Source organism: Microtus oregoni, unplaced genomic scaffold, assembly GCF_018167655.1.
Source record: "Microtus oregoni isolate MIOR12 unplaced genomic scaffold, Mior012 000002F_ref0000024, whole genome shotgun sequence".
Lineage (NCBI taxonomy): Eukaryota > Metazoa > Chordata > Mammalia > Rodentia > Cricetidae > Microtus > Microtus oregoni.
Genome location: NW_024543061.1, coordinates 74,025,097 through 74,169,275, shown reverse-complemented (window position 1 = coordinate 74,169,275; position 144,179 = coordinate 74,025,097). Strand labels below are relative to the sequence as shown.

Genomic DNA, 144,179 nt, shown 5'->3' with positions numbered 1-144,179 from the left:
CACAGGGCTTAGCATTTTCCAGCTAGGCTGGCTGACCAGAAACCTTCCTGTCTCCCTCCCATCCCAGCACTGGGGTGACAATATGCATGACCACACCCAGCTTTTTATGTATGTCCTGAGAATCCTGATTCAGGTTCTCGTGCAGCAAACATTCTTTTCCTCTTTTGAGCCTGTCTCCAGCCCTCATTATTTATCTGCTGCCCATTTTTATTATAAGTATCCACACAATTCATATAGCATACAGGAGGATCAGCGCTGACTGAGATGAAAATAACAAAAGCACACCACTTCTATGTCATGTATTAAAAAATTCAGCAAGTCAGGTGATGGCAGCACATACCTTTAATCCCAGCACTGAGGAGGTAGAGGCAGGCAAATCTCTGTGAGTTCGAAGCCAGCCTGGTCTACAAAGTAAATTCTAGGACAGCCAGAGCTGATACACAGAGAAACCCTGTCTTGGGGGTGGAGGAAGAAACGTGGATAACACAATGTCAATCCTGTTGAGAAAAAAAAACAAGCTTTAACACAAAGTTACTCTTTCCAAGAACACAGATGATATTGTACACTGTGTTAGGGGTCTTAGTGGCTCCCTGGTTAGAAGGGTCAGGGTAGTTTAGTTTTTAAGTGTTACAGCTCTGAAGAGGAAGGTTTCCCCAACGCAGCTCTGAAGAGAGAGGTAGCCTGGCAGTCTGTAGTTAAGGAATACCACAGAGTCACACCGCACAGCAAACCTCACGCAAGGGATTTATTGGGGAAAACAGCGAAGGATGGCTCTCTCTGCTCCAGCGAGAATCAGCAGGGAAACTGAGTAAGAGGCAGGCTCATAAATGGCTTCTTGGGGGTGGAGTTTTCTAGGGTGGGGATCAGTGAGATTTGAAGTCCTGAGCTTGGGGTGGACCCGGGGCTTGGTGGGTTTTCAAGTTCACGGATTTGTGGGTTTTCACGCTCTGGGGTTGAGCTCAGAGACTTTCTAGCCTACAATAGAGGCTGTGGGTGTTTCACAGGGTGCTTTTATTCCCAAGACTGTGGAAGGATTTGACCACAGATGCATCAAGCAACAGGGCAAAAGACCACCATATAGAAGCCATACGAGTTATCAAGTTTCTAGGAAGAATGGGACAGGCAGAGCATGGTTCTGGTGGCACACACCAGTGACAAGGATGTGTTGATGGAGTGAAGGAGGACCATACATTCAGGCGTCCCCGGGGCTCCACTGTGTGGACAGGCGATACGCCTCAGCAGGCTAAAGTGCTGGCTGTCCAAGCCTGCTGACTCGAGTTTGATCCCTGGAACTCACATAGAGGAAGAGGAGGAGCTATGACTCCACAAAGGTGTCCTCCATGTCCTCCACACAAGTGGCCGGTGGCATAGGCACTCACATGAAGGCACAATAACAATACGTTCTTAAATTCATAAAAAAAAAAATAGAAATTTTGGGCCAGTGAGATATCTCAGTGAATTAAGTTGAGGCGCATGCCACTAAGCCTGGACGCTTAGAGTCAAAGGAGATCATGCATCTCCGCTGAGATCTTTCCCGCCGTCTCATTTTCGTGTTCCTGTGAACCCTGCCAGGCAAGGCTTCCACAGCTGTCCCGAGGGTTGTTATCGCTGTGCCTGCCTAGACCGTGCAGGCAGCCTGCGAGCTCCGTACACTGTGGTGGGGTTACGGGCGTGCCCTACCACAGCGAGCTTTTTAAGGGGGTGCCAGAGATTTGAATTCTGCTCTTCACCTTTGCACAACTGGCCCACGGAGCCATCTTCCCAGCTCCCAGAGCACTGATTCTTAGGTCTTGTGAATTCAAATTTAATGCATTTACCCTTCCCACCTCTGCCCTTGGGGAAAACCCAAAACAACATAAAAGAAGATTGAAAAACGACGGCCGTTTGTTTACTTATCTAGACCTAGCACTAGCTCATTGAACGTGAATCTCTGGTGATTGCTTTGTGGTCCATGAAGAGCCAAGCTGTCCCACAGTTAAACAAACAGCAAAAGCCCCAGCAAGGTTCCTTCTCCCTAATATCTAAAAAGGCAACTCACAAAAAGACGCCCCTCCTAACTAAACCCCCACCCAAGCTATAGTAGATTATAAGGCTTCCCCACCCTGCTGACCCCTGCTAAGGCCCTAGCAAGGCCCCAGTACCCCTTGCCAAGGCCCTCCAAACTCCTGAATGGCTTTTCCAAGGTCTTCTTCTCAGGCCACAGCTGTCACAAGCTGACTGCGCTGTCATAAAAACCTACCTGGCCCAAGATAAACCTATACAAACCGCCAGCCTGAGATAAACACCCTTACTTGAAAGGGACGGCTCCAGGACCAAGGCCAATTCCTGGCCTCTCCAGAATCGTTGGGCTCTCTGTGTTTATTCTCTTGTTGCTCCCTAATTGTGTTTATTTCTTACTTATCAATTTTCTGACCAATGCCCTGAATGCTGGAACGTTGACAGGGTGCCCAGGGAACTAATTACACCCCTCCTCAGAGTTTTAAACAAAGCCAAACAAGACAGAGGAATGGAAGGTGGCGCCAGATCATTGTTTATCCCTGATGGAGCTGGGTTGCTGAACGGGGTTTAATGTGAGACTCAGAAGTTTCCCAGCATCGTGCTGATAACTAAGATTCAGCAGTTTGAAGCTCGACTGGGGAAGAGCCCCAAATGTGCCAATTAAGCCACCAGCCCAAGGGCAGAGCTAGGAAATGGGGCGAGGAGAGCCAGGCTGATACACAACCCAACTCTCTCTACCTGGGACGATCTCTTGGTTTGTTTTGATTTGTTTTGTTTTTGAGACAAGGTCTCATCTTTCACACGCTGGCCTTAAACTTGACTGTGGCGGAGACTGACCTTGAACTTCTGATCTTTCCTGCCTCCACCTCCTGAGTGCTGAGAAGATCACAGCTTGGAGACGCTACATGGTTTACGGGATTTGGGGATCAAACCCAGGACTTAGAGTTGGCAAGGCAAGTATTCTAGTAACTGAGTTACAGCCCCAGCTTTGGTTCAGTTTCGTTTTTTTATTATTGTGGTGAATGTGTGGATGTGTGGGGCACAAAGTGTGTCCCAACACATGTGTGGAGAGCAGAGAATTTTGTAGCGTTGGTGCTCTCCTTCCGCCTTTTCTGGGACTCTGGGGATCGAACTCGGGTCATGAGGGTTACCCCACAAGTGCTTTACCCATTGAGCCATCTACTTGCCCTTTGGTTGGTGTTTTGGGTTTTATTGTTTGAAACAGGGTTTTACTGTGTTCCTGAGGTCAGTCTAGAATTCCATAGATAGGCTGGGCTGGTTGTTCTAGCTCTTGCTGAAAAACAGCTTTTGTTTGAATATCCCACGCCCCTCCATGGCTATCAAACCATTGCACATTCTAAACAAGCATTCTACCACTAAGGTACACCACCACCATCACCCCAAAGGTGTTTTACTGATAAAAGATGTATTTGTATTATGTCACTATAGTTAAATCTTATAACTAGCCAGGCATGGCTGCAGTGGCCTATAATCCCAGGGAAGAGGAGGGCAGGCAGGAGGAGCATGAAGAGGAATAAAGAAAAGGGAAAGTTGGTTTGAGGCCAGCCTGGGTTCCACAGCAAGACACTATCACAACTGATCAGTTATTCCTTAACCAATCGATTAATTAAAAGAGAATTTACCAAATGGCCATGGAGTGGCTAGCTGACATCTCTTGGAGATAGCGGACATACCACTGGAAGCCTTGTTGTACCCAGGCAGGCATTGAGTTCTTGGTAATCCTCCTGCCTCAGCCTCCTGAGTTCTGAACCGCAGCTGTGTGCCACCCAACCCAACTTGAACATTTAAAGAAGCAAAGAGAATGTGAAAAGCAAGAAAACCCCCTTTAAACTATTATTTGCATTTTTTTCTCTCCCTTCAAAAACCGTGTAGCTAACCCATCCCTGCTTCCTCCTCTACTCACCTTTCCTCCCGTCTCAGCTTCCTGTACCCCCCCTTCTAAGCATCACCCTCTTTTGTGTTGGGAAGAGCCTCTTGGCCTCCTCTCCACGTTCTAGTTCTCCTCTCTGCCAACGACTCTGCTTAACAAAGGCGCTCTAGGGAGCACACGGCACAAAGCGCGAATTCTTCTTGTAGACAAGAAGAGAGGTGTTGGCCGGGCATCATTTTAACACTGCATCCTCTGTTACACAGGCAGAAAACAAAATTCCAAGTAGGCCAGAACCCAGTGGAGAAGGAAAGGCAATGTCAGGGTCTCTCAGGGATGGGAGCAGGGCAGACACAAGATTGCTGTGACGGCAGTAGAGAGATACCACAAATGCGAATCTTGCGCAGAGGCAGGCACTGCATTAAACCAGATTCCTCATTCATCCAGGTCCCCTCTGCAGGCGGGGAGCTGGGGAAGGATCTCCAGAGAAGCTAGGCAGGGGCACAAGATGAAGAGTGGGAAGTAAAGGCATTCTATAAATACACAGCAAGCGTGGATCCATTGACGTTGACAGATTCTGGAAATGAGAAGCAGAGACAGCACTAGAGACATCTAATCAACCCACTAGGCCAGAGCCAGGAGTCAGGAATCCAAACAGCTCCCAACTCTTGATTCTTTTCACTCACATTTAAGAAGATCGCCAGCCCTCTGCATCTGTAAATTCCACATGCGTGGGTTCAGCCAACTGTTGGTGGGAGACATTTGCGTCCGCACTGAACTGGATAGATTTTTATTCTTGTTGTCCCCTAAACAGTACAGAATAACTGTATACCATTTACATCACAGTGGCTATCACACAGACACAGACACATAAATATGATAAAAATGCATCTAAAAAAAAAAACAACACAGTCAAGCTTCTTTTTCCAGAAAACACCAAATGGCAGATGACGCTGGTTCAGCAGGAGAGCCCGGGGGACCCAGGATTAGGAGAAAGTGGTGGCTTCTATGAAGGATTTAGCAGAGGTCTTAGAGGCTGCCGTCGTGGTCATGGCCAAGGCCATGGAGCTCATAGAGTAAAGCTGAAAACAAGGAGTGGATCCCTGTCACCAAGATGGGTCGCCTGGTTAAGGATGTGAAGATCAAGTCCCTGGAGGAGATCTACCCTGCCCATTAAGGAGTCTGAGATTATTGACTTTTCCTGGGAGCATCCCTAAAAGGATGTGGTTCCAAAGATCATGCCCATGCAGACGCAGACTCGGACTGGCCAGTGGACCAGGTTCAAGGCTTTTGTCACTATTGGGGACTACAATGGCCATGTTGGTCTTGGTGTTAAGGGCTCCAAGGAGGTAGCCACTGCCATCCAAGGGGCCATCATCCTGGCCAAGCTTTCCATTGTCCCTGTGCAGAGAGGCTACTGGGGGAACAAGATTGGCAAGCCCCACACTGTTCCTTGCAAAGTGGCAGGCCACTGTGGCTCTGTGTTGGTACATCTCATCCCTGCCCCCAGAGGCAGCTGGCATGGGTTCTGCTCCTGTGCCCAAGAAGCTACTGATGATGGGCAGTAATGATGACTGCTACATGTCAGCCAGGGGCCGCATTGCCACTCTGGGTAACTTTGCCAAGGCCAGCTTTGATGCCATCTCTAAGACCTACAGCTACCTGACCCCCAACCTCTGGAAAGAGACTGTGTTCACCAAGTCTCTTTATCAGGAATTCGCTGACCATCTTGTGAAAACCCACACCAGTGTTTCTGTTCAAAGGACCCAGGCTCCAGCTCTGGCCACCACATAATGGTTTTTATACAAGAAAAATAAAGTGAATTAAGTCTGTTAAAACACACACACACCACAAAGTTTTCTCTTAGCTTCCTTGACAGGGCATGTTTGCCTTTGTGAATTTTATTCTCTTGTCTTAGAGGTCAACCCTGTCACCACTACAACCAAGATACTGGAAAATTCTACCAGCCCAAGTATTTTAGGGTTTCTATTGCAATGATAAAACACCCTGACCAATAAAGCAAAAATTAATTAACTAATTAATTTTAAAAATTAAAAAAGGCAGCCTACAATTTACAATCCCAGAGAACCTAGAACAAAGAGGACCCTAAGAAAGACATTCATAAATCTAATGTACATAGGAAGTAGAAAAAGACAAGATCTCCTGAGTAAATTGGGAGCATGGGGACCATGGGAGAGGGTAGGAAGGGAGGGGAGCAGAGAAAAATATATAACTCAATAAAAACAATTTTAAAAATGTAATAACAACAAAAAAGAGTCTTCACTGCAGAGGAAGGAAAAACGTGAGCACAAAACCGGAGCAAACAGATGAGAAGGCCGGCGTGGCCGAGCCATGTCCTTGCTCCCTTCAGATTCTCTGGTGAAAAAGGATGGGGTGGGGGTGGGGAAGACATGAGGCTCTCCAGTGAATTGCTCATTCTGACTCAGAATTCTTACCTAATGTTCTATAACTCCTGGGACATCAATTTCACAAGCAAGAAAACTAGCCAGGAAGGCAATGCTTAAGCTTACATTATACTTTGTTAAAAAAAAAATTATAATGCCAAAATAAAATTAAATCTATCACACACACACACACACACACACACACACCCCAAAACACAAAAGCAAACAAACAAACACGCTGACCAAAAGCAATTTGGAAGAGAAGGTTTATTTCAGCATACAGTTCCACATCGTAACCTATCATCAAAGGAAGTCATAGCAGGGACCTGGAGGCAGGGCCTGAAGCAGAGGCCGTGGACGAACTCTGCTTACTGGCCTGCCTCTCACGGCTTGCTCAGCTGGCCTTCTTCTATAACCGAAGGCCACCAGCCCACGGGTGCTACCATCCCCAATGTGCTGGTCCCTTTCCACATCAATCATTAATCACAAAAACACACCACAGGCTTGCCTACAGGCCTTAGCAGGAACATGTCTTTGATCTGGGCCTTCTCTGCCTTGGAAAAAGGCAATGTTTGAGAAACCCCAACACCAGTGTTGACTCAGAACTTGAAAGGGGCAAGTCTTCTTTGAGAAATCCACACCCTAGTTCTTGGTTGTGTTTCACTTTCCTCCGGCACACCTTCCTTTCTCTTAACTCTAGGGTTTCGACTCCGCAGTGAAGTCTCCCAGCAAACTCCAACTCTGCTCTGAAAACCTTAAACAGTCCACAAAAAGATTCAGACCAAAACTTCTATGAGCTTGGCATGCCTCTCTTACAACAAAATGTCCTTCATCCTTTGAGAAGGGATTTCCCAAACCTGCTCCCCTCTCCCCAAGGAAAATGACAACCACCATTTTTCTTCTCCTCACAGATACCTTGAAAAGGGGTGTCCTTCTCTCGGCCTCTGGAAGACTGGGGCACAGCGAGATAAAGATGTGTGCCCTGTAGTCATTTAAACACAGCGGGACCGTGGAGTTGTTGTTTTTAATTACGTTTATTATTAGTGTATGTGCGTGTGCATGTGTGTGTACATGCCTAGAATTCAGAGGACCACCTTTGGGAATTGGTTCTCTCCCTCCACCACAGGGGTTCCAAGGACCGAATTCAGGTTGTTAGATTTAGCGGCAACCACCTTTACCAACTGAGCTATCTCATCGCTGTTTACTTCATTTACTTTTGCTTGGTTTTTGCTTGTTGGGGTATTTTGTGTGTATATGGTTTGTCAATGGTTTGATTTACTGCTGTGTGACATTCAGAGTCAGGCCTCCCAAGGGAGAGAGCCCGGTCCATCCTGTAAGAAACAGCGTAAGGAGTGGACCCTCCACACGGCATGCTCTATGAACTACAGTGATTCAGGACAGTTTATGCAGCATAGCCCCTTCTGGACAGTTAGTGCTGGGACAGAATGTGTGTTTCTATGGAAACAGTTGTAGGGCTGGAGATGTGGTTCAGTTAGCAGAATGCTCACCCGGCACGCACAGAACCCTTGGTTTGAAAACTAGGCACACCTTTAGTTTTGGTACTTAGGAGGTGGAGACAGGGGGATCAGAAATTAAAGGTCATGCTTGGGTACACAATGAGTTACAGACTGGCCTGGACTGCATGAGACCCTGTCTCAACAACAAAAAGAGACTATAAAAGATATCAGTGTATCATTTTTCAATAAAATGGCAGGGCATTGCTGGCCAGAAATATTTAATCACCATAAGGTCTTTCAGCTTGGCAGAGTGGAAGGATAAATGTGGGATCAGGTGTCACCCAGAGACAGTTGGCCTTGTTCTCCTCCAGATTATTTATAAGAGTGACAGGTCAGCCTCTGAGCCACACAGGAGTCAGCGAGACCTGGAATTGCCCTTGTTCAGCTGTTCCCTGTGACCCTGAGCCGCAGCTCTGAAACCGTTTCCTTGCCAGGATGGCTGCTTCCCAGAATCTTCATCGGGGTTGAAATATGGACCAGCAGCTTAGCTGCCTGCTTCCAGCACCTCATAAGTGGCGGCTATTGTTATCTAGCTGGAGACAGGGAACATGTGCGGAGCAGATTGCATGCTTCAGCTTCCTTCCTCCTGTGTGCAGACCTTAGCAAGATGCAACCCAGGAACTCCAGGGAAGCATCGTGCAAACCCTAATATCTGAAGCTGGGCATGGTGGCACAAGCCTGTAATCTTAGCTGATGCAGGAGGATCACCAAGAGTTATGAGCTACATAGTACGTAGCAAGCTAACCAGCCTTCATAGCAACACTGAATTTAAAAAAAGAATGAAAGGAAACAAAAACAAGCAACAACCACAAAAAAAAAAGAAGAAAAACAAAAGAAAATTACTTTGAACAAACTGATGGTTAACTCATGTTACTATAAAAAATCCTCTGGTAGACATGCAGATGTCTGCAACTGAATATTCAACAGCATTTGGGTTCTTGCATGTCATTCTGGTAAAATCAAGGCAAACGACGAGGAGTCATGATAAATTAAAAAGATATTTCAGGTAGCATCTGTCCTTCCCTAAGTGAAGGGAAAGGCTGAAGGGCAGTTCTTCAACAGACTTGAAACTTGTGGGTGTACTGAGGCCTCTAAGTCCTTGTGCATGTCAAGTTTGAGAGGAACTCTAGGGTCCTGACTCATAGTTTTAAAAGATTCATTTGATTCATATGCCTGCTTTGTGTCTGGTGCCCAGGGAGGCCAGAAGAGAACTGGAGTTAGAGATGGCTGTGAGCTGCCTCCTGTGTGCTGGGAATCTAACCTGAGTCTTCTGGAAGGAACACCTGTGCTCTGACTTCTGACTCATCTCTCCAGCCCCCAACTCATGTTTTAAGAAAACAAAAGTGTGGAAGAATAAGCTAGCACATTTAGTTCACAAGAGATGTATGTCCTGGAATTGAAATTTATTTTTAATTTAATTTATTATTAGTAGTAGTAATAATAGTAGTTGTTGTGTGAGTGTGAGAGAGAAAGAGACAGAGACGTGTGATGTGTGTACATCCAGACATGTGGTACCAAGGTATGAGCAATGAAGGCAGAAGATAATTCTTGGAAGTCAATACCGGGGATCAAACTTAGGAAAGCATTTTGATCTGAAAAGATTTTGACCTTGCTGGCTCTGGACTTGGGTTTCTCACTGGTTAGGACAGTTGTAGGATGGTAAAATTACACAGGACCTCACACAGGTCCAAGCTAACCTCTGTCGCTTTAATACGTGTGCTGTGGGATGGAACTTTTTTTCCCTATCTTTTGAGAAGAGGATCTAACACTATAGCTCAGGATGCCCTGGAACGCACTATGTCCCCTACGCTGACCTTAAACTCACCGCTATCTTCCTGCCTCAGCCTCCCAAGGGTTAGGCTCACAATGAGCTAGAGCTTGGTCATACTTTTATTGTCCGTGTGAACAGGAGATGTCTAATGTAAAATGTGGAAGTCCTTCCTAACCTCAAAGTGAGTTAATTGTGAAGGGACACCCACTCTCCGTGCAATTACATGCACCTTTAAACTAGCAACATCCATGGTCTCCCTTTTAGAAACCCGTAGCATCTGAATTCACTTTATAAGTTACAGCAGGGTATGCGTTTTGGACATTACTTCCAGTTGCTACCCAGTTAAAAACAACCTTCATTAGACTTGGCCTGTCTCTTCAGTAGACAATCGCCTGTAACAAAACGTCCTTTCCCTGGAGATGCCTCCAGGGAGTTCGCTTGACTTTCCTGTAATGCTGATACCCCATCCTGCTCCATCCTTCACCTGCTGCTTTCTTAGGCACAAAGAGCACCCACCTACTCAATGGCCCAGCTTTGAGGCCAGTCAACAATAGCAGACTTCAAATTACTCCATCAATAGACATTTTAAATAGCCACTGTGTAACAGTTCTTCAGCAAAGGTGTCCTGGGGGAAAAGAAAATCAGCGACCCTTGTAAGGTGTAGTCTCACTATCTGCCCCACCTGCCAAGCCATCTTTACCTCCCGGTGCTCTCCAGGATGCTCCACTTCCCGGAGTCCACCCCTGCAGAGCCACCAAATGGGCAGAACCTGTCCAGGGCTCCCGTGCTCCGGATCGGTCAAGGACTTCTCTATCAGTTAAGATTTGCATTTGGCAGCTAGTAACAGAGCTCAGAAACAGTAGTGGCTTAAACCAGATAAAAGTTTATTTTTCTTCTCGGTAAAAGAATTCTGGAGATAAGAGATGCGGGGCTGGTAGGGCCTCGCCTATACAGTTCCTGTATCTCTCCCCTCCACAAAGGACCTTCTATCCTTACAGACAAAGACGCCTCCTCGGGTTGCTTCCGCCTTCTCCATCTTGTGGACAGAAGCAGGAGACAGATGGGCCCAAGGCAAACTTCTTTTGTGATCACTTCACGGCTTAACACGGTCCAGCATACATTGTGAGCAGCCCCTAAGTAATCATAAATGAAAAAAAGTAAGTTATTTTACCCCATTTTAATTTATTATTTGCATATGTGTGGGGGTGCATGCATGCCATGGCATGTGTGTGGAGGTCAGAGGACAACCTACAGGACAGTTCCCCCTTCCACCTTAGGTCCTGAGAATGGAACCCACCCAGGCCATTCACCCTTTCCTTGCTGAGCCATCTCGTCTGCCCCAAAGCATAATTTTATGGCAGAACAGAGGGAGACAAAACTTTATCACTCCCAAAACTTCAGTAAACATCAACGGTGTAGCCCTGCATTGTACCTTAGGTCTGTGATCTCAGAACCCTGCAAGCAGATGTACTAAGAGTATGGTTTCAAGTGATCTACATATAGAGGTCCAGGCTGGCCTAAGCTGCATTGCAAGGCCCTGTCTCAAAACAATGAACAACGAAGCCAGAAGCGTTGGCACGCACCTGTTGACCCAGCACTTTAGAGGCAGAAGCAAGAGGATCGGGAGTTCAGGGTCATCCTTGGCTAAAACATAGATTTAAGGCCAGGCTGAGCCATATAAGACCCTGTAGATAGATAGATAGATAGATAGATAGATAGATAGATAGATAGATAGATACATAGATAGGCAAACAAACAGTATACAATATACTATATATAGTACAATATATAATATAGAGTATACAAACAGCATAGCAGTACTGAAACTATAGGGTGTAGTTTGAAACTCTTACAAGGGTGCTTTGTTTTATAAAATGTGTAATTGGGAGCTGGGTGTACAAGTGATCAGTCCTGAGTGCTTGTCTAGTATGTGCAAGGCCCCAAATCTGATCTCCAGCATGGGGGGGGGGGGGTAATAATAAAGTAAAATACAGCTCACTATAGTATCTGAAATTCCTAGAATTAAATATTTCACCCATTGGATTAAGAGACTACACCTGCAGTATCACACTAAGGAAGTAGGGAAGGGTACAGGAAGAAGCAACTCTTGATACGTTCAAACTTAAGGTAAACCCACAAAGGTTTACTTTGCAGTGTGTGTGTGTGTGTGTGTGTGTGTGTGTGTGCGCGCGCACCAGGTGTCTTCCTCAATGTCCACCTTACCTTGTATATATTTCTAAATTGTGTTTATTACTATTGTGTGTGCGTGGTGTGTGTGGGGCAGCCACAGCACCCCTGTGACACTCAATGGAACTTTGTAGCATTCTCTCCTCTCACCTTCATGTGGGTTCCCAGGACTGAGCTCAGGCCACCAAGCTTACCCAGCAAACACATTACCTACTGGGCCATCTTGCCACCCCTCCATCTTAGTTTCTGAGACAGTCTCTCTGAACCTGGAGCTCACCAATTCGGTTAGGCTGGTGGGCCAGTGAACTCTAGGGATCTCCCTGTTTCTACCTCCCCAGCAGGGGAACTTCAGACACACGCCATTGTTGTGGAATAGTATTCTAAGATGTGTTACATTTGTTAATGCTGTGGAACATTTGTTTAAAGAGGCAAGGATGTGTTGATTCTTTTACGTTGCATTTGTTTAACTCTGTGAAGCTGTGTTACTTTGCCTGCCTAAAACACCTGGCTGTTCTAATAAAGAGCTGGATGGCCAATAGCAAGGCAGAAGAAAAGACAGGCGGGGCTGGCAGGCAGAGAGAATAAATGGAAGGAGAAATTTGAGAAAGAAAAAAGATCAAGAAGCAAGAAAAGAAGGGGTCAGTCACACAGCCACACAGCCACACAGGGAATAAGAAGGACAGAAAAGATATACAGAAATAGAAAAAGGTAAAAGCCCAGAGGCAAAAAAATAGACGGGATAATTTAAATTAAGAAAAACTGGCTAGAAACAAGCCAAGCTAAAAAAACAATAAGATTCCATGTGATTTATTTGGGAGCTGGGTGGCAAGCCCCTAAAGAGTCATAAGAGTTAAAAAATAATCACCCAACAACATGACATGGAGTCCAGCTTTTTACTTGAGTGTTGATAATCCAAATTCTAGTGCTCATGCTTATGGGACAAGTATTTTACTCAGTGAACCCACTTTCCCAGCCCTTACTTTTATTTTTGAAACAGGATCTCACATAGCTCCACCTGACCTTGAGCCTCACCTCCCGCGTGTTGGGATCATTGGTGTGTGAGCTATGCCCAGCTTCAAAGAAGGAAGAAAAACTGCTGAGGCTGGTACAGAGCTGCCTGACTAACGGATCCAGGTGCAAGGGAGGGGCATGCGGCCACGGGGGCTCCCTAGACGGATGTTGGGCAACCTCTGAAGAGGGGGGAGTGCAAATGAAAGCCACCTGCACAGAGCGGAGTGGGGCAGTGACGGCGGGCGCAGGCGTCTCATGGTCTCAGGGCTAGGGCCACAGCTCTGAGGGCGGAGTGGTTGGCGGTGTATATCAGCCCCGGGCTGAACGCCCTGTGTCTCACCAAGGTGTATGGTGGAGCACACCCATAATCTCAGGGTCGAGAGGCAGAGACAGGAGGGTCCCACTGGCTCACTGGGCCAACCTTCTAGACAGCTGGGGAGCTCCAGGTTCAATGGTTTAAAAATAAACGTACTGTACAGCAGCTGTTCCCAGCCTTCCTAAGGCTGTGACCCCTTTTATACAATCCCTCATGTTGTAACCCCCAACCATAAAATTATTTTTTGTTGTTACTTCATAACTGTACTTTCGCTGCTGTCATGAATTATAACATAAATAGTTTTAGAAGTGGAGGCTTGTCAGCCAGGTCACGGCCCACAGGTTGAGAATCACTGGTATAGCGCAATAAAGGAAGACTTCTGATACTTGCCTCTGGCCTCACACACACACACACAAGCCCTCTGCTCATGGGTAGAGAGTGTATCATAGTCCACAGAAACAATATAATAAAATACTGAATACAACATAACTATTATTTTACGCAGGATTTTTACTTAGCTTTTCACATGTATTAATCTTTTCTAGGGAAAAAAAAATGCTTTTAAGATTCTGTAGAGAGCCAGGCATGGTGGTGCACACCTTTAATCCCAGCACTCGGGAGGCAGAGGCAGGCGGATCTCTCTGAGTTCGAGGCCAGCCTGGTCTACAAGAGCTAGTTCTAAAGACAGTCAGGGCTACCTAGTAAAACCATGTCTCAAATTTTAATGGTAATAATAACAAAGATTATGCAGAGAGATACCAGCTGGGAGCAAGGGGTAGCACATGCCTGCCTTCTTTAGGAGCAGGAGGCTCACGAGTTCTAGGACAGCCTGGCATATATAAGCTTTTTGTTTCAGGGAAAGAAAATGTAATTAGATAAATTCTCAGTCCAAGTACACAAGGGAAGCTCGTTATCAGTGCTTCGCCGAAGGTCCCAGGAGAGCCCCTTTCTCCTCCAGATAATCAACCCAGCACTCCTCCATTGTGCACCCTCTTTCCCACGGTCAACGAAGCAGCCAGGAACACAAGAAGGAAGTCCAGCTCTTCTCAGGTGTGTGGCACCAAGCGGGCCCCAGCCCTGGCATTCAGCTTGGGATCTGCCCGAGATAAGCAGCCACTATCCTCCGGCTCACTTTCCATCAGCACCGCTCTTTGGAATGAAGATTGGTTTTATTTTGTCTTGCTTAGAAAGGGAAGGCAGCACAGTGAGTGGTAGAGGGATGGGTATGAGGGGGGGGGGGCACAGGGACACGGGACCACAGACACATGGCAGTGGGGGCAGCACAGTGAGGGAGGAGGTATGGGGGGGACACAGGGACACAGGACCACAGACACATGGCGTGGGGGGGGGGGAGGCAGCGCAGTGAGGGAGGAGGTATGGGGGGGACACAGGGACACGGGACCACAGACACATGGCGGGGGGGGGAGGCAGCGCAGTCAGGGAGGAGGTATGGGGGGGGACACAGGGACACGGGACCACACAGTGGGGGAGGGCAGCGCAGTGAGGGAGGAGGTATGGGGGGACACAGGGACACGGGACCACACAGTGGGGGGGGGGGGCAGCGCAGTGAGGGAGGAGGTATGGGGGGAACACAGGGACACAGGACCACAGACACATGGCGGGGGGGGAGGCAGCGCAGTGAGGGAGGAGGTATGGGGGGGGACACAGGGACACAGGACCACAGACACATGGCGGGGGGGAGGCAGCGCAGTGAGGGAGGAGGTATGGGGGGGGGGACACAGGGACACGGGACCACACAGTGGGGGGGGCAGCACAGTGAGGGAGGAGGTATGGGGGGGACACAGGGACACGGGACCACACAGTGGGGGGGCAGCGCACTGAGGGAGGGGATATGGGGGGAACACAGGGACACGGGACCACACAGTGGGGGGGCAGCACAGTGAGGGAGGAGGTATAGGGGGGACACAGGGACACGGGACCACACAGTGGGGGGGCAGCGCACTGAGGGAGGGGATATGGGGGGAACACAGGGACATGGGACCACAGACACATGACTGGGGGGGGAGGCAGCGCACTGAGGGAGGAGGTATGGGGGGAACACAGGGACACAAGAACACAGACACAGGGCAGTGAGGACAACACGGGACCATGGACATGGAGGGGAGCACACTTGGGGGGAGCAGATAAGATGTAGGAGTTACTCCAGGGTTGAGCTGAGAGTTATTATTTTCAAGAAGTATGAAAAATGGGCCTTTTAACTTTTTTCTTTCTGTCTCCTTCCCCTCTTTTTTCTTGTTCTGAGGAAGTTCATCTCACTATGGAACTGAGGATAAACTCCTGCCTCCCCCTCCCAAATGCTAGGATTAAATGTATGTGCCACCACCATGATCAGTTCTTCAGTCTTGGGGGGGATCTTACCCTGTAGCCCAGGCTGACTTGTAGCTGACTATGTTTGCCCAGGCTAGCCTCAAATTCAGAGCAACCCTCCATATCAACCTCCTAAGGACCTGGAACTTGGTGCCTCCCATATCCAACAAGAACCTTCCTCCCCCCCCCCCAAATATTAAAAAATAAACAATGGGGGGCTGAGGATGCGGCTCCATTAGTAAAATGCTCGCCTAATATGTACGAAGCTCTGTATCCCCAGCACTGCATAAGACTGGGTGGGGGTGCTCCCCTGGACCCCTAACACTTGGAGGTGGAGGCAGAAAGATGGGAAGTTCAGGTTCATCCTTACACATGGATGAGCAGGGCAGGCTGGGTCAGGGAATTATAGCTCACTTTCACACGCTCCAAACAAGTCTGCGTTGACAGTCAATGAAATAAACAGAACAGCATCCATTTGTTAATTGAAAAACCCCAGGATAGGCGATACCCGCAGTGGCCTTTGGTCTGGCCACTGACCAACTCTAGTACTATGCTACTTTAGCCAGCAGAGGGCTCTCTTTGCTAATCTTCAAGTTCCAAAATAACAACAACACAATCCCTGGGTGGCTGGTTTCTGGTATGCCCCCACCTGAAGCCTCTTCTAAAGCTAAAGTAATAAAGAAATAGAAGGAGGTGATAGCAAACACCTTCAATCACAGCACTCCAGAAGAGGCTGAGCCAAAGAGATAAAAGTCAAAGACTAGCCTGACTACTGAGATCCTGTCTAAAAATTAATAATGGTAATAATTTTAAGACAAGAAAAAATAGGAGATAAAAATGACTGCAGATTTGATGGCCCAAGCCTGTAATTCCAGCCCTTGGGAGGCTGAGATGGAGGATCAGGACTTCAAGGCCAGCCTCTGCTTTCTAGGTAATGTAAGACCGGCCTGAGCTACACTAGATTTTATCTCAAAAAAGACAGAAATAGGTGCCAGAATGGCGGCTCAGTGGTTGAGAGCATTTGCTGCTCTTGCAGAGGACCTGGATTTGATTCCCAGCACCAATGTGGTAGCTCACAACCACGCACAGCTACAGTTCCAGGGTGTCCTACACCCTCCTCTGACCTCCACATGCATGTGGTGCACATAACATACATGTAGGCAAACATTCATAAATAAAAACAACTTAAAACTCCAAACAACACAGAAATAAAAAGCAAAGCAAAATGCTGAGAGCCTATGAGCTGGGCTCAATAGCTAAAGGTGCTTGCGGCCAAGCCTGAGAACTTGAGTTCAAGTCCTAGAACCAAAACATTGGAAGAAGAGAACTGATTCCCAGAGTTGTCCTCTGACCTTCACACATTTGCTGTGGCATGTGCTCATGAGCACACACACACGCACGCACGCACACACGCACACACGCACGCACGTACGCACGTACGCACGCACGTACACACACACGCACACACACACATTAATGTTTCTGCTTTTGGTTTGGTTTTGTTTTAGGTTTTTTTGAGACAGGGTTTCACTGTGTAGCCCTGGCTGTCCTGGGACTCACTCTGTATGTCAGGCTGGCCTCGAACTCAGAGACCTGACTGCATCTACCTCCCAAATGCTGGGATTGAAGGTGTGCGCCACCACTACCCGGCTTAATTTTTTTTTTAATGCTGGGTTCTTTAAAGAAAATGAGTCTTTTTTCATCCATAAGTTATTTGCTTACACAGTCAAAGGGAAAAACACCAATTGAACCTAAAATAGCACAAGCAGCCACTTATTACGACAATAAAAAGGGAACGCCAACTAAAAGCAGTAACAGGGTGGGGCAGTAGCCACTACGAGGTCCACCTCCCGAGGCCTCTGATTCAGCATGCTGACTCCAGAAGGAGCCGATGCAATCCAAGCTGGACTTCCTCTCTCCCTTGGATGCTGGGGATGGAACCTAGGGTCTGTGTATGCTAAGCAAGCCATCTACCACTAAGTACACTCCCAGGCTCTGGCCTCACACGCCTAGCTCTTGCTGGGGTATCACTTTTCAAACACCTGAATCATATCACTGGGACTACTGTGTGCTCTTATGGCCCAAGGACGACATCCTGTATCTATCTGTTTCACTTCACGAAGCGACAGTTTTTCTTTGAATGTTCTTCTCGAGTGTGTGCTAAGCAACATATTGAAGAAAGATAAAGGCACACAGTTGAGCTGGGTGTGGTGGCATATGCACATTATCTCAATGCCTGGGAGGTGGAGGAAGAAGGATGAGGAGTTTGGGTTTGGAAGGATGGCTCAATAATTAAGAACATGTACTGCTCTTGCAAAGGACCCGGCACCCACACGAGGCAGCTCACACTGCCTGTAACTCCGTTTCCAGGGTTCTGACACATTCTGCCGGCCTCCCAGGGCACAATGTGCATATGAGCAAACATACCTACACATAGACATCATTTTTGTTGTTGTTGCTTTGCAAGGCAGGATTTCTCTTTGTAGCTCTGGCTGTCCTCGAACTCACTCTAGGCCAGGCTGGCCTTGAACTCATAGAGATCTGCCCCCCTGAGTGCTGCAATTAAAGATGTGCACCACCACCTAGCTACATAGACATAATTTAAAAAAAAAAAAAAACTCCTTTTTAAAAAGAGGTTTTGTATGCAAGAGTCGGCTCCGTGGCTAAGAGCACTTGTTGCTATTGCAGAGGTCCCAGGTCCCAGGACCCGCATGGTCACTAGCAACACAGGCAACTCCAGCTCTGAGGGGTTCTGATCCCCACGGGCACTACATACATGTGGTGTACAGACATACATGTGGCCAGATCATCCACATAAAAATATAAATCCTTGGGGGCTGGAGAGATGGCTCAGAGGTTAAGAGCATTGCCTGCTCTTCCAAAGGTCCTGAGTTCAATTACCAGCAACCACATGGTGGCTCACAACCATCTATAATGAGGTCCGGCGCCCTCTTCTGGCCTTCAGGCATGCATACAGACAAAATATTGTATACATAATATATATATATATATATATATATATATATGTCCTTAAAGAAAAAGATGAAGCTGCTCCTCTGTGGAGGAGCCCGGGTTCTATAAAAGAGCGAGCGTCTCAGCAGATAAGTTAGAGAATGAGCAAGGAAGACGCTCAGCTTCAGCCTCTGGCTTCCAGATGCGCACACACGTATACACCGACACAAATACACAGAGAGCAACTAATCACAATTTCCTTGTAAAGTATCTACTCCGTTTACTTATTTGCTGTGTATGGGTGTCACACATACACCACAGGCAAGTGTGTGGAAGTCAGACAATCTGCAGGAATCAGTGTTCCCCTCCCACCATGCGGGTGCCAGGGTTGGTGGCAGCTGTCTTTACTCACTGAGCAATCTTCATGGCCCTTCTTTAGGTTTTTGAGACAAGGTCTCAGGTAGCCCCGGTTGATTTCCAGCTCCTTGTGTAGCTCAGGCTGACCTTCAGCCCTGACTCTACTGTCCCATTTCCAGCATGCTTGGGGCATTTCTAGAACTTTTTTCCCCTCCGTTTTCCTATTTAACAACAGCCTTACATCTGCAGATGAATTAAGAGGGGTGTGCCGTGTGTTTGGTTTCCACGGCACATAAGGGAGGTATAACTATCATCCCCTTTAACTCGGGGATGCCTTAACAAACCACAGAAAACTGAGCCTCTTCCATCTTTTTACCACATGGGATCTTACCAGGAACTTTATCCCCAAACTCATATTCCTTGATCTTTGGCAGCTGGCACGCCCGGGAATGCCGCCTGTGAGGCGAGCTCCTGCCTCTGCTAGTTCCTCAGAACAGCGTACTGGAAAACTGGTTCACATTTCCATCAGCTGGCCAGTCTTTAGCTGCCACTGTGCACTTGGCTGACCTGCACCAGATCGAGGAGCCCTGGGTGCAAGAGGCCACTCGTCCAATCTTTCCATTTACAGAGGAGAAAATTCTAATCTGTGATTTCCTGAGGGGACATTAGACAAGATGACTTATAGGTTCCTCCTGGCTACAGTCCCAGGATTTCTATTTCCTTGTCGGCATCATGAATTCCACTGACAGAGATCAGGTTATTTTCCAAGAAAGCTACATTCCGAATTTTTGGCCACACACCATATATTCACAGGAATCAAAGGAAAAACAACAGTGGCATCGTGTAGGATGAGCAATTAACATATATGATCTTATTAGAAAAGGGAAAACATGTGATGATATAACTCGATGGCTTAAAAGAGCCAAGAACTGCCGCTTCATTCTGCAACCACTCCCAGGTCAGACTGTTATCTTCAACATGACTAGTGTATTGTAGTCACAGGCTCCAGTCTCCTGGAGGAGATGGGCAGGAAGGTAATTACTGCCGAGAGTTAGGCAAGACTTCCAAAGGATAAACGCTACGAAGGGGCCTCAGAACTTCAGTCTTATGCTCTGACAGTTTGAGGCCCAAACAATGGTGTCTAACTGAGCAAAGATGTAGGAACTAAAATCCAAAATCTTTTTTTCCAGGACAAACTGTGTTAGCAATAAATAAACAAAGTCAATCAATAAAAAAAGGACAAAAAAACAGGGACCTTAAAAAATAATCCATCCCCAAAGTCTAGGTATGGTGGCACCCTCCTTTAATCCCAGCACTGGAGAGTCACACATTTGAAGTCAGCCTAAACTATATAGCAAGTTCCAGATCAGATAGCACTACATAGTCAAAAAGACCCTGTGTAGAAAAAAAAAAATCACCCATTCCTAAGATTAGGCATGGTAGTACTCACCTGTAATCCCAGCATCTGGGGATAGAGGCAGGAGGCTCAGGAGTTCAAGGTCATCTTTGGCTGTGTGGGGAGTTTGAGGCTAGTCTGGGCTACGTGAGACTTTGTTCAGTAGTTAATGCTGACAACTGGAAGTCCACTGAGATAGCCCAGAGAGTAAAGGCACTAGCCACCAAGCCTGACCTCCTGAGTTTGATCCCTGGGACCCACATAGTGGAAGGAAAGAACTGAGTCCTGAAAGTTGGCCTATGACCTCCCTGCATGTGCACACGCTTGAAGAAGAAAATGTTTAAAAATTATATATAGCCAGGCGGTGTCTGCACATACCTTTAATCATAGCACTCAGGAGGCAGAGGCAGGAGGATCGTTGTGAGTTTAAGGCCAGCCTGGTCTATAAGAGCTACTTCCAGGGCAGCTCCAAAGTTACAGAGAAACCCCGTCTCAAAAAAAAAAAAAAATTACATATAAAGTCAGAGGTAGTAGTGCACACTTTTAATTCTAATGTTCAGGAGGCAGAAGGAAATGGATCTCTGAGTTCCAGGCTACCTTAGCCTACATAGACAGTTCTAGGACAGTCAGAGTCATGTAGACAGAGACTTTGTTTCAATTTAAAAATCAATAAACCAGCCGGGCGGTGGTGGCGCACGCCTTTAATCCCAGCACTCGGGAGGCAGAGGCAGGCGGATCTCTGTGAGTTCGAGAAAACCACAGAGAAACCCTGTCTCGAAAAACAAAAAAAACAAACAAAAAAAATCAATAAACCATTTAAGTACAAGATGTATATACATATACACACACATGTATATACACTGCCAATTAGACAAGATCTAGAATCGCTTTGTCTTAATTTATTTCCTGTGGCGGTGATAAAATATCCTGACTGAAGCAACTTGAAGGAGAAATGGTTTCGTTTAGCTCACAGTTCCAAGCTATAGCGTATGGTAAAGGGAAGCCACGAAGGCAAGAGACTGAGCCTGCTGGTCACGCTCTATTCAGGCAGGAACAGACAGTACTGAATCCGTGTGCACTAGTCCTGGGGTCCGTGTCTTTACCGTTACACAGCCCAAGATCCTCTGCCTAGAGAGTGGTGCCCTGTCTTCCCACACCAATTAACATTTAATTACCCAGAGGCATGCCCCAAGAGGCTGTAGATTCTGTCAAGTTGATTATTAAAGAGGAACCATTACACACCTAAGAGACTCACTCATTCTCTCCTCTCCCCGGCCTCCCTCTCCAGATCTTGGGAGAGTATAAGATTGAGTTCACTGAAATGGGAAGACCCACCTGCTATGTAACAGGTTGCATCGAGATTGAAACATTCCATCCTGTAGGGAAGTTTTTTAAGCAGGAACATAAACAACTCAAAAGAGCTTCAGGAAGTCCCTGAAACCAACAAGATTCACTCTGCCCCTCCCTGCTAGAATAATAATTGCCTGAAGCAATAAAAGCCGAGAATCCCTCTCAGAACTACAAAGAAGACAGTGAGACCAGACCAGCTGATAGAAAGAGGCAGAAACAATCTGAGCCTCCTGGAAGTGGTTCAGACCAATGAGGCACCTGGAAAGGCAATTCCCCAACCTGTTGAGCTGCCTACAGGCTGTGCAGAGTGCTCCAGGTCCCCAGCTTTGTGAGCTGGGTGGGTTTTGGTGACGCTGCTGTCTTTGAGCCATTTCTGCTCTTGAAATAACCCCTCATTCATATTCCTTTAAGTAACCTTACGAAAACTCCCCAAGCTCTGAACTTTGGTCTGCTGTGGGTTCCCTATCTGGGGTGAGTAGATGTATGTGTTGCATCTCCCCAGATGATGTTGTCACAGATGTTGGCACACAACACCATCTTAAATGTGAGTGGTACTAGCCCCATGGAAGACCGGAGTCCCAGATTAAATAAAAAGAAGAAAGTGAGCCAAACACCATCATTTGTCACCCTCTCTGTGATTCCTGACTTCAGAAGCAAAGTCACCCACTGCCTCACGCTCTTGATGCCAACTAATAGAGTAATCCCCCAACCCAGGTACCATCTTGCATTCCAGTGACTGCCCTGGAAGATCTAGGCCTTAGAGCAATGCTTCCCTGTCCCCCAAGAGGAAGTCTGCAAGAGATGAAGTGTTTCAAGAACTAGGGGGCTGCGATGTGTCACCAAAGCAGGAAACTTTGCACCTAAGACTCAGAAGGCTGCTCCCAGGGAGAGGAATACATCACCTGAGCCTGTGAAAACGAACACCTGGGAATCATGGCAAAGAGAACCGATCCCATGGAAGAGCAGATTAGCAACATCCTGAAAATGGAAAACGTGGAAGCCAGCGTAGACGAGCCCGTCGCTCCAGATCAGAGACTGTCCCGAGCTCCAGATCCCGAAAGAAAACCGATGAAGAACAGCAAAGACACGAGCAGAAAACCGAGGGCTAAAGAGAGACGAAAAGATGACCCAGAAGGCCTAAGACACAGGGCTGCAGAAATCGACGCCTAGGGGCAAAGTCAGTGGGGAAAGACTGTGCTCCATCAACATCCCCGACATCCCCGACCTTGTGCAGCCAAGGAGAAAACAAACGAGAAAAGTACTGAGAGGAGTCTCTGAAGATGGCGACATGGGGCGCTTGAGGTGAAATTAGGAGCAAAGTCACAGGGACCGTGAAAATATGTATCAAAGACATTTAAGAAGGAAAAATTGACTTAGTGATAAATTCCAGTGTGATTTTCCCCTCCAGGGTAAAGCGGAACAATAGTTAATGCTGCCAGGGTTTAAGGAACTGAGTGTTAAGCTTTCCTGGTTGTACTCTCTTCACACTCCAATGGAGACCATGATGGGGGTCACTAGGGATCTCAGAGCAGTAACAATTTAAAAGTTTCAGAGTGGGCAGGCCAAGGTGTGGCCTTCTGTCCTGCACAATAAAGCTCTGAAGTAAAAAAAAAAAAAAAAACAAAAAACAAACAAAAAATCTGTGCATTTGAAAGGGGAAAAAGAAGACCCCCCCAACCACTAACTTGGAAGTGAGGACTAGGAAACAAGATGATCGCTGGGGCAGAGCAGGCTCATGTACAGGTGAGGAAAGGTTTTGGGAGCAGAGTGTGGTGGCTTGTAACTATAATCCAAGTACTTAGGGCTGAGGCAGGAGAATTACTACTACTTCAAAGTCAGCTTGGGCTACAGAGTTAGATCCTGAGGAGTTGGGGCAGGAAGGAGAAGGGAGAGAAAGATAAGACAAGGAGAGAGAGAGAGAGAAAGAGGTTCTCAACGTTCCTAATGCTGAGACCCTTTAATACAGTTCCTCATGTTGTGGTGACCTCCAACCATAGTATTATTTTCGCTGCTACTTCATGACTGTGATTTTGCTATTGTAATGCATCGCAATCTAAATGTTTCTAGAGACAGAGGTTTGCCAGAGGGATTGAGACTCACAGGTTAGGAATCACTGTTCTAGGCAATTTTATGCATACATATGAACCCTAAATTTCCCACAAGACTGTTTCATTCTATAAATATTGCTCTGACCGCTTTTTGCGTTCATATAACAGGACCAACGTCTAATAAATCAAAACTGCTAAAGGCTTCATGTGTTTGGTTTTATCCTTGCTGGAGATGGAATCCATATACAAGCGTTCCCTGACTGAGCTTTACCCCAGCCCTACCAAGCATGTTTTAATGTCTGCTTTCTCTTTAATGTCTACATTCTCATACATACTGTCAGTTCAATCAAACAATCAATCATGTAATCTTATATCCAACGGAGTCTCGGAGCTAGAAAATGGCTCAGTGGTTGAGCGCTTACTGCTCTTACAGAGGATCCAGTATTTCACTCCTAGCCCCCATGGCAAGTGGCTCCCAACCCCAGCTCCAGGAGATCTGACACTCTTTTATCCTCTTCTGGCACCCACTCTCCCCCAGACACATACACGTGATTAAAAGAAGAAGACAAGGTCTTGTGAGGAAGCTTAGACTGGCCTCAAACACTTGGCAATCCCCCTGTGTCTGTTTTCTAAGTGGGAGGACTTCAAGTGTGAAGCAAAATACCCAGGATCAAATGTTTTGTTCAGTTACTTTTTTGTTTCAAAAGAAAATCTAATATATATAAGTACATGAGCATTCTCGAAAATACACATTACTGTTTGTTTCCCAAAAAGTATATTTGTAAAAAAAGAATAGAAAAATAAAGAATATACATTTTAAATCAACAGTGTATAAGAATGTGTATTATATGTGTATATAAGTATGTGTATAATATATGTGCATATTTGTGTTTCTATGTGTGTGCATACATGTAGGTGTGTGATCCGTGTATATGTATGTATATGTATATACGTGTGTGGATGTGTATGTATGGTGTTATTTATTATGTATGTGGTGTGTATGTATGTGGATATATGTATAAGTATTGTGCATATGTATGTAGTGTGTGTATATGTGTATAGTGTATGTATATGTGCACGTATATGTATATGTATGTAGGTAGAAGGGATTTAACATTTTCCCCAAGTTTTGCTGTCATCAATTGTATAATAGTCTTTCTTTACTGATGTGACATTTGACATTTGTCATAAAATAAATAACAAATGACATTTTAGCTGAGTGTAGTGGCCCAAACCTGGGTTACATGTTTGAGACCTTGTAGCTATTTGTATCTTTAAAAAGAGACTCCAGTTCCTTGGAGCGGAGCACAAAGCATTAGAAGCAGGGCGGCAAGCCTGTGTGAGAGGCAGCTGCCCTGACTGCAAGAGGCCACCTGGGCTTCTACAGGAAAGCAGGCGATGCCACTAAGCCAAGGCTTAGCTATTTTGAAGACAGGGATCTTATCCTGACTCTGGTTAGTCACAGATCCCACACACAGTCGCCTTGCTTCCTTGGTCACCAGTGAAGCTGGGAAAAAAAATCACTCAACCTTGGAGGGAAGTACCGTGAAACTCAAGACCAGCCATGCTTGCTTCTGGGTGATGCTGTTTCTGACTCAATTTACCTAAACTTTATGGTGTGAGTGTATGTGTGTGTGTGTGTGCGTTTTGTTAGTGGTAGGATTTTTGTTTGCTTGGTTGGTTGGTTTGGTTTGGTTTGGTTTGGTTGAGATTTCTTTCCTTTTGTTGGTTTTGTTTTGGGGGTGATTTTTATTTTCTTTTGGTGGTTGTGGAATAAGACACGGCCATGTGGATATTGGCCTCCAAATCAATGTTGCAGAAGCTGGCCTGTAACTGATCCTTGGCCCTCACCTCTGGGGTTCTGGGCTTCCTGGCAGGTACTACCACACACAGCAGTGGTCTTCCGGTTCCTTTGGTCGTTTGAGCCAGGATCTCACTATGTGCCAAAAGCTTTCTCAAAGTCATCATCCCTTGGTTTCAGTCTCCCTGGTGTTGGGATTACTGGCAGGCACAACTATTACCAGCTAAGAAATGACCCCTTTGCTGTATTACCAACCCTTCTTCAATATTGTCTTTATACGTGGGTGGGTTGCTCATCACTACAAATAAACCTATGCTAGGTCACTCCAGAAATGATTAGGGATGGGCTTAAATCCAACAAATGCCTTATTGTTTAAACTGTGTTCATCTTAGTGAAACAAAACATAAAATTTACCATTTCAGTCATTTTTGTGGCATATTGATTCTGTTTTCTGAATGTCAATTTTAAACATTTGTTTTTCAGTCGGGCATGATGGTGCATGCCTATAATTCCAGCACTCAGGGAACTAAGGCAAAAAGGTCACCTTGAGTTCACACTGGACTACAGAATGGCTCTTTCTCAACAAAACTAGAGAAACAAAATTTACCAAATAAAAAAGCCAGATGTGGTAACCTACACCTGTGATCCACGCACTTTGGAGGCTGAGGCAAGAGGATTACAGTTCTAGGCCAGCATAGTAAATTCTAGGCTAGCCAAGGTTACATAGCAAGACCCGTATCAAAAAATAATAATAATATATCGATCTAATCTACATGGGAAGCAGAAAAAGACAAGATCTCCTGAGTAAATTGGGAGCATGTGGACCTTGGGAGAGGGTTGAAGGGGAGGAGAAAAGCAGGGAGGGGAGCAGAGAAAAATGTAAAGCTCAATAAAAATCAATTAAAAAATAATAAAACATTATAACAGCAATTTTTTTTCTTTTGCCTTTTTTTTTTTTTTTTGAGACAGGGTTTTTCTATAGCTTTGGACCTGTCCTGAAACTAGCTCCTGTAGACCAGGCTGGCCTTGAACTCACAGAGATCCACCTGTCTCTGTCTCCCTGGTATTGGGATTAAAGGCATGCACTACCACTGCCTGGCAATTTTGTTTATCTTAAAAATAATGGTAGTCATAAAAACTAGAAAAACAGACATGGGCAAGGTGCTCACATCTATAATCCAACGCTCAGAAGAAAGAGGAGAATCAGCATGAGTTTGAGGGCAGGAGTGACCTTTTCTCCAAAAGCCAAAAGGAAAGAGAAAATATAAAAATATATAGCTAGGCATGGAGACATAGACCCTTAGTCCCAGCTCTTGGAGACAGAGACAGAAGGGAAGTAATTCAAGGTCTGTCTATTCCACATGAAACCATCCTTTAAAAAAAAGTGGGGGGGGGGAGAGAAAGAAAAACAAAAACAAAAAAGAGAGAGAGAAAATAGATTTACAATATTAGGAAAGTTCTGGCTATGAATACTGTAAGAAAATAATTTTTAAAAAGGCAAAGGAAGCGCCGGGCGATGGTGGTGCACGCCTTTAATCCCAGCACTCGGGAGGCAGAGGTAGGCGGATCTCTGTGAGTTCGAGACCAGCCTGGTCTACAGAGCTAGTTCCAGGACAGGCTCCAAAGCCACAGAGAAACCCTGTCTCGAAAAACCAAAAAAAAATAAATAAATAATAAAAATAAAAAGGCAAAGGAAGGGCAGGGGCATGCCGTTGTTCACATTATTTATAAATATCTAGTTGTTATTATTTGTTATGTGCCAGGGGATGTGCTGAGTACTGCACACATATTAAATCGTCCACTGTCCCTAACAGTGAGTTAAGGTCTCACACAGACCAAGCTGGCCCTGAACTGGGTCTATAGGCAAGGATGACCTTGAACTCCTGACCCTACATCCCCACCTCCCCAGTGCCAGGATTATAGACATTTTCCACCATACTCAGCCTCCACTAGACATTTTTAATGACTTCATGAAAACACTAAGCATCTTCATTATATAAAAGACAAAATGGTGGCTTAAAGTTAGATGGTTGAGGCCATCTTCAGCTCCATAGTGGGTTTGAGGTCAGCCTAAATTACATGAGACCCAGTCTCAAAACAAAACAACCCCGCCCACCAAACGGTTAAGTCAATGGGACTCCAACCCAAGCAGTCGGAGTTTGAAGTCCAACCACTGTTCCATTGTCTGATGGCGTGAATGTGGAAGCTGTTTTTTAGATAGAACGGGAACAGACTTTAATTTTCTAATACAATTTGTGCATTTATTTTTTTTAATATTCAACTTATTTTAGTTAGGTGTACATGTGTGTCTCCCTATGAGGGCATGCGCACATGTGAACACGGTCATCTGAGAAGGTCAGAAGAGGGCCTGGAGCTGGAGTTACAGGTAGCCGAGCGACCTGATGTGGGTGCTAGGACCTCGATTCTTGCCCTCAGCAAGAGCAGCAAGTGCTCTTAACCACGGAGCCAGCTCTCCAGCCCCTCCTCTGTGCATTTTTTTCAGTGTGTGATTAAAGATATAGAAATTGAAGTTAATCATTTAAAATTATTTTTAACAGTACAGTTCAGTGGCATTAAATATATTTGTATTAAATATATATTAATATATTAAATATATTGGAGCTGGAGAGATGTCTCAGTAGTTAAGAGCATTTGCTGATCTTGCAGAGGACCCAAGTTCCACTCCCAGCACCCACATTAGGGCTTACAAACTTCAGTAAATTCAATTCCAGGAGATCTACTGACTTCTTCTCACCTAAGGGCACCAGGCACGTACTGAGTGCATATACATGCAGGAGGGCAAAACAGTTATCCACCTGATAATTTAAAATGTTTTTTTCATTCACATTACTGTGAAATCATCACCATTGCCTATTTTTTTTTAACTTTGCTTAGGGTACATTCTACACTGAAAAAAAATTAATTAAGGGATTTAATTTATAATTTTATGTCATCAAATTTATTGCTATTTCACTTTATGAATTTTATGTTTTTCTATCATACTTAGAAATACCTTCCCCACTCTGATATTTAATTTTCCAAATTTTTCTCAGGGGGCTTGGCTAATGGCTCAGTTGATAAAGTGCCTGTTTTTAAAACAGGGAGGAGGACCAGAGCTGGACCCCCAGGACCCATGCCTGCAAAAGCATGGTCAAAGCAGGGCTTTCGGAGTAGATACAGGCAGACCCCTGCAGTGCAACGACCAGCCAGCCTGGCCTAATCGATGAGCTTCAGATTCAGTATAAGACCTTGTCTGAAAAAAATAAGCTTGAAAGTGATGAATGAAAGACACCTGACCTCAATCTCTGGCCTCTACAGACACACACAAACACACACACACACACACACTAGCACTAACAAGTACATATACCATACCCATGGCACAGCACACAAGTTTTAAAAATTCTCTCAGGTTTCTTTGATTATATTTATGATCTCATATTTTCTACTTCCCTTCTTTCAATTTTAAATAATTTATTATGTGTGCATGTGGGTGTGTACGCGTGCGATGGGGGTGTGACGCATTGTGTGTGGAAGACAGACAACTGTGGGTTTGGTTCTCTCCTTCCGCCTGTACATGGGGTTCAGGATTGAACTCAGGTTATTCGTGTTTGCTCGCTGAGTCTCTTTACCTACTCAGCTAATTTGCCGGCCCCTCCACTACAACCTTTGATTCTTCAAGAATTTTTTCCGGTAGAAAATGTGACATAACGATCCTCATTTTATTATTGTTATTTATGGTACTGGGCTTCAAATTCAGAACCTTATGCACCCTAGAAAATCCTTCTATCATCACTGCCTGGCCTTTTCTTTCCTATTTCCTTTTGCGTGCTCTTTATTTTCCTTTTATTTTCAGGACAGAGTCTCATGGAGCTTGGGCTGGGCTCAACTTACTGCAGAGCTGGAGATGACCTTGAACTCCTTATTCTCTGCTTCGAAAGTGCTGGAGCCACAGGTGTGCTGCCACACATCTGGTCTCTCCTGTCACTTCTTTAAAGCCAGCAATAGCTGGGCAGTGGTGATGCACATCTTTAATCCCAGCACTAGGGTGGCAGAGGCAGGCGGATCTCTGTGAGTTCGAGGCCAGCCTGATCTACAATAGCTAGTTCCAGGAGAGGCTCCAAAGCTACAGAGAAACCCCGTCTCGAAAAACAAAAAAATAAATAAATAAAAAATAAATAAATAAATAAATAAATAAAAAATAACAAAATAAAATAAAGCCAGAAATAATGAAAATCAGAAAATTTAAATCCACATAGGACAAAAGAAGCTGGGAAATTTCTGGAAGGGGGTTAGAAAACAGAGCAGAAGGATTGATCTCACCAGAAATGAAACCACAGTCTGCATTCTTATAAATAATGCGGCCTGGGTGCATCAGAGACTGAAAGGGAGGGAGAAACAGTGAGGGGAGGGGGCAGGGGCCGTGACTCTGTGGTAGAGCACCCGCCTAGCATGCAGGAGGCTCTGGGTTGGATCCCTAGCTCCTGGGGGTCACAGGGAGGATACACGACACACGTAGTCAAAGTCAATGGTTAGTGTAAAGGCATTGGTGAGGTTATCATCTTTCCCATGGTCAGTATTCCTGTCAAAGAAGACAGTGCCCTTGTTTACCAGTGCAGGTCACCCTAGAATGAGGATTTCACATCTACCCACCACCTTCTCGTCCCTTAAATATCAGTAGTAAATGTGATCTGTTTGCACTTTGGAGTTTGTTCCCTCAATTATTCCTATATCCTGGACTTCCCTGTCTCTCCTCCCAGGAACAGGAGAGCTACAGCGATCAAGTCTGATTTCATCAGAAATACAGTCATGTGTTGCTGATCACAGAGACACCTCCGGACCAATGTGCTGTGACTGTGTGAACACCACGGAGCCGACTACAGACGTACAGCCAGCTGCACATCTAGGCTTCAGGATAGAGGCTGCAGCTCCTAGCCCTACCATCTGAACAGCTTGTCCTAGATCGCATACTTTAAGTGATTGTAACAATAATATTTGTCTATCCAAACATCTAAGCCCAGAAAAGTAAAAATAGTGCATAAAATAGCTTACACCGTGTATAAAATGCTGAGTAAAAAAAAAATTGCAGAAAAGATACAAAATGGAAGCTGATTGTGGCAGTTTCTGCCTTTAATGCCAGTACTGAAAGGCAGACAGGAAGACCAAGTTTAAGGCCATGTTGACTACAGAGTACGTGTGAGGGTCACTCGGCTGCCTCAACGCAAACAAACAAGTATAAAATGCTGGGACTGTAGAGGACTCTTCCCAAGACCAGAGCACGCATGTCTCAGACTTGTCCTGAGGCAATCAACAAGTAACAGGCAATGAATGTGGAGACCACTGACACATTACTGTGGACTCTATACACCCTGGACAGTTGGACTAAATGTCATTTATTTTAACCATTTGTCTTAAATAATAAATTAACTTCTACGACATGTTTTTTATAACACTTTTCTTTTCTTTCTTTCTTTCTTTTTTTTTTTTTAACTATGTAACCCAGGCTGCCCTCAGAATCACTGTGTAGCCAAGAATGACATTGAGCTTCCCCTCTCAAGTGTTAGGATTACCGCCATGTGCGACTATGCCTGCCTTTTCTTTAAAATAAATAAATAAATAAATAACTTTTTTAAACTTTTGTAATAATATCTAACTTAGAACACATTGTACAGATTATTTAAAGATATTTTCTTTATGTGCTTAATCTGTGAGGTTATTTTTTGTTTGTTGCTTGGTTGTTGTTTTATTTCATTTTGGTATAGTCTCGTACAGGCCAGTTGGGCCTCTTAACTTGCTTTGTAGCTGAAGATGACCTTGAATTTCTGGTTCTCCCGACCTCCCTCCTGAGTGCCAGGATTACAGGCATGAAGCAGGATACAAGGAGCTGGGGATCACAACTAGGGCCTACTCATCGTAGGCCAGTACTCTACCTACATCCCCAGCTCTTCTGCTTTAATTTACTTTAAAAAACATTTGGGACTGGAGAGATGGCTCAGTGGTTAAGAGCACCGGCTGTTCTTCCAAAGGACTCGGGTTCAGTTCCCAACACACACATGGCAGCTCACAACTGTCTGTAATTCCAATTTCAGGGGGCCTGACAACCATGGCCAAACACCAATGCACATAAAAACAAAACGACAAAAAAAGACCACTTTAGAAAAACATTTTTTGTTAATTAGCCACACAGGATCAAGTTCATCTTTATCTGAGCCAGGTGTGGTGGTGCACATCTGTAACACAGGCACATGGGAGGCTGAGGGAGGAAGATTGCTTCAAGCTGTAGGTCAGCTACTCGGTAAGTTCAAGGCCAGTCTAACATCCACTGAATTTTAGTATGCTTGCCTACCAGACACAAGGCTCTGGCTTCTATCCAGACACTGAAAAATAGAATCGATATGACATCTTTTGCCTCTACCTTTTATCCAGTCTTCCTGGAAGGTGGTGAGGGGCAGGAACATGCCTAGAACTGTTGCCCCTTACGATGACAATAATGGCTTCTGAAGGGTTAACCTGAGAGTCTTTTACAGTTAACCTTAAACACATATCTAAGGAGGAGTATACCCTAAGATGGTAATAGGAGGTATTTAATAGAAACTTCACTGTGATACATGCACAAGCCAGTAGCGGTCATTGACTATCATCAAGTATTGTACGGAATTGTGGGGCAGCGATTGGCTGCACACGGCTTATTTGCACCAGCAGCATCACAAACGTGAACAATTCACAGTGCCATGATATTAGAACAGCTATGACGTCAACGCGCAGTTTTTCTGCTCCATTCTTGCCCCCTGGGACCACTGTCAGCAGTAACGTACCCCAACAATTCGGCTCAAGCCTAATACCAGTTAAAGGTTAAAGCCTAGGTATTCACTCACTAGTAGAGTTCACCTGTGTGTGTACATCCACGCATGCCCAAGTCATCACTGGCATCTTTCATTACCCTCCCTCTCCATGAATCCGAAGCTCACTGTGCTAGCTAGAATGGATGTCACTGTGACCCAAGAATCTACTTTGGTCTGTCCACTCACCAGCTCTGGATTTAAAATGTGCACTGCCAGTGCTGGCTTTTAACACAAGTTCTGGGAACCCAGACTTGGGTCCGTATGCTTGTGCAGCCAGTGCTTCACCCACCAAGCCACGCCCTCCCTGCCAAGGCCTCAATGCTGGCAGATTTCTACCTAGCTGTTCTAGAGCCTGAGTTTAAGGCCTCCCTTTTCCTGAAAGGTCAGGATGGGTGCAGTGGCACACGCCTATGAACCCACTTAGTCGGGAGATTAAAGTCAGGGATCCGCTGAGCCCGGGAGTTCAAAGCCAGCAAGACTTTATCTAAGAGGTGAGGGTGGGAGCAAGAGACTTTTATAAAATTATTTTTATTTTATGTGCATTGGCATTGGGTCCCTGGAACTGGAGCTGTGAGCTGCCATGTGGGAGCTGAACCCAGGTCCTCTGGAAGAGCAGTCAGTGCTCTCAACCGCTGAGCCATCTCTCCAGCCCCCAAATTATTTTTTATTTTTGTCCTGGACCTCATTGAGATCCACCTGCCTCTGCTCTGTGAGTATTAGGATTTAAGGTGTGCACCATCATGCCCTGTTGAGTATTATTTAATGACCCCTTTTTTTGTGTGTTCTTGATTGTATGTTTGAGGGCCACCTGCAGCCCAGGCTGACTTCAAACTCTCTAAGTAGCAAGACTGGCCTTGAACACCACCAGCTCCTCCCACTTCACCTCTCAAGTGAGGTTGCAGGTGTGCTCTCCACCATGCCAAGCGCAAACTTCAAAACCAGTCTGCATAGTCATTTGCTATCTGAATCTTATCTACAACACCCGGTCAGGGGCACATCCAGGGTTTGAGTCACATTCAAGATGGAGACCGGTTTCCTGAGACTACATACATAGTCCTCAGGAGTCAAGTTCCTCCTGAGGGTTCACACGGTTTCCCTTATAGATTGCCCATTCTGATTAGGCGGATCCCATGAAAGGCAGAAGAGACCATGCACCTCTGACAGAGTCAATGAATACAGCCTAGAGACCTGAGCAGGTGGATTTATGACAGCAGTCAGAGACCTTAGTGCGCTGGAGGAGTTAAGAGGTTTGTCTGGCCAGTTCAGGATGGGGCAGTTAAAAACTAAAAACACAGAATACTGGTTTAGGAACTGTGGGGAGGCCAGGGCTGGGCATCTGGCTAAAGAAGGCTGAAGAAGACATCAGGGGAAACTTTATTAAAGGCGAAGGAAGAAAAGCAAAGAAAAAAAGGTATGTGTATGCTGGCTTTACCAATTCAGTGAAAGCTGATTGGGACTGGCTACGTTTGAATTATTATAAACACTTAAATGCTTCACTGCAAAGAGAAACATAGTTGGATTCTAATCTAAAAACATCACCACTTGTATTAGACCTGTGCTACCAAGCAAATTGTCCTAAATCTTAACATACTCTTTCCAATGAATTTTCAGACCCAGAAATCAAAGGGACTTTATATCCCCTACCTCATTCTCAAGCAAAAACACTGGAAAACAGTTTGTTAGGTTTGGCTTTTTGTTTTGGGTTTCTTTAAAGGAAAGAAGAAAAAGAAAGAAACAAAAGAAAAGGACACCAACTGCCTCTGTCGTGATGAATTTTGACATATTCTAACCCCCGGAATAACACCCTCTTTGCTCTAAATAGAGTCTGTAGACACACCTTGCATTTGGTTTATTTCCTGGATGGGAAAATAATCATTTCCAGGATACCTACCCGCTCCCACCCTCCCCAAATCTACCTTTCCAGGGCAGGGGAAGGTGTATCCTCGTCCGGCTCCGCCTGTGCCCTCCTAGCCTCTGGCCAGCAGCCTGTGGGCCCGTACTCCCTGGACATCCATGAATGTTTGATGCTACATCTCAACCACAGCCGAAGCTTCCCGCCTGCACTCTGTCAACGGCACTTGGGGGCGGGGGTAACTTTTGGAACAGAGAGCTCCACCCATCCTGCTCCCTACCGCCTTCAACCAAACCAGCTAAAACACCCCACCTCAGGCTGCCCAAGTAAGTCTCATCACATGATATACGGTACTGTAATTTTTTTTTTTTTAAACAAGAAAACAAGCAACCAAAAAAAAAAATTCAAACTACACGCGCGGGCCAATGGGGAATCAGGGGAAGGTGGGCGGGGGAAGTGCGGCGGACTGGGCGGGGACCCACGGACCTGGGGACCAAAGGATTCGTAAAACGCAGCGAGCGCACGGTTTGGGGTTTTTTCTTCCAAAACTAAGAGCGAGGCTCCGCCTGCAGCTTCAGCCTCTTAGATCCACCTTAAATCTTCAGTGGACTCGGTACAGGGATCAGTGGGCGCAGCCAATGCCAATCAAGTTTACAACCACCAGCTCGGGACGGGGGGAGTGGGGGAGGCGAGGAGTGGGGGGGGGGGGACGAGGAATGGGGGGGGAGAGAGAGAGAGAGAGAGAGAGAGAGAGAGAGCGCACACATGACACAGGCATATTGGCAAATACACGCACGCACATGCACATACACACGCACACAAAGGGAAGGAGGGGGCGAGAGACTGGCGCTCAGCGGCCGGGAAACATGTTTTGCAAACGCTTCTAGCGAAGATCACTGGCCACGGCCTGGACGCTCTGGGACGCGGGAAGCGCGGCCAGACCCGAGCGCCATGATGGTGGCTGCGGTTCGCAGCCCGTGTTTTGGAGGGGGAGCTGCAAATGATGCAATCCCCCGGCCGGCGCCCTTCTCCCGGCCTTTCTCTTAACGTCCCTTTCAGAGGCGCGTCGAGGTTTCGCGCCCAAAACATGGATAAGAATTTTACTTTTTTTTTTTTAATTGTCAAGTTTTTCTATGTTCTAGTTCCTGCCTCTGCTTTGAGTCCCCACGCATGACAAGTCTGGGATTTGGATGGAGGCCTGAGGGACTCGAGAGTTGAGTTTACGTGGAAATAACTGCACTTTCGGTTCTCCGAGATCCGGCTGTGGCTGACCCCACCCTTTTCCAACCCCACGCGAGTGAAATCAGGGAGGCGACCCCATAGGTTTCTAAGCAGACTCCAGGGCCCCTTTCCCCGTCAGCGTCGTTTGCAAGATTTTTTTGCCTTATTTTTTTAGCCAGGAAGGAGGGGGTGGCAGGCGTAGGGTGTGGCTCAGGTGAAAGATGGCAAATAAAAAAAAAAAATCCGTACTTTGAAAAACAGATTAGGGATCATAAATGAACTTCTAAACAAAACACCTTTTAGCCCAAAGCGCTAGAAAAGCAATCGTGTCTTTTGGCGATGATGGTGCAATGGCGAAGGCAGCGTTCCCTGGCGTCTAGGAAAGGTCGTTTGGGGTGGCCAGGGCGGTGGGCACACAGTGGCCTGAAAGGCCGACTACCTGCTCTTTTTCACTTATGAATGTCCACGGCTCCCCCATCTAACTCTTCACGCCTTCCTCCCCCAAGTCCACACTTCCCCCAGTTCTTCCCTGCCCGGGTCTGCTCCTTTGGGCAGCTAAGGATGCAATGATGGGGGACACTTTGCAACGCAGGGGCGATCCCCGAAAGTGGCAGTGACTCTCCACAGTTCCGCGTGCTTCGGTGACCGTCCCTTAGCCGCCGGCGAGCCGGGAAGGCTTTCGAAATGCGCGGGGCTGCGGATCATTGGAGCCCTGCGGTAGGGGTGGGAGCGGGCTGCTGCCCTGGAGGGTCCACGAACTCCGGGAAATTAGTCCTTTCGGGCAAGACCCCCAGAGCTATGGGGGCAGCGGAGTGTCCCTCTGGGGAGGATTGCAAGCCTTCCACAGCGAGTTTCTTCGTCCGGAGGAGCGATGGTGAGGGAGAAAGGTTTCTGAAAAGTAGCCCTGCCCGCTTGCGCGGACAGAGGCGCGGCCGCTTTTTGCGGCCTGCGGGCGCCCGGGGCGCGGGAACTGCGCGCAGCGACCCCGGCAGTGCGGGGCTTGCAAGAAGCCGACTACATTAGAGACTTTGGGTCCAGAGGCGCCAGCCAGCTCAACAACGGAGTTGCCACAGTGACTGGGCGGGATCGGGGCTGCGGGACAGTTCGGGAGACTACCGCGCCGTGGCCGGAGTGGTGCGGTAGCCGGTGGCTGGCCCCGGCGGCCGCAAACCCGCAAAGGGACTTTTGCAGAGGGCACAGGAGTTCAGGTCCTGGAAGAAGGACTATTTGAACCATCAGGTTATATGTAGATGCTTGACAGACTTTCGGAGGATGGAGGACACAGTGACTTGGGCGGGGGTGTGTGGGGGTGCGTTCCTGTGGACTTGCCTGGCGCAGGGAGCATCCACCTCTTCCCGGTCCAGCATTCCTAAAATGCAATCCCTCAAAATACACATTAAAAAGAAAAAAGAAAAAAAAAGAAAATAAAGCTTTTTTTTTTTTTTGGAAGGAAAATGAGGTCCGTGCAGCAATAGAGAAGTGTGTTTTCCCATTTTGAATTGATTTTCTGACTCCTGGTCTTCCTGCAAGTCATCCTTTATATGTTTTAAACAGAACCACAAAAAACACCTTTAGTCTTTAATTAAAATAATACCTACTTGAAGGACGTGGCCCAGCAACCAAAAGACCTATTTTCCCATCTGGCACAGGAAGAAAAACCAACTCTTGCCTTAATTTTTTTAAAAAAAAAAGGAAGAAATCTTCGAATCAGAAATATTAGAACTACCTTGTTTATAATCGCGTTTGGGTGTGGTAATGAAAATGGTAGTATTTCACTGTAGTTTAACCCGAACTTAGATTCTTCACAATTTACCCATAAATTCTCTTATAATTTACTTTTTACACTTTAGCCACATTTTAAAAATGGGAGTGTAATGTTTGGGGAATTATTTTTGATAAACCAGGCTTCAAAATGCCCAGGCTTTCTATTTTTAAGAAGCACCTCTGCTGAGCAGATAGGAGGCCACAGGACTCTCAGGTTCAGCACTTTATTTTTTGGGGATGTGTTAACTGAATATGAGTACTCAGAAATTGAGGAATTTGTGTGTGACCAATTTCATTTAGCCAACTGGTGCAGGATAAACATCAGTTTCTTAAGGACTTGCATGTTTGGATATTGTGGGCAAGACTGAGGAGTCTGGCCATTGATTTCCATCACTCACACTTCCCAAGTGTAAATAGAGGATCTAGGGAAGTCGTTCTGTCACTTTCATTTTCAGCCCTGCAGATGGATGATCAGACTGCACTTACGTAAGGGACCCCCCCTTTTGCTTCTCACACTCATATCCTAGAAAACATAAATATTTTAACTAAATGGGGACTGCTGACAGTCTTACATGAGAACGTGGCTTTTCCTCTTTCCACTTAAGCTTTGTCTATCTGGATAGGAATAAGACAAAAATGGCCACTACTTGATACATTCAGATCCCCCCCCCACACACACACACACACCCACACACCACAAAAAAAAAAATCATCTGACTGCAATGTAGGCCTAAATTTTCTAGATGTTTGTCACTTCACATTGTGTTTGTGTAATTCTCAGGGGCATGCCAGGCTGAATACCTCGAGCTCAGTAAAGCACATGGCAGTTGCACTCAGTCAACAGCTACGGGAGTTATCTTTATTGATTGCTTGATGTGTAACAATAATTGGCATCTTTTTCACACATTACAAAAATTATACTTGGCTCAGTATGCAACCTTTTAAGCATAGCCATATTATTTAACAAAAGGGGGTCTAATCTACCCAATACAGCATTTACAAATGCACAGAGCACGCCACTTTGGCTTGTATATGGTCTAGATTAAAAAAAAAAAATCTCTTTTTAACATAAATAAGTTAGTATAATTTTCAGTGTCTTTACAGAGTTATATACACAGGCACACTTCAAAGGTTTTCTCCTACCAAGGCCATGATGAAACACTGTTTAAAGATGTAGCATCCCTTTCACTTAGTCCACAAGTGTGCTTCTTCCCAAAGCACATTTCTTTTTTCCTTTAAAAGCAGCACTTTCCTTGGGGCAAATTAACAAGCAGGGTGAGATACTCTGAATTAAAAATTATTTCATTATTTGCGTAAAGTTACAGACCTCTAAAAATATCCAGGGATTTAGGATTATTCTGTCTACACAGCTCAAGTGAAAAGAGAACTAAGACATTTTTTTTTTTTCAGCAAATCTGATGGGAAATGGTCAATTCTAAGAATCCGGAATTCCCTGTCATGCACCCCAGATTTTTGCCCAGTGTTACCTGGAGTGATTACTACCAAACAATTAACCGGTAAATTCCAGTTTTAAGGGAGAGGGAGAAAAAAAAAGATATTTTTTAAGCTATTTGTTGCTACATAACAATCTTCAGAACTCCCAAATAAGAATAAGCTTCATGTAAAAATAAATAATTGTATGTAGCAATTATTCAAATTTTGATTTTAAAATAAAAGATCAATTCTTACTGAAAAGGACACTACATCTTTAAAGAAAGCAATTTAAACCCTTCCCCCCAACCCAAGTTGCTTCTCTTCATGCAAGTCAAATATTTTTCTCCTTGCTACAAATTGAAGCAAGTTCTTCACACCCCCCACGCTGATTCCTCAGCCCCACCCTACCCTCCCATCCCTAATGTTTATGTGCTACATAGTAAAAGATAAAAACTATATACACAGGTAGTACAATGAAGCAAATAAGGAAAAACCTAATTGCGCAATGCTACATCCAATGCTTTTAGAGGCAGATGGTTTAAGAGTGCCTAAATTTTTTAGTGTTATTATGTTGTTGCTTTCTCAGTGCTTATACAGGATGTCCATTCCATGGAGTCAGCGATATGTATTTAAATTTTTTCATGTATGTCTTCCTTGCTTCATAAAGCAGTGATGTATCTAATAAACAAGGAAATATTCTTAATTCTGCAAAAAGAAACAAAAGGATTAGGAAGAAGACACTAGAGTAACATTGCCAAAGTACAGGAATTATTTTGTTACTATCTTAGTTGACAAAAGCTTCAGGGATGGGGGATAAACACTACAGGCCTGATGACTACAGTCATCTCTAATGCTATCTTCACTGGATTTTTGTTTCACTTGGTGTGGTGTTGAGAGTCAGGGTTCTTAACAAGTGGTCAGTTTTGTGCAGCCCTCCCATGCCCCAGGGGACATTTAGAAATGCTGTGGGGACATTCTGCTTGTCACAGCTCCGAGAAGAGGATTGCTACTGGCATCTGGTGGGAGAGGTCAGAGATAATGCCCAGCATTTTAAAATGTACAGGACAGCCTCCCACAAGAAAGAATAATTCGGCCCAAAATGTCAACAGTACAGAGGTTGAGAAACTAACTCACTCTAAAGAATCTGGGTCAGAGAGAGTGAGAAAGAAAAGAAATTCAGGAACCATAATACTTCAGAGCAGTATAATTTCCCAAACTTGAAAAATACCTGGAAATGCAATTTCAAAAGGCTTCGGCGGGGGGGGGGGGGGGGGGGGGGGGTCATCTATGAATGCTTTTTAAAATTGCAAGTTATTTATATGCAGAATATTTGCATGAATGCTTTTGGCTAGAACCTTATGGCTGCTTAGTGGACTCTAAACTGGTAATCTGACTAACAAATGCCTCCTGATTCGAATGGGCCAGGTAAAAATATCAGAGGCTTATCTGAAGAGCTAGGCCACACACAAGCCAAGTAAAGCTACAGGTGTGATAGTCATTTAGCAAGAACTTCCATGCAATTTTTCCACTTTAGGGAGGGTATAATATGGAAAGTGGTTCTAGTGTTCCATTTTCTATGAGCTCTGAGAAATGCTAGGTCTGTAGAAGGTATACTATGACATTATGATTTACAACCCAACAACCCAACTTTATATCCTTCATTTTATTTTTAAATTTCTATTAATGAGGACCCGAAAAGTTAACAATAAACTGTTAAGATCTCTTTATATGCTGGGTTATGAGTGGGCTTTGGAAATAAGAGGCCACAGTGTTTGTTTCTAAGGGGCTGCTAAACTATTAATGTATGTAGTCAGATCATTATGAATAGTCAATTTATGTAAATGTGGGGCTGGGTTACTCTAATTAGGTAATCAGGGTGATGAGATTTTGATACATGGAAAAATCCACACTTGTGCTGGCCCAACTGGTCCTAACATCTACCATCCATTTCCCCACAGACACCCAAACCATCCCGGTTCAGCTCAGTGAGCATACACAGCTGACCTGCTGGACGACTGCTTCCATTTAACTTCTGCATTGTAAGCCCAGGGTTAAAATCAGAAATTCTGTGGGAGCTACAGTACTTCTAAACTTCCCAGCCTACCCTTTGTCTTTTAAATACGAAGTTCCCTTCTCTCTCTCCAAAACCTACCAGCATACAAGGAAAGTGACAGCTTATAAAAACGGTCAGAGTGCAGGGCATGGCAGCCCTATTCACACTCCTAACCAATGTGAACTAGGAGTAACCCAATTTTTCCTCTTAAAAAAATTGAAACGTAATTGTATATTCGTCATTTTTCTATTAGTCAAAAGCGGTTCTATTAGCTCAAAATGAACCTCTGGGAAATGGGTTTTCATGAAGTGAGACCGGGAGTGCCTCAGTCCTTGCTTCGATGGGGAAGAAGATTGTCACTCCCGGCCTAAGATTTGGTCAGAATCATAAGAATATGACCTTCCTTTCTTTGGGGCGTTGGTGACAAGTACTTGTCTAGGGAAAACATCTTTAACTAGCATTATGGTCCCCGACCAAATGATTCCAGCCTTCCCCACTGTTAATTTTTTGGCCTAGGAAAATAATTCCTTCTGGCAGGCAACTAATCTGCAGGCAGACCTGGGGTCTGCTGGCCCCCCAGGGAGCGCAGCCCAGCTGGGGTGGCAGTTTTGTGCTCTTCCTCATTGACCCACCGGAGCTGTTTACGTCTGGTGTCTTCGGAGGCCGGGCTTCTTGGGCGTCTGCTCCACAGTGCCAGCAGCGTTCAGGGAACCGTCTGAAACATTTTCTTCTGTTCTGTTGGCCCTTTTGTTTTGCGAAGAAGAATCTAAGAGGGGGGCAAGGGGAAATTTTTTTAAAAGAACACACACAAACCATCTTTATTAGCGAGAACAATGGCTGACAGAAGTTGGCCCAAGAGTCAAGTGATGAAAAACCCACCACCTCCACCCACGACCCCTGGACCCGTCATCCCCGGTAGCCTCTAAGGACACAAAATGAGGTTGTTTCTACTAACAGAAGGAGTATTCTACACCCCACATCTTTCTCTCCCGCCCTAGCCAAGGAGGCAGTTGGTAAACATTCCAACTTTTGTCACACACACCTACAGCTGGCTAGCGGGGAGGAACTGCGATGTGTTAGGCTGGGGAAGTTATCAGATCTTACTATCTCCGGGGCGTCTGACTTCAAAACCATAAACAGGCCAAGCAGTCGGCAAAGGGGCAGTTCAAACCTAAGCGTCGCACAGGCTCGATCTCGCAGCGCTAAAGCAGAACAGGCTGGAAAAGCCAACTGAATAGGATCTAGCAAAGAGGCGCTACAGAGACACACAGACATTTTACGTTTTTCAAAGGGTCATTACCGTCTGCGGCAGGTCGCTTCCTCATCCCTGGGCACTGCTCCGCTAACCCCGCTGGACTGTCTGACGGGTCAGGGATTTGGTCCACCAAATGCCGATTCTCAGAGTTTGCCTGAGACGCAATTAAAGGCACAGGCTGGCGGCTCCCGCTGACATCCTGGCTCTCCTGCGCCGGCACCTTGCAGGCGCCCTTGGGGGGGCGCGGGGGTCTGTAGTAGAACTCGGGCAAACTGCTCTTCTCCACCTCTTGCCACTCGTATCTGCCTTCCAGGGGCTTGTGATTCTTAAAGTCGAAATTCCACTTGCGCTGACTTGCTTCTTCCATGTCTCGGCAGTGCTTCTCCAAGTCCCGGGTTAGCTCTTCGTGATTGACCGGGCCGAAGAGGTTTCTGCAGGCGGAGGGCTTGGGGTGCTCCGCTTGTCTGGCGTCCATCCTCTCCAGGCTCGGGCTCCCGTTAGATACTCGTACGTTTGACATCTTCCTTCCCGGGCGGGTGTGGACCACCGCCTCGGCTCGCGCACTCCAAGAAAAAAATAATAAAATGAAATAAACAACAAAACCGAACAAAAGCGAAACGCCCCGGCCGCAGCGCGAACCCCTCTTCGAAGTTCTGCGATTGCACCCGGAGAGTTAAGTGGAGCAGAGCCAGGCGAGCGACCGCTCGAACCTCAGGAGCGCGCAGGTCTGGGGGAGAGAGCGCAGGGACGCCCCGGCCGCGCAGCTCGAGGCTCAGTGATCAAGTGTACTGGAGGGCGGGGAAGGGAGGGGGAGGAGGCAAGAGGAGGTGGCGAACAGTCCGAGTGAAGGCTGGGGCGAGCCCTTGGGTCGCGCGAATGCAGCCCCTCTCCAAACCTTGCCGCCGCGCGAGTCCCAGAGCCGCGAGTGAGTGGGGACAAGGGATGAGGGGGAGAAAAACACCCTGAAAGCACGAGCCCCCCCTCCCTTTTTTTTAGTTGCCCAATATGGCGGTGGAAGGGAGCTGACGAAGAAGAAGATGATTGACACTGCGAGTCTATTTAAACAGAGGAGGAGCTCCATTGGTCGCGGCGCCGGTTGCCGCTCCGCCCAGGCTGGCGAGCGCGCTCTTAAGGTGGCCCCGGGCGCGGCGCCGCTGCTTCTCCGCGTTCCCGAGCGCGCCGCCTCCCCGAAGCGCCGCCAGGACATTGGCTGGTCGCGTGACTGCTCGGAGGTGTACGACTGCCAACAAACCTGCTCTGGCTGGCCCCGGAGAAATTAAAAATAAGACAAACAAACTAGCCAAACGGCTGGAGAGCTGGGGAGGGGCCTGCGCGGCGGCCAGGCGGGGACCTGGGGCTCTAGGTCCGGGAGTTGCAAAGCTGCGCTGGCAGGCGCGCCACCGCTCCCGACTGCGACCTCCAGGTCTTCGCCCACGAAACCCAGGGCCAGGGCCAGTGGGCTGCAAGGTCGCTGGGGCTTATTGGGGACCTCAGTGACTAGTTCAGCCCGCCTGCATTAGCCGAGGTGGGAATGCGGGAGGGTGTGCGGGAGACTGGAGAAACCTTGGCTCAGCGCCTGGGACACCCCCACCCCCCTTGGCAGGGTGCCTTAGCTGGGGTGCAGGAATCGGCCTCGTAGTCTGACCCCAGAAGTCTCGGCTATGGTAGGACAAGCGGGGGGGGGGGGGGGGGGACTTCAGGAAGAAGTCAAGACTGAAGACTCCTAAGTTATCAGGGTGTTTCTGAATCCAAGCACTCCCTGCATAGGGATCTCGATCGAAAACCCCGTTGCTCTCTCAAGCCTCGTCATCTGTTTTGTAGCTATCCCAGACACTAAATTTTTAAAAAGCCAGGTTACAACTCGGATCTAATTTGTCTTGTTTCCCAAGCACAGCGAGGCCATCGCCATAGGCTGCGTGTGGGAACTCGCCTCTATACTTTTCAATTCTTTCCCGGGCTGAAGCGTTTCCTCCACCTGAGTCTAGACGCCAACGACAACAGCTCCTTCCTTTCTCTCCCACCAGCCTGTGGCTCCCAATCCACTCCGAGCAATATATAAATGCAAGCAAATACTTTTAGAGAGCTGCGGGCTGTTAAAGGGTGAAAATGCTTCCCATAAGGATCCGATTCTTGATTTGAGCAAGTGATTTGTAATACCACCGTCACGGTGTTACTAACTCTAGTAATATTGTTTGGGCGTTTCTTTGCTCCCTCTCACTGTTGAGCACAGTGATGGAAGTTAGAACAGAAGAGTCAGGCGTGTCTCAAACAGTGTGAGACCTTAAGTTTAAGCTTCACTCACTGGTATTCCCAAAACAGTCTCGGTTTGTGCTGAACACAATGCATTTTATTGAAAATTAAATTTGTTTTAGTATCACGTAGAAGCATAGTTTTCTTATGTGCCAATACTGTAGGTGAGATTGAATGTTGACTTCTTAGTCACAGTTTGTACTGCCAGGCCGTGTGTGTGTGTGTGTGTGTGTGTGCCTACCTCTCCTAAATTCAGAATGTAACAGTCCAGAAGGCCCTTAGCGACCCTGTGGTTTTAGCCTCTTTTACCACTGAGGAAATTGAGACTCAGGTTTCCTGTCTGGGGACTTCCATTCAGTTGGTGGCCAAGCCAGGCCTAGATGCAGGTCTCCTCCTTCTCAGGCTTGTCCATTTTCTCTCCTTTCCTTCCTGGTGGTCCCAGTGTTCCGGGTTTTGTCTGGATTGGCATGAACTGCATGCCGTCTGCAGGTCCTCCTCTCTTACCAGGATCCAAAATGGCTCTTCCCAGGCCTGGGCTGCCTGCAGATGTTTCCTTGATGTCAGTATTATTTAGTGCAGCTGTCACTGGCCTTTGGCGTCACCATCTACGGATTCAACTGAGATACAGATTCCAGAAAGAGGGGTAGTGCACAGGTGCGTCCAGGGTGCGCTTCAAAGCCAGGCCTTCTGAGTTAACACAGATGAAAGACTTCAGTTGGGATCAAGATGGGAAGCTGCATCTTCTGTGGGTTGTGTTTGAGATGGCTTTGCACTGTGTTGATCAGGCTGGCCTTGAACTCCTGAACTCTGCCTCAGCTTCCCAAGTAGCTAGGATTGCAGAGTGTGGTGTCTGGTGCCATGGTGCCTCTGCCAGGCAAGAGGACCAGGAATTTAAAGTCACCCTTGACTACATAGCTGAGTTGGTGGTCAGATAGTGATACGTAAGACCCTAACTCAAAAAACAAAAGCCCCATAGCTGGGACTACAGGCCCACTCTGCTGTGCCCAGGGTGTTGTTTTGTTCTGTATTTTAGATTTGGGCAAAGAGATGGCTCAGCAGGCAAAGGCACTTGCCAAAATGCCTGACAGGCTTGAGTTCAGCCCCTACAAGGTGTATTATGACCTCTAACATATGCACACGTGTGAGTGCACACAAACACACACACACACACACACACAATGTAATAAAATAATTAAATATTTTTCATTACTATTGTTTATGTTGTGCAAATGTGCATGCTGGCCAGAATACAACTTTGTGGAGTCTGTTTCCTAATTACACCTACCTTTCTGTGGCTTCTGCAGATCACACTCAGGGCCTGAATGGCAGGTGTCTTACCCACTGAACCATTCCACTAGTCCTCCAACTACCCCCCACCCCAACACTTAACATTCCTACTTAATGTACTGAACTGGGGAAGAAGGCTCAGCAAAATTGGGGTGAGCCTTATGTCCACAACATATGTCCATCCTTGACACCAATACCATAAAAATTTTAAATGCTACAGATCCCAGCACTGTGTAGGTAAAGACAAGAAGACCAGGAATTCAAAGTCACGCTCAACTATACAGAGTTCAAGGCCATCCTGAGGTTTGTGAGACCACGCCTCAAACTTACACTAGAATAAAATATGGTTAATAGACAGCAAGGAGCCCCTCTCTGTGTGTGAACTATAGCTCTTATGTAAAACGGAGAAATAACAACTCACTACAGAAGATTTTTTTTTTTAGTTCGTCACAGTAATATTCTAATGAAAGCAGAAACTTCGTACTTCTGTCCCTGCGCGGCAGGAATCATTCAGCATTCTGTAGGAGCACCATTTTGTTGATGTGTTAGTCTCACGTAACCAATCCGAGCCACTCCACCTTAAGAAGTCTGGCTGCCAGCGGAAGGCTGAGCTTAGCCGACCTCACTACGGATCTAAAGTGTTTTGTTTACAATCAAGGCACCCAAGATCGTAAGGCAAATACTGAGAAGGCAAGAGCCTGCTGTAGTAGCGGCGAAGCGTGGAAAAAAAAAATACTATGGAGTCATGAAGGAAGAGGCAGAGAGCAGAGCCCCAGTCCCTTGCAGAAAGTTAGGGACCTGCTGAAAAGTAAACCGGGAAGAAAACTTTCACACGGGTAGAATAAAGTCCCACAGCACATTGGTCTTCACTAGGCTTGCATCTCAAAGACCCCCTAGTCCCTCGTGAAGCTTGGTCAGCTTTTTCCATTCTGGGTGTTTTCTTAGCGCTGAGAAGTGTCACTTACACCCCTCCACCCCCACCCTCGGTTTGTGACTTTCATGAGTTTAGCGAAAGAGGCTGAGACCAAAACGATTTAAAACACCTGTGTGGAAGGAAGGTTCGCGTCCCAAAAGGATGGCTGGGCCAGCAGCTCCCAGCAGCCTGGTTCCCAAGTGCGATCCTCACAGGGCAGTCATGAGCCTCAACTGTGTCTACGAAAAAGAGCCCCGCTGCCCTCGCAACGCAAACGCACACAACAGGACAGCCTTCACCCAACATCACCAGCCTTATTCTTAGAGCTGGGAAAGTTGTGCCTCGTTTCTGACACTTTTAGTTCATCCTAACAAATATTTACTGAGCTCCTTCGGTTATCGCGCTTTCTTTCTTTCTTTCTTTCTTTCTTTCTTTCTTTCTTGTTCCCTTGCTTTCGTCGTCGTTTTCCCTACCCCCACCCCCGGGTCCGGGAACTCACCGTGTAGCTTACTTAGGCTGCCTTGGCAGGCCTCCTTTTCCTGCCTGGCTTCTGCCCGTGCCTCTACTCCTACCCCATGAGTGCTATGCTGTGGTTTCAGGAGGCGCACCACCCTACCTAACTGGGGTTATTGCCATTTTGTTTTTGCTTGTTTCTTTGTGAGTGTGTGTATGTGTGTGTGTGGGGGGGGGGGTTTGCTTTGGGTTTTTTTGGTTGGGCTTTTTATTAGTGTTTGTTTGTTGTGAAAGTGTTTCATTGTGTAATTCAAGGTGGCCTTAAACTTGTTGCAGTCTTCCTGCTTACCTCTGTAACCTCCCTCCTGTAACCTCTGGGTTACAAGCATGGAGTAGGATGCGGGGTCTGTGCAGAGGTGATGGATGCGCTGTGGAAAGCATCAATGAGGAAATGGGAACCGAGGAACAGATGTGGCCAGGGGTTATCAGGGAAAGTGGCCCTCCAGAGAGGCTCAAGGACTTGAGAACACAGGCATGGCAGGTATCTGGGATGAGAGAGTGTCCCAGTAACAAGAGCAAGCACAAAAGCTCTGGGGGGACCTTGCAGGATGCATTCATTCCAGGACACCTGTGCTAGGCACAAGACAAAGCAAGGGGAAAGCATCAGAGGGCGGGCATATTGACTCACACCGGACCACGTGGGCCTCAGAGCACAGCTGTTCACAGCAAGGGATAAGGGAAGACACCAGGACATCAAGAGGGTTGGAGGAGCAGAATGATGGGCCCCCACCATGTGTGAGAAATTCCCAGGGCATCTGCTTCAGCAGCCTGGGGCATAAAGAGATGAATAAATCATAGTTTTCACCTGTGGGGAGCTTACGCCCTTGACAGGCAGACCACCACATACACCGAGAACTAGAGATAGGAAACAAAACAGACGAACAAGATACGGTGAAGAGCTGACATGTGTTAGGGTCTTGAAGGATAAAGAAAACGTGGGCCAGCAAGACAGGTCAACTGGCTAAGAGGGCTTGACTCCAGTCTCTGAAACGCACATGGTGGGAGGAGACAACCAGTTCCTACCAGTTGTCCTCTGACCTCTAACACATGTGTGCCACATACATACATACAAATAAATAAATATCAAATAAATCAATGTCATTAACCAATTATTTTTATTGAGCTCTACATTTTTCTCTGCTCCCCTTCTTCTCCCTTCCCCCTTCAATTCTCCCCCAAGGTCCCCATGCTCCCAATTTACTCAGGAGATCTTGTCTTTTTCTACTTCCCATGTAGATTATATCTCTATATGTCTCTCTTAGGGTCCTCATTGTTGTCTAGGTTCTCTGGGATTGTGATTTGTAGGCTGGTTTTCTTTGCTTTATGTTTAAAAACCACTTATGAGGGGCTGAAGCGATGGCTCAGAGGGTAAGAGCACTGGCTGCTCTTCAGGAGGTCCCGAGTTCAGTTCCCAGCAACCATTTGCAATGAGACCTGGTGCCTTCCTTGCCAGAAGTACATTGTATGCTTAATAAATAAATAAATCTTTTAAAAAAAACCACTTATGAGTGAGTACATTTGATAATTGTCTCTCTGGGTCTGGGTTACCTCACTCAAAATGATGTTTTCTAGTTCCATCCATTTGCCTCCAAATTTCAAGATGTTGTTATTTTTTCCTGCTGTGTAGTACTCCATTGTGTAAATGTACCACATTTTCCTTATCCATTCTTCTGTCGAGGGGCATTTGTTGTTTACAGGTTCTGGCTATGACAAACAAAGCTGCTATGAACATAACTGAGTACATGTCCTTGTGGTACGATTGAGCATCCTTTGGATATATGCCCAAAAGTGGTATTGCTGGGCCTGGAGGTAGGTTGTTTCCTAGTTTTCTGAAAAATCGCCACACTGATATCCAAAGGGATTGTACCAGCTAGTACTCGCACCAGTAATGCAGGAGTGTTCCTTTTACCCCATAATCTCTCCAGCATAAGTTTTCATCAGTGTTTTTGATCTTGGCCATTCTTACAGGTATAAGATGGAATCTCAGAGTTGCTTTGATTTGCATTTTTCTGATGACTAAGGATGTTGAGCATTTCCTTAAGAGTCTTTCAGCCATTTTAGATTCCTCTATTGAGAGTTCTCTGTTTAGGTCTGTACTTCATTTTTTTTATTGGATTATATATTCTTTTGATGACCAATTTCTTGAGTTCTTTGTATAATTTGGAGATCAGACCTCTGTCTGATGTAGGGTTGGTGAAGATCTTTTCCCATTCTGTAGGCTGTCGTTTTGTCTTGTTGACGGTGTCCTTTGCTTTACAGAAGCTCTTTAGTTTCAGGAGGTCCCATTGATTAATCAACCAAAAAATTTTAAAGAAAAGATTTCAGCTCTGTTGGTGTAACGTGCCTGCAACCCCATTGGGAGGTAGAGGCAGGAGGATCGAGAGTTCAAGGCCAGCCTTAACTACCTAAAGGTTTGAGGCCAGGTCAGCCTGGGTTACTTGAAACTCTGTCTTCTCAGAAGTAAAAGTAGCATGTAGCGGTGTACATCTATAGTCACAACCCCTGGGAGGTGGAGGCAGGAGGATCAGTTCAAGAACAGCCTTGATTATAGAGAGCTGGAGGTCAGTCTGGATTATATCAGACCCCCACCTCAAAAAAAAAAAAAGAAAGAAAGAAAACCCTGATAAAATTATCATAAGCATATGTCAGGAGGGAAGGTAATAGGAGGATGAGATCAGACAGTCACAGGCCATAGAAGGCAAGCAAAAGCAAAATTTGTCTTCTGTGTTAGTGGTGGGTACTGCTGGGACTTCTGGTAAAAAGAAGGGCATGACTGCTGTCCAAACTCGTCCCCTGAACGAGAGCAAGCCTGGGCCTGGGCCTGTGTTCGGGTTCTGAGGTTTGGATTTATCAAAGGTCATCCCCAGAGGTTAAAAATGAGGGTCATCTGAGATCAGTGCTTAAGGCTAGAGCTAACTGTACAGATGGACAGTCAGTCCCACAACAGAAAGAATCCAAAGGGACCTGAGAGGCAGAAGCAAGCATAGGTAGGAGGCAGAAAGGCCACGAGGCAGGGTTGGAAGCAGCCTGGCATGATCTACTGAACCTCAAAGGCATGGCTGCACTTGCCTTCTGGTGCCTCCAGCTTGGCTGTGCACAGGGAAGTAACCGTTAAGGGGCCCAAACTGTCTTGGACAATGAGATCTTTGTCTTAGGAAGTGGAGTCTGACAGCAAAGTAAAGGCTGGGTGTAAGGAGCCTAGAGAGGCTACACCGGGGGGGGGGGGGGGGGTGATTTGGGAGGCAGCTGCACACACAGGCAACAGATCACGGTGAGTTCAAGACTAATAAGGTAATGTGGACTTGGGATCAGAAGTGCTCTTTTAAGAACACTATCTTCAGTCCGTGTGATGAAGATGCTGATAACAACTGTCTGCCAAGTGTCAGAAGAGAAGACAAAGAACACGCGATGATGGTCAGAGAACAGAGGCCAGGGCCCTGTAGACCTGACTCCCTTTCAAAGACACAGTCCTATATTAATAGAACCTCTTTTGCTCCAAACTACTGCGTTATGGGTTTCTCTCTGTGGACCCAGGCATTCAATTAACACGGTACTTTTCATAACTGGAACCACTTCCTCTGACTTTGTCACAGCTGGGCCTGCGATGGCCACAGTCCTGATGCAGACACAATGACCATCTTACGTACATGAAACTCTGAAATAGAGGGCTAAGTGTTCTGAAGGCTCTCAGACTAGGGTACCCCCTTTCTGGAGGCAAATGCAGAGTTCATTTTAGGAGATGCAGTGACTTGACGGGCTTGCACATTGCACCCCCTCAAAGGCCACATTGGCTTAATTAACAGGGACCGAGTCATAAACAGACGGTCTAGAACTGGGAGGTGGCCCAACAGGCAGAAGTGATTGCTTCATAGGCCTGATGGGCTGAGTTCTATCTCTAGAGCCCACATAAAGGCTGAAAGACAGAGCCACCTCCACAGAGCTGCCCTCTGACACCACACATACATCCTGGCATATGTGCCCCTCCCCCACATTATACATGCCCACACAGATGATTTTTCAGATCCTTAGAGAAAGAAAAGTGGAATCTGTGGAGGGAAATTAGATGTAAGAAGAGGTTAGCATGGGGTGGTGGCTTGTGCTTGTAAATCTAATGCTTGGTGTGTGTGTGGGGGGGGGTGAGACAGCAGGAATACCCACAGTTTGAGCCCTGCCTGGGCTCCATAGTGAGCTACAGGCTATGCTGGGATTAGAGAGTGAGACACTGCCTCAAAACCAAAACCAAAGGGTAGAGAGTTTTTGCATTTGTTGAGAGCATTGGTTGCGCTTGCAGAATACTGAGGTTTGGTTCCCAGAATCCACTTGGCAACTCAAGGCTCCTGTAACTCTAGCTTCAAGGAATCTTACACCTTCTTACCTCTGTAGGCACCAGACATGAGTGTGGTGCACATACATACATGAAGGCAAAGCATTCATACACACATGCTGTGGGCCAATGGTCTTTTAGCCTGTCACTTGTTTTATTATTAATAAAACACTGATTGGCCAGTAGCCAGGCAGGAAGTAGAGGTAGGGAGATCAGACAGGAAGTAGAGGCAGGGCAACCAGGCAGGAAATAGAGGTGGGGCAATAAGAACAGGAGAATTCTGGGAAGAGGAAAGCTCAGTCTGCAGTCATCACCCAGCAGCAGAGGAATCAAGAGGAAAATCCCTCATTGACAAAGGTACCAAGCCATGTGGCTAACACAGACAAGAATAATGGGTTAATGTAAGATGTAAAAATTAGTTAATAAGAAGCTTGAGCTAATAGACCAACCAGTTTATAATTAATGTAGGCCACTGTGTGTTTCTTTGGGACTGAATGACTGCAGGACCAGGCAGGACAGAAACCTCTGTCAGCACACATAAAATTAAATAAATACAAAAATGTTTTTAAAATAAAATTTTTAGGCCAAGCAAGTGTGGTGGCACATACTTTTAATTCCAGCACTCAGGAGATAGAGGCAGGTGGATCTCTGAGTTCAAGGTCAGTCTGGATTACAAAGTGAGTTCAGACAGTCAGAGGTATTACACAGAGAAACCTTGTCTTGAAAAACCAAAAAAGAAAGGACGGAAGGAAGGAAGGAAGGAAGGAAGGAAGAAGAAGAAGAAAGAAAGAAAGAAAGAAAGAAAGAAAGAAAGAAAGAAAGAAAAAGAGAAATGATTTAAATATGTTAAGGTCAGGGTTTTAAAAAATTGGCCATTTTTAGCTAGAGGAAAAAATAATTTCAAGGAAAATGTAGTAAACAAAGGCAAGCTGAGCAGTCTTGCCGGTGTCCTGCAGATAGAAATAAACATAAAAAATGAATTTAAATGCATGAACATAATTCACTTTTCATATCTGTAAGTGAAACATGGAACTTAGAATAACAGACATCCTTGCCACCAATCCACCTTTTTCAACTCTATTCTCTTCTTCTGATTGAGAAAACACAGAGAAAATTTCCCATGATTCTAACCTCAATCTTCAGTTTATTCAAAGTTACATCTAAATTAAAAAAAGAAAAGCAACAAACAAAACCTGGAAACTCCCCACTCTCTGTTTCTGTTCAGTCTCTCTTAATAATCATTCACATGATTATTTGTTCATTTCTTTATTCATTAAATTTTTAATGAGCCCTCAGCAGATGCCAGACTCTCTGGGGACACAGCAGAGAACAAAAGTAAGCAAAGTCCCTGCTGTCATGGAATGGTGCTTACACTCAAGTGTGGAAGGCACACAATACACAAATAAATAAGCGTAATACGTCATGTTGTTGTGAGTGCCAAAAAAGACAAAAAGACAAGTTGGGGGAGGGTGGGAGGGAGGAAGGGAGAGAGAGGAACGAAGGCCCATGCTGCATCAACAGGAAAGGATTCTTCGATAAAATGGCGTCTGAGTAGAGACCTGAATAGGGGAGGGGATAGACCATGGGAGTTCCTGTGTTCCAGGCAGAGGAAATAGCAAATCTGAACCACGTTGGGGTGGTTGAGGAACATGGAAGCTAATAAGCTAGAAACAGTGATGGGGGCTGGGTAGTAGACGATGAGATCAGAGAGGAAAGCAGGGGTTCAGATGACGTACAATTCATAGACCATGGTAAAAAAAATCAGTATTATTCCTATTGAAGTCTTTGAGCAGAGTTTCGATTTGACTTTGGCCAACTTCAATTCCCTTTGACTGTTGAGTGGAAAGTACTTCAAAGAGACAAGAAAGATGGAGGAAGACCAGCTAGCAGACTCCACAGCACCCTAGGCACGGAGGCTCAGCCCAGGGTGGTAGCCGCGGATGGGAAGAGATGGGAGAGCTGACGGGATTTGCTAAAGCTTTGGAAAATGCTGTTTATGAGAGAGGAAAGACCATAATGAGGGAAGTTTTGGCCGAAACCACAAAAGAAGCTGTTTACTGAGCTGGGTTTGACTGAAGGAAGAACAAATTTTGCTTTAAATGTACTAGGTTTGAGCCAAGCATGGTAGCATACACTTGGAATCCTAGTACTGGGAAGACAGAGAGGTAGGAGGAATGCTTCAAGTTAAATTTTTTTTAAAAAAAATATGTTAAATTGGAGAGGTTCATGACACCCAGATGGAAGTTTAAGTAGGCACTTGGTGGCATTCAGGGTAGAGAGAGATCTACGCTGGAAATACAAATGTGGACATTCTGAGCATGTGGGTGACAGGAACACCACAGGACTAGCCAGATCACAGCAGGAGGTGAGGGCAAGAGGCCAATAGGTCAAGATCATTCTCCGTCTTCAGCTGCCTTGCAAGTTCAGGGCCAGCCTAGGCAAATGAGACCCTGGTGTTTTTGTTTTGTTTTTCAACAAGCTACAGGATGTAATTACACAGAGGGGTTTAAAAAAAGAACCCTAAGCAGTAAGCACTAGGCCACTTGTGACCCATGGTCATGGTGACCCAGAGACCATGTAAAAGACTAGGCGGGGTGGCGGTGGGGGGACAGGGGGCGAAGGAGAAACTGATAGGTCTAGCGAAAAGAAGGGTGGGAGTCACACTTGTTTTTAGTTGATCTTGGTAAAAATGTTGGCAGAGTGTAGTGGTGCATGCTTTTAATGCAAGCACTCTGGAGGCAGAGGCAGGAGGATCTCTGTGAGTTCCAGGACAGACAGACAGAGTTACAGAGACTCTGCCTCAAAACTAACCAACTAAATAATTGAAGAAAGAAAGAATCGTGTTAGGAGAGTGGAAGCTCTAGAAGTTTACTGAGGAAGGCTGAGAAGAAAGTCGTGGGTACACCTACATGGGAGAGAAACCAACACACTCGCTGAAGCAGACGATGGGCCTAATATCATGAGAGCAGTTTGGGAGCAGGCCAGATAGAAGTCAGCAGTGAATGCTTCTAGGGGAACAATAGTATCAAAAACATCACATAGGGCTGAGGAACTGCTTATAGGAAGACTGCATGTTTAGTGTGACAAGCCTGTGGGTTCTGTTCCCAGCACTGAAAAAAAAAAGTGTTCCCCATATTGACTACCTCTCTTCAATTTCATTGATTGGTTTTACACTGCTACTGTCAATTTCTTTTCTTAGATTTTATTTTTTAAAGACAAGACTTTATATAGCCTAGGTTGGCCCAATGCTTAACATATAACTGGTTTTCAATTCCCAATTCTCCTGCCTCTGCTTCCAAGGGCTGAGATCAAAGGCGTGTATCACCATTCCTAGCTCCGGTTCTTACATTTTGTAACACATTGTTGTGCCAACAATGGCTTTAAACTTTTTTAGAGAGCTGAGTGGGGTAGCTAATGCCTATAACCTTTAGAAGGCTAAAGCAGGGGGATTGCCGTGAGTTAGCGATTAGTCTGGCCTAGCTTAGGTGTACTGTGTCAGTTAGGGTTTCTACAGCAGGACCACAGCTCTTCTAAAGGAAATCATTTAATTGGGGTGGCTCACTTACAGTTCAGAGGTTCAGTCCGTGGTGGGACGTGGTTGGGTGTAGGCAGACAAGGTGCAGAAGCAGGAGTTGAGAGTTCAACATCTTGATCCACAGGCAACAGGAAGAGTCTGTCCACACTCGGTGTAGCTTGAGTTTAGGAGACCTCAAAGCCAACCCTGACAGTGACACACCTCCTCCGACAAGGCCACACCTCCTAAGGGCGCCACTCCCTGTGAGTTTAGGGGGGCCAATTACATTTAAGCTACCACGTGTGTAAAAGACCCTGTTTCAAAAAAAAAAAAATGAAAACAAATTTCTTTTTGAGACAAGGTCATATGTAGCCCTGGTTGACCTGGACTCCCAATGTAGCTGAGGCTGCCTCTGATTCCTGATCCTCCTCCTTCTACCTCCCAGATGCTAGGATCGAAGGTGTATAAAGAAGGCTTCCAAGCCGGGCGGTGGTGGCGCACGCCTTTAATCCCAGCACTCGGGAGGCAGAGGCAGGCGGATCTCTGAGTTCGAGACCAGCCTGGTCTACAAGAGCTAGTTCCAGGACAGGCTCCAAAACCACAGAGAAACCCTGTCTCGAAAAAAACAACAACAACAACAAAAAAAAAAAAAAAAAAAGAAGGCTTCCAGCAGCTGTTTCTCTTAGCTAATCACAGGAGGATATTACCTTCTGAGCCCACAGAAATAAAGTGTAAGGCATTATTACAGACTCTTAGAACATCAGAAGGGCAGTGACGTGGGTGTTTCTATTTAGTTTTCGGTTGTTGTTTTGAGATATGTCTCACTATGTAGCCACTGATAGCCCTGGACCTTGAAATGTAGCCCGAGCTGATCTGAAACACTTGTGGTAATCCTCCTGAGTGTGCCATGCCTGGCTGTACTGAGTTTCCACCAAAGCCTCCAGTAATGCTGAGCTCACTGTTCTCTGCATCTCAGGTGTCTGTTTCAGATCTATTGCAGTGGATTGGATAGCTCCAAGGTTAAATGCAACGTACTACTTTCTGCCTTTTCCTTAACTCCGAAGTAGATTTTTTTCTGACCTATGTAACTTGGTTACTTCAGAGTAACTTTCTTTGCCCCCCCCCCCTTTTTTTGGTTTTTCAAGACAGGGTTTCTCGGTAGCTTTGGAGCCTGTCCTGGAAGTAGCTCTTGTAGACCAGGTTGTCCTCAAACTCACAGAGATCTGCCTGCCTCTGCCTCCCGAGTGCTGGGATTAAAGGCATGCGCCACCACCGCCCAGTCTTTGCCTTTCTTTACTGAAAAGGCAGAAATACTCCAAAGAGTCAGGCCCTCTGTGGCCACAGGAGGACAGGATATGGTTGGTAATGAGATAGAATTCCCTACTCTGCCCCGAGCAGAACACACAGGAAGCAGGAACATAATTGACTGCAGCTCTGCTTAAACAGCATGGAGGGCACCACCAGGACAGAGCCATCAGCTCCGATGCTGCACGTATTCCAGACCATAGCTATCTCTGTAACCTATTCTTCTAACATACCTCCAAGCATTTTAATCCTCAGGGCTAGAGACAGCTCAGTTGTTAAGGCACTTCCTGTTCTTGTAGAGGTCCTGGGTTCAGTTCCCAGCACCCACATAGTAACTCACAACCATCCATAACTCCACTTTCAAGGGATCCAACACCCTCTTCTGACCTCAGCAGGCACTAGTAATGCACGTGATGCACAGACATACATGTGAGCAAAACACTCACACACATAAAATAAATAATTCTAAAGATATTTAAATAAAGTTTTAACCCACAGAATTTTTTGTTTATTATTATTATTTACTTTATTTTTTAATTTTAATTTTTTTTTTTTTTGAGATGGGGTTTCTCTGTGTAGCCCTGGTTGTCTGGAAGCTTTCTCTGTAGACCAGGCTGGGCTCAAACTCTAAGATCCACCTGCCTCTGTTTCCTGAGTGCTGGGTTAGAAGTATTCACCACCAAGGGCAGCTTAATCCTTAGAAATTTAATTAAACTCCAAACCTGCCAACAGTTTACCTGCTAAACTTTTCCCCACAACATAATAATATGAATTTACCATTTCATTTATGATCAGGTGTTTTGGTCATTGTCTGTGTAGTCAGTATAGCCCTTAAGAAGTGCATGGGCAGGCTGGAGAGATGGCTCAGAGGTTAAGAGCATTGCCTGCTCTTCCAAAGGTCCTGAGTTCAATTCCTAGCAACCACATGGTGGCTCACAACCATCTGTAATGGGGTCTGGTGCCCTCTTCTGGCCTGCAGACATACACACAGACAGAATATTGTACACATAATAAATGAATAAATATTTTTTTAAAAAAAGAAGTGCATGGGCATGGTGGGACATGACTGTCCCTTCAGCGAGGCAGGAGGATAAAAACTTCAGAATCAACCTCAGCTACACAGCAAGTTCCAAGTCTGGGATACACGCCAAAAAAAAAAAAAAAGAGAAACTAAAAGTTAAAAGGTGGCTTGTCAGTTGGGTGTACCCTTCACATATTTGTGTACACAAACACACACACAAACACAAACACACACACAAACACACGCACATATATGTGTGTATGTAAACACACACACACCACACACACAAAAACACACCATTTATTTATTTATTTACCTATTTATTTAATGGGTATGCATGTTTTGCTTGCATGTATGCCTGCCTCCAGATCCCCTAAAGCTGGAGGTGTGGATGGTTGTGAACTGCCGTCTCTCCTGCCCCCTATAATGGCAATTAGTATAGCCTTTGCCCTCCAAAAGGAAAATGGCTACTAATTAAGCCAACCTTCCACTCTCAAGACTTAGAACTGAGGGGGGATGGAGAGTTCACTCAGCAGTTAAGAGTGCTGTTCAGTTCGAGACCAGCCTGGTCTACAAGAGCTAGTTCCAGGACAGGCTCCAAAACCACAGAGAAACCCTGTCTCGAAAAACCAAAAAAAAAAAAAAAAAAAAAAAAAAAAGAGTGCTGTTCTTCTTGCAGAGGGCCCAGGTTCGACTCCCAACACCTGCAAGGCAGCTCATAGCCATCAGTACTCCAGTCCAGGGGATCTGATGTTCTCTTCTGGCCCCCATGGGCACCAGACACAAACATTGTGCACAGATACATGTTCAGGCAAGACACTCATACACACATACAAAAATAACAAAATGAATATATAAAAAATAATTAGAACTGGGTGCTGTAGGAAGTCTTACAGCCTGTTACCAGCCCACTGGGTGTGGCCTCTTATACTATATATGCTGATGTAGAGCTTGCGTCTGCTCTCTGTTCTGGCTGCTGGATTCGGTTTCTGTTCTCTGTTCAAGCAGAGGATTGTGATTTGTGAGTCTACCCCTAAATAAATAACCATCTATTTCTCAATTCTGAGCTAGTGTGGGATTTCTTTTAAGCATCCTTCTTCAACTGGGAGGTTCTTTTGTACAATCAGAGCTAATAGAGAAGAGGCCAGACAGAGTGAAGATGTACAGGGACCAGCAATCACAGTGTACTGGAATGTTTAATCCTGGACATCTATGTCAAGGTGTCTGGTACCCCAAATATCTAAAGTATCTTCTATTCCTGTTTATATGTGATCCTTATAGCTTGGATAGTGGTGTACACCTTTAATTCCAGCACTTGGGAGGCAGAGGCAGGTGTATCTCTGTGAGTTGGAGACCAGCCTGGTCTACATAGTGAGTTCTAGGACAGCTAGAACTAAATAGTGAAACCCTGTCTCAAAAACAAAACAACAAAAACAAAAACTCCACCAAAATTAAAATAATAATAAAAAACCATGAGACCCTTGTAAATGTCCCATAGATCAGTTTTTCATGTTCTAAGAACTTGGTGGTATGGCTAACATTCCTGCGGCACGCATGAACACATATTGTACATGTTACCTGTGGTGACAAGTGAGACAGATCCTTTCACCCCCAAAGCGCTAAGTCAACCATATCACACAGACCTAGTCATAGGCATGTCCAAATTATGCTCAGACACTCTCCATATGGTCAGAGGCAGGTCAGATTTAATAGTTAACTCTTCATAGCCAAGACAAGCACACAGTTAAGCTAGCCCAGCTGACGCAGAACAGTAGCAGTTTGATTTGATCACTGTTTTGATATACTTCATTCTTTCCTGCCAACACGTCAGGCACTATGTTGGGTGCTGCAATCACAGACACAGATAAGCTCCACAGACAAATGAGGCTAAGTATCAGTGAGGAAGACTCAGATGCACCATATAAAACCCAAAACAATGGGGCCGGTGAGGCGGCTCAGCTGCCAAAGTCTCCTCCTCTCAAGCTTGATGACCTGAGTTCAGTCCCTGGGATCCACATAGTAAAAGGACAGAGACAACTCCTCAAAGTTGTCCCTGACTTCTAATGGGTACAGTGGTTTGACCAAGTATAATTAAAAAAAAAAAAAGGACAAAGAAATTACAGAAAATCTCGAGTCTCTATTAAACACGGTTCTTGTAACATAAATGGCAGATTCTCTTTGGCATTCAGTTTTTCTGACAGATCTCCTCTACCCTCATACAGTTTATAGATTAGGATGAGGTTTGCATCGGCATACTGTTTAACCAAGCGAAAACACAAGGACGGAATTAAATCATAGCTCCTCCACTCTGCGCCTTGATCACTGGTATGTGGAATGGCCTAACTAGGTGGTCAAGATCATAACGACCAAGTTCAGTGTAACCATTGTTTAACTCAGCGCACACCTGACAGGATTTTAATGTGATACAATGTTTTAGACTGAAGCTCTAAATCCTTTCATGACTTCTTTTCTTCATTTGTTTTTTTGTTTGTTTGTTTGTTTGTTTGAGACAGTGTCTCAATACCTAACACAGATTGGCCTGAGGGTCACTACAGATATCCAAAGCTGGCCTCAAACTCCAGACCCTTCTGCTTTAGCCTTCCAACTGCTGGGTTTGCAGGTGTGTATTAAATGATTATCAACAGAAGTAAACAAATGAAAAAAATGTTTAAAAGAAAAGAAGTAAGCACATGTTTAAAATAAGAAGAAAGGGAGGAGGCCTCCAGTAAAGAGAAAGGAAGATATAGAAAACAAGTCTTGACTCATCACGGGGCTGAAAGGATGGACGGTTCAGTGGCTTAGAGCACTTGCTATTCTTGCATAGGACCTGCGTTTATTTTCTAGCACCCGCATGGTAACTCACAACCGCCTGCAACTTCTGTTCTAGAGAATCTCTACTGACCTCCAAGGGTACCAGGCACACATGCATGAATGCATGCAGGCCCAAACATACATGCAATGCATGTAGGCAGAAACTCATTCACCTAAAATAAAAAATAAATGTCTTAAAAAATACATGACTCACCAGTGTTTGGGTCCAGATTTATCATAGGTTCGTGTTTACCACGGATGGAGTCATACTGCTTAAAATAAAATTTGAGCACTCCCGTGTGCCTACTCTAACGTTCAGTCTGACGTCCTGACACTACTCATTCTGAGAGCTCTGTTGGGCTCCCTGATAGGGTGGGCAGATATGAGTCAAATGCCAGCAACTCTTGGGGTGGGAGTTTATCTCAATGGTACAGCGTGTGCACAAAGTCCTCGGTTCAGCTGGCGCAGTAACCCCCATACTGGAGAACCTGGGGCAGGAGGATCACCCCAAGTTCTAGGCCAGTCAGGCTGCACAGTGTGTTCCAGGACAGCCTGGGGTACAGAGTGCAATCCCAACAGAAGAGAGAGAGAGAGAGAGAGAGAGAGAGAGAGAGAGAGAACAGCATTGGGTTCCCCAGTACCAAAACAATAAAAACCTTGACTCATTTCACGGCACTGAGTTATGTGGTAAAGCTGCAAAGTGTAAACGAATGTGTGAAACCACTTTCTCCTGTGTATGTCGGGGTGCAGACGGATGGAGAAAACAATATGCAGCCAGACATTGTAGCACACCCGTGTGACTCCAGCTATGGCTCAGGCTGAGGAAGGATTCCAAGTTCAAGGCCTGCCCGGTCAACTTTGGGAGAGCTTGTCTTCAAAATCAAGCTGACAAAGCATGGGCATGATTCTCACATATAGAATCCTAGCACTACGAAGGCCAACGTGGGAAGATCGCTGAGAGTTTGGGACCAGCCTGGGCTACCTAGTGATTCAAGTCTAGCCTGGACTGTATAGTAAGACTTTAAGACAAAATAAGGCCAGGGAAGTACTTGCCTAGCATATGCAAGGCACACACACACACACACATATGCACACACACACACACAAAATTTTTTAAAGTAAACTTTTGGATCAGGTTTTAAATTGTGATGAAACTGCATTTGTTTGCTTTAGCGTGAAACCAGTACTAGAGATTGGGCCTAGGACCGTGCACATTCTAGGCAAATACTCTTTTAGCTTCGTCCCTAGTCATGGCTTGGCTTTTGATTTTGACTCAGTGTTTCACAAAGTTGCACAGGCTGGGCCTGAACTCCTGTAGCTCAGGAAAGCTTTGAACTGCAATCCTCCTGTCTCATGCGCCTGTTCTTTTGGGGGCTGTAGGCCTACAACACTGTAATCCTCCTGTCTCATGTGCCTGCCTCTTTGGAGCTGTAGGCCTATGACACTGGGTCTGGGTGAAACTGCACAGCTTTTGTTTTCTCGAGAAATAATATCATTCTGTAGCCCAGGCTGGCTTAGACAGACATACATCACTATACTTGGCCTATAACTGCTGTCAATTGCAACAAATGCCCTTAAGGGCATGTCTGTTCAAGGAAGCAGCACCTGTTCCAGGATTGAAGGCTCTAAGGTGGTACTGTTTAACAGAAACAGGGACACAAGCAATTTTGGTTTCCTAATAGCCATAGTTTTACAAAGTAAAAGAAAAAAAGAAACAAATGAAATGTCATTTCAGCATGTAACGAATATAATAACATTTATCAAGACTTCGTTGCTATTGTTGAGACATTGTCTCAGGATGTAGCCCCAACTGGTCTCAAGTTTCCAGCCTTCCTTTGCTTCAGCCTCCAGGGTCCCACAGCTGCAGATCACTCGTCACACCCAGCTGCTTGACATTTAAAAAAAGAAAAAGATTTATTTATTTTCACTTTCTGTGCATTGGTATTTTGCGGGGGCGTCAGATCCACCTGAGGTAGAGTTACCCGCAGTTGTAAGCTGCCATATGGGTGCTGGGAAGTGAACCCAGGTCCTCTGGAAGAACTGCCAGTGCTCTTAACCGCTGAGCTATCTCTCCAACCCCACTTCTTGCTTTTTATTGTTTTCCTTTTTCATGCTGATTTCTTGAAATTTAGTCTATTTTATGCTTAAAGTCCATCTTAATTTCTACCAACACAGTTCAGTGCTCCAAGCCAGAGTGCTGGTCAATAACAGAGCATGTTTTTCTATCAGAGTGGGCAGGAAGCCTTAAGAGGCTAGGAGAGTAAACTGGATGGTGGTGGCAAACACCTTTAACCCAGCACTCAGGAGGCAGAGGCAGGTGAATCTCTGTGAGTTCGAGGCCAGCCTGATCAACAAGAGCTAGTTCCAGGACAGGCTCCAAAGCTACCGAGAAACCCTGTCTTGAAAAACCAACCAACCAACCAAACAACCAACCAACCAACCAACCAACCAAACAAACAAACAAACAAAAAAAAAGAGGTTAGGCTAGTAAGTCCAAATGCTAATTGAGATTTTGAGATTTCATTGTCTGCTTTTCACACCACCCTATTTTTAACATTCCTAGATAAAGCTTAAATGAACTACTTCTAACTCTAAGCTTGTTATTTTTGAAGGCAGAAGTTATTTGTGACAAGATCTCACTTAGCCCAGCCTGGCCTTGAACTCCTGATCTTCCTGCCTCTGCCTCCAAACTGCTGAAACAATAGGTGTGCACCACTATGGTCAGCTAAAATGTTCAAGAACGTTATTTTTCTTTGTACATATATGTAGCTCAATATATGAGTCCAATAGATGATGGAGCTCTGAGTAACACTATTAAGTCATATGGGAACGAAAGTGCCCTTATGGGAGTGAGTTCCAGAGGAACGCTGGAAAACTACCGACACTCCATATCCCTTATGCACTTAGAAAGATGAAGTATCACAGGCTGGCTCCTGTCTCAGCCTCCTTAGTGCTAGGATTATAGGCATGTCACCATGCCCAGTGGCCTCTTTCCTTCTTTTTGGAGCACTTCCTATTGAGAACATGTTTAGGGGTGCAACAACTACTTTGGGATAATGACAAAAGATTCTTTAATGCAGGGCATTTTTCTTATCAGAGATGTAAATTTATGAAGCCGACCGTGCAGACTCGGGACAAAGGGAGGCAAGGATAGAGTTCTCTATCAGAAGGAAGAGAATGTCAGCAGGTCCTCAGTGGGCTTTGCCTACATAGTATCAACCCCAACCTGCCCTTCTTTCTGCCAGTTCCCTCTCTTGCTGGAGGCTCTTTCCTCCATCATTATTTCTTCTTCTTCTTCTTCTTCTTCTTCTTCTTCTTCTTCTTCTTCTTCTTCCTTCTTCCTCTTCTTCTTCTTCCTCCTCCTCCTCCTCTCCTCTTCCTCCTCCTCCTTCTTTTTTAAGACAGAGTCTTTCTGTGTACTTCTAACTGTCCTGGAACTCGACATGTAGACCAGACTGGCCTCAAACTCGCAGAGCTCTTCCTGCCTCTGCCTCTGGGGTGCTGAGATTAAAGGCATGTGACACCACACACAGCCCACATAATTTCTTCTTAAGGTATAACAAGAGTGTTGGATTTCCCTGCCCAACCCCCAGGACTTAACATGTAGAGTTAAAGTGACAGCAAAGATTTAAAAAAAAAAATATATATATATATATATATATATATATATATATATATATATATATATATTCCCCACCAGAAATGTCAAAACCATGTATTCACTCAGTATGCAGACACAAATGCCGGCAGAGTTTCAGAACTTTACAGCGTCATGATAATTATAACAAACATGCTGTACTGGCTGCTTATGGGTGTCGACCTGACATAAGCTAGTGTCAGTTAAGGAAATGCCCCCATGAGATCCAGCTGTAAGGCATTTTCTCAATGAGTGGTCAACAGGGGAGGGCTCAGCCTGTGATGGGTGGTGCCATCTCTGGGCTGGCAGTCCTAGGTTCTATAAGGAAGCAGGCTGAGCAAGCCAGGGGAAGTAAGTGAACAGCACCCCTCCATGGCCTCTGCATCAGCCCTTGCCTCCAGGTTCCAGCCCTGCATGAGTTCCTGTTCTGACTTCCTCCAATGATGGAGTATGATCTGGAAGTGTAAGCCAAATAAACCATTTCCTCCTCAACTTGCTTTTTGGTCATGGTGTTTCTTTGAAGCAATAGAAACCCTAACTAAGAAAACATACCCAGAAAGTGGGCTGAAGAAATGGCACTGTGAACTTTCTTTGTTCCTGATCGTGAAAACTTGAAGTACATTTTCTGAGTTAAAATGGGTGACCAGTACTCTGGTTCGCTTCCTTTTCTTTCTTTTGGTTTTTCGAGACAAGGTTTCTCTGTATAACAGGCCTAGTGCTTGTAGACTAGGCTGGCCTTGAACTCATAGAGATCTGCCTGCCTCTGCCTCCAGAGATTAAAGGCATGCACCACCACCAGCTGGCTTTTGTTTCCTTTTCTTTGGCTTTTCTTTCTTTCTTTTCTTTTTCTTATCTTTCTTTCCTTCCCTTTCTCTCTTTCTAGATTTATTTCTTATGTACACAGTGTTCTGCCTTTGTATATACCTACAGGCCAGAAGAGGGCACAAGATCTCATCACAGGTGGTTGTGATCCACCATGTGGTTGCTGGGAATTGAAATCAGAACAATCAGTGCTCTTAACCGCTGAGCCATCTCTCCAACCTATCTTTTTTAGTTTTTCAAGACAGAGTTTCTCTGTGTAGTCCTGGCTGTCCTGAAACTCACTCTGTAAATTAGGCTGGCCTCAAACACAGAGATACCCCTGCCTCTGCCTCCCGAGTGCTCGGATTAAAGGCCTGCGCCACCACTCACTAGAAGGACATTTTGTTTGACCTCTTACCAGTACTGCACTAATTTTTATCACACGTAGGTGAGTTAGAAACTCAAAGGACTCATTTTTTTTTAATTCAAATATCTTACATTTAGTGTACAAATGTGCAGATACTACACGTAGAGGCTAGGACGATCTTCAGGAGTAGGCTATCTTCTATTGTGTTCATTCAGGGAGCCAACTCAGGTCATCAGGCCTTGGTGAAAAATGCCTTTACCCAAAGAACCATCTTGCCAGTCCAGGACTCATTTTTCTAGCCACCTTTTAGTTGTTTTTGTATTTTATGTTGTTGACTGTTAAGTTTTTTTCGGACCGACAAACCTCTCGGCCAACACAATAATCCAAATTAGACCAAATCAGACAGAATTAGAAGATGCCTAGCTCTAATGGATGCCAGCACTCCCAGTGGCCCCCCAGGTCACCCCCTCCAACCCTCCTCCCCCCGAAAAAACATGAAGATGGGAAAAGGAGAACCAGAATGACCATGGAAAACCCTGAACCATGTGTTCATTCTCTAGGGGTCAGTTTAAATAGCCTGTGGGAGTGGTCTTGACCCTATCTGGGGAGGGGTCACCATTGGTGAGCTTTCTTGGAGGTGGAGTCTGGACTGTGGCCACTCCCAGAGGAGGGGGCTTGGAACTTTCCACCAAACATTTACCATTGCTGGGTTTTTTGTTTGTTTGAGATAATGTTTTGTTGTGCTCCTTAGGCTGGTTGAACATCTGAACCTCCTCCTCAGCCTCAGGTACTGGCATTGCAGATGTACTACCATGCCAGGCTTTATCTACTCTTTTCTTTAAAAAAGAAAAAGAAGGGGGCTGGAGAGATGGCTCAGTGGTTAAGAGCACTGGATGCTCTTCCAGAGGTTCTGAGTTCAATTCCCAGCAACCACATGGTGGCTCACAATTATCTGTAATGAGATATGGCGCCCTCTTCTGGCACGCAGGTATACATGGAGGCAGAATGTTGTATACATAATAAATAAATCTTAAAAAAAAAAAAGAAAAAGAAGGAAAGAAAGAGGTGGGAGGGGGGAGAAGGAAGGAAGAGAAAGAAAAGATCTGTAGTTTATGTGTGTTTCCCTGGATGCATTTATATGCATCACATGAAGTGCCCACAGAAGCCAGCCAGAGAAGGCACTGGATCCCCTGGAGCTGGAATTACAAGAGGTTGTGAGCTGTCATGTGGGCACTAGGGACCTGACTCCAGTCTTCTCAAGAGCAGCAAGTGCTCTTAACCACTGAGCCATCTCTCCCACCATGAATGTATTAACTTTTCATCTAAGAGAATTTCCATTTAGAGACATATCATAACGTTTAAAACAGTCTTTCAGGGTGGCTATGGCGGTGCACTTCTGTAGTCCCAGAACTCGGGACAATGAGGCCGGAAGGTTCCCAGTTTGAAGCCATCCTGGATTACACAGCAAGACCCTCGTTCAAAAAACATAAACAAAAATCCCAAAAGACAAAGCAAAACAAAAAAAAAAAAAGGTTACCATTACAATCTGTTCTTTTATGATAGCTGTCAGTCTTGACAAAGTAAGCCCTCTTTTTGAGTTAGTCTAATCATAAATGTGAACAAGGAATTTATACATCTTTTCTGTAATTTTTTTCCTTTTTGAAGAAATGTCAGTTTAACTTAGGCTTGGAAAACTGATTATTACCTTACCTCAAGTAAAGCTATTGTTTCTGTCCTGTATCTGTTATTTATTTATTTAATATAGAAGGCTATAAGCCACCATGTGGTTGCTTGGAATTGAACTCGGGACCTCTGGAAGGACAAGCAGTGCTCCTAACCTCTGAGCCAGCCCCTGCATCTGTTTTTAAGACAGGGTCTTATGTGGCCCAAGCTGGCCTGGAAGTGTGTAAGTAGGTATAACCTTGAACTTCTGATCCTGCTTCTACAGCTGGGAATGTGCTACCAGGCCCCATTTCATTCAGTTCTGCATGAATCCTGTGGTTTTGTGCAAGGAGTCTACTATTGAGCTACAAACCCACCTATATTACCCTCCCCCTTTTGCCATATACTACCATATCCAGATGGTAGAAATTGTTTAAAATACTATTATTAATCTATCATGTTGAACATAAAGAAAACCCTAAAGCTAGCTTTTGAAATGGTGGCTTCTCCTGTGACTGAATTTGGGGAGCATGCAAAGCCTTGAAAACCTGGCCCTGTGTGTTCACATGTATACATTTTCCTCTTCTTACCCAAAACCTCACTTTTGTAGTAGGAAATGTTACAAACCTAAAGTCTTCAAATTCACCAGTCAAAAAATAACTAGGGTCTAGTAAAATTGTCAAAAACATCAATTGATTTTAATGCTAGAAAAATATCCACGCTAAACTGACTTACCACTTATATTTTATTTATGGCTTTTGGGCATCCTAGAATGTATCTATAGAATATTCTTTCACAGAACTTTAAAAATTTAGTCACTTTGCCCTCACTTGCAAATGGATAATCATACCTAAAATAATCTAAATCAAGTGTGCTTATCGGATTGTATTTTATAAGCATTGTCTGAATCCACTTGAAGGGAACTTTGAAAGGATATTCAAACTCAAAACCTAGGCTTCTGCTTTATCTGGCTACTGCTTCTAGTCAGCTCTTTCTAGTTTCAAAATTTGCATGGCTGCCTTTCTGAGTTTGCTTCAAGAATCAGTCTTAACCCATGCAGGAATTGCTCGAACTCGGAGGCCTCAGGTTCGGATTTATTTGCATCTTTGCCACTGCAAAGTCCATCCTTTTAACGAGGTGTGAGCCCGGCCGGCTGGCGTTCGCGCTCCAGCGCCGCCGCTCACTTTAGTGATGGTGCAGTGCCCAGCATCTGGGTCCTCTGAGCTCGTGCCTCCGACACGCCACCGACTTCTGGGCGTTGTTGTTTTCATTTCAGTCCTCCGAGCTTTCAAACGCACACAGCGCCGTCCTCCACCTCCGCTCCTCGCCCCCTCGGCCCGGGACAAGTAGGCGCGGTTTTCCCGTTCAGAGAGAGATCCACGTCATCCGCGCAGGCGCAGGCTCCAGCCGGCGGGAAGGGGCTTGCGCTGGCCCGCGGTAAACAAGCATTGCGCCTGCGCCCCGGGCCAAGGTTTTTTTTTTTTTTTTTGTCTTTTGTTTTGCATAGCAAAAAAAAAAGGTGGGGGTGGGGCGGAGGACGCCGAGCGAACCCGCGTCTCCTAGGACGGCGAACTAGCTGGCTTTTCCTGCTTTATCTGTTTCTGTGCGACCATGGAAGCCAAAATCCGACACAACTGTCGGCCGGAGCCACCACACTGAGGCTGAAAGGAAGAAAAGACATCTTTTTCTCTCCCTAAGAGGTGGTGGGCGGTCCCCACAACGCCACATTAAAAACCTCCCTAGCTCCGGCCTTTCCCCAGACAACGCGAGATCCTGTGCCAAGACGTGACTTCACACACCCCGCCCCCCTCCCCGAGATCCGTGCGCCTGCGTGCGGCGTTTTGGCGCGCAAACGGGTTTCAAAACTTCCTGCTTGGTCACAGGTGGCCAAATCCGGGCCCCTGTGGCGTGTCTGTCAGCGTTCAAGCCCAGAGCACCCCAATTTTAGGGATTTTTCGTTCGAAATTCCACTCGACTGTAGCTCGCCCTCTCTTTCCTGTTCTTTGACGGGTCATGAGTTCTTGAGAGGTTCCAGCGAATCAAATAGCCAGAGCGGGAGTGGGCGAGCCCATCACGGTTTTACAATAAAATGTTGAGTTTTAGTTGTATAGAGTGATATCTCTGCGAGCAGCATAAATAAATAAGTCTGAGGGGCGGAAGGTTTTTTTTTTCCTTGAAGACCTTGAGAGGCTGTGAAAGTGGACCGAGGGAATACAGAGGGATGAAGATGGGAAATTTTAAAGATGGAAGAGGTAAACGAAGACAGGACCACATGCTTGAGAAATGAGGCTAGAAGGAACCTTTATAGGAAGCTTAGCCTATAGTGTCTGTGCGTATTTATAAATAAGGCAGACATGCCGTTTGGTCTATGGCAGCAAATAGTGGCACGGGAGTGCATGACTGAGTGAGACAAAAACATTTCTAACAGGGTTATGAGCAAGAGCTGGGGTTGGCCCGGGGTCGAACAGGTAATAATCTGGAGCATGGCATGTTGGCAGTGTGGGGCGTCTCTGACCTGGCCTCTTTTCTCTCCCAGGGCACGTGGAACACCTGCGCAAACTGGATTTTTGCCCTACAACGTCTCAAAGGTACCTTCCAGAGCCTGAAGAATCCCATCAACCTCACCCTTCATCCAGAATGAAATTTAGCTTACAAGTTATTCAGATACGTCACTTGCTCATCCCAAGATTACATATTCCTAGTCTGTAGCCTGTCAGTTCTATAGGTCTTCGAATCCACCTTAATACAGTCAGGATTCAGCCATTCCTTATTAACCCCCAGCGATTGCTTCCAGGTTTTTGCAGGGATTCCATGATGCTCAAGTCCCCTCTGTAATAAGGTGTGCTATTTGCATGGAAGCTGTGTTCACCTTCCTGGAAACAATCTCTAGGTTACTTGTGACATGTAAGTAGCTCCTGCTCTGTATTGTTTAGGGAGGAACGGCAAGAAAAGCATTCAGGACAGTTGCAAATTTTTCTTCTCAGGATTTTTTTTTTGTCTGCTTTTTGACTGAATTTGAGGATGTGAAACCCGTGGATGGGGGGGGGGGGTCTGACTTTCTCCCTCTGTATGAAAGAGTTATCTCCCTGAATTCATCATGACTGGCCTCAATGGGCTCAAAATCTAGGCCCAGGCAGTCCTCTTCAGCTTCCCTAGTAACTGACACCGTAGGTGTGTGCTGGGTATGGTTCCGAATGCATTTTAATCCTTTGTATGCTCTATAGAGTAAATGTAGGAAGACTGATGGGGTCCCTCGTAAGGCCCAACAGAAGAGTAGCCAGCCGATAGATGAGCAATATTCCTTCATTTGTAAGACAGCAGAAATGGAATGCTTTGGGATTAAAGCTGGCAATGATGGAGAAAGATCTAGTTAGAGGAAAATGCTTGGGAACCAGATAAAGAGTCATACACTTAGAGTCTCAGCTACCCAAGGAGGCTGAGAGCGGAGAACTGTTCGAACCTAGTTAGGAAACAGCCTGGTAGGTGGATGGAGAGAGGAAGGGATGAGGGAAGAAAGGGCCAGATATGGTAGACCCTACTAGGAAGTTCTCCCTAGGGCACTGTATTTTGGCAGACTGTATTCTGTCCTGTAGGCTGTATGTGCTGAATTCCCAGGAAAATGGAGGAGAAATTTATGGATACAATAGAAGAGGATTTCTGAGTTGGAGCCTAGATACTTGGTTAGTGAGTGGGATCATCCACCATTTTTTGTATATTATATAGTATACAAACTGTTTAGAGGTACTAGGGAGATGGCTCAGTGGTTTAGAGCACTGACTGCTTTTCCAGAGGACCCGGGTTCAATTCTCAGCCCCTACATGGCAACTCACAATTGTCTGTAACTCCAATTCCAGGGGATCTGACACCTTCACACCAATGCCCATAAAATAAAGGGTTTTTTTTTGTAAGTATTACAATAAAAAGAATAAGATTAAGAGTATCTTTTTAAACAAGATTACTTTATTGCCTGTGTAAGTGTTTTGCCCGCATTATATGTTTGTGCGCCATTGTGTTCCTTGTGCCCTTGGAAGAGCAGCACTGCTCTTTACTACTGAGACATTTCTCCATCTCTCCAAACTTTTCCTAAAGAATTAGTGTAGTGACAAATGTGCTACTGTTGGAAAGACTGTGATTTAACAGCATAGAACTTAGCGTCTCGTATATGGAGTTTCTTTCCTGGACAACATTCATGCTTGCAACCTACCCACTGAATTGTGGGTACTGAATGGAGCGTAAGTCTGTCTGTACTGGACAGCCTTGAGACAGGCTCTTTATCTTGTTTGCACATAGAATTATCTGGGGAGCTTTGAAAGATTCTGATGCCTGGCTTTACCCTAGATCAAGTAAATCAGAATGTCTGGGAGTGGTGCTCCCAGATAGCAGTATTTTTTCTTTTCCTTTTTTAAAAAGACTTTTAGATTGATTTAGTGTTCGTGTGCACATGTGTATGTATGCTCGTGTGCAGAGGCCACAGAACAACTTGCAGGAGTTGGCTCTTTCCCAATATCACATATGTAGTCAGAGGTTTCCAACTCAGGTCATCAGGTTGGCCAGCAAACTTGTACCCGCTGGGCCATTTCAGTGGCTCAACATCAGTGCCTTTTATCTTTATGATTGTTGTGTAAGTGTTTGTATATGATGTATGTGGATGCTTTTGCCACAGCGTTCCTGAGAGGACAACTCTGTGGAGTCCATTCTATTCTGTGGGTTCCAGAAATGGAATTCAGCAGGTTAGGTTTGCTGTGTGGGGCAGCAAGTGCTTTTACCTGCTGAGCCATCTCTTTAGCCCATCAGTATTTTTTTTCTTTTTTTGAAAGATTCTTGTGCCAAGTGCTGGGATTAAAGGTGTGCGTGTGCACTACTATTCCCAGGCACCATTGTTATTTTTCTTGTGTGCACTACCATGCCCAGACTCCACTGGTATTTTTTTTTTTTAAAGCTCTGGTTTTTTGTTTGTTTGCTTGTTTTTAACTAAGGTTGAGAACCACCGCTTAAAGCGTTCCCTCTAGAAAATGAAAAAACTAAGATCCATGTCTTAAGACCTTCTGATCTGCATAGTTATACATTTGAAGATTTTTCTGGAGGGATAGAGGCAAGAGCAGAGGCCAAGTCATTAGACGTACAGTTGGGCACAGAGAGGTAGATTGTGGAGGGAAGGCACTGAAATAAGCACACTAACTGGGGAGCAGTTAGTGTTGTCATTACCATGGATGCCAGAAACATACTGAATTTGCTGTATGGAAGACTTTGAACCTCCCAGGCTGGCCCTTTGATGTAGCACAGGCAACACAAAAGATGTCTTGGTTTCCTTGCCACCTGGAGCTGTTGTGCTCCATTGATCAGGGGAGGCATGATTAAAGTGTGTTTGCGCCCACCCGGGTGGTCTTCTCTTCTGAGAGGGCAGGTGGGAATGCTTCCTTAGCAGGCATCGATAATGAAGCCTTTCCATAAGCCTATCAGAGGGATAAGGTGGTTCTGACCACACCAAAGGTTTTGTTGTTACTGACAGACACGAGAAGAGAGAGGTTTAAGCCTATCTTTATAGCCTTTCTCAGTGAAAACAAAATTACTTGGGGATGGGAAATGTCTGGGAGAGAGATTTCTCCTCTTTTTGGGTTCTTCTGAGTTATCTCCGCAGCCCTGGACATGATCATTGATTAGGGCCTGTGTTTTACAGAATCAGGCAGACATACTATGAAAGATAGTACTTGTGCGACAGGCAGGCATATAGGAGAGGTTTGTGTCTGGCTCACGTAGTTCTTTTTTAAACTTTAATTGATTTATTATTGATGAGTGTGATGTGCCTGTGGGCTTGGGTGTGGGGGTCAGGGGACAGCTTTTCTCACCTTTGTGTAAGTTCCAGAGCTCAAACCCAGGCTGTCAGCTCCTACTGCACGTTCCTCACTGAGCCGTCTCACCCCCATCAGGTGCTTTTTATGAGTTTGAGCGAGCCAAAGACAAGTAATGCGTGAGGTTCGTGACTAATTTTTCCATCTGCTGGAGATCACCAGTGCTTTTGCATAGGGGGCAAAATAAGAAAAAAGATAGGTCCAACTGGAAAAAAAGCTGCAGTTAGGAGCTTTGGGTTTATAGCCTAGGGGTAGAACACATGCTTAGCAATCATTGAGCCCTTCATTCGACCATCCTGACCATCCGCTCAAAACCTGATGCCTCCTGCGCCTCCCAGTTAGCAAAAGACTGGTAGTTTTGTTTTCTTCCTTTTAGATGTAAAAAAAAAAAAAAAAATCTATTGGCCCTTGTTCAGAGTTTTCATGCTAAACCAATGTGAAGTTCTGGTTCTTCATATAAGGGTGTCCAGGCCATCTTTCTGCTTCCTTAGGGGATGTTAGAAATAGGATTCTAATGAGAGTAGCTTCCTTAGGTGCAATAGACTTCTCTTTGTAATGAATTATTTTTTTTTTCTCTACACAAAGTATTTGGGGACTGGCGCTGTGAAGATTGGGGTTAAGTTGTGCCTGCCATGATTGGAGTTGCAGCTTCCTATACCAAATGAAGTGTCTGTCATCTGCAAGTGTGGCAGCTAGCTAATGACCAGATCTGAACAAAAGACTTGCTCAAGCCACCGCTGACCCGGCTGATATTAGAGAACTTTAGTCTGTGATAATCTAAAAGTCCTAAAAAGTGTAGACAGCCTCAGGGACTCTCAGCACTCTGGGGACCAGGGACGGTTCAGAGGGAGGTTGCCAACGTGATACAGGGCAAAGACAAAGGCAAGCTTTAGCGTCTCTCTTTCTAGCAAGAGCATTGGCAAATGGCTAAGCTCTGTCGGGGTTAGGAGGTCGAGTCCAGAGACCGCAGAGACACAGTCATAGACGTACAAAGTAGCTATAGAACAGACTCTGCAGGGAGGAGTAGATTGGGATGGAAAGATAGGAGTTGGGTGAAGAGAAGCAGACCGAAGCTTACACAAACCTCAGAAGGGGTTAGGGTGATGTAGCTCAATTGGTAGCCTGTGTGACTAGCACGCGTGAAAGCCATACATTTAGTCCCCATAATTAGCGATGCACAGTGAGTCCTCAAGGCTAGCCTGGGCTTACATGAGGCCTGTCTCAAAAACGAAATCAAAACAAAGACAATATTTCATTTAGTAGTGTCTTTTAAGTAAATATGTCCAAGTAATGGTTTTTAATTTTAAGTAAATATGTCCAAGTAATGGGTTTTAATTAGGGATAAAAGGATCAACAAATACAAGATTTTTTTTTAATTTATTTTTATTTTTTTGAGACAGGGTTTCTCTGTTTCTCTGTAGCTTTGGAACCTGTCCTGGAACTTACACTATAGACCAGGCTGGCCTTGAACTCGCAGAGATACCCCTGCCTCTGCCTCCCGAGTGCTGGGATTAAAGGAGTGCACCACCACCGCTCAGCTTACAAGATTTTTTTTTTTGTTTTATTTTTAAAGTGTTGATACTGCAACACGATTGCTCTTTTATTTTTTATTTTATTTTGTTCTTAGATTTATTTATTTTATTATGTATACAGTGTTCTGCCTGTATGTATCCCTGCAGGCCAGAAGAGGGTACCAGATCTCATTACGGATGGTTGTGATGGGAATTGAACTCAGGATCTCTGGAAGAACAGTCAGTGCTCTTAACTGCTGAGCCACTTCTCCAGCCCCTTACAAGATGTTTTTAAAGGAACAGTGGAAACTAAAAATTAATTTGCTTTAGGATAATACCCACATTCACATTTGTTTAATATGCCAGAACATAAAATTAGTGAACACCTAGCTGGCTTTAAAATTTTTTAATTCTGGGGGCGCTGGAGAGATGACTTGGCAGTTAAGAGCTATGGAGGATCTGGGTTGGATTGCCAGCACCCACACCATGATTCACAACTGTCTGTAACTCAAGTTCCAGAGGATCTGACACCTTCAGGTCTTCTTGGGTACTAGGTGTGCATATGGTACACAGACACATGCAGGCGTAATACTTGTAAAATAAATTTTAAGAAAATTTAATCCCAAACATTGGGATTAAAGGTGTGTGCCAGTACTCTCTGGCCTCTAGTGGCTTAGTTTTGCATTCTGATCATCAGGCAAGCTTTATTTATTAAAATACAAATAAAATAGCACAACAAGAGGTTGTGTTTCTGACTCTTTCCTGCTCCTGGAACCCTTTTCCTCCTACTGGTTGCTTCCTCCAGCCTCGATATGAGGATTTGTGTCTTGTCTTATTGCATCTTGTTATGCCATTCAGTTGATACTACTGAGAAGCCTGTTCTTTTCTGATGGGAAACAGGAACAGTAGATCTGGGAGAGAAGTGGGGATTGGGGGAAATGAGAGGTGTAGAGGGAGGGGAAGCTGTGGTTGGTCAGGATGTATTGTATGAAAGAAGAATTAAAAAAAACCCAAAACAATAGTTTGAGAAACTAGTCTGGTTTTGGAGTGGACATGACAGAAACTGTCAAACCTAAACCACGGAAGCAGAAGACAGAGAACTTAAAACAGACAAATATTTTAATGAATTTCCCAGGCACAGTTGGATAGTGGTTTTCTTTCCCTTAATGTTTGAAGCAATTGGGAAGACTCTTTTCATTTTGAAATTGATTGTATTTACTGTGTGTGTATCTTTGTGTGCACATACACACCAGGGTGCGTGTGTGGATGTAGTCATTTCTCTCCTACCACAGGGGTTGTGAGGCTTGAACCTTTACAAACCGTCCTGCTTCTGTCTATTAAAAGGATTAGTTACTCAGTTGTTCAAGCCATTCACTTATTTTGGTTGGAAGTTTGAGGTAACAGTAGGCGAGAATAGTGTTTTGTTTTCTTTTTAATGATAAAGCCTTTGTATGTAGCCCAGGCTGACCTTGAACACAAGATCTTTCTGCTACACAAGTGCTGAGATAATAGACCCAAACCCTTGCTGACGGTGGGTTTTGTTTATTTGTTTTGAGACAGAATCTTGTTATGTATCCCAGGCTGACCTTGAACTTGTCTTCCTGCTGACCAAATGCTGGTGTAGGTTGGTAGTGCCACTCCCAGTTTAGTTGTTCTTGGTGCTACACATCTAGAGCCTAGCTCGGTGGCACATGACTGTAATTCCAGCAATTTAGAAGGCTGAGGCAGGAGGATGATAAGTTTGAGGACAACCTAACCTAAACAATATTCAGCTTATGAGAGAATTTCCTAGATGAGGCAAATATTAAAATTAAGAGCTGGTTTTCTGAAGGCGTAAGTCACAAACAATGCCACACCAGTTTGGAATTATGATTAATAGGGTGGTATTTATTTAAAGGGGAAAAAACTTACAGGTCACCGTCAGCCCTCTACGCAACCAGGAAGGGAGTCTAGTTGCTGGCAGAGCAGGAAGTGAAGAGAGAGAGCAGAGGGAAGTGGCCGCTTTTTTAAATGGAGAGAGACCACGCCCCAATGGGCTGGTATCTCAGCGGCTATAGGCTGGAGGAGTGGGAGGACCTCCTGCAACAGTTTTCTAACTCTTATAGTTGAGTATAGGGGCATCTACCTGTAAACCCAGCATCGGGAGACAAGGGTAGAAGGACCATGAGTTGGAGGCTAGCCAGAACTATATAGCAAGAGTATTCTGAGTCTTATATAAAAAAAGAATTAGCATAGCCTTTTCATAAAAGAGAAGTAGAAAATACAGGGCTAGGGAGATGACTTGGTCAGTAAAAGGGCTTGAGAACCCAGTGGCTCTCTAGCACCCACGTTAAAAACTGGAGTGGCTGACTGGCCAACCTAACCAAATCATTGAGTTCCAGGTTTGATGAGAAACAGACCCTGTCTCAGAAAATAATGAGGAGAGATTAAGTGATTGAGGAGAGATTCAATGTCAACTTCTGGTCCTCACACAGATGTGTATGTGTGCACCTGTATACACACACACACACACACACACACACACAGAAAGAGAACTTTATCTTTAGCTGTGGACATTGAGCCAGGAAGGAGCGCTCTCTCTCTCTCTCTCTCTCTCTCTCTCTCTCTCTCTCTCTCTCTCTGTTTTGTTTTCTGAGATAGGGTTTCTCTGTGTAGCACTGACTGTCCTGGAACTCACTCTGTAGACCATACTGGCCTTGAACACACAGAGATCCACCTGGCTCTGCCTCCTGAGTGCTAGGTTGAAAGGTGTGCACCACCACAGTCTGTCTGTTGCGGGAGGTCCTTCCGCTCCTTCAGCCAATGGCCGCTTTTTTAAAGAGAGAGACTACGCCTTTGTTTGTATTCTTAGGGAAAACTATTAAGTTACATGTCAACCAGTGAAACAAGAATATAGCTACACATTTACATTATTATGTTTTAAAAAAGACTTTTAAATTTTATGTACACAACTACTCAAATGTATGTGCGCCATGTTTGTGTCCGGTGCCTGTGGAGGCCAGGAGGGTGTCAGATCCACTGGAACTGGAATTACAGGCCATTTTGTAGGTGCTAGGAACTGAACTTTGGTCCCCTGGTAAAGCAGCAAGCCATCTCTCCAGACATTTATTCTCAGAGAGAGAGGAAGGGAGGGAGGAGTGTGTGTGTGTAGGTGTGTAGGTCATAGGACAAGTATCTGACATTTGTTCTGCATGTTGACCCTGAGAATGAATTTGAGTTGTCAGGAAGGGCCTTTACACCCTGAGCTGTCTTGCCAGCCAGGGAATAGCTACTTTAAATTCCCGATTTGGGGTAATCCTAATGCCCTTCAATTTCTACCTGAAGTGATGTTTAAAAATCAATTTAGTAGTCTGTGTTCAAATTGTATTTTTTATTTTACCTGTAAAAGGGCAAAGTATTTGCAAACTGGTTCTCCTGGTCAACTTCAGACGTATTTCATACATATCTCTGCAGTAGGCTATTAGGAATTACGTGAGTGGCTTCCAAAAGGCCACTTCCATGTGGTCTCAAAGAGAAATGCCCTTTTTTGTGTGCTTCCCACCGTGCTGTGGAAGCAGTCCTTAGATACTCTACATAGCTGACATCTTCAGTAGATTTTTAAGGAAGGAAGCGAGGGAGGAGGGGAGAACTTTTACTGTCTTAGTGTGACGATGGGTCCTTAGAATTCTGGCAGTGTGTAGGGTCTCAGCAATCCAGTCAGGAAGAAATCCACAAGGTAGATTTGGTTCTGCAGATGCTAGCCGAAAGCTCTTCAACAATTAGGTTCTTTTTCCTCTTTCTTTAGACTACAGAGTCCCATGGCGACCGGTTTGGAAAGCAATAGTCCCCTTCAGCAGTTACCTAGTACCATGGCAACCAGGACGTCAGCAAAGCTGGATAGACCCACACAGAATAGCTGCAACCAGGCTTCTGTCCTGCCTCTTCAGTTCAGCTCTGCCTGAGGCCCACTGACGGAGCCAAAAACATCTCGGCTCGTACACCCCAGCATTCCTGTGTGTTGATGCAGATTTTCCCACAAGTAGAGATGAGGGAACACATGTATAGTACACTATATCTTGAAATCTCCCCCAAAACAAACAAAACAAAAACCCCAAAGAATGTATTTAAGAGGTAAGAGTGGGGGATGTTTGCAGGATGGGGACTAGAGAGCAGATGTGGAATTAGTGAAATTAAATTATTTCTCCCAAATAAAATAATTTGACAGTAGAGGAAGTTAGAGCCCTAAGTACATGGTGTGGGTTATTTATATTTAAATATTAAAAAAAGCTTCAGGGAAAAGCCTTAAAAATATTTTTATTTACCTGAAATAGAGAAATGGCTTTAAGGAGGGCTGAAGGGAAGGTAATGCTGTCCGTGGTGCTGAATACTACATTGCCCAGCTGTGCTCTTGAGGGTGCCCCCAAGATAGAGTAGGCGCGCATAGTCACGTCCGGATGCTGGTAACAGAAAGGGAATGAGGGATCGGAGAGAAAGCTTAATCTTCCTCTGGGAAGCAACTGGGAAAGCTCAGGATGAAATTACCTGGTGAAAGAAAGGAAAGTGAAGAAGGCTGGAGGTCTGTGGGCTGATCGTGCCCTTTTCATATGGAGATGTTCTGATCAGAGCCAATCGGGTCAGAGATTTCTGCTGCTTTGCTCCTGAAAAGAGAAGTGGGGGAAGGGAGAGAGCCGATGGCCACATTTCCCCCCAAGCCACATGATCCATTCCCCATGTGACACATTCCAGAGCCTTGGAAAGGAGAAGGAGGGGCCCCCCCGAGAGTGGGGCTGGGGGTGGGAAGATGGTTTAACAGTCAACCCAGCACAGCGTCATCTTGTCTCCTACCAGGAAGCAGGCTGTGAGCTGAGGGAAGGCAGAGGACATGAATGTGTTCGGAGGGTTTCCTGGTGGTTTATGGGATCTTCCAGAATCCTGTCTGAGAGCTGCTCCTGACCAAGAAGACCTACAGAGACTGTCTCTGAAATCAAGTCCCCATGAAGGTATGTGCTCGAGATCGCTCTATCACAGCTGGAATGTGGCTCGGAGGACACAATACCTTCTCTCTCTTATTTTTTCCGGGAAATTTGGAGATTTTATGGGTTTAAATGCTCATCAGGGGCATTACAGGTTCAAAAAGATGCTTAGGTAGTTCTGTAAAATAAATATTCCAGAGTAAGTACCTATTGAGGGGAAAAATTATTGTATATAGTAATTGGTAATAAAACCATAAACTCATTGATGAAAGGATTTCTCCCTGCTTAATCCCGGAAGGGTCTTGGGGAATCATCACTCAGAAGAGCTAGGTTTCATTGCCTCTGTTAGAAAATCCCATTCATGCCTGTGAGCTGCTCTTCTGTGCCCAGGTTACTGGCAGTAGCTTAGGGAGCCTGGGTGGATAGTCCTGTTATTCCTTTGTGCTGTTAGCTCATCCTCCTGATTTCCCTGATAACCAGGAGCACCAGTGATTGTCCCCGAGCTCTGTTTTAGGACCCTAGACTGCCACAGAACTCCACATCTTATGGGAAGCTCTTACAGGAATCTGCCAGATTTAAAAGCTAGAATCTGCCATGCACTCATCTTGGTTTCTTCCAGTCTTTCAACTGAGCACAAAGAGAAGAGCTAGCAAATATACATTTCATTTCATCTAACAGATACTTGAAAAAGTTCTTATTCTGTGTGAGCCATGATTCCAAGCATAAGTAATCATTAATCTTTTCAGAATACAATTTAGAGATAAACCCAGGGACAGAGGAGTTAGTTCAGGAGCTATTCTACGGTCACTTAGGTAGCATATAATAGAACAAAAACTGAATCTCAAGACTCTTGATCTTGAAAGTCCTCATTCTTAACCACTGAGCTATGATGCTTGCCGTCTTGTGTTATCTGAAATGATGTCAACAGTCTATAGAGCTACAAATTTTGTTCAGCTGACGCTACTAGAAGATTGAGTCAGCTTGCTTGGCTAAAGCAGATCTCCAGTGAAATCTATATTTAATTTTGAATTATCCCAATAGTCATGTTCTGTACCCCCAAATAACCCAGTAAGTAATTGCCTGTTCTCTCCATCTTGAGCTGCATAAATACCTAGTAGTAAAACATGATGTTACTATGGTGATCACTGATGTATAAAGGAAAAAAGATAAATCTGGAATTATGTTATGGTTGAGTTTTTAAATCAAACCTAGAAATATTCTTCTATCCTCAGAACCTAGTAACAAGCCCAGTCTAAGCATATTGCTTTCATCTGATTCTTAAAAAACAATGAATATATCCTGTAAGCCTAGCACCAAGAAAGGAAGAGTGCCATAAATCTGAAGCCTGCCTGGGCTGCAGGGTCAGACTCTGTCTCAAAAAAGAAGAAAACCTTAAAAAAAATTATTAACTATGATGCCTGACTGCGTTTGTTGTTTTAAAATAATATGCTTTTAAAGCAAGGAGATCTTTCTTTGCAAATTATCTTAGTTTTTTAAGGGTAAAAGAAAATTGCTAGCTGGGTGGTGGTGGTGGTGCATGTCTTCACTTGGGGGGCAGAGGAAGGTAGATCTGTTAGTTCAAGGCCAGCCTGGTCTTCAGAGTAAGTTCCAGGACAGATCCTGAGAAAGTGTCTCAAAAAAATCAAAAATAAATAAATAAAAATTGCGAATACTTTTTTTATAAGTTAGGAATTTCTGGTGCTGGGGAGATGGCTCAATGAATAAAGCGGTTGGCGGGTGTGAGGTTCTGAGTTCAGATATTTAGCACTGAACTTGAAAAATAAAAATTGAGTATGGTTATGTGTACCTGTAATCTCAGCACTAGGAGGCAGAGGTAGGAGGGTCTTTGTGCTAGTCAGCCTTGACCTCTGTCCTGCATGGGTATGAACACACACACACACACACACACACACACACACACACACGGATTTTCTCACTGTGAGTGGTTGACAATGCCTCACAGGTGAGGAGTTAAAGGATAACTAAGTAAAAGAACCACCAAGAATTGAAGGATAGCCTGAGCTACAGAGTAAGCCTCTGTCTTATAAAAACAAATATAAAAAGTAAAAGATTTTCCCCTTGATCTGTGTGGGTTTCCTTCTGTTCTTATTCCTCCACGCTGTGGAAAACTGAAAGAGGTGCTGGGTCTAAAACATAAAGTGGAAAGATAGGCAGCAAGCTCAGATTTGCAAACTTTTTTTTTCAAAACATTGTGTTTTCCTCTAGTAGTTCATTGCAAAGCACTTCGAAGAGTAGTTGTTTTCTCAGAGACAGACATTTCTCTGGGACAGGTAACTTGAAAAGTGACCTAGTGAATGACAAACTCTTGGTGCACATATGTGAACCTGCAATGAGAAGACTCAAAACTCTCAGCAGCATTCTGCTGGAGCTAATTTTGGGGCCTATGTCTATTTTTTTTTTTGTTGTTGTTGTTGTTTAGTTAGTTTGCTTTCTGAAATAGGATTTCATGTAGCCTAGATTGGCTTCAAACTTTCCATGTAGTTGGCATGAGCCTTGAGGTGATCCCCTTTGCCTCCCCTTCCCAATCCTGGGATTATAGGCATGTACTACCATGCACTGCCATGCCCAGCCATGCACCACTATGCCCAGCTCTCTGCTGTAGGAAGGCCGCTTTTTTTGTTCCTGGCTGCTCAGCCCCGAAATAATCACACAGAAACATATTATTTGAAATACTGTTTGCCAATAGTTTAAGCTTATTTTTGGCTAATTCATATCTTAAATTAACCCATCTGTATTAATCTGTGTATCGCCATGAGGCTGGGGCTTACCGGATAAAGTTCCAGTGTCTGTCTCTGTCAGGGCTATATGGCTTTTCTTGATTCCACTTCTTTCTCCCAGCATTCAGTTTAGTTTTCCCTACCTAGCTCTATTTTACCCTGCCAGGCCCAAGACAGATCCTTTATTAACTAATGGTATTCACAGCATATAGAGGGGAATCCCACATCAGCTCTGAGTCTATTTTGCTATGGAATAATGCTCTTGTACACTGTAAAGATTTGTCACTCATATTTGTTTAATAAAATGCTGATTGGCCAGTAGTTAGGCAGAAAGTATAAGTGGGGCAACCAGACTAGGAGAATTCTGGGAAGAGGAAAGGCAGAGATGCAGTCGTCATCAGAAGCAGATGAGAATGCCTTATTGAGAAAAGGTACCAAGCCACATAGTTAAAAATAAATGAGAATTATGGGTTAATTTAAGTTGTAAGAGCTAGTTAGTTAGTAATAAGCCTGAGCTAGTAGGCCAAACAGTTTATAATTACTATAAGCTTCTGTGTGTTTATTTGGAACTTAATGCTGTGGAACAGGGTCTGACAAAAACTTCTATCTATACTATTTTATTTGCATATATTTATAGTAAAGCAGCAAATATACAGTAAGAAGTTGGGAGCAGTCAAACTGTACTTGGCATTTAAGTATGTTAGGCTCATTGTGAATCAGAGCTCAGCAGTGTTCTTAAATCCTTCCCTGGGCATCACTGGTCCTCCTCGGACTTCACTGTTCTTAAGATGAAATCCTCCTAGTGTATTGTGGGGAACTGGATGGGGACAGCCCCAGCAGTCTCAAACTCTGCTCAGATGCTCTGTCTAACACCTGCATTAACCCCTTTCTCATATATTTCATTCTGACAACAAATCAGTAGGTACTGCAATTCTATTGATGAGAACAATAAGCCCAAAGATAATTAACTTGCCAGCAGCTATATGGATTGTGAGCTTTAAGACCAGACAGACTGGCTCTGAGCATTTTTTTCACATTTAGCATTTGGGGGCAGATAATTCTTTGATGTTCTTGTAGAATGTTTAGCAACGTCCCTGGATTCTACCTACCAGACAGCAGTAACACACCCCTTTGAACCCAATGTCTCTAGATGCCATATGTCTTCTGGGAGGAAAAGTTGTTTCCACCTAAGAACTGCCAGACTGAAGCCCCAGTGCTCAGCCCATCTTTTACAGTCTCTTCATATTCAAAATGTACAGAGTGCCGGCAGGGTGGCTCAGCCAGTAAAGGTGCTTGTTGCTGGACCTAACAATCAGAATTGGATCGCTGGGACCCATACAGTGGAAAGAAAAAACAGTCTCTTGTAAAAATCGGACGTGGGTGCACACTTGTAATCTCAGGATTTGGGAGGCAGAGGTAGAAGGATTAGGAGTTTAAGGCTACATTTCAAATTTGGGGTCAGCTTGGGCTATGAACCCTTGTCTGAATAAATAAAATACAAGAACCTAAAAAAATAATAAGATGGGGCTGGGGAGATGGCTCCGAGCAGCCCTGGCTAGCTGTTCTTCCAGAGGTCCTGAGTTCAATTCTCAGCAACCACATGGTGACTCACAACCATCTGTAATGAGGTCTGGTGCCCTCTTCTGGCATTCATTCATATATGCAGGCAGAACACTGTATACATGATAAATAAATAAATCTTTTGTTTAAAAAAAGTGAAAAATAATAAGATAAAGAAGTTTAGGGGTGGGGCTGAAGAGATGGCTCAGTGGTTAAGAGCATTGCCTGCTCTTCCAAAGGTCTTGAGTTCAATTCCCAGCAACCACATGGTGGCTCACAACCATCTGTAAAAAGGTCTGGCGCCCTCTTCTGGCCTTCAGGCATACAGACAGGATATTGTATACATAATAAATAAATAAATATTAAAAAAAAAAAAGAAGTTTAGGGGTCTCAGTCAAGTAAAGCACTTGCTTCTCAACTAGGAAGACCTGAGCTAACTCCCTGGCACCTGTGTAAGAATGCTGGGCATCGCGGATGTAATCCCCGTGCTGGGGAGGCAGAGACTGGAGGATCTTAGCCTTGCTGGCCAGCCATTTTAGCTGAATTAGTGAGCTTAGGACCAATGAATGACACAAAGGAGGTGGGCAGCATTCCTGAGAAAGACACCTGAGATTGCCTTGCCTCCACATACACTTGCAAACATGCACATATCCGTGTGTACGCTAAGAAGTAAGACAAAGCAAAAACACTGAAACATACAGCAGAAGAGAGAAAACAGGAAACACAAGGGGAAAACAAGTTTTGGAGGAGCTTCTTTCTGGGTCTGTCAGGTGGCTGAAGCAGAGGCAGGGACAGTGTCTTCCCTGTGATGTGTGCTAGTGTTGCCTGTGCTGGACAAGTGTCAGATGTCCTCCAGAGCTGTTTCCTTTGGTGCACTCCCAGGGCCTTTGTTGCTGTAGGTAGCTTTGCGGCCTTGTCTGGGCAGGTGCTCCCACCCTCTAGCTAGCTGCTATTGATGTAGCTAGCAGGTGTAGGGGCAGAAACCCCAGCACTGCTCTCTGTCAGGCAGACCTATCTCCATAGCCCAGACACACAAATATTCATCACCCCCCTGGAGAGGTGCGGTTGTGGACATGATCTAATCCACTGGGGCTGCATAGTTCCCAGATTCCACAGCAGTGATCCTCTGGGCAGATAGGTCAGTCCAGAAATTGACCCACAAATTGACCTTGGACTCAGGGCTATCAAACTTCAAAATGATTCTCCATTGATGAGGTCAGCACCTAACCCCTCAGGGAAGCTCCCTCCCCCTGTAGGCCCCACTGCGAAGCAGATGCTCTGTGCCCCCAGCTGTCTTGTTCTCCACATTCACATCCCTTGGATGTCTTCTCTTTTCTGGGGACAGTAGCATGTTAATTCATGCTCCTTACATTGGCTGTCCATCCTCAGGTCCTTGGGGCAGTCTGGTCTTTTTGCTCAGTTTTTTTTTTTTTCTCTTTCTCTGAACTGTTTGGCTATTCCTATCACACCCTTTGTGAACTCCCACTGTTTTTCCTCTTTGGAATCAGTTCTTATCCTGATTCTTTTGCCCTGTCTTACAATGCAGCCTCTAATCCTCTACCTTTCCCAGAAGCCTTTTAATTTGATGGACTCTCTTTCCTCCCCTCCCCTCCCCTCTCCTCCCTTCTTCCTTCTTCTGTCTGTATGTATATGTCTGTGTGTGTATGTACTTGTGCATGCAGGGTGCCCTGTAACTAGAGTTTCAGGTAATTGTGAACTGCCAGACATGGGTACTGACAACAGAACTGGTCTTCTGCACGAACAGCAGGTGTGCACCAAGCTCTCTTTAGCTGCTGAGCTGGCTCTCTAGCCCCCATCTATCTGTCTAATTTTGCCTTTGTTTTCTGTGTTGTCAGCATCCTATCTTTCTTGACTTACTTTTCATTGTTGTGATAAAAAACCTCTGATAAAAAGTAGTTTAGAGGAAGAAAGGGTTAAATTCAGTTTACAGGTAACTGTCTATCATAAGGGAAGTCAGGGCAGGAGCTCAAGCAGGAACTTGAAGGAGAAAGACTGCTTGTTGGATTACTTGCAGACCTATGCTTATTAGCTAGCTCCCACAGTGGCCTCCCCCCCTCCCAATTAATAATCAAGAAAATCCCCACAGGCCAATCCCCTCAACTGAAAGTCCCTTCTCAGGTGGCTCTAGGCTGTGTCACCTTCACAGAGTCTACCAGGATGCCCTCCAGGAAGTTCTTGTCATCCCAGAGCCCTTGACCTTTCCTGTCTCCTTCTAGTAGTTTCCGCTTCAGGCCTAGCATCCACACCTTTCATCCATTTCAGTTCTCCTTATACCTGGCAGGAAGTGGGGATTTAGTTTCATCCTTTTTCTTGCAGATATCCTGTTTTTCCCGCACCATTTATGGACAAGACAATATGTGTTCTGAGCACCTTTATAAAAGTCACTTGGGTTTAGTTGTATAGTTCACGTCTAGGAATATGTGTGTTTGATGTTTTACTTAAATTTTTTGTCATTTATTTATTTTGGGGGTTGCTGTGCATGTCATGGCAGGAATGTGGAAGAAAGTCAGAGGACAACTTAAAGAAATCAGTTTTCTCCTTTTACTCTGGATTCCAAGGATGCAGCTTAAGTTATCAGGCTTGGCAGCAAAGTGGGTTCCCGCCAACCCCGATGTGTGTCAATGCCAGTACCATGCTGGCTTGGTTGCTACAGCTTGACTTTGACTATTTGGAGCTTTTGTGATTTGATATAAATGATTTTTTTTTCTAATTCTATAAGGAATGCCATTGGTATTTTGGTAGAAGCTGTGTTGGATATATATAGATATAGATATATATAGATGCACTTTGAGCATTACGGACTTCTAACAATTCTGATTCTTCTATCCCCGAACACAAAATTTTTCTTTTCCTTTTCCCTTCCCCTTTCTTTTCTTCCGTCCTTCCATCCCTCCTTTTGTCCATCTTAATCTCCTATTTCTTTTTTTCAGTGTTTTACAGTTCCCAGTGTAGCTGTCTTTCACATCTTTGATTACATTTACTCCTAGGTGTTTGCTTTACAGCCATTACAGATGAGATTGCTTTAGGTGTATATCAAGCGATTGCACTTTTGTGTATTTACTTTGTACCTGTAACTCTGCTGGATTTGCTTATCAGTTTAAATTGTTTTCAGTGGGACTTGAGGGTTTTCTTCACGCAAGAGCACATTATCTCCAAACTGTCTTGTCTTGCTCTTTGCCACCTTGATGCTTGTGACTTTGAGTGGAACACTAAATAAAAGTGATGGGAATGGGCACCTTAGCTTGTTCTATCTGAGAGACAGGTTTCAGCCTTTCCCTACTCATTGTGCTTGCGTTTTATTGTATTGAGGTATTTTTCCTATTCCTAATTTGTTGAGAGTTTTTAAGTAATGAAGCAAGATTCAATTTTGAGCCAGGTGTTGGTAGTATACACCTTTAATTCCAGCACTCAGGAAGCAGAGGCAGGGGATCTCTGTGAGTTGGAGACCAGCCTGGTCTGTATGGCTAGTTCCAGGGCAGCCCAGGCTATACAGAGAAACCCTGTCTAGAAAATACAAAACAAAACAAAAAAAGTAAATTTTGAATTTGAACTTTTATTACTATTCTCTTTATTTTTGGAGACAGTGACTTCTTATACTGTAGCCTAGGCTGGCCTGTAACTTAACTATGTAGCTCAGGCTAGCCTGTAACTCACTGTAGTCTAGGCAGGCCTCTAACTCAGTATCTAGCTCAGAGTGGCCTGTAACTCGTGATAGCCTAGGCTTGTCTATAACTCACTGTGTAGCCTAGGGTGTCCTGCAACTCCCCGTGTAGTTGCTGTTGCTCTCAGATCTGCATCCCTCCTGACTCATTCCTCTAGTGCTAAGAATAGAGGCTGCACCTCAAATCTTAGCACCTGGGAGGTTGAAGCAGGAGGATTAGAAGTTCAAGGTCATTCGTGTCTGTGTACCAAGTTTGAAGCCAGCCTAGGATGTGTGAGATCCTGTCTAAAACAAATAACAACAAAACAGAAAGAAAAAGGAAAGCAATTTAAAAAATTCTTCCATAATCCAAGGAAGTTCAAGACTAGGTTAACATCCACATACCTGTATAGTTTACATAGTTTGGTTATTGATTTCTAGTTTTATTGTAGTATAGTTGGAAAATATATTCAAAATGATTTTCAGTTTTGTTTGTTTTGTCACCTGTTGAGACTGTTTTGTGGACTATGAATGTCTGTCCTGGAGCGTGTTCCATGTGCTGGTTGGAAGAAGGCACATGCAGTTGTTGAATGGGATATTCCCTAAATGTCTGCGAGACCCACTGGGCTGTGATGCCAGCAAACTCTGTTCTTCCCTTATTGATTCTACATCTGGAGGACCTCTCCATTCCAGAAAATGGCTACTAAAGTCACCAGTAGTTACTATGTTGGACACACACACTATCTCAGTCCGTGTGTGTGTGTGTGTGTGTGTGTGTATAATAATGAATGACAATGTTTTATATATGTAGGTATATATATATGTTGCATAAAAATAGATATGTTTTATATATAAAACAATTTTTATTTACTTTTTTGGGAGGGAGTATGTATGTATGTATATGTGTGTGTATATATGTATATATATGAATACATGCATGTGTGCACATTAATTAACTAATTTTTGAGATAGGGTCTCACTATATAGCCCTGCCTAGCTTGGAACTCACTATGTAGACCAGGCTGGCCTCTGACTTAGAGATCCATCTGCTTGGGATTAAAGGCCTGTACGACTATGTCCATTTTAAATCTTTAACTTTAAAAATTTTTTTGCATGAGGTCTTAGATTCAGTTCCCAGTTCTATAAAAGGGAAATAATCAATTGACTCTCTGTGTGAGAGTTCCCACAAGGATTACTCTTGTGTCAGTTTCTGTGGCCCTCGTTTGGCCATGGGTGATCCCAATTCCTGACTGTTTCGCTCCCCCACCCCAGACTGTTGAGTCTGCTAAGAAAGCACTGCGTAACTGCTGCAGCACCAGCCAAGTGCTTTTTGTTGTTGTTGTTCTCTAAAAGTTCTGATCAACAGTGTTTATTATTTTTAAGGGGAGAGGGTGTTCATTTGTCATGGCCCATGGTTGAAGGCCAAAGGCCAAAGGTCCTCGCCGTCCCCTTTTACTTCGTGCTAGAGAAATGGACTCCACACCCAGGCTTTCAAGGCCAACACTTTTCCTGCTGAGCCATCTTGCTGTACCGTTTGTCCCCCGACTCTCAAATGTTCTTAACGGAAAGGTTGGCTTTCCGGCCCCGTCTTCATGCTCTGGCATGTTTTAGCTTGTCTTTGTCGTTTAAACAAGCCTGAGTATCTGCGGGTGCTCTGCTGTTGCACACTAGATGGCATCCTAAGTTCGGGTTTCCTCAAGTCTATGGTTCTGTGCGTAGCCACTGTTGTGACCTAGATGGCACTCCAAGGCCAGACTCAAGCACACAGTTGTTCATCATTGTTCTTCATGAGACACCTAACAAAGGGTGGTCCTTCCTTGATGGCTGGGGCCAGTCCCTCGCTGTGGTCCCACACTGGAGTTCGGCCGACCTCTGGGCAGAATCACCGTTAAGGTGCTACCCTCAGACTCCCGTAATCATTGATGCTACAGCACTGCCTAGCCTGCCGAGAGCAGTGTGTCACAGGACAGGCCTCCGTTCATTTCCACTAAAACCATGACTTTGGCACTTGAATAGGTTCTAGAGATCAGGATATATATATATATATATATATATATATATATATATATATCTTTAAAACGGAGTTACATTTTAGTAAACTTTTGTGTCTTTAAATTAAAAAAATATTATTGTGTGTATGTACATGATATATGTATGTATGTATGTGTAGGGTATGCATGCCGTAGTGTGTATGTGGAAGTCAGAGGAAAACTTTGGAGAGCTGTTTCTTACTCCATATGGGTTCTAAGATTCTAACTCCACGTCTAAGCCTTGCATGGCGTGACAAATGCCCCACTGAGAATCACTGGCCCTTTTTATGTCCTTTGAGACAGAGTCTGAAACTGGTTGGCCTAAAACTTGCTATGTAGTCCAAGCTGGCCTTCAACTCTCAGTGGCCCTCCTGTCTCCTAAGTGCTGGGATTACTGTCATGTGTCACCACGCCTGTGGAGACCATGACTTTAAAAGAATGGTGCTGTTGTTATGAGAGAGACGGGAGGATACAAGCTTACCTGGCCACTTAAAATCGTGTTAAATGTGTAGACTTTGTTATTTTAGAATGTACGTGGTGGTTTGTTTTGATTGTCACAGGTGATTTGGAGAAAACCACAGCCTTAAGTATTGTCAACCATAAGTCTTTAAAACCATATCACACATCATGTACTATAGTGCTCACATTAAGTCCATTGGCTTGGACTTCTTCAGGACAAATGGCTTTTGTGAAGGGGTTTAGGGTACCTAGTTCCTTTAGCACTTGCATTACTCTCATTGGTGTCTCCACTTCCTCCCTGCAGGTGTGTTGGTGGCTACTACCTCAAGGGATTCCATAAAGCATTTATCTCAGTGTTTCCACCCCAGACAGCAAGCATCCAAAAGCTTCTGTAGGTGTGCTGTGAATTCTGTTTTCCTGGAAGTGGCATGTTGTATGTAGTTCAGTAACTAGCTCTGTAGAGAAGAAGGAAAAAACTATTTATTATATTTGTCTATTTCTGTGGTATGGATATGTCTTAGTTTGGGTTTCTATTGCTGTGAAGAGACACCATGGTTACAACAACTCTTATAAAGGAAAAACATTTAATTGGGGTGGCTTACATTTTCAGAGGTTCAGTCCATTATCATCATGGTAGGTTACATGGCGGCATGTTTAATATGAAGGCAATAGGGAGTGGACTGACTAATTGGATGTGACTCAAGCATATATGAAACCTCAAAACCTGTGTCCACAGTGACATGCTTCTGCCAACAAGACCACACCTGCTCCAACAAGGCCACACCTCTTAAAAATGCCACTTCCTTTGGAGGCATTATCTTTCCAAATCATAATGCAAAATGCATTTAGTCCAACTTCAAAAGTCCCCATAGACTATCACAGCCACAACAATGTTCAAAAGTTCAAAGTCTCTTTTGAGATTCATGCAATCTCTTAACTGTAATTCCTTATGAAATTAAATTAGAAAAGTAGATCACATACTTCTAACATATAATAGCACAGGATATGTGCTACAATTCCAAAATGTAGGGAAAAGAACATAGGGAGGAAATACTGGACCAAAGTAAGACTGAAAACCAGCTGGGCAAACTCGAAATTCTGCATCTTCATGTCTGATATCAAAGCACTCTTCAGATCTCTAACTTCTTTCAGTTTTCTTGGACTGGTTTCACTCCCCATAGCAGCTCTTCTCATCGGGTATCCCATGGCTCTAACGTCTCAGGGTCTCCAAGGCGATCCAGGTTTCAACTTCACAGCTTCACACAATGGCCTCTCTAGGTCTCCATTCAGGAACATCCTTGGTATATGCCTGGCCTCGGTGACTTTATTCCATAACTTGTTTCTTCTATCCTTAGCTCTAAATCCAGAGCCACAGCCAAGTTCAGTTGCTTGCTGGTGGTAGAACATGGCCTTCTTGTTCAATTACATCTTCATCAACTTTCTGTTTTCAGTGGTTACTTTTGTTACGTAAGCTTGGCTATCTTGGAACTTGTTTTATAAACCAGGATGGCCTCAAACTCAAAGATCTGCCAGCCTCTGCCTTCCCAGTGCTGGGATAAAAGGGGGCACCACCACACCAGGTTCTAAGCTGTTCTTTAATTCCCTTCCACAGGTTGGAAACTTAGCTGGGTGAGATTGTACCCTGAAGTCACCACTCCCTTTATTCCATTTCTTAATCTGTTTTTCTCCTTGAATCAGGACTTAGATCCATTCCACTTTTTGGCATTCCTTTTCTCCTTAAATTTTACATTTTGTAATTTACTCTGCTCAGCTTGCATCTTTTCATTATAAATCTTCCTTAGAGTTACCACTAATAACCACATGACAGAGTTTATACTAGGCTGTTTTGAGATTTCTTCTGCCAACAGAATTAATCCAAAACTCTTCACTTTAGACTCAGACAGAATTTTCAGACAAGGGCAAAAACCAGCAACATTCTTCACCAAAATATCACACGACAAGTCTCTAGACCACGTACTACCATTCTTCTCCTCTGAAAGCTCTTGACCCCCATAGTTCAAATCATTCTCAGCACCATTGTCTTCCATGATCCTACTAGTATGACCCATTAAGCAGTGCTTAAAGCATTCCACTGCTTTCCTAACCCAAAGTACCAAAGTTCAAATTCCTCCAAACAAAAACATGGTTGGGCCTATCACAACAACACTCATTCTCTGGTACCCACTTCTGTTTTAGGTAGGGTTTCTATTGCCTTGAAGAGACACCATGGCCACAGCAACTCTTATAAAGGAAAACATTTAATTGAGGTGGTAGTTTAGAGTTTCAGAGGTTTAATCCCTTATTATCATGGTGGGGACCATGGCGGTATGCAGGCAGATGTGGTGCTGGAGAAGGAGCTGCTATATACTATATTGTAGCCAACAGGAAGTGGACTGTGTAGACAGTAAGAGAAACTTGAGCAAAAGAGACCACAGAGCCTACCCCTACAGTGACACACTTCCTCCAAGAAGGCCACACTTCCTAGTAGTGCCACTCCCTTTGGGGGCCATTTTCTTTCAAACTACCACACAGCATTTCTGTTGTAGGTGGCTAATTACAAATGTCACCATGATGTCCTTGAGTCTAGAATTGGGAAGCAATGTGTACATTTACCTGAGAGTGCATTCTATTCCCTTCCAGGCGACCATTGTTTAAGGCATTTCTCTTTTTATGTACAGGCAATACAAGCCCACAGTAAAAGGAATGGCTAAAGAAAAAAAAACTATCAGCATGGTATTTTCTTTAAAAAAAATACTTAAGTATTTTTATCTTACATGTGTGGTTGTTTTGCTTGCTTGATCGTGTGTGCGCGCGCGCACGTGTGTGTGTGTGTGTGTGTGTGTGTGTGTGTGTGTGTGTGTGTGTGTGTCTGTGTGTAGCCTTCAGAAAGCAAGTCAAACAGGCCATACTGGATTTGTAGAATGTATAGTCCTTTATACTGAAGAGTTCTCCAGAGTGCTGTGTTCAGGCTGCTGCACTTGGTGACTGTGTTGTTTGTTTGTTTGGTTTTGGACAGGGTTTCTCTGTGCTGCCTTGGCTGTCCTGGAGGTCAGAACAGGCTGGCCTTGAACTCACAGAGATCTATCTGCCTCTGTCTTTCGAATGCTGAGGTTAAAGGTGTGCATCACCACTATGGCTGTTATTTTTAGGTCTTTTAAATATATAACTTTTTATATATTCTCTGAGAATTTCATACATACATACAGTATATTTTGATCATATTTGACTTCAGCTTTCCTGTCTAAACCCCTGTAAATCTCCCCCTTCACCTCTGCCTTTCAAAATCATGTTTTTGTGTGTTCTGGTTATAATGCTGGGTTTGAAGGGTATACCACCATGCCTGACCTGTCTTTCTTTTTTAACTCACTGAGTCTAATTTGTGTTGCCTGTATATGCGTGGTTGTGGGGCCATCCAGTAGAGCATGGTCAACCAACCAGGGATCATATCCATAAAGCTGTCACTAGCTCCTCAGCTAGGGATGGATATATCACAAATTCCAGCGTTCAAGTTGAAAAGATGTTATCTGTGGGTAGGCGAGAGGCTGTAGGGAATAACTTGATATTTCTAGTTTTGGATGAGGAGTCCAGAAAGGCCTCCAAGCACAGCCTGTGTGACCCTCTAGATTCAGGTCAAGCCCCTGTGGTCTCCGTGTACATGAAGCTCACCCAAATGGAGCAAGAAACCCAAAGTGACCACTGTTTCCAACTGTGTGGTCTAGGGGAAAGCTTCAGGCTCCCTTCCCTGGTAAAACCAGCTGGCAATATCATCTGCCCCCGAGGATTATATACAGAAGTATTACCTGTGGGTGATGCTAATATTGTCACAGCCCCACTGTCATCGATTGACCTTAGGTGCTGCAGTCCGTATTACTATTCTGTAGAAGCATTCTAAACTAAGCTATGTAAAAAACTAGCATTTTGACAATCTTAAGCTAAGATTGATTTTTTATTTTAAGTTTTTTGGTTTTTGAGACAGAATCTCTCATCCAGGTTGAATACAGCACAGACAACCTGGTCTGGAGAACTTCAGTATAAAGGACTACACATTCTACAAACTCAGTATGGTCTGTTTGACTTGCTTTCTGAAGACTACACACAGGCTCAAATGAAGAGAGGGAAAAGTTGGTCTCTGTTTTAAAATTTTAATCATTTTAGAAAATACTGTGGTGTGGTTAGATAGATGGCTCAGTGGCTAAGAACACTTTCTGTTCTTGCAGATACCCAGGGTTTGGTTCCCAGCACCCACGTGGTGGCTTATCTATAAGCTCACACTTACCGAGACGTCTCTCTATAAGTTCCAGGGGTTATAATGCCCTCTTCTGGTCTCTTTGGGGACTGCACACATCACACACACACACACACAATCAAGCAAGTAAAAAACTGCACATGTAAGACAAAAATTTTTTTTAAAGAAAATACTATGCTGATAGTTTTTTTTTTTCTTTAACCATTCCTTTTACTGTGGGCTTGTATTGGCTGTACATAAAAGAGAAATGCCTTAAACAATGATGGCTTGGAACGGAATAGAATGGACTCTCAGGTAAATGTCAGTTGTTAGTGGTGTTTTTTGCATGTGTGTGTATATGGTATACATGCATGTGTGGACGCAGAGGCCAGAGACTGACATTAAGTGTCTTCTCTGGTCTGCCTTATTTACTGAGACAGGGTCTCCCCATTGAACCAGAGCTTGCTGATGCTGCTAGTCCAACTGACCAGCTTGTCCTAAAATTTCCATCTCTGTCTCCCAAGTGCTGGGATTATAGCCAGGCCTCCATGCCCACCAAGTTTTATATGGGTTTTGGAGGTCTAAGGTTTTATATGCATCCTTCCGATACTTGTGTGGCAAGCACTTTATCTACTGAGTATTTTTCTAGCTCCCTTTACTAGAGTTTTAAAACTCCTAGGAGTGACGTTGCATGGTATAGAAACTAACTAGCTATTGGTCAGCTTAGATGGGGTCAGCCCTCCACAGTGCACAAAGTTCATCATGTGTGCCCCTCTTGGTTTTTGTTTTTTTTTCTTTTGACAGGGTCTCATTTTACAGCTCTGACTGGCCTTGAACTCACAGAGATCCACTTGTCTCTGCCTCCCTAGTGCTTAGATTAAAAGCATGTGTCACCACATCCAAGAATCCTTCTCTTTGTGGTCCTTCTCTTCATCTTATTAGCTTCCAGTCCTCCATCTGCCCATCAGTCCGTCCATCCATCCATCCATCCATCCAGGATGCAGTGTGCCAGCCTCTAGAGAGACATTTTACCTCTATCAGTGCTCAGACTGCCCTCAGATTGCATCCTTAGGCTGCACTGAGCTTTTGTCTCTTCCCGCCCAACTATATCCTTGTCTCGTCTCCTCTCTCTGCCCAACCATATCCTGGCACCTGTCTCCACCTCCATAGCTCTGGGATTAAAGGTGTAGGATCCCATGTAGCTAGAATCACTTTTGTGTTGAGCTCTTTCTCTTTTAGACAGATTCAGTCTGGTGTAGACCAGGGTGGCCTTGAATTAACAGAAATCCCTCTGCCTTTGTCTCCCGAGTTCTGGAATTAAAGGTTTGTGCCACCATTCCCTGGCCACTAGTGGCTTAGCTCTGCACTCTGATCTTCAGGCAAGCTTTATTTGTTAAAACACAAAATATCACTACAAGATGCTGAGATAAAGTTGCTTCTAAGAGCATTTGAAGCAATGCAGATTTAGAGGCATTTAAAAAAATGTCAGTATTAAAACTGTGTCAGCTGGTTAGGCACAAAACTGGTTAATGTACTACAAGGCAACAGAGCCTAACTTTGGGATTATTTGTTCAGCTAAACAGGTATACGTAAATTAACATAACTTCACAGAGTATCTGTCACTTCTAAAATGACCATGTATAGATGACTCTAGACATAGTTACTAATTAAACAGCCCTCCCCCCCTCTTTTCCCCCTAAAAGGCTTTATTTCTACACTAGCAGAAGCCTTTGAGAACTTTTACTCTGGGACGCCAGGATGACAAGGAGCAGGCTTTTCCCTGCTTTGGGGTAGACCTGTCTGTGGGCCCCTAAGCTGTTGTCCTCTGCCCTAGTGTGGCAGTGGAACCGGGTGACCGTTTCCCCGCCCTCTCTTCCAGCATCGTGTTTTCTTCTGCTCCTACAGTTATTGGCGTTCAGCTCCCTGAGAACACAGTGATCTTCTGTCTGCTCCCATTGAATTTTCCTAGCAGTGCCATGGGTGGGAGGAGTTTGTTAAAGTTCCCTGTGCTTATGGGTCCAATTCAGTTAATATTTAACAAGCAATTGTTAATGCAAAGTCCTTGAGTTAGACTGTGAGGCATGGAGAACAGAATAATGCCTCCTCCATAACCCAGAGTTCAGTGGGCAGAGACAGAAGCATAGAAAGCTATTAAAGTTGTGTTCCTTAATCGTCACCTGAGGGTCTCTGGAACATCCTGATGCCTTCTATGTTCCCGACTTATTAAATTAAAATCCCGGGGCTGGGGAGGGGGGACCAGAAATCAGTATATTTTAGAGGTTTCTGGGAGATTATAGTGAATTGCTAAGCTAGGGAAAACTTAGTGAAGAATTAAGTGCAGAATGAACAGGGTACCACAGCCTTTCTGGACAGGCTAACCTACTATCCAGTCACATTTCAGCCCATGAGTGCAGAAAATACAGCAAAATACAGCCTTTCATTGTAAGTGTGGGGAAGTCTTAGGTCAGTTCGGTTGCAAAGCACCTGCTGAATAGACTCTTCTGGGGGCTGGAGAGGTGGCTCAGTCAGCGTTGGACAGCAAGTGCAAGGGCCTGACTTCATCTCCTAGGACCCATTTGAAGGGCTGAGCACTGTCGAATGGTCCTGTTAGCTCTGGTGCAGAGCAGAGGCAGGAGGACCTCAGGAGGTGCTAGCTAGCCAGTCTGAGGCCTGTGTCAAAAACTACAGTGGAGGGCCTGAAAAGGTGGCTCAGTAGTAAGAGCATTTGTTGCTCATGCAGATACCCCAGCTTTGGTTCCCAGCATACATATCGTGGTTTATAACTGCCTGTAAGTTCAGTTCCAGGGGATCCAACACCCTCTTCTGACTGCTGAAGACACCAGGCATGTACACAGTGCACATACATACAAGTAGGAAAAACGCTCATACACATAAATCTAAAAAAAAAAAATTTAAATTTAAGATAATGTGTGGATGTTACAGCTTACTCATACCCACATTTATTTTAAAACGTAATACAGAGGACAGTGAGTGAGGAAGACACACTGTTGTCCACACACAGACAAATGCATATCACACAGATGTGCACACACAAAGGATAAAAGGCGGTATGGTGTGAAGGAGACTGTGTCTAAGGATAATGCGGCCTTAACGATCAGCCCAGAAGCCTGCCCTCTGAATTTGTGCTGTTTTACTGGGATTTTTTTTGTCCGCTGTCTTTTTGAGGATCCTTCCTCCTTTCCTCCTTCCCACTCTCCCCCCCCCCCTTTTCTTTTTCTTCTCCCTTTACCCTTTTTTGAGACAGGATCATTACGTCGCCCTGGCTGTCCTGGAACTCATAGAGTTCTCCATACCCAGCCTAGTAGTTATGTTTTCTAATCATTGACAATCGACCACCGAGCTCGGTGTCTATACAATGGAGTCTTTTTGCCACTCCTGGGTAATACACACAGAGGTACCTGCACATCTGTGTTCACTGCAACCCAGCTCACCACAGCCAAGATACAGAATCAGCCAGCAGATGAATAAAGAAAGTGGGCTACATACGGAGCATAGTGGAGTCCATCCAGCCATACAGAATAGAGTGAAGTGGATGGAGGTGGAGAGCCTAGCAACAAAACAGCTCAGACACAGACAAGTGCCACATGTGTTTCTGTCATCTCTGGATCCTAGATTTTTAATAGATACATGAAATCATTGATGTGTGTGTGTGTGTGTGTGTGAGAGAGAGAGAGAGAGAGACAGACAGACAGACAGACAGACAGACAGACAAGACAGACAGACAGAAGCAAGATTGTCTGGGAGAAGAAAGCCTAGCAAGAGGGAAGCCGGGCGGTGGTGGCGCACGCCTTTAATCCCAGCACTCGGGAGGCAGAGGCAGGCGGATCTCTGTAAGTTCGAGGCCAGCCTGGTCTACAAAGGGAGTTCCAGGACAGGCTCCAAAGCTGCAGAGAAACCCTGTCTCGAAAAACCAAAAAAAAAAAAAGAGGGGAGAAGAGGATGTTTTGGAGGGTGAATGTGGTCAAGCACGTGGCTGGCCTGAACGAAATGTCTATGAAATCCAGTACTGTACAGTGAAGAGTATAAAAAGACCTGGCTCGTTAGCAGCCAGCTTACGTGACAGCATCTTAACAGGAGGCTTCATTCTTGTCTTATCTAGAACTAAGAGGAAAAGAATGACTGCTATGGTTTTTCTCACAGAATGGAGAACGACCAGCTGCCTGTGCTTACTGCTACCCCGCTGGTGCCCCTTCAGAACCACAGCTGCATGGAGGCAGCTGAGGCCCTGCTGCCCAGTGGCCTGGTGGAATTCCATGAGGAGCACGGCTGGATGAGCAACAGGACAGACCTTCGGTATAGACTGAACCCTGGAGAGGTGGCTACAGCCAGCATTTTCTTTGGCGCTCTGTGGTTGTTCTCTATCTTTGGCAATTCCCTGGTGTGTCTGGTCATCCACAGGAGCCGGAGGACTCAGTCCACCACCAACTACTTTGTGGTGTCCATGGCGTGTGCTGACCTTCTCATCAGTGTGGCCAGCACGCCTTTCGTGGTGCTGCAGTTCACCATGGGACAGTGGACCCTCGGCAGTGCCATGTGCAAGGTCGTGCGCTACTGCCAGTATCTTACCCCGGGTGTCCAGATCTACGTGCTTCTCTCCATCTGCATAGACCGATTTTACACCATCGTCTACCCACTGAGCTTCAAGGTGTCCAGGGAAAAGGCCAAGAAGATGATCGCAGCCTCCTGGATCTTAGATGCAGCATTTGTGACCCCCGTCTTCTTTTTCTACGGCTCCAGCTGGGACAGCCATTGTAACTACTTCCTCCCTTCCTCCTGGGAGGGAACCGCCTATACTGTTATCCACTTCTTGGTGGGCTTTGTGATTCCCTCTGTCCTCATAATCTTATTCTACCAGAAGGTCATAAAATACATCTGGAGAATAGGCACTGATGGGCGGACCCTGAGGAGGACGATGAACATCGTCCCCAGGACAAAGGTGAGAACCGTTAAGATGTTTCTCCTCTTGAACGTAGTGTTTCTGTTCTCCTGGCTGCCTTTCCACGTGGCTCAGCTCTGGCACCCCCACGAGCAAGACTATAAGAAGAGCTCCCTTGTCTTCACAGCGGTCACGTGGGTGTCCTTTAGCTCTTCAGCCTCGAAGCCCACTCTCTACTCAATTTATAACGCCAATTTTCGGAGAGGGTTGAAAGAGACTTTCTGCATGTCCTCGATGAGATGCTACCGCAGCAATGCCTACACCATCACAGCCAGCTCGAGGATGGCCAAAAGAAACTATGTCGGCATTTCAGAAATCCCTCCCGTGAGCAGGACGGTAACCAAAGACTCCGTCTATGACTCATTTGACCGAGAGGCCAGGGAAAAGAAGCTTGCCTGGCCCATCAATTCAACCCCACCAAACACTTTTGTCTAATTTCTAAGAGTTCTTCCACTGTTGTTATGTGCCAGAGATTAAAAACCTTTAACTATATAAAGAGGGAAGGGATTGGCGTAGTTCTCACTCGGCCGTCTGTTTGTAAAGTGCATCCACTGTTGATTGCGGTTCCTGTGGATCTTGTTGGTCAGTAGTGCGCCCACTGATAGATGCCCGTGAAAAGTTCTTTCCTGGGCTGGAGATGGCTCAGTGGTTAAGAGCAGTGGTTGGTCTTCCAAACCCCAGCACCCACATGGCAGCTCACAGCCACCTGTGTTCTGGTTTCAGGGGAGTCAGTGACCTCTTTTGGCCTCTCGGAACACTACACGCTTGTGCACAGACACTTATGCTGGCAAAGCACCTTTACACACAAAATTTTTAAAAAGCAAAAACCTCTCTGTTCGTTTGTTTGGAAGTTCTTTCCTGAATGGGAGCGATAGCTCAGAGGGTGGGGGCGCTCACTACCAAGCCTGACGACTTGAGTTAGATCCCGGTAGCCCCCATGACGGAAGGAGAGAACCAACTCCCACAAGGTGTGGTCTCCACACACGTTTTTGTGGCACGCCTACACTTGTGTCTGCACACTCACACTAAATAAATGTGAAAGAAAAATGTAAAACACTTTGCTATTTTTGCCCTAGCACCCTGTCAGTATACACACTCTTCTATTGTTGGTTCTGTCTTGCTTTGTTTTGTTTTTGTCTTTTCTCTACTGAATTTTGGTAACCGCGGCCTCCTATTCCACTGAAATCTGTTAAGCAGAACATTTCAAGAACTTGTGTTTCTCAGCCGAGCAACCCTGCCCATCCACCGAGCCTAATGGGACTGGGGAAGCCTCCTGTGATGGGTTTAACCATTCTTTGGGGGAGAGATGCTTGCAGTCATCTACCTTCCTTGCCTTCTCTTGTTATCCTTCCTTAGTCCAAGCAGCTGGTGAAGCCTTGAAAATCCACTATTGATTTATTGGTGGTGGTGGGGTGCACTTGGAGAGACAGAGGACAGCTCGCAGGAGTCCTTACCTTCCACTCTGTAGGTTCTGGAGCCTGAACTTGGGCCATTGGGCTTAACAACGGGCACCTTCCCCCCTGAGCCTTCTTACTGGTGTAAGCTTGAAACCAGTGCACCAACATACTGTGATTCACCCACAGAGCTCCTAGGACCCATATCTTCCTTCTCTAAGTCATATTCAGGCAAAGGAGCAAGCCTCCTTGCTAGGCTTGCCAAAAACAGGAATGACATTTCTCTGTGCTCTGCAGTTCACAAAGAGCTCTTCAAATGCCTGGACCTCCTGTGACCACCAGGGCACAAGGGCAAGATTTGACTACTTTTTCTCCTATAAATTTGGACACGAGGCCTTTTATTGTAATTACAATAAAAAAAAATAACCATTCACTTACGTGTTTGTGGGGGAGGGTGCCCACAGAGACCAGAAGATGGCATTGGATCCCCTGGGACTGGGATTACAGACTGTTGTCAGCCACCCGACACAGGTGCTGGGGTCAAATTCGGGTCCACTGCAAGAGTGACATGTGCTCCTAACTGAGGAGCCATCCCTCCAGCCCTATGAGGTCATCTTGTCAGACACCCTTCTCTTCTGTCTCCCTAGCGTGAACCATGATTTGCTTCCAAACTCGGACAGGAACCATGACTTAGGAGTTGGCTCCTTTATTCCCAGGTTTGATTTGAAATCTAGCACTAATACCTTTAGAAAAAAAAAAATATATATATCTGAATATAGCACACACCCATAATTCCAGTCCTCTGGAGATGAAGGCAGGAGAATCAGAAGTTCAAGGTCATCCTTGGCTACGCGTGTAAGACTGTCTCAAAGACAATACAACACAAGGAATTTATTTTAATGAAGTAAGGGCTTTACAGACAAGCCTGGTTTGCATTTTCATGGGCTAGCTAACAAGCCGCGTGTAATAACTCATTGCTTAGCAATCTATGTATTAGCTCATCCTCTCAACCATTCCGTGATGTATTTATGGGTTTTACTTGTGTTTCTTTAGTTTGGGTCTCATTTTACAGCCCAGACTGACTACATATTCAAGGCACTCTTGCCTCAGCCTCACCTGTGGTGAGTTCATAATTGTCTCTATTTACCAGATGAGGAGGCTGGAACTTCTCATGTGAGGCAGCTTGTTAGGTTGGAATGTGACAGCTGGCATTCTGACTCAGGCCCTCCTCCTGTGGCTCATTCCTTACCATTTCAGAAGTCTCTTCAGAGACTTCTGACGTGAGCAGCCCCATCAAGACGTGCCCTGTGGGCCTGATCGCGATTTTGTAAAGATGACATCAAAATGGAGTTTGATGCTGGCTCACACCTTTCTCTTGGCCATAGATTGGTTCTTCAACCTCATCCAGAAGTTAGTCTCACAAACACCAGTAAATAAGACAAGACTGAGTTTGGTATTTGTGACAATGGACAGCAATGCAGGCACTCACTTTAAATCACAACACTCAGGAGGCAGAGACAGGCAGAGCCCCGAGTTTAAGCCACCCTGGGCTCCATAGCAAGATCTGGGCCAGCCAAGGCTACATAGTGAGAGCCTGTCTCAAAAGCCAAGACAAAACCCAAACAGAACAATAAGATATTTGCTTTAACATCATCTGCAGAGGTTGGACGTGCTTGCACCCTTGCCAGCACGCCGGAGGCAGGAGGACCTGGAATTTCAAGGTCAGCCTGGTCTACACAGTAGGCTCCAGACCAGCAGGGTCATGTCGTGAGACTGTCCTCAGAAGCGGATGACAACAACAAAATACCTTCAGAAATGCTTTTAGGTCGAGATGCTCCCTTCAAAGGACCAATTCAAAAGGCTAAAAATGTAAAAGAAAACAAGACCTTGTGTTTCCCTCTGTCCCCCTCTTCGCACGCTTGGCAGATGTCTCTGGAATGAGTCAGAGGCTTGCCTCACTTGGCCTCTGCATTTCATGGTTCAGACTTTAAAGCAGAAAGCTCCCTTCTACTTGTTCTACTTATTTATTTTTGTTTGTTTTGGTTTTCGAGACAGGGTTTCTCTGTGTGGCCTTGGTTATCCTGGAACTCACTGTAGACCAGGCTGCCTTCAAATTCACAGAGATCCACCTGCCTCTGCCTCCTGAGTGCTGGGATTAAAGGCTTGTGTGTCATCACCTGGCACTTATTTTAAATACTGTAGTGTGTATGTGTGTGTTGAAGTGTACAAGTGCCTGCGGAGAGGAGGAGAGGGCATCAGAACCATCTGGGAACATGACGCCAGTCCTTTGCAAGAGCAGCAAGTGCTCTAATTGCTAAGCCATCTCTCCAGACTCTGTTTATTTAAACTTTACTATTGTTATTGTGTGTATGTATGATGTGTGTGTGCACAGGCATGCAGGCTCACTCAGCAAGCCCAGCAGCTTTCCTACTTTGCTTCGGTGCCTGTGATAAACACCATGACCAAAAGCAACCTGGGGAGGAAAGGGTTTATTTCATTTTACAAACCTCACAGTCCATCATGAAGGGAAGTTGGGGCTGGGGCCTGGAGTCAGAAACCGAAGCACAACCCAGGGAAGAATGCTGCTTACTGGATTGCTTCCGTGGCTTACTTAGCCCAGGACTATCAGCCCAGGGTGGCACTGCCCACAGTGGTCTAGGTCTTCCCATGCCAATCATCAATAAAGAAAATAGCCCAGGCCAGTCTGATGGAGGCATTTCCTCAATTCAGGGTCTTCTTCCCAGATGACACTAGCTTGTGTCAAGTTGACAAAAAACTAACACCTGCCCCTATTTTATTGATTTATGGATTTGGGGGGGTTTATTTATTTATTTATTTATTTTCATTGTTGTTTGTAGTAATAGGAGCAGCGGGGGTGTGTCCCCAGCACCCCAGCCACCTGGCTAGCTTATGCCCCGAAATAACTACACAGAAACTGTATTCTTTTAAACACTGCTTGGCCCATTAACTCTAGCCCTTACAGGCTAATTCTCATATCCCGATCAACCCATCTCTAATAATCTGTGTAGCATCAGTCTTACTGGGAAAGATTCAGCATGTCTGACCTGGCGCTTGCTTCATCGCATCTGCCTCGGAGAGCAGAGCTATCGCGTCTGCCCAGAGAGGGGAGCATGGCGTCTCTGGGCTCACTTCCTCTTCCTCCCAGCATTCTGTTCTGTTTACTCCTCCCACCTATGTTTTAACCTATGAGGCCAAGCAGTTTCTTTATTACTTAACCAATGACCTTCCTCCATCAGTTGTTATTTTGGTTTTGATTTTTTGAGACAGGGTTTCTTTGTGTATCTGTGGCTGTCCTGGAACTCAGGCTGTAGGTTAGGTTGGCCTCAAACTCACAGAGATCCACCTGCCTCTGCCTCCTGAATGCTGGGATTAAAGACGTGTGTGGCACCTGGCCTTGATTGTCTCCTGTAGCTCAAGCTGGTTTAGAACTTTCTATAAAGACAAGGCTGTCCTTGAACTCCTGACCCTCCTGCTTCTGCCCCCCAAATGCTGGGGTGACACCAGTTTGCAGCACCATCCCGCCTTTAATCTATTTTACTGTCTTACCTTTGAAATTTAACTTTTCGGGGATAGTGGAATGGAGGCATGTCTCACTTGTAGCACTGGCTGTCCTGGAACTCACTATGTAGACCAGGCTAGACTCAGAGTCATACAGATCTGGTTGCCTCTGCCTACAGAGTGCTGGGATTAAAATCATGTGCCATTATGCCTGGCCACAGCAGGACTATATTAAAATTAAAAAAAGAAAGAGAGCTGAGGATACGGCTCAATGGAAAGTGATAGTCTAACATGTAAGGCATTCGGGTTAGTCCTGACCGGCCCCCTCTCTCCCATCTAAAAATAAAAAAGATTTAGGCTTATGCTTTGGATCCTAGGAGGCTGAAGACCTGGACTACATAGCCTAGGCTACAAAGTGAGACTATGTCTCCTAAAAAGTAAATACATAAAATAACAATTTAAATTAAATATGCATTTTCCAGAGCAGAAGGAACACTAGAAGTTTCTCTCCCTTTAGAAGATTGAAATCAGGCCAAAAAGTAAAGTTGGGGGTAATCTACCGTTCTGGACAAACTGGGTGGGTGAGTGGGCTCAGTGTGTGCTTGCCACCAAACCCAAGATCTGGGTTCTGTCCCTGGATGGAAGTAGCCAGCTCCTGAAAGTTGACCTCCATACACACCTGCTATGGTTCTCCACCCCCCAGGAACTTTATTTTCAAATAAATATGACAATTAGTGTCTCTCACCATTCATTTGTTGGAAAATAAACGTCCTCGCAGAGGGCCGACCTTGAAGGATACTCAGTGGGCCTTTGTTCTCTTAATTGGAACAATGGAGAGGGAAGGCCGGAGAGCAGTTCTGAGAGACGCCGCTTGGTGGCGCTGTGTATAGCGGGCAGAGCCGGCCTTTCTTCGCCGAGCTGATCACCGGAATTCAGAGACATCTTCGTCTCTTAGCAACCACACAGCGGAGCTTGTAGATCACCCAGACTCAGCTGTGGGTTAATCAATCAGTGTGCTATAAACATCGGAGGAAATTCCCTAGCAAACAATACCCGTTACAGGCGCGAAATCGCTACTCAAAATATTGTTTCAAACCCATTTTACAAATGTGACCACGCTGAAAAAGCCCCATAGATCACCAAACCGGTTGGGGTACCACCAGCACTTACAGCGGCTTCCCCGTTTTCCGTTCCCCTTCTTTTTAAATCAGAGTCTCATATATTCCGAGCTGGCTCCGATCCTCTTGCCTTTACCCCCCACCCTCCCACCCCTACCCGCAGTTCTGGGATTACAGGCATGCGCCATCACACCTGGGTTTTTTTTTTTTTTTTTTTTTTTTTTTTTTATTCATTGCTGGGCATCAAACCCAGGATTTTGTGCAAGCTGGGTAAGCACTCTGCAAAGCTGAGCTATGTCCTATCCCTCTTCTGAGGCTTTCATAATTTGGCCCAGAGAACGTGCAGACTCCATAGCTTGCGCTGAGCTCTAGTTCCCCCTGAGTGGGTGCGCATGTGCAGGGTTAAATAGTTACACTTAGTGTGGACTAAATTCACTTTAGAGCCATCTCATCGACCGCAGACCCTCTCTATACTTTTGATCTGCTACAAACTGGGCAGCTCTGGACTTTTCCCAAATGTGGCCGCTTCAAGAGTGTTATATATTCTTTCTCAGAAGCCTTTTTTTTTTTTTTAAATACTGTTTTGTGGTCCAGTGAGATGATTTAGAAGTTAAAGGTGCCTGGCATCAAGCCTAGGACCTGCGTTTGCTCTCTAAACCTACAAGGTGGAAGGAGAAAACAGATTCCACAGTTTGAACTCAGTCCTGTATGCATACTGTGGCATGTGTACAATCGCGCGCGCGTGTGCACGCGTGCACGCACACACGCACACACACACACACTTCTAAATAAATACAAAAAAATTTAAATTATTGCTTCAGGCCAGGTGTGATGGCATACACTTACAATTCCAGCCCTTGAAAGGCAAGAGGGAGATCTGGAGCTCAAGGGCAATTTGTGTGCCGAGAAAGCCTGCTTCATGAAAGCATCTAGGCACGTGTCTTTCTTAGTTTCTTTTCCTGGTGATGTGAGACTCTGACAAAAGTAACTCCAGGGGAAAAGGTGTGTTTTAGTTCCCAGTTCATGGAAGCTGATTCGAAGGAGCTGATCACATCTCAGCGGCCAAGAAAGAAGCAGGGTGAAGAAGGAAGGAAGGAGGGAGAGAGAAAGGGAGACAGGGAGACCCTTGCCTAGTCCTTTATTCAGCCCAGGATCCTCTGCGGAAGGAACTGTACCACTGTAGTGGGCAGGTTTTCCCACCTTAAATAAAGCCGTCAAGATCATGACGATGCTACGTGGACACGCCCAGAGACCCATCTCCCAGGCAAGCCTAGATTCCGTCAAACTGACCACACTAACCATCATGGTGTCCCACGCCAGTAATCCCAGCATTTGGGAGTGGGGAGACAAGAGACGTGGGAATTTCAAGGCCAGGGTTGGCTACAGGAGATCCTGTTTGGGAAACAACCAAATCAAAAGAAAAGTATTGCATCACTGACCCTTACCGGCTCTCCATCAGCTCTGGGTTATGCAGTAGAGTTTGCAGAATTTGGATTCACTTCAGACTTGAAGGACGTGGGATCTTAGTTCTGCAGGGTGACCAACGCATGTCCTGCATCAGGCTGAGGAGGCGGGACTGGAGGTCTGAGGACATGATCTGGTTTGGAGCATGCGCGGTCCATAGGGCCCTCCATCTGTTTACTCACTGGAGCTACAGACAAAAGACTAATGCCCCTCTAAGGAACTTTTTCTGTGGCCCTGCAATGAAGGTAACTTACCATTCTTTTAGCTTAGTCATTGCAACCTAGCTGTGGTTTCCTGTCTCTAAACCCGACACTGGGGAGGGCCGCAGGAGGATCCCTGGAACTTGATGGCCAGAAATTAGTGGTCTCCAGATTCAGCGAGAAAAGAAGGCGCAGAGGGATTGGCAAAGACCTGATGGCAACCTTCCTTCCTCCGTGCCTCGAGTCTACTATAGCTACCTACCTGTAGTAATAAGGGCGGCGGGGCTGCGTCCCCAGCACCCCAGCCGCCTGCATGGCTAGCTTATGCCCGAAATAACAACACACAAACTGTATTCATTTAAACACTGCTTGGCCCATTCTTTTCTAGGCTAATTCTCACATATTAATTTAGCCCATTTCTAATCATCTGTGTATGGCACCCCAAGGTGCGCTTACCAGGAAGATTCTAGCCTATGTCCATCCTGGGTCGGAGCTTCATCCCGGGAGCGGGGCATGGCGTCTCTCTCAGGCGTCTGCTCCCGAGAGGAGAGCTGTCGAGACTGAGCTCACTTCCTCTTCCTCCCAGCGTTCTGTTCTGTTTACTCCTCCCATCTATCCTCTAACCAATAAAATGGGCCAGGGCAGTTCCTTTATTAGCCAATGACCTTCCTCCATCACCTACCCCGCTGTTTTAAGTCGTCTGCTGAGCCCCATTTTGTTGGGTGTGCCCCTCTCCCTCTCTCCCCCTCCCTCCTGTTGGGGAGTGTGTAGTCTCCTGAACTCCGCTCTGGTGACTTTGCTGATTCTCCACTTCCACCTCCTGAGAGCTAGGACTGCAGGCATCCATGCTGTCGGAGTGGCGCCAGGGACCATCTGAGCTGGCGTCTGCTAGACAAGCACTCTGCCCGCCGCGCGCCATGCCCTAGCTGTGATGTCTTTCTCGAATGAGCCCGTTTCTTATTTGTACTCAAGGCCCTTTCATGATGCTCCACTCCAGGAAGAGGTTTCCAAGTTTTCAAAAACATTTTTCTTTTTCATGCTATGAATTCTTGGTCTTTCTGGTTAAAAAGTTGATGCCCACGTGGGCTTTTTAATATTTTTCTTGTCCTGTATTAGTAAAAAGATGGGAGATACCCTAACAAGGTGAGAGGCATTTCCAGCTTGTCTCTTAGCCCTCACAGAACCCAGCCTTCATGGCCTGACCAACTTTTGGCTTTTTGATGTTAACTTTTCTTCCTGTGTAGTGGCTGGGGCCTGGCTGCTATAGTTTCAAATGCAGTTTTCCGGTAGGGTCTCTAGATACAGATCCCTGACTGGCCCAAAACTCATTTTGCACTTATCTTTTTGTTTTTTGAGATGACATTTCATGTATGTAAATGGAGACTGTGCACTGGTTTCCCAGTCACCCAGATCTGAATAATCACACAGAACTATATTAATTACAACAGTGTTTGGCCTGCTAGCCCAGACTTATTAACTAACTCTTACATCTTAAATTAATCCATTTCTATTAATCTATGTATCACCACAAGGCTGTGGCCTACTGGTAAGGTTTCGGTGTCTTTCTCCTTGGGCAGCTACATGGTGTCTCTCTGACTCTGCTTTCTTCTCCCAGCATTCGGTTTAAGTTTTCCCTGCCTAGCTCTATTCTGCCCTGCCATAGGCCAAAGAGCTTCTTTATTAACCAATGGTAATAAGACATATTCACAGCATACAGAGGGGAATCCCATATCACATGTATCCCAGGTTGGCCCCAAATTTGTTATGTAGCTCAGGATGATCCTTCTACCTTCAGCTGAAAGGGGCCAGACAGGTTTAGTGAGGGTCGTTTCCTGTTTGTTGTCATAGACCTTGTATTTTCTCTCCTGTGGTTCTGAAAAGGGTGGTTTTGGTGCGGTCTTGGTGTAGTTTTACCATGTTTGATTCTGAGCTGACCTGGTCTTTAGACTCCATTCGATGTTACTGTCATCTGTCTCGGGGTCTTACAAGTGCTTGCCAGGAAGTGGGTGCTGAGGGAGGCAGGCCTGGCCTGAGAGTTTCCTGTCAGATCTTTGCCAATCAAAATGGTCTTTCAGACACAGCACTGCCCAATCCAGGCTAGCCCAGGCCAGCCCAGCCCCACAGTGTTTGGGGACTCTGTGTCAAACACAGTAAGTGGTTTAGTTGAGTCCGTGGAGACCCCAGAACTTTAGAATTCAGCTGGTGTAGTGGCAAAGGCCTTTAATCCCAGCACTCAGTAGGCAGAGGCAGGTGGATTTCTGTGAGTTCAAGGACAGCCTGACTTACAGAGCGTGTTCCAGGCCAGCCAGGGCTGCAGAGTGAGACCTTATTTAAATAAAGAAAAGAAAAAGAAATTTGACCCAGCTTCTGCCTCAGGGTTCTCGAGTGGGTGGGGCTTCAGCAGCTTCTGAATCTTAACACTATGTGTCCGGCCACGGAATCTGAGCCCACTTCTTCTTTGAATGTACACTTTTGGGTCTCAGATGCTGAACTGAGCTGTTCTAGGCCCCCATTTGGCCATTTTCAGTGGTACACTGAAGACTGACTGTCCAGGGTCTGTAGCTTTCTCTGATTCCCTGAGAGGGAGGACACACCCACCTCGCTGAGCACCACAGGGATGTCACTGAACATGGAGTATAAGAGACACATGTAACTGGGCTAAAGTCATCTGTAACATGCCATGATTTTGCACACTTTTCAAAAGGGCACCCCTAGTGAGTTGAGGAATTAAAAAAAGTGAGCTGATTGGGATAATTCTGGGAGACCCAGGACTCAATGAGCGGATGACAGGCGGCTTTCTTCTACAAGGCTTATTAAAGAGGAACGTGAGGCAGAGTTCAGACCCATCGGCCACCGTAATGTGCCTCTGCTCCACTGCACACCTTTATGTGACAGTCCAGATTGATCAATGACCACCTGTCATTAAGGAAAATGGTGAAATGGAAAAAACAGCAACAACAAAACCCTGTTATTTAGCCGCCTAAAAATCACTGTATGTAGATAATCAGACCAAAATATCACCAGCTGGGACATCAGTGGTTCTTAAAATGAACCTAATTAATTGAAGGCTATTATTGCCACAAAGAGCATCCAATTATATCAATTCAAAGGGTAAGCATAGCAATATAACCTGGGAATAGGCTAATGTTACATTTTTATTTATGCTCATTAGATATTTTTATTTTTGATAACTTAAATCTGTACATACTGTGGATATTTTTTCCACATTTGTTTAGTGTGTACATAGGTTGTAATCAAAGGACAGTTTGGCGGGGGAGAAGGTTCTCCCACACTGAGTGTGGGTTCCAGGGATCAACTCAGGCTGTCAAGCATTGCGGCAGGTGCTTTGGCTGCTGAGCCTCCCTGCCAGCCTAGTCCTGTGCTATTGACAAGCAGGTTTTTATACCCATGGTTAATCTTGTCAATTTGATGGATTTAATCACCCAGGAAATACGTCTGAGTATGTCCACAAGGACATTTCCGGAAGTTAACTGAGGAGGGAGCACTTGCCCTGCATGGAGACAGCACTGTCCACTGTCCAGCGACCCAATTCAGGATAAAAGGAAAACAAGCTCATCTGCAGTGACATCATCACCCCTGCTTCCTTACTGCAGGGGCCGTGACATCATCAACCCTGCTTCCTTACTGCAGGTGCCATGACATCATCACCCCTGCTTCCTTACTGCAGGTGCCATGACATCATCACCCCTGCTTCATTACTGCAGGTGCCATGACATCATCACCCCTGCTTCATTACTGCAGGTGCCATGACATCATCACCCCTGCTTCATTACCGCACATGCAGTGACATCATCACCTCTGCTTCCTTACTGCATGTGCAGTGACATCAACCCTGCCTGCTTCCTTACTGCAGTGCAGTGACATCATTAACCCTGCTTCATTACCGCACATGCAGTGACATCATCATCCCTGCTTCCTTACTGCAGGTGCCGTGACATCATCACCCCTGCTTCCTTACTGCAGGTGCCGTGGCATCATCACCCCTGCTTCCTTACTGCATGTGCAGTGACATCAACCCTGCCTGCTTTCTTACTGCAGTGCAGTGACATCATCACCCCTGCTTCCTTACTGCAGTGCAGTGACATCATCAACCCTGCTTTCTTACTGCACGTGCAGTGACTTGCAGCCTCACAACCCTACTGCGATGACCATCCTAGGTTGGACTGAACCTTGCACCATGGGACAAAATCAACTCATCAGGCATGTGTCACAGCAACAATCAAATGACTACAATGATCAACTTATCACACCAGTAACCTCTTGAAAGTGACTCTGTGTGAAGATGAGGAGTCCGGCTGATTAGATAACTCTAAGTTACTCAGAAAGTGGACTGAGTAAAAGAGAATTACGTGGATGTGTGCTTGCCCTAATGTGTGTCTGTGCACCACCTATGTGCAGGAGCCCATTGGAGTCCCTGGAACTGTAATTACAGGCTGTGTGAGCCACTATGTGGGTGCTGGGAACTGAACCTGGGTCTTCTGCATGAGTGCAGTCGCAGGGTCAGTTCTCCCTTCCACCCGTGGGGGCTGCACTCAGACAGTCGGGCTTGGCAGCACGTGCCTTTGCCTGATGCACCATCTCGATGACCACAGTCCTCCTTTTCTCTTTTAACCGCTCTAGGTGTATACAGAGGGATTTCAGCAGTGTGAAACAGGCAATTTGACATGAGTTTGGTGAATATACTTTATTTATCATAAAAAATATAATTGTACAATGCTCTTCTGAAAAAAACATCCTTCATTGCCCCCAAATACCATGTGGTTTATCTCTCATCTTTAAAAAACAAAATATGTATTTTAATATTTGTAACAACATGCAGCTGATTTATGTGAAATATATTTGTTTTTGTTAATTTTACTTGCCTTTAACTAAAAGTGAAGCCCAGTTTAATCTGTATTTTCTATATAAGCAGCCAAAGCAAAGCCATCGCAGGTCAAAGATGATATATTCTAGATGTGATGCTAAGCACTGCCCACAGGCAAACAGTGACAGGATGGCTGCTATAAGGCTCTGCTCTGATTCAGGTATCACGAAGTATTTTAGATAAGATAGAAAACACATTAAGAACTTCAGCTACAGCCTATAAGTTGACCAGACCATATCAATTCCATATTGCACCAGTTGCTCCAATCTGTGGGAAGTGGATTCTAAAATGATAGTCAGCTTGGTGTGAATTCACAAATATACTTTCTCCTTACTCTCTGAGATAAAAAGAAAAAGGAGACGGGCTCTGTTGGCTGAGGCACATGGCCTCTTCCTGCCCTGGACGATGGCCTAGGGGCTCCGTCCTCCCGGCCTGCTGTCCTCTGGAAGGATGTGCAGCCAGCACACAGCGTCCCTGGATGAAAATGGACATGGAGACGCTCCAGCTGTTGGAATCAGGACCAGTGACTGGATCCCAGGCTTCTGAGGAAGAAGGGCCGGCACAGGTCCCAGAGCAATCAACAAACACGTCCTCTTCAAACACCAAGGGCCATTCTCTTGGTCTGACCAGTTCAAAACACTAGAGCGATACAGGCACACAAACAGACTCAAAGTGCGATCAGCTTTCACTCCAAGCCCACCTCTTTGGGATGACCCTGCGGTTGCAGTTAGAACCTGCAGAGTCTTCAAGCACAGCACAGACATTCATCCTGGAATGTTTGCTTTCAAATAACATTTCTAGAGAATTCAAAAGGTACTGAACAAAGCAACATAAAGTCATGGGCTGTTGTGCAGTGAAAACAGAAGACTGAGCGGACCAGCTGGCAGAAACAGCCCAGCGCAGTCTGAACACTGTATTTAAAACACTTAAGGGCCCAAATAGCAACAATCCTTTGTCTACATTTATGGTCCTAAGAAGACATTAAACATCCTTAAATGCCCGTTTTTCTTAAACTCAGAGAACCCCAGCAAGCTGGGCTAGTGGTCTGTCGGTGGTCACACACCCCTAACATGGGATCTAAGTCTGAAGCTTGAGAGATCAAGGGATCTCGAGCTAAGGGGAGGCATCTGTTTAAATGCCTGCCTGCCAAGAGATCCATCTCATGTTCCACCTCACAGAAAACCTGCCAGCCATGTCTGAACCATGGTGTGCAGGCCACGCAGGCCTCAGAACAGCTAGGAATGTGTCCTGGCACAAAACTGTAAACTCACTTCGAACACTCGGTTCCCAGGCTTCAAGTCACAATGTGGAAAGGCCGGACACGCCTGAAGACTGATAACCGCCTCATCAACCGCCAGTCTTTCGCAAACACTTCTTGTTTGGAAGCCAAGTTCCTGCCTCTTCAGACTGAGGAACAATTGTAATTTAGCAGCAACAGAGAACACCACCTGACTGAACTGAACAAGAGTGAAGCAGAGGTCATCTCGCAGCGTCCTACCATGAGCTCTGCCTCTCAATCACCACTCCATGGCATGGAAATGCAGCTGTGATGGGAACCACACAGAGCACCTTGCCATGCCACATACCTGTCAGGTCCCAAGCTGCAGTGCAGGGTAAGCTCAGGATGCCCCACCACATGGAGGCACAGGCTAAAGTGGGCACAAGCACACAGTGGGCTTCCTTCTGGCTCAACACATTCATAAGGGCACTCACATCAGGGGAGACTGAGTGTTCTGCCAACCACAACAGCCATTAGCATCACCAGCAGTGTGGCTTGTGCTCTACACAGGAAGGCAGATACTCAGTCTCAGCAGCTAGTTTCATTCTGCGTTCTTCAATAAAAAAAAAAAATACATGTCTTAGTTGAGTACACACAAGCAAACATGTATGAACATTCACTTCTGTCTACCCCATGTACATGGAGACATACAGCAGAAACACAAGTGCACACGCACACTGCAGGTTACGATAACAAATGCTACTGAAAAGTTACTTTCACCTGCAAAGAAAACATGGCTAGTTCTTCTCCAAGCATGGAGCTGGCCCTAGCCAACTTTCATAAACACAGTCTGCGGAAACAGCAGAAAGGGGCTGTCTGCGGGCTTTCTTGGTGGGCTTCTTACATACATTCTTTAAAACAGGCATATATCACTGTGGATTATAAAAATAGAACTGTATATATCTGCTAATAGATACTCACAGCTTATGCTGGAATGGCTCACAGACAATCGAACATCACTCAAGTAAATATAAAAGAGTAACATTGGGTCCGTAAAGGCTGAGACCCACAGGAAACAAACAGCCTATTTGGTTTCTTTTCGTGGGGCGATTAAAGACACGAAGAGAAGTGACAAGTAAGCACACATACGAACACATGAATTACATAGGGAAAATATAAATTAACCAAAAGAGCCATACGGCTAAGGTGCAAATATGCGCTTTTCATCCTCTCTCCTCCATTTCTGTGGTTTCAGGCATCATAACTTGTTGACCAGCATGGAGAGCAATACAGAGCAGGTCTGAATGTTGGCAAATCTAAGTGTTGAAAATTAAAGCAAAGGCCTTCGTGATGTAAGATCACACATTTTGGTAGAAACTTCAGATTTACACAGATGCCTACTGAGCAGTAAGCAGTACATGGAGCCAAGAAGCAAAGTCCTGCCCATTTGTCCTCCATAGACACTAGAGACCGTTGGCTTTGATCACTGAGTGCATTTTAGATGCTCTTCACCCTGGAGAGAAAACAAATGCACCAACATAAGAATGTTTCTAGTCAATGAAGTCTGTTAAATCAGCTTTTAAAATCATGCATTTATTTATCCATTTGCTGTTGTGTGTGAGTGCCGGGACACATGTGGAAGTCAGAGGGACCGCATGTCCAGTCTTCACCTTACACCATGTTTGAGGCAGGGTCTCTTTGCTGTTGTTTGACTGTGTACACCAGAACTGCCACCCAGTGAGCATCCAGAGGTTCTCCCATCCCCACTTCCTATCCGGCTATAGAAGTCCTGGGATCGCAGACCAGACCGCGCCCGGCTTCATGATTCTGGGACTCACACTCAGGTCTTCATGCTCTCATGGGAAGAACTTTACTCACTGAGCCATCTTCCCAGCCCAGCATAAGCAGCTCCTAGTTTTTGAGATGGGATTTTATAGATAGCCCAGGCGCGTCTGGAGCAGACAATGACCTTGAACCCCTCTTATCAAGAAATAGGATTATAGGTGTACACCACTACACCCAGCTAAAATTCTTGACTTTTTCTTCAGGTTAATGTATGCAGGAAGGCTTCTGTTGATGATGTTGTTACTGTGTGACTTGTTATGAGACAAGACCTTACTCCATCACAGGATGGCCTGGAACTATGTTGCTGTGATGGTTAGATTGACAGACTCTAGAATCACCTGGGAGAAGAGCTTGTGGCGATTACGTTCTTTCACTAATTGATATGTAAAGAGCCATCTTAACTATGGATGGCACCATATCTGAGGAGGGGAACTCTGGACTGCATATGTGGACAAAGAGAACCGAGCAATAACTTCATGCATCCCTCATTCTCTGCTTCTTACTGGAGATGTGATGTGGGTGGCTTCACAAGCTCCTACCTCTGTGACTTCCGCACCATGATGGACTGTACTTTGAAGTGCAAAATAAAATGTACTGCTGTGGAATAATTCTTCTGTACACTGTGAAAATGTGTTACACTCACTGTTGATAAGAAGCTGATTGGCCAATGGCTAGGCAGAATTCTCAGGGCAGGAGAATGCTGGGAAGAAGGAGGGCAGAGTCAGAGGAATAGCCAGACAGACAGAAAGGAAGCAGGACATGCAAAAAGGTAAAAGCCACAAGCCTTGGGGTAGCAATAGAGGAATAGAAATGGGTTAATTTAAGTTGTAGGTGCTAGTTAGTAATAAGCCTGAGCTATTGGCCAAGCATTTGTAATTAATAAGAAGTCTCAGAGTGGCCATTTGGGAGCGGCTGCCGGAACATAGAGAAAGTCCACCTATAATCCTGCTTTCCAGTTGTTCTTGTCAGACTATTTTATCATAGCAACAGGAAAGGAACTCAGACAGTAGCCCAGGCTGACCTCAAAAATCACAGGAATTTTTTTGTTTCAGTCTCCTGAGGGATCAGATGACAAATGTGAGTCACATGTTCATCTAGTGAGACTTTTTAAAGATTGTGAATATATAGAAAATTAGTTAATTTGGTTATTTTAACTAGTTTAATTTAAATTAAGGTCCAATGTTATCTAGTAAAAGTTATCAAAACCCAATTCCTTTAATTTTATAACTTGTTTTGAGATTGGGTCTCATGTAGCCTAGACTGGCCTCAAATTCAGTAAGCAGATAAGGATGGTCTTGAACTCCTAACACTCCTGCCGGCACTCACTGGCCCCATTGTGGCAATGTTTACTTATAACCATTTCAAGTCCTCCCAGACAATAAAGACGAAGAAATAACTGCTTGACATCTTCCTCCTCCACCTACTGGGTACAGATTACACCTGAACCCCTGACATCATCCTGAAATCCTCACTCTCTTCAACCAATTAGCACGTGCAGGCCATGAGCTGCCATGTTGTGTGAGCCTCTCTGTTGTGCTATAAAGGAAACTGGGCTCGTTATGCCCCCCAAAGGCTCTGTAACATTCTTAGATGAAATGGGTAAAATTTCACAGCCTAGATTTGAGAATGGAATCTTTTGATATAATGCCAAAAACATAAGCAATGGAAGATAAAAGAAGCTAACTAAACTTCAACTGAGCTAAATCTTTGTGTGTCCAAGGATATTATTCAGAAAGTGAAAACAAAGCTGACTGAGCAGGAGAGAAGCCTGCAAACCACACACCAATCGCACGCCTAGTGGCCAGAGCAAGAGGGAACTCCTAAAACTCCACAGCAGGGCATGAAGACACATCCACATCCTAGCTCACAGGAAGCTGAGGGAGAAGGATCACTGAGTTCCAGCCACCTTGGGCTGGATAGTGAGACCCTGACTAAAAAAAAAAAAAACAAACCCACAAACAAGACAACACAAAAAAGCTTCAACAACAAAACAAAACTCTAACGCTGGCAAACTTAAACATGTTTCTAGGAAGCATATACAAATGGTCAGGAACAAAGAACAAAAGAACACAAGAACAAAACACAGAATCAATCTTCATTAAGGGAATGCACAATGAGGGGACAGTGGGATGACTCAGTGGTTAAAAATGCTTTCTCTACAACCCTGGTGACCTGATTCCCTTCTGACAGAAAGGCAGAAGGAGAGAACAGACTCCACAAAATTGTCCTTCAAGCTCCACATATGCTCTGTGCACATTCACACTCCCATCACACACACACAGTGATAAACACAATGATACACTACTTCATGCTCACTAGGAAAGCTGTAGTTTAAAAAAACTGGGCACTGGGAATGGTGGCACAGACATGTATGTAACCTTGTCACCTGGGAGAGGAGACAGGCAGAAAGATTGCAGGAAGTTTAAGGCAAGCAGGGCAAACATGAGTTCTAGTCCATTTTGGGTTATACAGCAAAAATCCTGTCTTTAAAATAAATAAATAAAATAAAACAATAATCCCAGCACTTAGGAGGCAGAGGCAGGTGAATTTGACTTTGAGGCCAGCCTGGTCTACAGAGTGAGTTCCAGGACAGCCAGAGCAACAGAGAGAAATCATGTCTTGAAAAATCAATCACTAAATTAATTAATTAAAACAAAACCCAAAATAGGGCTGTCACAATGGCACATGCCTGTAAACCTGGCTACCAGAAAGGCTGAGGCCGAAGTATTACTTGATTCTTGGGATTCAATCAGCCCCAGGCAACACAATGAGATCTCATCTCTCACAAAATAAGATAACAAGCATTGATGAGATATAGAGAAAGCACTGCAGGTAGAAACTGACATACTTTGGCCATCAGAGAAAAGAGTCTGGCAGTTCTTAAGAAAGTTAAACAGAAGTCCATATAGCCCAGCAGTCTAAGCCCAGGTGCATATTCAAAAGAGCTAAGCGAGCTGTGGTGGCGCACACCTGGAGCCCCAGCACTGCGAGGGAGGGGAAGGCAGGAGGACCAGGGCTCAGGTTCTCCTCAGCTACACAGTGAGCTGAAGCACCCTGACCCAAAGCAAACCAGGTCAAGCCCACACACAAATACTTGTATACACATGCTCACAGGAGCAATGTTGACAGTATCCCAGAAGCCAGCAGGTAGAAACAAAAGCCTATCAATGGACAGATGGATGAACAACCGTGGTATGTGCATCTATAAAATGATGGATCATAAAGAATGAAGTTCTGATACATGGAATAACATGAGTCAACCATGGAAAGATCAGGCTAGGTTAATGAAGTCAGATGCAGAAGATACTAAATGATCCCATTTATACAACATATTTATAGATGGATTCATCCATTGGGACCTCAGGTCCATGGCTGCAAAGGGCTGTTTAGGATGATCACACATTTGTAGTTAAGAGATGACAGTTATGTAATCCTGCAAATACACTAAAGGCCTGCATTGTCAGCTTACTTATTTTTTTAAAGATTTATCCTGCCTGCATGTATCTTTGCATGCCAGAAGAGGGCACTAGATCTCATTACAGATGGTTGTGAGCCCTATGGTTGCTGGGAATAGAACCTGGGTCCTTTGGAAGAGCAGCCAGTGTTCTTAACCTTGAGCCATCTCTCCAGCCCACACTGTCATTTTAAAATGATAGATTTTTTGAAGTTGTTTATCTCATGTTATATGAATTTCACCTCAACAAAAATAAAACAACCCTGTGCTGAGCATGTAAAGAACTTACCTAGCATTTCTGAAGCCACGGGTTCAATTCCCCAGCACTGCAAAAGAAGAGAAACACTCTCTGTTACAACTTATGGTAGCCAGAGCCTGGACTTGTGAGAACAGCTTCAAAAATTGCACTCGAGAGACCCAGGACCTCACCCATTCACTCTGCTATTTCTCTCATTTCCCTGTTTTGGTTTTTGCCCTAGGACTGAATGAGCCTAGAGCAATGGCTTTCAACCTGTGGGTCAAGGCTCCTTTAACAAATCTCTAGCTCCAAATATATTTACATTATGATTAATATTTTTGCTTTTGTTTTTGAGTTTTTGCTTCTTGTTTTGTTTCAAGACAGAGTTTCTCTGTGTAGCCTTGGCTGTCCTGGACTTACTCTGTGACTAGGTTGGCCTCAAGCTCAGAGATCCGCCTGCCTCTGCCTCTCAAGTGCTGAATTAAAGGCATGCACCACCATCGCCTGGCTTATAACTCATGACAGTAGCAAGATTACAGTTCTGAAGTAGCAATAAAGATAATTTTATGATAGGGTCACCACAGCATGAGGAACTATATTAGAGTCACGCCACTGGGAAGGCTGAGACCCACTGCCCTAGAGCACGCTAACTCCTACCACAGCTGCTGCTAAACCACAGCCACCTAAGACTAGAGTTCTTTAGCACTCTACTGGAGTAATGTCTGAGTTAAAGCTGTGAGTGATAGCAAAGTAAGAGAAAGTGGCATTCCCACCACGCTCAGGGCCACTTTAAATCAAGGGCTGTCACCCCACAGTCCTCAGCCGGCTGGCAGGTCTGTCTTTTGACATGGGGTCTTCCTAGGAAGCCCACACTGGCCTCCAACTTGAGGTTTCCCTAAGTGATAGCAGAGCAGCTGTGCACGCAGCCAGCCTCCAGCTGGCTCTCACTTCAGGATTTAGGATCCTCCACCACAACACTGACTAGCATTTAAAAAGGACAGCAGCACTTCCCTTTACTTCAAGTCACACACTCTACCTTGGGATGCTTAACAGGAATGCTCCGGTAAAAGGTACTCACACAAATTGGTGTTAGCATCTGTCTTCCCAGCTTTGGGATGCCTGCTTGAGTTCTGCTGAGACTTGTTCTGCTCCTCTCCAGTGAGAAGGGCCCTTATTTCAGAAGGGATTTTTCCTTGGTCCATTGCCATGCACCATTGCTTGTACTGAAATATTTAACACAGTTAAGTCAAACGCTAAGTCGGAATCCAGGCAGCATATGTGGAAATCCTAGACACAAGAGCTCGCCTGAGGGCTCGGCTGTAGCTCACTGCGAGCATAGGCTGGCATGCAAGAGGCCTTGGATCTGATATCCAGTACTGGGTGTGGGAAGTCTTCTCTAGTAAATATTCACTAAACAACTACCAGTAGTAGCTGTATGCACTATTATTACATGTATGAGAACACACATACATTCTACCACAGTGTACGCTATGAACTTTTGGGAGTCTACAAAGTGAAGCAAATCAAGTCAAAATAATGACATATAACAGATTAAATTCATCATAAAAATAAATAGTGATTTCAATGCAATGCCCATCAAAATCCCAGCAAAATTCTTCAAAGACCTCAAAAGAATGGTACTCAACTTCATTTGGAAAAGCAAAAAACCCAGGATAGCCAAAACAATCCTGGGCAATAAAAGAACTTCTGGAGGCATCAAAATCCCTGACTTCAAACTCTACTACAGAGCTACAGTACTGAAAACAGCCTGGTACTGGCATAAGAACAGACAGGAGGACCAATGGAACTGAATAGAAGACCCGGATATCAACCCGCATATCTTTGAACACCTGATCTTTGATAAAGAAGCAAAAAAAGTCAAATGGAAAAAAAAAGCATATTTAACAAGTGGTGCTGGCATAACTGGATATCAACATGTATAAAAATGAAAACAGACCCATATCTATCACCATGTACAAAACTCAAGTCCAAATGGATCTAAGACCTCAACATAAAGCCAGCCATACTGAACCTTATAGAAGAGAAAGTGGGAAGTACACTTGAACGCATTGGCACAGGAGACCACTTCCTAAATATAACCCTAGCAGCACAGACACTGAAAGAAACAATTAATAAATGGGACCTCCTGAAACTGAGAAGCTTCTGCAAAGCAAAGGACACGGTCAACAGGACAAAACGACAGCCTACAGAACGGGAAAAGATCTTCACCAATTCCACATCAGATAGAGGTCTGATCTCCAAAATATACAAAGAACTCAAGAAATTGGACACCAAAAGATCACATAATCCAATAAAAAAAATGGAGTACAGACCAAAACAGAGAACTCTTAACATAGGAATCTAAAATGGCTGAAAGATACTTAAGGAAACGTTCAACATCCTTAGTCATCAGAGAAATGCAAATCAAAACAACTCTGAGATTCCATCTTACACCTGAAAGAATGGCCAAGATCAAAGACACTGATGACAACTTATGCTGGAGAGGTTGTAGGGAAAAGGGAACACTTTGCTGGTGGGAATACAAGTTGGTATAACCCCTTTGGATGTCAGTGTGGCGATTTCTCAGAAAATTAGAAAACAACCTTCCTCAAGACCCAGTAATACCACTTTTGGGTATGTATCCAAAGGATGCTCAATCATGCCACAAGGACATGTGCTCAGCTATGTTCACAGAAGCATTGTTTGTCATAGCCAGAACCTGGAAACAACCTAAATGCCCCTTGACCAAAGAATGGATAAGGAAAATGTGGTACATTTACACAATGGAGTACTACACAGCAGAAGAAAATAATGGCATCTTGAATTTTGCAGGAAAATGGATGGAGCTCAAAAACATTATTTTGAGTGAGGTAACCCAGACCCAGAAAGACAATTATCAAATGTACTCACTCATAGGTAGTTTTTAAACATAAAGCAAAGAAAGCCAGCCTACAAACCACAATCCTAGAGAACTTAGACAACAATGCGGACACTAAGAGAGACTTACATAGATATAATCTACATGGGAAGTAGAAAGTAGAAAAAGACAAGCTCTCTGGAGTAAATTGGGAGCATGGGGACCTTGGGGGAGGATTGAAGAGGGAGGGGAGCAGAGAAAAATGTAGAGCTCAATAAATATCAATAAAAAATGTATTAAAAAAATCAATAACGATATATTACAAAAAACTGATTAGTATCCATCTGGAGCATATTACCTTCCTCTCTCAATGCCCTTATTACTTCTTTGCTTTTATGCATAGGTGTGAGTGTCCGTGCGTGTGTGCACGCATGTGTGTGTGAACACGCATGTGTGTGTGTGTCGCTGTTTGCAAGTTCAGTTGATGTTGGGTGTCTTCCTGAATCACTGCCCCCTTATTTTTTGAGACAATGTCTCCCTGACCCAGGAGCTCACTAGACTGCTGGGCAGCCCACCCCAGGGACCCTCTGTCTCTCCTGCCCCAGTAGGGGATGACAAGCGTGTGCTACTGTAACTGCTATGTGAATTCTGGGGACTGAACTCAGGTCTTCTTGCTTGCATGGCAAGTGGTTTACCCAGTCATCTCTTTGTTGGCCCCTTTAGAATTTTATTTATTATTATTGTGTATGAGCTCACAGGCCACAGCATTTATGTGGAGGTCAGAGGAAAGTTCTGTGAGTTGGTTCTCGTCTTCCATCTTTATGTGGGTTTGAGGTTTAGACTAATCAGGCTGATAGGTTTGTGTGCTACGCACTTTACTCACTGGGTCATCTTGACCCTTCCCTCTTCTTAAATTCCTGGGTTTCTATCAGTTGCATGTATGGAAGTCACATAAGAGCCTTGGATGTCAGTCCTCCTCTTCCACCTCGAGACAGGGGTCATCTGTCATTTGTTGCTGCATTGGCCCTGAGCTTTGGGAGCCTGGTGTTTCTGTCCTCCATCTTGCAAAGGAGCACAGGGATTATGAATGTGCCCTAGCATGCACCCAGCTTCAAGAGGTCCTGAGAATCTGCCCTCAGGCACTCTATTCAGTCATCCCCTCAGCCCTGCAGATTTTATTTTTAGACATAGTCTCATGGAGTCCAGAGGCTGGCCTTGAACTCCTGATCCTCCTGTCTCTAGCCCCCAGTGCTAGGATTCTAGGCATGTACTTGCCCAGCTTCACTGCTTCCTGAGAATCCAGCTTTGGATCAGTTATGGTAGTACCATCTCTGCTGGCACCTGTTACCTCATCCCTGAGTTCATAGTTAAAGTTCTGAATGTAAAGTGATGGATTCATAGGAACACAAATGGTAGCCTCCCATGAGAATCATGCACTGTCATGTGGCTTTTCCCACTTAGCAATACAATGAACTCTGAAACTTTGAACTTCTGCTCTTCCTGCCTCCATCTTCCCAGTGCTGGGAATACAGATCACACCCCATCTCCTGCTGTGGTGGCATTAAACCCAGAGCCCCATGCATGCTAGATAAGCACTCTAGCAGCTAAGCTGCGTGCCCATTCTTTTTAACTTTCGCCACACTCACTGTAGTAGTGTAGTAGTGCCTTGAGCATGCATGTGGAAGTCAGAACCTTGCAGGCAGTTTGGGGGATTGCGAAGGTCATCAGTCTTAGTGGCAAAGCACCTTTCTCTTGTTTTCTTTTGAAGGTTTATACAATGTATGACATATTATAATATATACACATATAATTTCTATATAATATACTTTGTCTGCATGTAAGCCTGCACATGAGGAGAGGGCATTGGATCATAGAGGTCTGTGAGCCACCATGTGGGTGCTGGGAATTGAACTCAGGACCCTGGAAGAGCAGCCAGCGCTCTTAACCACTGAGCCATCTCTCCAGTCCCCATGGTTTTTCTATCATAAACAATTTCTTACTGTTCCCACCAGCACTGTATTAAAAGAAAATGCCTTCTTGTCTACAATGTGGAAAAAAGACGAACATTCTTTCCCATGTTTACCAACTGGACAGGGAAGGACTGGTCTGACTCCTGCCTTCAGTGACAGTCAAGTCAGGGGCGTTTGTCCTGTTGCTGGCGGACTTTACCATTTCCAGTTCCTCCCGGAGTGCACAGATAGCTCTCTCCCGACTGGACACCAGCTCCTCCAGGTACTGGTATCTCAGCTTCTTCCTGGCCCGGCACTCTCTGGCACTCTGCCGGCTCCGCTCCAGCTTTGCCTTCAGGTCGATTTTGGCTGGCTTCCGTCCTCGTTTCCCAGGCTTCTTCGCTTTGCCTCCCACCACCTGCAGCGCAAGAGAGGAGACACAATTTTTTCCTTTTAGTTTTCTTAAGAAAAAAGCAACTATGGTTGCCTATGAGCAAAGAGAATGTGTATAAATAGTAGGAAGTGAACCTACAGAGCCAAGAAAGCGTAATCCTGTCTCATAATCTTTCTGGGTCCTCACTTTTTCATACTTTTGATGTCATAAATGTGAGATAAGGTGTAATGCAAGCTTTTACTAGTTCTTCAATAACAATAAAGTTTAAGTAGCTCAACAAGAAATTCTATAAGCCATATGAAGATGGTTTTTTGAACTTTTTTATTTTTGTGTTTTTAAATTGTGTGTGTGTAGGTTTGTGCACATGAGAGCAGTCACCCATGGAGACCGGAAGAGGGCACTGGGTCCCCACAGGAGTTCCGTGAACTGTCTGACACAAATGCTGGGCTCTGAATGCAGTGCCTGCTCTTAGTCAGGGAGCCATCTCAGTCATACTTATTGCCTTGAGAAAATTACATTAAATTAAGTAAAAACATCAAAATCTGGGGCTGAAGAGATGGTTTAGAGGTTAAGAACATTTGCTGCTCTTGCGGAGAACTCAGGTTTGATTCCCAAAACCCACACGGTGGCTAACAAACATCTGTAACTCCAGTACCAGGGGATCTGACACCCTCTTCTGGCCTCCTCTGTCACCAAGTATGCAGGTAATACATTTATACACAGAAAATAACAAAATAAAATATTTAATTTTAAAAATAAAAATACTAGGTTCATCATGATGTCTTTTAAAGTTTCCTGTGTATGGGTGTTTGCCTGCACAGTCTGTGTAGTGCATGTGTGTCTGGTGTCTGCGGAGGGCACTGGATCTCATCTGAAAGAATGAGTGCTTTTAGCCACGGAGCAATCTCTCCAGCCCCAGGTTTTCATGACTTCAGCGTAAGAACATTACCTACGAGGACTTCTTCACTGGGTATGACTACGAACAGGTTTTATCTCATGTATATTTTCAAGATTTTTTTTTTTTTTTGGATGGCTGCTGGGACTGTATTCTTTGCTTGGCGCAAGGCACAGTTATGGGGTAAGAAAATCTCAGTGCCGTGTTCAGTGCCTTTGCTTGTAGCAGCCTGCCTAGTTTTCAGGGTGGGATGGGTGAGTGGGGCTCTGGCCTAGCACCACTGATGCTTTGGCTTGGCTGGTGGTTCTGCCAGGTTCTGCCCCATCCTGATGGGGCCCTGCTGTTGGCCTGGCCAGAGAACAGGCTGCTTCTTCATGGTTTCAGGAGCCAGGCCGCAGGTGATCCCGATTCTGTGTGTGTGTGTGTGGGGGGGGGGGGGTGGATACTTCTGTCCAGTGCTCAGGAAACGCTAATACTGTGGCCACGGATGGGAGGATTGGCTTGCCAAAAAGGCTGGTCCACTAGTGGTCAGGGTTGGCTTTGGGGAGCCCCTGGTGGAGGGGCAATGTTAGTATTCAGGCATCTGTATGGCCTGCCCTTGGGGTCCTGACAGGATACATCATCAGTTGCAGCCACTAAGAGCACCCTCTGTGCACATTTGCCACCTTCTCTTTTAAAAGGACCTTGCCCACACCTCCCGTCTCCCCCCATCTGCCATTCTTGTCCCCAGGAATTGCTCTCTGCCCCCTTTTCTCTCCTATCAATAAACCTCCCATGTGATCCCTGTTGTATTGGATGACTTCTCCTTGGGCGTTTTTAAATAAATTATAACAGGCACGGTGTCCCCCCAGGCTCACAGATACAGGTCATGGGTAACCAGGAGAGAGCCACCAGAAGGGATGGCTGCCATGCTTTAGAGCCTGCACGCTGCGGATATCGGGGTAGTGGTCATGGTAGCAAGGCCTGGGCCCTAGGCTGCAGGGCCCATTTGCAGGGCTAAGTCACTGGAAGCTGCTACTGGACGACTGTGCTTGTCTACTTGCTCACTTTTTATTTTCAAGATTTTTAAATTTACAATTAGATAGATATATAATGCCTACATTAAATTATATGTAGATATAAATTAATAAGTATCCCAGGCAGGTATCCCAGGCAACTTAGCTATAAGCTCCTTCTTCAAATGTATTGGGTCCACAGGAAGAAAATCAGGAAGACCCTGAAATTTTTGGTAGTCTCTATAAGTCAATGCCCCAGCCTGTCCCACGAGTGCCACAGACTCACACTCCAGATCTGCACTCACTCACTCTGCGTTGGCACAATTATTAGGGGACTGGCACAGAAATGTAAGCTTCCCTGCTGTTGAGTTCTGAAAGCAAGCCACTCTGCAGCAATGCAGTCTTCACACCTGTCTCGGGGAAGGCCAGCTGGGACAGAGTTCTGCAAGCCTCACTACTTTAGAGCGCTCTCCATTCTCCACCATTGGCCTGTCCATCTCTTTATCTGACAAGACTGATGCCTGTTTTCCTGAAAACCACCCTCAGAGAAGGCCTGGAGTCCAGTGACAGAGTGGGGCTCAAAGGTAGAATCCAACCTTTGTATAAAGCCCTGGGTTCCATCCTCACCTCCACCCACACAGTTCTCTCAAGAATGCACGTTTATGTCCTGAATGCTTTTAAGGCAATTCTAAAAGAGAAGGTGTGAAATGTAACACCACAGTTAATCACTGCCAGAAATGTAAAACCTGCAAGGCAAGAAAACTACAGGGCAATACTCTTTTGTTTATCTGTGACTATTAACAGTATCACATACAAACAATGCCAAGCACACTGGAAAAATCAGACCACTAAATATGATGTTTACATTTTTAACAAACTAAGGCCAGTGTTCCAGCACACACCTTTAATCCCAGGATACTCTAGGAAGAGGTAGGTGGACTTCTGTGAACTATGTCAAGCTGCATGGTGATCCTGACTCAAAACAAAACAAAAACCAAACAGACAACAAAACAAAACACAGACAAAAACAATCAAACAACAAACAAACAAACCCTTATTGGCTCTGGAGTTTCAACCCAGAACCTTAGCCCTAAAAACGAAACAAACATCCTCCATACTTTAAAAACAAATAGGCCATTTTTATACCTTTATCAAATTCCACTTCTATGCCTCTAGTATCTCACAGGATAGCTTTGAAAGGAGACAGGCTACTTCATAGCTGTGGAAAAATAGTGCCATTTCCACTACCATATTAAAGCTACCATGGACTGGAGTAATGGTTCAGCAGTTAAGAGCACTTGCTATCCTTCTAGGATCAGGATTCAATTCCCAGCACACACACATGGGGGCTTATAGCCACAACTCTAGTCCCTGGGGATCCAATGCCCTCTTCTGGCCGATGTGGGCACTACATGCACCTGATACACATACACACTTGTATGCAAAACACAAATATTAAAAAAAACTAAAAGCCAGTTACTTTTCTCTGGTAACTTTCAACTTCTCCAAAATTGGTCTTTGAAAGTTTTTCTGGTCTGTACCATGATGTTTATATTCCAGTACAACCAGAATGCTTTCCAGGGCCAAATATTTGTTAGTAATTGCAGAACGGCCTCAGTGACTTGAGCATTATGAAATTTTATATGTTTATATTTCACAATATTTTGAAACCATCCTGCATTATTTGTGATTGCTGTAGTTCTTAGAAAGCAATATAAAGGGCCAGGTCTGACAAAGCACAGAGGTACAGACTCGTCTAACATGCACAGGCAATACATGCATGTCAAGCATGGTGGAACATGCTGTATTCAGGAGGCTGAGGCAGGAGGACTGCTTTGAGTTCACGATCAACCCTCAGCTACAGAATGTGACCCTGACTGAAAAGACAGACACAGACATAGACACATAAGACGGAGAGGAGGGACATAGCATGTGTCTATAATCTCAGTACACAGGTAACTAAGCAAGAAGCTCAGGAATTTGAGGGCAGCCTGGACTTTCTTCATAGTGAGACCCTACCTCCAAATGAATGAACTAGATGACACAGAGAAAAGGGGCTAGTTGCATAAACTTGACAACCTGAGTTCAATTCCTGGATGCCATGGTGGGATAGAAGGAGAAAATCAACTCCTAAAAAGTTGATTTCTGGCCTCCATATGCATGTCATGTGTGCACTCTTGGTCTCTCTTTTCTCATATCCACTATAATAATAATAATTCTTTTAAAAAAAGGCAGTCTATGATACCATGCAGGTGAGTCAGCAATCACAGTGATGCTCTAGTTAATTCAGAGATGGCTGCCTTTGAGACCAGCCATCTCTGGCAGAACGAGAACAGAGTGTACAGCAGTCCTCTTCGAGTTCTGAATTAAATCCAGCAAAGCCATCACGCCAATCATAAGTATCTATTTCACTTTCGTAGCAAATATGCAGCTACTGTATTCCGTTTATTTTTGTATGTATGGGCATCTTGCTTGTATGTATATCTGTGCAGCACTTATGTGCCTGATGCCTGTGAAGACTAGAAGAGGGTATTGGGTCCCTTTGGAATTGGAGTTAGAAGCAACTGTGAATGCTGAGAATCAAGCCTGAGTCCTCTGGGAAGAGCAGCCAGTGCTCTTCACTGCTAAGTCATCTTTCCAACCCCAGGTGTTCCTTTCTTAAAGCTGACAGGCATAGAATTAACTGGGAGGTTCTGTACTTTATGTTATCAATACAGTTAGATTTAAGGGCATACAACCACCACTTCTCCAGCTTAGTTTCTTCTGCACGGCTCAAACGGTCTGCTTTCTGTAGCAAGCACAGTCTGGTACTGAAGTGCACCAGTGAACTAGTGAGTTGTTAGTATCTGAGGATTGTTGTAAATAATCTGAAGCTTTGTAAAGTACCACATACCACAGCAGTTTGCAAAACCAGAGTGACATATAAATATGTGACACTATCAGTTGCCTGACACCTGAACTTTATGTATGTCACAAGCCATTCAGGTGTTTATGGGGGATGGCTCAGCGGTTAGCAGCATGCACTGCTCTAGCACAGAACCCACTTCAGGCATCTCACAGCTACTGCTACTGCTACTGCAGCTCCAGGGGGATACCAAGCCTCTGGCTTCTGTGGGCACCTGCACACACATAGATACACATGCACAAAATCTTAAAAATAATATTTTTTTAAAAGAGTATTGACTTGGTTTCTTTCTCCTTTTGGCTAATTAGGACAGCTATATAGCCCAGACTAGCCTCACATCCTAAGTGATCCTCCTGCCTTTGCTTCCTGCATGCTGGGATTTCTGTTAACTACCTGTTTATAACATCTCCTTAGCTGAGTATGGTGGTGCATGCCTTTAATCCCAGAACTTGGGAGACAGAGGCAGGCAGATCTCTGAGTTCAAAGCCAGCCTGGTCTACAGAGTGAGTTCTAAGACAGTTAGGGCTACACAGAGAAATCCTGTCTCAAAAAAACAAAACAATTTTTTCCTCTTTAGAGTTAGGCTAAAATTAAAATGTCATGACTTTGAGAAACTAAATGGTCCAATACCATAATTCTGAGTACACAGTAATAAATATTTAATGTGATAAAATATTTCTTAATAATCAAAGAAGACTGAGAAATTAGAAAACTATTTTGAGAAAACAGACTATATTGTGATTATAAGGAAATTTAAAAACTTTAAGAGGAACAAAATGAAAAACAGAAACCAGATCTATGTCACGTGACTGACGAGCTGTTCAGAGTACATCCTATACCAACATTAAATCAAGTTTTAAAATCAATAACCCAACTTTCCATCTTTAGAAGCTAGAGAGCAGAAAATTAGAGCCAAAGCAAAGACAGATGGTAACAAACATACACGAGGAACCCTTAGCAAGGCAGCAAAGCAGGCTCAACAAGTAGTCTGAATTAGTTATAAAAAATCAGAGAAAAGCCCGTTTCAGGTGACTTCACCAGTAAATTATACCAACATTTAAATAATTAACATTTAGGCTGTGCCTGGCCCTTGTCTATATCCTGACACTTAGAAGGTATTGTTCAAAGTCAGAGTTCAAAGCCATTCTGGGCTACATGAGACCCTGCCTCAAACACAAAACCAAAGAATTAACACTAACCCTTCGCAAACCCTCTCAAGAAATCTAAGAGGAAAAAAACAGTTTCCAATTCTAATGAGGCTGACACTAGAAGGAACCAGGGATGGTAATCCTAGGATTCAGGAAGCTCAGGCAGAAGGATCACATGTTCAAGGCCAGCCCCCAAAACAAGAACAAGGGGCTGAGAATGTTCAGCTGGCAGAGTACTTATCTAGCATAAAAACTGGGTTCAACTCCCAGCGTCACATAAACTCGACATGCGAGCACATGCCTTGCAATCCCAGCATTTGGGAGGTACAGGCAGGAGGATTAGAAATTCGAGATCACCCTTATCTATATATTGAGTATTAGGTCAGCCTGGGCTACATGAGCCTCAGTCTCACAGAAAGTGAGGGGAACTGGAAAAATAACTCAAAGGTTAAGAGTGCTTACTGCATAATCACTAGGGTCAAAGTTTAGATCCCGGCACCCATGTCCCAAGCAAGGCATTTAGTATAGGCCAATAAACTCCAGTTCTAAGGCAGGCAGAAAGGAAAATCACTGGTGTTGGCCAGTTGTCAACCTGGTCAAGGAAATACAAATCCCAGGCTCAGAGAGAACCCTAACCCTGATTCATAGAGACCCTGCCTCAAGAATAGATGGAGACTCACAGAATAGGATACTGACATGTGCAGCTGCACACACATGTAAACACATAGACACTCACACAGACATGCACACACACACTGACACACATATGCACATACACACACACACTGACAAACACAATGAGTCCCAAACAAACAACAAAACAGAAAACCAAACCCGTAAGACTAAATTCAGTAACATAAAAGGACGACTCTATCCCTTGACCAAGAGGGATTTACCCTAAGAATGAAGATCAGTTTAACATCTGGAAATCTTTTATAAAACATGAGTGAGTGAGAGAGAGAGAGAGAGAGAGAGAGAGAGAGAGAGAGAGAATCAGTCCAGTGTTTGAGGGTATCCTGGGCTACATGAAGACACAATGTCAAATAAACAACCCCCACCAAAATTCCTACATAGATATTCAAGTTCTTTTTTCGTGATTCAATTTTCATTCTAATTATACTTATTCACTTCCTTTATATAAAGTACAAACACAGCCTTATCCAAAATGATGGGAAGTTACACAATGTTTTCTAGTAGACTATGCAAAACAACCACACAGTCAAAGTACCTCTGCAGACAGAGGAGCCCTCTCAGCGGAGGGACCCTTCCACACCAATTCTTTGGTTAGAGAAGTGAAGTAGTGCCAGGGCGCTTCAGCAGCCCTGCTCACCTCCCGCTGCTGTGATGCTGGTGACTGGGAGATCAATACCTGGCACAAAGGGCATCTGAGCCTAGAGGAGCAGAGCCTTCTCATTGTTCCTGGGATGAGCTATACCACACGTGAGGCAGTGGCAGCCTTTCTCCTGTAGGCTGAATTGCCAAGGGGGTGGCTAAGATCAAGGAGGCAAACAGCAGTAGCAGTGATCCCCTGGCCACCAGCCTGTCCTCCACCTGTGTGTTTCAACATCTCTGCAGCTTCACCTGGATTCTCCAATTCTACATATGTGTAGCCTCAGGAAAGATAAAAATAAACACTTTTTATAGGCACAGCAATCATTCTGATTTTCCCACTGGAGGAATACATCTCCACAGTGTGAGCCTTGGTCACATTCCTGCTGAGTCTCCCAGTGTACACTCTGGTGGGTTTAGGAAGGGCTCTGCCTTGTCCTCTTTCAGGTGGTTTGGATTCAGGGCAGGAGTGCCTGTCACGTGTGGGAACTAAGAAGGTCTAGAAGCCAGACAGAGTAGCTGTGGGTCATACTGGGGACTCCTGAGCCCCCGCGCAGGCCCTAGCCACAGCCAGATGCTGAGTTGGACAGAGACCCAGTGCTGTTGCTTGCATCTGAAGCACTACACATCTTCAGTCTTATCCCCATCAGTCCTCTTTGCTTGATGCCTTAATGGCCCCTCCAGCTGCAGGGCTGGGGAAGTCCTTGGGTTTGGTAGGAGCCCTAGTGCTGGGCTTTTTTTATTTCTTTTGACTCCTTGACAGCTCTTCTTTTCATTCTTGACAAATCCATTAGCTCCTTTAGAAGTGTTCAAAGCAGCCACATGGTGTCACTTATCTGGACTCCCACAACTCACTCAAGTCTCAGAAGAGATCCCTAATTGATAGCAATTAGGCCAAAGGACAGCGTCCTCCAGCAGCTGCTCCTCCTTATGCTCCTCTCAGACACTAATGTGTAACTCAAAAAAGTCCGAGGTCTTTACTTGACAAAACTATATAGCAAATAGAGGAGGAACTTTCTCAACCTGATAAAGATCATCTACAAAACACCCACAGGATCAGAGTTGCTTAGGAAAGACCAAATGCTTTCTGCCAAAGATCAGAAGAGAGACAAGGATCGTGTCTTCTCGCATCACTCTTAGTCAACAGGAAAGAAAACAAAATAAAAGGCAATTCAGATAGAGAATGAAAAGTCAAATTGACCATCTGTAGGGAACATGATCTTATATGCTGAAAATCCCAAAGGATCCACACAAACACTATCAAGAGTAAAGGGAAGAGTATAGCAAGGCCACCGGTCACAAGCTCTACATACAAAGAGCCATTGTGTTGCTACTCTATTCACTATCAAGGAAAATCTGAAAATGAAAATAAGCAATTCTAGGGCTGAAGATAGAGCACAGTGGGTATGAGCACTGTGCTTCTTCCAGAGGACCCAGGTTTGATTCCTAAACCCATGTAACAGCTCCTAACATGTGAGCCACTCTAGTTCCAGGAGATACAACCTCCTCTCTGGTCTCCTCAGACACTGCATGCGCATGGTGTACAGACGCACATGCAGGCAAACAACACCCATACACATAAAATAAGTAAATTTAAAAACAAAGGCAAGCAAGCAAATTGATGGGCAACCAACTCTATTACTGCCATATCCACTGCTCTCTCCAGTGTGCTAAAGCAGCAATCTGTTTCTTTTTCTCTTTTTTAAACAGTCCAGTCTTCTACTTAAAAAAAAAAAATGTACATTAGGCCCTGAATTCATATGGAGTGAGCTCCAGCAGCTCAGGCTCCCTCCTGTCAGTCCTTACAAAGTGTGCTCCTCTGGGAGGAGCAGGTTGGTGCTTCAGCTGAACCCAGGTGCCCATCTCTTTGACTTCCCTTTCCTTCTGATCATTTCCCTTCACCCACTTCAGGACGCTGTCTCTGCTCTCAGAGTGCTTGGTGTGCTCAGTCTGCACATTAATTCTCTTGGTGAGAGTCTTGCCCTTAACTTGCTTGTTTACAAATGATGCCCACTGCATGCTGGGTGACGTCGTTGACTCTTCCGGTGTTGCCTTTTTTACCTATGAGGACTTTCCTTTTTCCCTAGATGTCTACAATACCACCCTTCCTGTAGACTGGCATGGATATGGCCAATGGAACACCTCCACGTTTCCTAAAAGGGCACTGAGCAGAGAGCGATTGCCCCTCCTGTCCCTTTACATTTGTTATTTTGGTGAGCTATGGGAAAATGGCTGCTGTGGCTTGTTTCTTTTTCTTTACATTTATTATCTATTTGTTTATGTACATACAGCACATATGTGAAATTATGAAGACAACTTGTAGGAGCTGGTTCTTTCTTCCTACCATGAGAGTTCTAGAAATTGGTCTTAGTCAGTATGGTGGCAGGTGTTTTTACCCACTGGGCCATCTCATCAACCTACAACTTGTTTTAAAAATAAAATAAATAAAAAGGAAGCCCAACTTTATCAATGAAAAACAACTAGGAATCTGGAAATAAATACTCACATTCATGGTCAGCTAATTTCCAGAAAGCACAGGTAGGTGATGTGGGCTGTCCTTCTGTATATGTGTTGCTTTTATTGGGTAATGAATAAAGCTGTTTTGGCCAATGGCTTAGCAGAGTGAAGCCAGGTGGGAAATTCAAACTGAGCTATATAGAGAAAGTAGGCGGAGTCAAGGCAACACCATGTGGCACAAGAAACAAGAGGTAACCCCAAGTTTGGTGGTAAAATATAAAATAATAGCAATGGGTTAATTTAATATGTAAGAGCTAGCTAGAAATATGACTAAGCTATTGGCCAGTGCTGTAATTAATATAGTTTCTGTGTGATTATTTGGGTCTGGGCGATGGAAATGAACGAGTAGTCTCTGTTTACAGGTGGGTGCAGCTCAGACTTTAGCACAGGTACATTTTAGAAAATGTAAGGCCCTGGGTTTAATCTCTAACTTCCAAAGATACCAAAATAACTTATTATTATTATCATCATCTTTGTTGTTGTTGTGAGACAAAGATTCTCATTATATAATGCTTGCTGGTCTGGAACCTGATATGGAGATCTGACTGTCCTCAAACTCAAAGATCCCCCTGCCTCTGCCTCCTAAGTGTTGGGACTAAACCCATGCACCACCATACCCAGCTGACACCAAAACAGGTAAAGGAGAAAGAACAGCCATACTAATAGAGTTCTAGGACAGCTGGGTAGCCACAGGAAAAAGAATTGTGTTGGCCTTCTAACCCATCTTGCTGACCCTTACAATTAATTTTTGTGCATGAGCACACAGACACAGACAGCCAGAAACACACACACAAATAAACGTAATAAAATTTAATTAAAAAACAAAGGGCTAATCATAATAACTAGCCGGACAGTGGTGGTGCACACCTTTAATCCCAGAACTTGAGAGGCAGAGGCAGGTGGATCTCTGTGAGTTCGAGGCCAGCCTGGTCTACAAGAGCTAGTTCCAGGACAGATTCCAAAGCTATAGAGAAATCTTGCCTCAAAAAAAACAAAACAAAACAAAACAAAAAAAAAAAAAGAAAAAGAAAAAGAAAACCAACCAAACAAAAAAACTAAAGTTATCAAACTCTCCATGACTTTTCACTGGGTGATAGTTTCTTAGTTGTGATATCACAAACACAAAGCAGCCAAAAACATTACTCGCTGAATTTCATCAAATCAAAAAGTTTGTGCTTTAAAGGCGCTATCGAGGTGAGACAACAGCACAGTGCCCAATGAAAAGGGTGGAACGGCACTCGGAGCATCTTGCAGTAGAATGGGACACCAGCTAACACAGGTGAGCTAATGCTGGCCTGCGGACCGGAGTCCATGTTTGAGTTCAAGCGTCTGTGCACGTCTGTTTTGACAAAAGCACAGGACCGCTGCCTGGCAACGCAGTGTCACACAGAGCAGTGCCGTCCCCTTAATATCCTCTGCACCCATCTCCTCTTCTCTCTCAAGCCCTGGGACCACTGATCTCTTTTCTCCACGGTTCTGCCTTTTCCAGACTGTCACACAGTTAGAGTACTCAGAATGGAAACTTTTCAAATTGCTCCTCTTGCTTAGTAATTCATGTTTAAGGCTCCAGGAGCGTTAACTCCATGGAACCTTTCATAGCTTCATGTTTCTCTTTGTTACTGAATGACACTGCATTATATGGGTGCTTTGGTTTGCTCATAGGATAGAATATAATGGAATTAGTAGTGGTTGTCATGCAATCACTGTGAATGTACTAGAAAGCAAATCATAGAATTTGTATGTGATTTTATGATCCATGAACTATCTTCCAATAAAGCTCTGATTAAAACAAAGCAACAACAGGGAGGTAGACTACAAGATTTGCTCAGTCCTTGGAACCCACATGGAGGAGGGAGAGAGCTTTCCACAAGTTGTCCCTGACTCTATTAGTGCACAGTGGCACTGGCACACCCTCTTCTACACTAGTGCAATGACTGTTTAAAGTGAAATGAATGGTAGAAAGTGTGCATGGAGCTGGTAAAGTGCACACGTCTGTCTGTCGTCATCCCAGCACTCAGGAGGTGGAGGTAGAAGGATCAGGGGAGAAAAAGAAAGGCACACGGGCGGCGAACACTGCTTAGCAGATCATCTGTTTAGCACGCACAAAGTTCTCATCCCGGGATGGACAGACACAGAAACTCTGAGAACAGATGTTATGGCCAAGAGGGCTCTATGTGTTCTAATTAGGATATTTAAAAAGTCAAGAATTTCCAGGCTTGGTGGCACACACCTTTAATTCCAGCACTCCAGAGCCAGAGCTAGGTGGATCTCTGTGAGTTTCAAGGCCAGCTTGGTCTACAAAGAGAGTTCCAGGGCAGCTAGGGCTGTTACACAGAGAAACCTTGTCTCAAGAATACATAAATAAATGAATAAATAAATAAGTAAATGAGCCAAGAATTAAGATTCAGCCAAGAGAGACAGAAAGAAAGCAGTCTGCAAAGCTGAGGTTATTACGGATATCAGGGGACAGCTCTAATGTCTGCAGAAGCCAGGACGTGACTTAGTCGTGTGTTCTATAGGAGCTTCTGGGGCTTCTCAAAATAAGAAACCCTTATCTGATTCCAAAGACTCTTACGGTATTTTATGTCCCGTCTTTTGGAAAAAAAAAGAGGACAAATGTTGTTTCTTTTCTTAGTTAAACCAGGGGTTCATGAGAAAGCACTGTCAACTCAGCCTTGAGTGAGGGGCCCCCTGCGCCCTTCACACGACCCCTCTATCCTCGTCTTTTTCAGTTACAGAGGGGAAATCCAATCCTTTAAAAAGAACTTTTATTTGCAAAAATTTTATGCTGAATTTGTTCCCATGCCATAAGTTTTTCTTCCTTTGGTTTCTTCAGGAATGTCTTCTCTTCTAGCTTTGGAACAACTTGTTCATTTTCAGTGAGGATCACCTCAGTGTGGCAGGGCAAGAGGACCTCTTTCGTGGGTTAATGACACATCTTGGGTGCTTTGTGTTCAGTGACCAGAGACTCTATATCTAAACCTTAAAGTTCAGCATTGTTCTCTGTTCTTTAACCATGTACAATAAAAATTCAGCATTCTTCTTAGGACACTGACCCTGTATCCAGTCTTAGTGTGTAGCCTGGGCACAACTACCAAAGTGCACACACTGCTTCTGCAGAGTGACATCTTTCAGCTACTCGGTGGCTTTTCAGATATGCAAATCTTTGACGGCCTGGGTAGTTTCACAGGTGATCTTACAGTATATGTGAAGACCTGAACCTTTAAAAATTTTGTTTTAATTATTTTTTATGAGTATGGATATTTTGCCTACATGTAAGTCTGTGTACCACATGACTACCTGATGCCCCTGGAAGCCAGGAGAGGCACTGGATCCTGGAACTGGAGTTACAGATCGGTATGATTCAGCCTTTGGGAGTTAGAAATTGAAGCCAGGTGCTCTGGATGAGCAGCCAGTGCTCTTAACCACTTGAGCCATCTCTCCAGCCCCTAGATTTGAGCCTGTCAGTCTGCATGATTTTGTAAGATTTCTGGGTCAAGAGAACAGTGAACTATTTCACAGGTCACCTCAGGTGGCTTACAGGAAGTGGCAGAAATTTATTCCTATGCTCAATATCCACTTTGACCAAATATAAGACTCTATTTTGCCATCTTTTATGCATTTACTTATATTCAGATTCTCTAGTGGCTTTAGTTGTTTGTTTTTTTGAGATTGCCCAGGCTGATCTAAATTGAGGCTGTAGCCCAGAAGAGCCTTGAATTGAATTCACAACAGTCCTTCTGCCTCAGCTTACCAAGTGCTAGAATCACATTTCTGACTATAATGCTCATTTTTAAGGCAACTCGTTGTTAAAAGAAGTGGTGCCACAGCCTCAATCAAGAGAGAAAGGGCCTTGCTTCACCGTTCCCTTGAAAACACAGCACAGCGGTACTGCCTGGGGTTGAAGGAGACAGCTGTGTCCTAGCCACTACCCTTCTCCATCTTCAAGAAATGACAGAAGAGTCTCTCTCTGGGGCTCTGAGGGACTTCCCTATGTGTGGCTTAGGACTTTTTTTTTTTTTATCAAGGGTTTCAGAAAGCAGAGTGTAACCATGTCTTCCTGTTGCTAACTTTTCTGCCAGCTTCTATCAGGAGAAAGAAGGAAACATAGGCATCTATAAACCCAGAGTTAACTCCCACACCCTCCTTTGCACCTCAGGTCTGCCCCGGGGCAACACACAGCTTTTCTGCTTGTCCCTGGAGCTAAGCAGTACTGTGCACTTAACACTGTGTGGCCCTTAGCAATGCCTGACTGCGTACAATGGTCTATATACTGTGTGTGCTTCTCTGCCATCTGTTTCTTCCACTGTGACATCGTTAGTTTGCCCTATCACCACTCTGCTGAAACAGCTTGTGGGTGTATATATTTTTTCTTTCTTTGAGGCAGGGTTTGTGCTACCGTGCCTGGACAGCCATCAGGCTTGCACTTCTGCTCTGCCTGGGTGAGGAGATCACAGGTGTGTGATGCCCAACTGTCACCCTCATCTTCATCTCATGTCTGTAGTTACTTTTCTAGCTGTTGACCTCACCCACAGCAGTGATAGCTTCTTTAGAACAGCACAAGGGCTTACTAATTTCTGTCTCTACTGCCTACCACAGGTACATATTAGGTGGACAAGTACTTGATAAATTAATGAACAAATAAGCAAGCTGTTCCTAAGCCCTTAAAGAGTAAAACATCTTAAATAAGCTTTCACCTACCTTCTGTTTTTTCTTTTGAGGGAGGGAAGGAAGAGTGAGACAGGGTCTCATGTGGCTCTGACTAGCCTTGACCTCCAAGTATAGCTAAGGATGGCCCTCAACTCTACCTCCCAAGTGCTGGGGTTTCAGGGATGTGCCACCATGCCTAGCTCTGGTTTCTGAATCAACTGTGGAGGTCCCCAAGTCCACGGACAAATTTCCTGTATAAGTTCTTGGACAGGAAAGCAGGACACAAACTGCCGGACTTGTTCAGATGTGCTAGCTCCTCTATCATGGCGCTGTGAGAAGTGTTGCTGGAGGGGGCTGGGAAAAGGAACAAATTGCTGGCTTACGGGACACTCCAAGGAAGATGGCTCCAATGTGGCAGAGGATGGCTAAGGGACAATGGAGAGAATTTCAGGGTTTGAATGCCAGGGTTTTGTTTTGAAGTTAAATCTCCTTGCCGCCACCTATTTAGAATTACTATCAATGAGACCCTCAATGTGTACAAAAGGTGAGAGAGTGAGAAACCTCATGTTTCTATATAACAGTGTGTAGCACAGGGCAGACAGAAAGAAGGAAAACAGCGACCCATTTTAACATTGTGGCCAGTAGCTGACCCACTCCTTCAACAAAGATGTCCTATACTGTTGGACTGGGCAACACTCTGTAGAGGTCTTTAGACAGCCTTCAGACTAGCAAGAACACATCTGATTTAGAAGATTTCAACCTATTCATTCAGTAAACATTAAAACACAAAAGACCCTTCTGTGATTTAAAATAAGGTATCTCTATTTTCTTTCAAGACTGTAGATCTGAAAAAAACTTTAAAGAAAATACTTCTTCCTTGTGGAAAATGCACAGGAAGCCTTGGAGAATGACCTTTATCACCCAATGTAAGGACAGAGATCAAGTTCATTGTGTGTCCCATCAAGCCGCTCTTGTCCTGTCTGAGGTATAGTTAGGGGCATTATCTAGCTTAAGTAGGAACACGGCTACAAATGTCTCTTAGTAATCACTAGACTGATTTAAAAGAGTAGGGAAGTTCAGAGAGCTCCAGAACCTAGCTAGTTTTTCCTTCCTAACTAACCCAACAGGACTCTAGGAAATCAGTACTTAATTATATTGCTTAGCACTTTCCCAAGCCCTCCTTCTTAGGTGCTCAATCTTGCAGATAGATTCTAGCTTATGATCTTTTCCCTCCAGCTGCAACAGTACGTCTGCACGGGCTGGTGAACATACCTGGGGCACATTAGTTAACGAAACCTGAGTACATCAGGTAATCTCAATGTTACTGTTCCAAACAATCACTATTACCCAGCAATTTAAGTTATACTTCTACATAAAATTTTATGTTTAAATAAAATTGCCCCTAACCCCACTGTCATGTCCTAGTTTCAGAAATAACCTCTACGGAGTTGGGGATGTAACTTAGCTGGTAGAGCACTTGCCTAGCACGCATGAAATCCTGGGTTCAACTCCCACACACACACAGGTATGGTAGCACAAGCCTGCAGTCCCAGCGCTTGAGAGGCAGAGGGAGGAGGATCAGAAGTTCAAGGTTGTCCTTGACTTCACAGAAAATTGGGAGGTCAACCTGGGCTACCTAGGCTACAAGAAGACTCTTTCTAAAAGCAAACACTCTTTTCAAAAATAAACAAAAAGCTGTATGTGATTGTTTTTGTAAAGTAAGTAAAAATCCATATGTACTTTTGAAATTAATTATAACCTTAAGAAAGCTGTTAAATATTTCAAAGGTCTGGAAAAAAATAACTGGAAATTACATCCTATGAAAGACTCCAGCAGAGAAAGATGAATATTACACTCTTTCAGCACCTTGAGATTATTTTCTCGGAAAGACAATGGATATAGTCTACAGACTTCATTTCAGAACCAACACTGAAAGATCAAGGTAGCAAAGACTGGAACATGTTTTCTGGAAAACTTTCAGAATTCCCCCTTTCTATTTTGAAAATACCACTTCCTGTCAGAGGAGGGGTTTGTTATTTCATAAGCCATTGGTTCTAGGTGTGTCCAGCAGGCAGATTACAGTACTGGGCTCTCCCGTCTATCACTCTTCTCAGAGCCTTCCACATAACAGGGAAGCATCAATGAAGAACAATCAGTCAAGATAACTGGACTTCCCCCACCTGTCTGAGGGTATGCAAAACAAAAAATTTAATAGAATTTTGTTGATATATATGATATTATATATCAAATATATAAAGGGACCTAGAGGGAAAACTCTCCTGTAGTGATATTTCATTTTTATTTTAATAAATAAAGCTTGCCTGAAGACCAGATAGTAAAACAGCCACACTGGTCAGCCTTACAGACAAGGCAGGGGTGGCACATACTTTTAATCCCAGTAGCCACACTAGTTGGCCATAGAAGCTGGGTGGTAGTGGTGCACACCTTTAATCCCAGCACTAGAGAGGATATAAGAGGAGGCAGGTCCCAGGCACAGTCTCAGTCTGAGGATTCCTGGAGGCAGGATCACCATTCTGGTCTGAGGTAGAGGTAAGAGCCAGTGGCTGGCTGTTTTGCTTTTCTGATCTTCAGGATGAACCTCAATATCTGTCTCTGGGTTTTTATTATTAGTGCTACACTCTCCCAAGGAATAGAAAAATTATAGTTCCAAAAGCATAAGGAAGAAAGCTTTAAATATTGACAAAATGTATGCCAAGCATGAGGTTCCCACTGGACATCCCAGCCCTTGGCAGGCAGAAGAGGCAGAGGGACCAGCTGAAGATCATCCTCTGCTACTGAGAGTTTGGGGCTAGCCTGGGCTCCACAAGACCTCCACAAAGAGAGACATAGTTAAAAGTTTGATTTCTTAAAAGGCCCAACTCCCAGACATCGTAAAACATTAATAAGGGACTCTCTGACCACTCCTATCTTCACAAAATGTGAAGTAAGAGTAATATGAGACGGTAGAACCATAAATCTACTAGTTAACCCACAATGCGCGCTAGTTTATAGTCATAAAAGTGCGCTAGAGATTAAAACATAGCTGGAGATAGGACACTACGTTGAATTTAAAAGGGAAAAAATACTGTTTTTCTTAGAGACGATTTCTAGAGGTTAGATTACAGGCTCTGGCCAGAAAGCAAGAGGAGCTAGGACTGTTCCAACCAACCGCAGGAAAATAGCTCGGGTTGCGGGGTGGGAGGGTGAACTGATTATATGAATGGGGCATTGAGTAAGCGAGGCTGAGGGAAGGAGGGAAAACCATCAAGGGTGATTATGTCGAGTTCAGGATGCACTAATTAATCTCTCCCAACTGGAAAACGCTGGGAGGGGGCAAGACAGGGCAAAAAGAAAAAAAGCACGGTAGTTTCTTCACTTATTTTGACCTGCAGGTCAGGGTTTGCGCTCCTTGGAACCCCTAGCAAACACGGTTACCCCGGGAGTGAAAATTTTGCAAGGGCGAGGGCCCTTGCTAGAAAACTGCAGCCCGGTGCGCCCCGGTGTCCTGGCGAGGTGCCAGGGGCCCGAGGCACACTGGTATCTATAGCAGGTGTTTCGTGAGTGCTCGCGTGGACTTCTGAACTGAGGCTGGGCGGCGGGACTACGGGCGGCGACAAGCAGGCGGCGGCGGTGGCCAGCCCAGGACTTACCTTGCTGTCATCCATCTCGGCAGTCAGGCCGGCCCGGCGCCCTCCCGGCCCTCCCCCGCCTTAGCCGGCCAGGCCCGGCCCCCGCCCCGGGGATGAAGGGGATATGGCTCTGACTGCCTCCTCCTTCGCCTAACAGTTCGCTTCCCTGAAGCCACGGTCACGGGGACCCGGACCAGTTCAGGAATGGCAGAGCGGACCCAGGAGGCTGCCCCAGGCGCCTCCCCGCTCGGCCACCGCCTCCTTTACCCGCCCCATGACAGGCCCCCGGCGTGTTTACAGACGTGCTGGCAGGCCACCCAACCCGAGGGGGGGCGGGGCTCTGCAGGCCAATTGGCCCCTTCGGCCGCCATAGCACATCGGCATTCTGGGAGTTGTAGTTTTTCTTCTCATAGTCTCTGAGCGGCCGAGTGGAAAGGGAACTACGACGTCCAGATAACCTCTGCTAGCTTGGCTGTTTTGCTGCGGCCTAGAGGCGCTCTGGAGGCGGGCCTGGACCAAGACGGAACTATTTCCTACAACGCTTAGTCTTGTTTTGGTTGCGGTCGGGTGGGACGTTGCAGAGAAGGGAGAGCGTTCGTGGCCCTGCGGAGGCCGAACTGGAAACAGGCCCTCTTTGGGGAAGCTAGAGCAAACGCTGTCTCTTCTCGCGCCGGCCCACGGTAAAGTGGGGCAGCTGCTTTGGGAAACAAGTGGGTAGTTCAGAACATTAAACACGTTAGTTACCGTCTAACCACTTCTAGGTTTACAGTCAAAGAAACGAAGCCACACAACCACACCAAAGCGTGTGCGCAAATATTCTCACATTCGCAAAAGGCGAGCACAGCGCGGCGTGGTGGCAAACGGCTTTTCATCCCAGCACTCAGGAGGCAGAGACAGCGAGTTCCAAGACATCCAGGGAAGAAACATAGTGAGCCCCTGTCCTAAAGGAGAGAGAAATAGGGACACTTCACTATTTGAACAAGCTAAGCTTTGAATTAAATGTTAGGAGCCAGACACCAAAGGCCACGTGTTGTGTGATTCAGTTTATAAGGAAATGTCCAGAATTAGCAAAACTAAAGAGACCATTAGCTGCCAGATGCTGGGTATTGAGGAATGCCAGGGAAGGAGAGGAATTCTGGTTTCTTTTCGCAGTGATGAAAGCATTCTCAACCCTGGTGACGTCTGCAGGGACCTGTGAATAAGCTACAGTGGTTTCTGAGCATTTCAGTCAAGTTATGCAGACAGCACCAGCGCATCTCTTGATTCAATGAGCCACTTCGTTAGCTGTTATTGTCATCCTCTCCTGGGCCTTGAGAAATGGCCAAAGAGTGTATATTTTATCTGATACTTCTGAAAAGCCTTGAGCCCATTCTTTACAAGCGCCTCTAAAGCACCCTTTCCGAAATTCAACGGAGGTGGCGTGCCGGGAGTTAGTAGTAAATATATAGGATATATAGTTACATTTGTATTTTAGTTGCCTGTGTGTTGTATGTTGACGTTGGTGTGTGTGTGTGTCATATTCACATGTGTGTGCACATGCATGTGTATGTGCATTTGTGTAGAAGCCAGAGATTAACCTCAGATGCCTTCCATCCTGACACACGTTTTGACGCAGGGTCACAGGGCTGTCTGGCTAGTGAGATCTCTGAAGCGATCCTCTTATCTCTGCATCCTTGGCACTGCGTTACAGGTGTGGGGGGCAGATTTTTACATGGTGCTGGGGATCTGAACTTATGTCCTACTAATTGTGCAACCTCCCTCCCCTCTTTTTCGACGGAGACTAGAACTTAATATGTGGAATAGGCTGGCCTCACACTTGTGGCATTTCTCCGGCCTTTGTCTCCCAAATGCTGGTGTAAACGGTATTTTCCATTGTTCCTGGCATAATAAGACATATTGATTTTGTTGTGGGTTTTTTTTTTTTTTTTTTTTTTGGTTCTAAGATTTTTATTTTCTGTGTATGGATGTTTTACATGCATTTCTGTCTCTGCATGCAGTACCCACAGAGGTCAGAAGAGGGCGCCAGAACACTTGGAACTGGAGTTACAGATGCTTGTGGGCCACTGTGTAGGGCCTGGGAATTGAACCCAGGGTCTTCTGGAAGAGCGACCGGTGCTCTTAACTAGTGAGACATCTCTCTAGTCCTCCATAAGATACACTCTTATTTTTTATTTTTTAAAATTCCTTGATTTTCAGTAAAATAGAATGTAAGTGGACAGCCTTTCTTTCAACTGGCAACTCTAATCAAGGGTTAAAACAAGAAGGTTGGATGGACTTTGTCAGAGCTGTATGAAGATTTAGGAGAACTAGAGAGGATCCATTTTTCCCATGGTGGTTCCTCATACCAAGATCCTGAGATTAGAGACAGGTCTGTCAGGTTGTCCCTATTTGCAGTCAGGCCCAGCCATTCTGCCCCAACTGGCACTCCTAGTGGTGAAAGGGACAGCTAGGGTTGTCCTTTCTAATGATTAGGGGAACAAGAGCCTGAGTAGGGACCAGAGAGGTGGCTCAGTGGGTAAAGGCACTTGTTGCCAAGACTGATGATCTGAGCTTGATCCCTGGAAACTCACATGATGGAAGGAGAGAGCTGACTTCTGCAAATTATCCTCTGATATATACATGGACACACACATGGACACACGCACACACCCCTTGTGTAGGGTGGATTTCCATCTCTGCTTTTGTTGAAAACAAAAAAACTAAAACTAAAATAAGCTTTCACCTACCTTCTATTTTTTTTTTCTTTTGAGGGAGGGAAGGAAGAGTGAGACAGGGTCTCATGTGGCTCTGACTAGCCTTGACCTCCAAGTATAGCTGAGGATGGCCCTCAACTCTACCTCCCAAGTGCTGGGGTTTCAGGGATGTGCCACTATGCCTAGCTCTGGTTTCTGAATCAACTGTGGAGGTCCCCAAGTCCACGGACAAATTTCCTGTATAAGTTCTTGGACAGGAAAGCAGGACACAAACTGCCGGACTTGTTCAGATGTGCAAGCTCCTCTATCATGGCGCTGTGAGAAGTGGACAGAACAGAAATTTCATATGGATTTTGTTTTGTTTTGAGACAGGGTCTCACTACATAGCCTAGCTGTCCTGGAACTCACTATATGCAGAAACCAGGCTAGTCTTGAATTTATAGCTATCTGCCTGCCTCTGCTGCCGAGTGCTGGGATTAAAGGTGAATTTTCATTTTATTTAAAACTCAACTTTTCACTTGTTAAGACAGGGTCAGTACTGTGTGGTTTAGGGTGGGCTAAAGTTTGTAGCGATAATCTTGCCTCGGTTCAAACCTGCTCACTTTTTATAGGCATGGGGCTGGAGGCAGAGCTCAGTTCTTAGTCTGGGTAGATCCTGGGTTCAATCCCCAGCACCAAGTGGTGTGTGTGGAAGCTTATGAAAAATAAAATTTATAAAATAAATCTGGGGCTGTGTATGTAGTTCAGTGGCAGGGTATGTATGTATGAGTATGTAGCTCAGCATTTGAG

At 45.0% G+C, this 144,179-nt stretch overlaps 3 protein-coding genes and 1 pseudogene across 6 annotated transcripts; 2 read left to right on the top strand and 2 right to left on the bottom strand.

Moving 5' to 3' along the window:
• The first annotated feature begins 4,826 nt into the window (after nucleotides 1-4,826).
• LOC121439820 lies at nucleotides 4,827-5,680 on the top strand (annotated as a pseudogene).
• A 32,169-nt stretch (nucleotides 5,681-37,849) lies between these two features.
• On the bottom strand, nucleotides 37,850-42,784 carry Cdkn1b (cyclin dependent kinase inhibitor 1B). Its single transcript, XM_041642866.1, has 3 exons — nucleotides 41,792-42,784; nucleotides 41,124-41,257; nucleotides 37,850-39,143 (listed from the first exon to the last, which is right to left on the bottom strand). The coding sequence occupies exons 1-2, from the start codon at nucleotides 42,264-42,266 to the stop codon at nucleotides 41,133-41,135; spliced, it is 600 nt and encodes a 199-aa protein (XP_041498800.1). The 5' UTR covers nucleotides 42,267-42,784; the 3' UTR covers nucleotides 37,850-39,143; nucleotides 41,124-41,132.
• Nucleotides 42,785-68,051: 25,267 nt separating this feature from the next.
• Gpr19 (G protein-coupled receptor 19) lies at nucleotides 68,052-99,604 on the top strand. Of its 4 annotated transcripts, none has more exons than XM_041638745.1 (4): nucleotides 68,052-68,403; nucleotides 68,688-68,739; nucleotides 78,339-78,490; nucleotides 97,298-99,604. In XM_041638745.1, the coding sequence occupies exon 4, from the start codon at nucleotides 97,299-97,301 to the stop codon at nucleotides 98,526-98,528; it is 1,230 nt and encodes a 409-aa protein (XP_041494679.1). In that variant the 5' UTR covers nucleotides 68,052-68,403; nucleotides 68,688-68,739; nucleotides 78,339-78,490; nucleotide 97,298; the 3' UTR covers nucleotides 98,529-99,604. The 4 variants fall into 4 exon arrangements, with proteins under 4 accessions (XP_041494679.1, XP_041494692.1, XP_041494685.1 ...); XM_041638758.1 differs by having other exon boundaries at nucleotides 97,257-99,604; XM_041638751.1 differs by lacking the exons at nucleotides 68,052-68,403; nucleotides 68,688-68,739 and adding an exon at nucleotides 77,592-77,621.
• Nucleotides 99,605-110,473: 10,869 nt separating this feature from the next.
• Crebl2 (cAMP responsive element binding protein like 2) lies at nucleotides 110,474-141,003 on the bottom strand. Its single transcript, XM_041640683.1, has 5 exons — nucleotides 140,719-141,003; nucleotides 122,456-122,653; nucleotides 118,508-118,652; nucleotides 117,481-117,517; nucleotides 110,474-113,405 (listed from the first exon to the last, which is right to left on the bottom strand). The coding sequence occupies exons 1-4, from the start codon at nucleotides 140,731-140,733 to the stop codon at nucleotides 117,504-117,506; spliced, it is 372 nt and encodes a 123-aa protein (XP_041496617.1). The 5' UTR covers nucleotides 140,734-141,003; the 3' UTR covers nucleotides 110,474-113,405; nucleotides 117,481-117,503.
• Between the last annotated feature and the right edge of the window lie 3,176 nt (nucleotides 141,004-144,179).

Bases quoted from the DNA above. Each gene is read 5' to 3' on its own strand.
- Cdkn1b (XM_041642866.1), bottom strand. From the start codon at position 42,266: ATGTCAAACGTACGAGTATCTAACGGGAGCCCGAGCCTGGAGAGGATG. The intron at 41,258-41,791 runs GTAATGACCCTT...CCCCCCTCTTAG, and splicing joins GAAGCGACCTGCCGCAGACG to ATTCTTCTTCGCAAAACAAA.
- Gpr19 (XM_041638745.1), top strand. From the start codon at position 97,299: ATGGAGAACGACCAGCTGCCTGTGCTTACTGCTACCCCGCTGGTGCCC.
- Crebl2 (XM_041640683.1), bottom strand. The intron at 118,653-122,455 runs GTAAAGTCCGCC...TAAATATTTCAG, and splicing joins TCCGGGAGGAACTGGAAATG to TACAAGCAATGGTGCATGGC.